The sequence below is a fragment of the Nuphar pumila genome, chromosome 14 (genome assembly GCF_984573655.1).
Source record: "Nuphar pumila chromosome 14, dmNupPumi1.hap1.1, whole genome shotgun sequence".
Taxonomy (NCBI): domain Eukaryota; kingdom Viridiplantae; phylum Streptophyta; class Magnoliopsida; order Nymphaeales; family Nymphaeaceae; genus Nuphar; species Nuphar pumila.
Genome location: NC_143262.1, coordinates 12,672,980 through 12,817,158, shown reverse-complemented (window position 1 = coordinate 12,817,158; position 144,179 = coordinate 12,672,980). Strand labels below are relative to the sequence as shown.

Sequence of the window (144,179 nt, the reverse complement as noted above, 5' to 3'; positions counted from 1 at the left end):
GGTTCTTCAGATTCTCCGGTGCTTTTTATGCTGTTTCAGCTCTATAAATGTGTTGGACATGGTCGATTTACTAAGAATCCACACCTGCATCATGTGTTTTCGATGGAAAAAAATGACGTTTGGAGCCTCAAAAATCTATAAAGAATTTGGACCATTGATTTTTCAAACTTTATAAAAACCCACCCATGTATTGGAATCAAACACTTCAAGAGCTGATCTCTATAAAATCAAGTACATAGATCACATCTCTACGGCCAGAATTTAAAAATAAAATGAAAAATGCCCAAAAAACCTATTTAGCAGACAGGTTAGCACCAAATGGGTTTAGCATAGACCCATTACTCTCTCTCTCTTTATATACATATATATATATATATATATATATATATATATTGTGTGTGTGTGTGTGCGCGTGTGCACGATATCATGGTGTGGAAGGAACCATAGTAAAAAACTAATATTTTTTAGCTTTTAATTTTTTTTGCATATCTGGCCCTCCAAATATGATCTAAGTGTTTGGGTTAGTAGAATTTTTTTCTTAGATAATGTTATTCCAACGTGTATGCAAGGGTTGAAAAATTAATTGCCTACAATGTATCAAATATTCAACACTCATACGATCATATTTTTGCATTAAATGAAGTTACTCGTACATTTTGCATTGATTTTATTCTTTTACAAAATGAAGTCACTCATACATTAAATCATATTTCATTCTTTTACAAAATGAAGTTGTTCATATATTCTACATTCATTTTATTCTTTCTCAAAATGAAGTTGCTTATATATTGTATTCATTTTATTCTTTCACAAGAATGTTGCTTTTCACTATCTCTTTGGTAGGGAGAAAGCAGAGTATGTGCAATGGTATCTTCAATTCTTCGACCTCAAGAATGCTAAATTACACTACATCTTTGATAAGCAGAAAACACAATATAGCATCATTGATTTTATATTTTATTTTGTTCAACTATTTTTTTCTATCTCACCCATACCATGTGATCGAATGAACCTTAACTGTGAGATATGTCGACTCTACATTATCATCGTCCAACACATCTTTTGGGCTATCACAATTCAATAGAGTGGGTGCTTTCTGCATCATCATCCTTTGCATTCTCTATGATGAGAATGTAGCACTCACGAATAACTCACAGACTTTTAGTTTCCAATCTCACCCATATCATAAAACCTCACTGCCGATGTTTTTATCAAAAAAACTCACAGTCCATGAAGTTCCATTGATCTTTTCACCATTAATGCTATTATAAAAACAATGTTGTCGATGAAGTGTCGTTGATCTTCTCACCACTGATGCTTTTACCGGAATAACTCACTATCGATGAAGTGCTCTACAGGTTTTTACTAGAAAAAATGCACTATCGATGAAGTGTCACCCATGCTTTTACCAAAAAAAACTCACTATCGATGAAGTGTTGCCCATGCTTTTGGGGTTTACCACTGCTGGTGAATCACTGCCAATGAACTTACGCACATGCTTTTGGGGTTTACCACCACTGGTGAACCGCTGTCAATCAACCACAGTCAATGAGGGAAAGATTGCCGAAAGGATTGGAGACCAAAAGAACCCTAGGGTTGCAAAAATAAAGCATCTGAATCCAAATAAGAGGTCGAGAAATGAAGCATTATTTATATAGAACAGAATTTTGCATTAAAAAAGGAAATTCGTAATACTCCTATGATACTTGTTTGAAATTTCATAAGGTACGAACCTCCACAACACTTAAACAATTTTTGCAATGTGCCTTGCGATATTCGTCACGATTTTCGCAAGTGGTTTGGAATTTTACAATGTTTTTTGGAAAATCACAACCTTAAATGCGATTTTGTAGATGAGTTTTATGGGTCCATCTACTTTCATCGTTGTGACCCGTGAAAATTAAAAATTTGCAGTTGCGAGGAGTAAAAGCATTAAAAAAAAAGCGAGAACATGTAAAATTATCTATTTGATGGATTTGATAAATTGTAGGGCATTTTTTAAAATACATCATTTTTGTCATTCAGTACCATCATTTTTCAATATATATATATATATATATATATAGCTACTAACTAGTTTTCTAGCTAACCACTAAGCTAATTGAGCTTTCGAAGGCTTTTTTTATGTTTTCATTAAATCTGACTATAAATATGTGTTCTACACGCTTGATTTTATAGGATCTACTCTTGGACCATCCAATTCTATACTCGATTATGTTTTTATAAGGTTTCGAAAATCTACAGTTTGAGATTTTTTTAATTATTCAAGAATTAAAAACTCATGTTTTTTCTCAAAAAAACATTGTCCAAATGTTGTTTTCTAGTAAATCCCTTGTTGAACACATCTCTACGATCATATTTAAGTAAAACATAGAAAAAACCTTTCAAAAGCCCGATTATCTTGCAGTTAGCAAGAAAAGTGGCTAGCAGCTACCACCTTCTCTTATATATATATATATATATATATTTTAATGAGAGAGAAAGTGAGCCTTATGTCAATAATACTTTGTTGGATCTCACCGTATGTCGTCACAAGTTTGCCACTCTACCATCTATAGTGAATATTCTAGTGGACCACTGAACGATCTGGTGTTGCATTCTCTCTCTCTCGCGCTGTGTGTTTGTGTGTATTTAGGCGGGCACCGACCGGAGAAAAAGGAAAAGGTAAGAGAGAGCCAGGGGCGGTGGGGAGGAATCAAAGTCCAACGTCACCCCCCATGCCCATTAGCTAAAAAGGGAATGTGCAGAGAGGAATAACTATCAAGTACCACTTCCTTTAGAAATTAATAAGATATCTAAACAGAGAATAATTAGATCCATATCTATCGCAGAAATCCATCAGGGTGCAAGCAAAGCGCACCAATGCACACAACTAAACGGAAGACTCAACTCCCATCTTACACTTGGATGTCCCCAAAATCCCATGAGTCTGTGGAGAATAAAAAATACTCTCTCTCTCTCTACATGTGCTGTGGGTCGTCATCAGTTCAGAGCCTGTACCAAGGTACCAAGAATCTCGAGTTATTGCCGAAATCCAAGACCAATTTGGCTATCCAAGTGTATTTATCTAATGATTATTTATGACTAAGGAAAAGTCTACCAAAATCTTTGTGTTATGGTAGGAGTAGCTGTGTTGGAACGTTGCAGGTTCAAAACCCAATGGTACAGTTGTATAACTGGTAGGGGTCTACCTAACCCCAGCTTACCTTTCAAAAAGAAAAAAGTCTTTGTGCGTTTTGACCTACCTATACATTGAGTATTGACTTGGAAGTCATTTAGGTAAAAATGAATGGAAGTGCAAGCATAGCCTTGCAATCCTAAGTTCATGTGGCCAATATTAGTCTTTATATATATCCGACCAGTCAGTTTTGCAGCAAAGCATGCTTATACCATTACGTCACGAGCAGAATAAACGCTGCCTACCTTCACACGCCTCTGTTGTTTTTTAGAAGGCACGCACTCCAGAAAAATTACGTGCCTCGAAAACCTCTTCTTTAGTATATTCTCGCAGATTAAACCTTGTTAACACCCATAATATCAGTTGCTGTCAACCCTAGCCAGCTCCCTTCATTTCTTTTTTTAGAGAAAAGATAATTCAATCATATTAAATCAGAACAGAGAACAGAGAGGTGTGATGAGATATCACTTACCCGTTCAGCCAGCTCCCCTCGATAATAGTTTCAAAATTCTCCTTAATCAAAACCAAATGTTGTTTGCTGAATGAGCATGTTGGATCAACTGTCCCCATGCAACAAACAAGACAGCTCCACAAATTTAACCTTCTCATTCCAATGAGGCGACAAGAAATTCTTCAGGTGGTTTTGGAAATTTGTGATGGTATGGAGATGGAGGCTCTCTCTAGCAATTAACCAAAAGAGGTCATTCTCAATGACCAAAGCATGCTTTGCACAAATTGTCTGCTTCCGTACACTAGCCAGCTCTTAAAGATAGATGCCACCAGTGTCCGTACTGTCTTAAAATAATGAAGGATCCGGGACAGGACAACGTACCAATTAACTCTTATCTAGTCTGTAATGAGGCAGTGGGTCCCATCACAGCTGCAAGAATCTCCAGCCATTTTAATGATCCCCCCACATAGTTAACAGGCATGCTTTTATATTGTTAATCTATGTTTTGTAATGAGTAATTGTCTATTATCTTTTGGGGTGCTTTTTCTCGGTGGACGTACCATATCATAGAAAGCTTGCTTATCTGACTCTGACTTCCATCATCATATGGAAAGTTAATAAAGAACTTCCAATGTTTTTACAGATTGTACACAGTAGTGTGTGACTGTATGGTGCGCCTGCGTCTTACTGTATGTGTTCTGACTCCACTCCCATTCTCACAGATAGCATAGTAGGTTTACATTTTTTTATAAAATCTCTCTCTCTCTCGCTCTCTCTCTCTCTCTCTCTCTCTATATATATATATATATAAGAGTATGAATTATGTATGCCAGGTATATCATTTATGGGGCCAACATCTTTAATAGTAGGCCTTTTATTACCAATAGCCCTAGAACAAACTCCTCATAAAGAGAGAGAGAGAGAGAAAAAGAGATTCTATCTCTGGTACAAACGTACACCAACACCAACACCAACAATGCCTCACCCTACCCTATAAATAAGGCCCCCACTCCCCTTCCTCAGCATCAACTGCTTGCTACAGCTAATTAGCACTAGCAAGTATCAATACCGTTAGCCTCTCTTTCCTTTGAATATTGGGGAAACATATGATTGCATTTCAATCCATGGAATTGGACAAGAGATCAAAGCACAGCAAGCCTGTCCCAAAGGGTTGCTTGGCAGTCAAGGTCGGGCTGGAGGAGGAAGGTCAACGCCGGTTCGTCATACCGATCAGTTACCTCTCTGATCCCCGGTTTAGGCGGCTCTTGGAGAAAGCGCAAGAGGTTTACGGATTCCACACGCCCGGCCCACTTCGAATTCCGTGCTCAGTCGACGATTTCCTCCATCTCAAATGGCTCATGGAGCGTGAGCACACCTACTCTTGTTAGGATGACCAAGATGATTGTACCAAAGGAACTGGTCCGAGGAATGGTGGCCTTCGCCTTGACCTTATGTTGTATATGAGTCAAAAGCTAAGACAAGAATTTTTAAGTTTGTGTGTCACCCCTCTGCACCATCTTTGGACTGAAAATTTCAGGTTGGTGTTGATGAATTTCAAGGTTTGAAATGCTTTAGGAAGTTTTTGAGATAGTTGTAATTTTCATGTTTCGCGGCAACCTTAACCAACAAGCAACTGTAATTTTAGCTATTGTAAGGTTTTTTTTCGCGTAAACTGGTTCTTAACATGAGAAAAAAGGGTGAACAGAAGAGTTTGGATGCCATGGACGAATCTCTTCCAATTCTTTTCTTTTGCTCTTTTTTGGTTGAATAGATTTTTTTTCTTACCTATTCCTGTATCAAGGTGCTGCATACATAAATAAAAATAAAAGCAAGTGCCATATCTATGGTATCACATTTCATATAAATCCATTCTATAAGAGATTATGAAAATACCTAACATTACTAATCTATGCAATTCCAAATGAAATCATGCATGTTCTTGGTCATCCTTGATTGGAACCAATTTGTTTCTAAGACATCTATGATTTAATCTAAAGCTTAAATTTAAGAGTTCAAGTTACCACCAATCCATGGGAAAATTCCATTGCCGTATTACTAATTTCTAAGGACTAACATGGAGAAACTTAAAGGAGAAAGTGCAGCATGTTGTAAAGTATGTTCAGAGGGTTAAAGGTAGCATCATTTTTTGCTGGTGCCACAAAGGATTATTGTCATGTCAGCTCTCATGATCTTTAGAATTTTCTGTTGGAAGGTTCAGGTATCAAATTAACATGACCAAGTTTCAGAACTTATTTCAATTTGCGGTTTCTAATCTAGTTACGATGTTGGAGTTCTTGAATTTGGTCGCATTTTATATGATACCCAAACACACCCTTCGTCTACGGAATGATGACTTTTTAAAGCTATGAAGTGATGGCTACCATGAAAAGGAATCCCTCTTTTAGGAGCTCGTCTCTTTCTCTCTTGGCCCTTTGCAAAGTGAAGGTTAAGTGCCTTGACGAACTTGATGCTTAGTATATTATTAGAATATATTAGCCCATATCGAACCCTCACTTTTTTTTTTTTAGAGAAATCATCTCAAAATGCAAAATAATATAATCTTATATTCTTGGTATACAGCATTGATCCGTATATATGATCTAAATAGGTTCATGTTAATCCTGATCTCTTGTCTAATTATTTCATGTATTTTCTAAGGCCAAATATCATTTGTCCCTAAATAATAACGTGCCAAATCCTCTGTGAGTTTCGTCTTCCATGTATAGACAATCTCACAATGCCAGTCATGAATTCCAAAATTTCTACCACGTTTTTTTTTTATGAGGAAAGGAGAAACCACCCCCAGTAAGGGACCCGGCCGCGTTGGACTATACCTGCCAATCTAAGGTCGCTTCTTCAACGGTGTAAAACTGTGGTGCACCCCTTGTCCCCAAAGTCACCTTGTTTTGGCTATAATGCAAGGAGCTGATGCCTATGGGATTTGAACCTAGAACCGCCCATCTAGCGGCCTAGGCCCCTCCCACTACACCAAACCCTATTAGGACAAAGTTTCTGCCACTTAACACCCTAATCGGGAAAAAGAAAAAGCCCGCGTGGTTGATGATCAATGAGCAATTTGCAGAGATTAAAACGTTTAATTAATTAGAAACATATATAGTCCTCGTTATAGAAAAACTATGTTATGGTAGCAAATTGATTAATTATGGCATCTTTCATAAACAAAAAATTATAAAAAAAAATATGCACCAATCAAATTAATAATTTCAAAAACTATGTTATGGTAGCAAATTGATTAATTATTGCATCTTTCAGAAACAAAAAACAAAAAATAAAAATAAAAATATGCACCAATCAAATTAATAATTTAACCTAACAAGGCATAAGTCCATACATCGAAGCTCCTACCAAACAAATGGAGCTCCTTGTTTTACGAATTTCTTGTGATAAAATGATGAGAAATGTAAAAATACCCGTGACATTGATTGCGATTCTGTATCCTCTGAGCTGGTTCATCATTCCCAAAAATAAAATAAAAATATTTATTTTATTTAAGATAAATACTACAATATTTTTTTTCGACAGAGTGGCAGACCCCTATCAGTTATACAACCGTACAATTTGGGGTTCGAACTTGCAACGTCTCAATACAAGTTGACGTGCACCAACTGCTCCTGCCAGATGTCGGTTAAAAACCCCAGAAGTTGATGTTATCATCAAGGTCATCATTATCATATTTGAGCCTTATTCCATCTGCTTTGGGTCGGGTGAAACTTTTCAAGTCTCATTTTCTTGAAAAAAAAAAATAATTGGAATATCTCATTATAAAAAAGAGATAAAGATGGTTAAGAGAAGGATCCTGCATTCAAAGCTTACCCTGGCCTACAAAGGAACAAAAGAAAAGTCCAAAAGAAGAGAGAGAAAAAGTTGATTGTCTAATACTGGATAAAGGGTGTGAAAAGATTAAGTGCCATATAATTGCACAAATATTTGTGCATTAAGCACCAGATCATCCTCCATCAAGGAGACATGACCTGTCAGTAGTGGGGCTCAAGGCCTGTGATGGAGGACGATCAGGTGCTTAATGCACAAATTTTGTGCCATGTGATTGCACCCGATCAACCTCAGTCAAACTTAAATCAGTCCACACGGGACACAATCAACAAGCCCATTGCGCCAGGCTCCACCAGAGCTAGGGGTGCAAACGGGTTGGACTCGGGCAGGATCTTGCAAGATCTCAATCTGAATCTGAAATGTAAATAATAGATCTTGATCCAAAATTGATGCACGGAGGTAAGCTCAAATCCGAATCCAAAATACATGTTGTAATACTGTATTTGAATTTTTTTGAACAAAAATAAGTTATTTACATGTAAAAAATGTAATTGGGACGGATTTTGAATCAGTGCAATTCTAGAACTGATTTTAAATGCTGCTCCAACTCTAACACGAATCCAAAAGCAATCCTATTGAACAGATCCAAATATGATCTGAACGTATATTTAAATCTTACTTAAAGGATCTATATCCAGAAACAACATGTCAGATTAGAATCGATCTATTTGCAGCCCAAATCTGAACCGAGTTTTCCATGATAAATTTTTAAAAAAAATCCATTGTGCATTTTCTACTTGATTCTTAGTACATACACGTAGGGTTGGACAACCGACCGGCCCGGCCTGGGCTGGCCGGCCGGGCTTTAAGTGTGGTCCAGCTCGGAGATGGCCCATCTCGTTTACTAACGAGCCGCTGGTCCGGCGTCTCTTGAGCCACCATCTCCGCTGCCCCGCGCATCATCGCCATCTCCGTCCCTTCCTGCAACCTCTCAGGCTACCTCCCCTCCGAGCTCAGTGCCCTCCTCGTCCTCCGCCGCCTCAACCTCCATAGCAACTGCCTCTCGGCTCCATCCTCTCCACCCTCCTCAACGCCACCTCCCTCCACAACCTCTTCCTTGCCAAAAACTGTCTCTCTGGCCCTTCCCTTGCGGCATCTGCCTCCAGAACCTTGACCTCTTCACCAACTCCCTCTCTGACAGCCTCCCTCGGACTTCCCCTCCTGCACCTCCTCCTCGCTGGAAACCTCCTCTCCGGTCTACCTCCCCTCCTATTACAAATTTTTTTTTTATTCATGGTGGGTGTAGTGCAATCGAACAGGAACCAAGCCCAGTAGGCCCTCCGACAGGGGTTGTGCCGTTTCTCTAGGGTTTTTAACTCTGGTTCAAGCTCAAACTCGCCTTGGGCCTGCATCTCGATGAGAAATCGGGACACCCTCGAGCTCATCGTGCTTCGTCCGAGTTCGGCAATGGTCATCACCGACGTCGAGCAGCGGCTCGCCGGAGTTTCCTTATCGGTCCTTCAGATCTCCACCTTCAATGTTACCGGCAGTTGTCCACACATCGTTATCAAATAATGAACATTTGAAACATAGCGTCTGAGTACCATCCAAACAAACATTGTACTTTGAAGTTTGAACCGTTTTTACGGAACTAACAGAACCCATATTCTGTTTCGTCTTTTTTGTTTATTTAGTCCAACCTTGGACAAGCCATCAAACATACCTTAAGCACCTGATCACCCTCCATCTTAAGGACAGAACCTAAGGCTTGATGGACAGCAATCAGGTGCTTAGGGTATGTTTGATGTCATGTGATTGTACCCAATCCGGACTCGCAGATGAAAGAGGGGGTGTGTATTTTGCCGCAAGGTCGTAGCTTGGTGTACTCAATTGTTGGGCAGAAGGACTCCAGTTGTCTCAGTGAGTGCACGTCACCTTGTGTTGGGACATTGTAAGTTCAAATCTCAATGGTATGGTTGTATAACCAGTAGGGGTCTGTTAAAACCCAGCTTACCTATCAAAAATTGCGGGGCAGAAGGGGCCTCAAGGTTTTTACCCACCAGAGATAAGCTAATGTACTATCAATGATGGAGGCTTTCCCTTGGTCTAGCCGCGGCAAAAAAAATATATATATATATATATATATATATATATATATATATATATATATATTGTTAAAGTGCATAGATCCTTTTCAAAAACCTTCAAGATAATTTTTCAAAATTTTTGCTGGATTGGGTCCGGTACAATGGATGTAGGGCACACATCAGCCCTGCCTGACCTGACCCAATACCCATTAGTAGGGGTGTCAACCGGTCAGTATGACCCGATCCCAACACGTATTGGATCCGGTAGGGTCAAGGTTGGGTAACAAAGGAAAGGGTCTGTTTAATTATCCGATGTTGGACAGTTATTATATGTGCCAGGTATGGTTTATGAAATATTATTCCAAACCTGGGTCCCACATGAGTTCCAATTAAGATCTACAATTTTTCAATATTAAAAACTTTTAAAACTTATTAATTTACTGGGTATGGGGTCTGGTTTATGTAATCTTTATCTGATCTGAGTGTAGTTTTTCTTATAAAATATCCAGTCTGACCCAGATCCTGACTTGATACTGACAACTCTTAGTCAGATTCGGATCTGGACTTTGACATTTTGATGGATGTCCGACCCATTGACACCGCTACCTGTCAGACAGCTCAACCCAATTCTTCCTAGGCCCAGTTCATATTGCATTTGTGCCTTGTACTTGGACCCATACATGTACCTGCGTGACAGGCGCGGGTTGGACGGGTTGGGCCAACACAAATGTCATTTCATCCATATTTGAGCCCATCCCAATTTGCGAGGCTAAATCCGGTGAAATCATATTGCACATTTTTATGTGCTGCTGCACCCGAGCACCCTCCATCTTTCTCATTCAACGGCAGATGATGGGTACTAAAGGGCTGTAGCACATTTAAAATGTGCAATGTGATTGCACCTGATCTTTTTCCCCTAAATGTTGTTTGAGCCAGGTCCAAGTCTTATCAGGTTGTAGCGCAAATCCAGCCCATCCTGGGTCGGGTACCCAAAGCCCATTGGGTACCTGCTTTAGAAGGCTGATATCACAAAAATCTACTTGCTGTACGCAACCAGAATATCTGTCAACTTTTGCAAATCCAACCATGTGGATGTGCTTGGCATGGTGAATTTGCTAGGAATCAACCATTAAATCGTGTATTTTCAATGAACAATGTGATTTTTGAATGCTTGAATATTTATAAAGATTTTGATCCATTCATTTTTAAATCCTAATCTCGTTTATACATCAAAATCTAATGATTCAAGTGTGGGTCCTTATAAAACCAAACATATAAATTCAAGAGAAAAGAATAAAAAATCCATGAAAATCACAGTTTACACATTAGTTCTTATATTCAGTGACTATATATATATATATATATATATATAGAGAGAGAGAGAGAGAGAGTGTGTAGGTGCTTGAACATTAAGTGCTTGATGGGTTTTTAGGTTTTTTTTGTTTATTTATATATATATATATAAAGAGAGAGAGTAGAGTGTAGGTGCTTGAACATTAAGTGCTTGATGGGTTTTTTAGGTTTTTTTTGTTTATTTTTTAAATTATGACCTTACAGATGTGATCTATGTATGTGATTTTATAGGGATCAATTCTCGAAGTGTTCGACGACACGTGGGTGGGTTTTTATAAGGCTCACAAATTTGATGGTCCAAAATCTTTGTAAAATTTTTAGTATCTAAATATCATTTTTTTCATCATAAACACATGATCCAAGCGTGGATTCCTCATAAATCAAGCATGCCCAAAACATTTATAGGGTTGGAACTGCAAAACAAACACCAGAAGAGCAGAAAAACCTATCAAGTCGCAAGCACCTAAGCTCTACTCTATATATATTATGGACAAGCTGAGGTTAGGTAACCTATATATTTTCTTCACAATATTTTATAATACTTCATAAAATATATCAGTAACCTCATCAATCATTAGCAATTCACAATGGTTCACCACTTCACTGCAACTGCTACTTTCTGCCATGGACCAACACCCCCTCAAATAGGCCAAACATCTTTTAGGTGTGGGAGAAACTCAATCACTGCAAATATTCAATGGAGCATGAGAGAATCCACCGTTTCTGACCAAATTTTCTTTTTTTGTGATTGTTTACCAGTCCAATTAGGTTTGCTTGTACCACTCATAGTTCTTTTCATGCTGTTGCTTACTGTATGGACAAGGCACAAGTTTTTGTGTTCTGCATGTTTGTGTCATTAATGAGTATTCTACTTGGCCATCAGAGATTCAGTGTTTGTTTCGTTGGACCATCTTTGGTTTAGGGCTTATCAAAGCTTTGGTTGCTATAAGGAAGTGTGAATACAAAATTTATGGGGAAGATTTCTTTCAGGGCCACATTTTGCACTAATTCTCAAAATGGGTCTTATTTTTTTTAAATTCTTGATATGAGTCCAAATGTCAAAATAGGAACATTTGGGATACGTTTGGTTAGGGATGGCAGTGGACCGGGGAAAGCGGGGCCCCGCCCCGTTTGGACCGGGGATGAAGGGTATGAAACGGGGATGGAGGCGGGGATGAAGGTTAAAATCCATCCCTGTTCGGGGATGGAGGCGGGGATGGACGTACACTTTTTCTGTCCCCGCCCCGACCCGTCCCCATCACTTTTCCCCGCAATATCCCCGCCCCGCCGTGCCTCATCCCTGTTTGAACCGGGGATGGAGGACATGAAACAGGGATGAAGGCGGGGCTGGAGGTTAAAATCCATCCCCGCCGGGGATGGAGGCGGAGATGGAGGTTCTAATCTTGAGGCGGGGTGGGGGTGGAGACCTTGTCCCCCGCCCCGCCCCACCCCACCCCACTGCCATCACCACAACAAAGCAATGGATTAGCGACGACCTCATTCCGTCGCTAACCGGCTTAGCGACGACCTCATTCCGTCGCTAACCGGCTTAGCGACGAAGAGGCGACAGACAGATGACGTCGCAAATTTTTCGACGCTAACTGGCGGTGAAAAAATTCTGTCGCTAATTGCGACGGAATAACGAACGACGGATTCCGTCGCAAATCTGCTGGTACTAAACGACGACCTCGGCTTGGCGACAGATGTAAATCCGTCGCTAAATTATATGTATAGCGACGGATATATCCGTCGCTAATCCCTCGCAAACCTGAAAAAAAAATAAAACAAAATTATTTGAAAATTAAATATCGAGAATGCTATAATTTATATTTCTTGTAAATAAAAAATAAAGTACACATAAAATTTCATATAAAAGGAATCTACAACAATTAATTGTTCCACTTTAAAATCAACAAGTTTAATTATTTACAATTCAACAATTACAATTTCGAAACAAAAAAAATATAACTTCTTCAACACATTAATCTAATCATCGCCAAGATTTTGTGCGTCTTCTTGTTCATTGCCTTGATCTGTCCCTTCAGCTCCGCTACGCTGATTATCGCTAGCAGCCTACACAAGAAAAGAACAGTCAGTATTGATAAACAAAATATATTGAAATAAATTATACACTATATGTGATTCTATCATGTGCTCATATGTGTTCTAAGGCAGTAAAAAAACTTTATATGTGATTCTATTATGCTCATATGTGCTCTAAGGCAAGCAAAAAACTCTATATGTGATTCTATCATGAATGATATGTGTTCTAAGGCAGTAAAAAAACTCTATATGTGATTATATCATGCTCATATGTGTTCTAAGGCAGCTAGAAAAACTCTATATATGATTCTACTATGCTCATATGTGCTCTAAGGCAAGCAAAAAGCTATATATGTGATTCATTCATGCTCATATGTGTTCTAAGGCAGTCAGAAAAACTCTATATGTGATTCTATCATGCTCATATGTGCTCTAAGGCAGGCAAAGCAAAAGACTTTATATGTGATTCTATCATGAATGATATGTGTTCTAAAGCAGTAAAAAAACTATATATGTGATTCTAGCATGCTCATATGTGTTTTAAGATAGTCAAAAAACTGAATGTGTGATTATAGCATGCTCATATGTGATCTAAGGCAGTTAAAAAACTGAATACGTGATTATAGCATGCTCATATGTGTTCTAAGGCAATCAAAAAAACTTTATATGCGATTCTATAATGCTCATATGTGCTCTATGACAGGCAAAAAACTTTATATGTGATTATAGCATGCTCATATGTGCTCTAAGGCAGACAAAAAACTCTATATGTGATTCTACTATGCTCATATGTGCTCTAAGGCAGGCAAAAAGTTATATATGTGATTCAATCATGCTCATATGTGTTTTAAGGCAGTCAAAAAACTGAATATGTGATTATAGCATGGTCATATATGTTCTAAGGTAGTCAGAAAAACTCTTTATGTGATTCTATCATGCTCATATGTGCTATAAGACAGACAAAAAGTTATATATGTGATTCGATCATGCTCATATGTGTTCTACAATAGTCAAAAAACTGAATATGTGATTATAGCATGCTCATATGTGTTCTAAGGCAGTCAACAAAAACTGAATATGTTAAGGCAATCAAAGTTACATGAAATCTAACGACATGCAATATATTGCATAAAACTTTCATACTTGAGAGGGATCTGCAATCGAAGTTCCCCTGTTCAGCAAAAAACTGTTGAACTATGCTCGGAGAACGTCGGAGACGGTTTCATGAAAGCAGTCACGCATTATATCCTTAGCGATCTGGCGTACATCATCACCGGAAAGAATAGTCTGCTGCTTGGAGCTTATGGTGGCGGAAGAAGTCTGTGAGCCGTAACTGGAAGAAGCAATAACAGGTAAAGTATTCATATTACTCTGAAACCCGAACACACGACCTTTTTGGGTTTACCTGCTGCAGTCACCCATGCTGCAGGATCAAATCATGGATGCTGAGTAACATTATCGTCATATCGCTATACCATATGTTGCTCATATGCCTTCTACAAAATAATGTTTAAAGTATGCATTAATAATTAATGATAACATTATGATAACTTGCATATTGCAATAATTATTAATAGAATAAATACATACCGTTGTCGTTTTCGCCTTCTCTGATACGATGTCTCCCGTGGTCTTCCATTTATCTGTTTCAACAAACACATCCTTATATGGTACAATGCCTCCTTTTTCTACTTCCTGCGAAGTTAAATGATAAAAGATTTTGTTAACAAGTTTGCAAAAATACTTATAAAATTAATATTATATATTGATGAGTTACTATTTTCTTTAGGTGGCTCCCAAATGTCTTAGATCCACGTGTGTGTAGATGGGCTTCAGGCATTTTTGCTCGATTTTGTGCAGCCTTCGCAGAGCGATTTCGAAATGCATCCCCCGCCCACTTATCGCACATTTCATCCCAATAATCTCTCCTGATAGTAATAAGGCCATGACCCTTCTACTGTAGTGGATCATCTATTCCGCCAGATGCTTTTTTTGTTGCAGTCTTCATATTGTGCAGCAAGTCTGCAAATCGATTGACAGTCACCTTCTGTCACACCTTCCTTGCATCATTTTCCTCCACCGTAGTTGCGAAGCGATTCGAAGCTTACAGATATTTTCAGAAAGTTATAGACATGACTAAAAAAATTTTAAATAAGAAACACATTAACTATGATAAACAACTGTATACCGTGAATGAGGACCACAATCTATCTATCACCTCTTTTGGATACTCTTTCCATTGAGCGATTGGTCTTGGTAGATGTTAAAGAAGTGAATTCTTAATCTCGCGTACTACTTCTTATGGCTCAAACCTCGTGCTGCACATGAATTGGTACACAGTAAATATCAATATAAAATATTTATAAGATATGCAATAATTGAAAACAAAATACTTACGGTCGATTATCGATATACACTATTTGAATGAGTTTTCTTGTGCCACACTGAAAAGACTCTGCATCCTGTGTTGGCTCCTGACTTGTATGATCAACCGGTGTAGGTGGGTCATGTACAGGCGCAACATCATCTGTAAAAAAATACGTAGAAATTCTCAGAATGCGCATTTCAACTAATTAAGCATCCAATTAGTTAAATGATATACCTATCACAGGAGCCCGTGAAGATGAAGGTTGGGCCTGACTACTACTGGATGAGCGACCACTGTAACATCCACGAACCATAATCTAACAAATAACATATGTCATACAATACATTCAAATAATTCACATCAAGTATTACAATACATTTAAATCATTCGCATCAAGTACTGCAATACATTCAAATGATTCGCAACAAGTATTACAATACATTCAAATAATTCAAATCATTCACATCAAGTATAATACAACACATTCATTCGCATCAAGTATTACAATACATTCAAGTCATTCACATCAAGTATTACAATAATTCAAGTCATTCACATCAAGTATTACAATATATTCAAGTCATTCACATCAAGTATTGCAATGCATTGAAATCATTCATATCAGGTACTGCAATGCATTCAAATCATTCACATCAAGCATTGCAATGCATTCAAATCATTCGCATCAAGTATTACAATACATTACAATACATTCAAATCATTCACATCAAGTATTACAATATATTCAAATAAAGTAATTCATTCACATCAAGTATTGCAATGCATTCAAATCATTCATATCAGATACTGCAATGCATTCAAATCATTCACATCAAGCATTGCAATGCATTCAAATAGAGGTTCAAGTATTACAATGCATTCAAATAATTCAAATCATTCACATCAAGTATTACAATACATTCAAATAATTCAAATAATTCACATCAAGTATTGCAATGCATTCAAATCATTCGTATCAAGTATTACAATACATTCAAATAATTCAAATCATTCACATCAAGTATTGCAATACAACTCATTCATTCGCATCAAGTATTACAATATATTTAAATAATTCAAATCATTCACATCATTCATTGCAATACATTTAAATCATTTATATCAAGTATTACAATACATTCAAATAATTCAAACCATTCACATCAAGTATTGCAATAGAACTCATTCATCCGCATCAAGTATTACAATACATTCAAATAATTCAAATCATTCACATCAAGTATTGAAATGCATTCAAATAGAGGTTTGTATTACAAGATTTTGCTCACTAGCTTGAGAATTATTCCTCGTCACTTTTTTGACTTTCATATTCTTCTTATTCTTCTTCTTCTTTGTTTACCCATCCACTTGGTATAACATTTGGATCACATTCTTCTATGAATGTTTCATCGGCCAATAGAGATATGACATGCATATCATGCGCAACATCGTGACCATAAGCGAAGTCATAGATATCATCTGATTGATAGTAATCACTGTCTTCAGCTAACTTGTCTTCCTGCAACTGATCATACTCAGGGTATAGTTTGGACTTCACCTTGCAAACTGCCCACCATTCATTTCTATCTGACTTTTTTATACTCGGATATGAAGTATAATAAACTTGTTGAGCTTGTGAGGCTAATATGAATGGTTCATAAGTTCCGAACCTGGATTTATGATTCACCTCCACAATGCCTGATGCTTTGTCGAGTCTTGTTACAGTTTGATCAAACCAATGACACTTGAATAAAGTTACTCTGTTATTTATGCCTAAGTAAGTCAACTCCATTATTTCCTCTATAACACCGTAGTAATCATGTTCATTTTTACCGTAGCTGCTACCCTTGACACACACGTCACTATTCATTGTTAATTTGTTTATACCGTAATCTTTTGTATGGAATTGATAACCATTTACGATGTACCCGTTGTAGCATTGCACAACTTTGGTCGGACCATTTTCTAAATCACATATTCCTTGATCTTTAACATCACCATGGCGGACCCACGCACAGACAAAAACAATGACTGTGATCACGACCAATTAAGTAACTTAGTATTGTTACGAATAATAACCTAACGAATTAAAAGAGAATCATCAAAATGCTATGATGAAGAAAATATCAAATTTATCATGCAATATATTATGTCATACACTAACAAGAATTTTGATGCATGCATTGATAACTTAATATTTTCATGTGCAAACTATTAATGACACGATACAATCATTTGAAGCATGCTTTCATTATACAATTTCACATGGAAGTCATAATCAAATTGAAAGTAACTACATGCAAGCATGAATACAATTACATCAAACATTGCAATACATCGTAATCATTCATATCAAACAAATGACAAACATGTACCTGCAGTAAACACACTTCAATATTTCACTAACTACTACCATGCCTAGCATGGACTTCATACTCAAAAAATAAGAACACTTTCATATTCATACATTAAAATCATGCTCAGCATGATCTTCGAACTCCAACAAAGCAACCCTAAATATCAACTACTAAGTGAGTGTGTGAAAAATAAAGTGTTATATCTAATAAATTAAATAACATGTGATACGCTTGCATCACTTACTCACCACGGGTATTTACCCGATTTGCATTATTTTTTTCACTTACTTACCACAGGTGGCTCAACACAAGCTGGTTCCATTGAAAAATCTGCACAAAAAACACTGTTTTAAAATAAAGTCACCATAAAAAAAAAATGAGGCTGTTCCGACAGGGGGTCGACTCCCCTGTTGTTCCACTACAAGAAAATTGTTAATTAGCGACGGAAATTAGCGACGGATTTTTCCCGTCGCTACTTAGCGACAGATTAGCTAGAGATAGAATCTGTCGCTAATTTGCGACGGATTAGCGAGGAAACGACTTTTATCGCTAATCTGTCGCTACTTAGCGACGGATTAGCGACTGCATGTTTTTGTCGCTACTTTTAATTACAAGAACACCATTTTAGCGACGGATTTAGAGAGGGAACTCTGTCGTCGCTAATCCGTCACTAATTAGCGACGGAGTAGCGACAGAATATATTCCGTCGCTTTTTTGGTATTTGGGTTTCGCGACGGCTTAGCGACGGAATTTTTCCGTCGCTAAGCCGTCGCTAAATGTCGCGTAAATCCCTAATCCCATCCCTCTTTCTCTTTTCCCTGTTTCGCTGTATTGCTCCCTCCCGCCGCCCGTCGGCTCTCGCCACCGTCCGGCCACCGCCGCTCGCCAGCCGCCGCTCCCCGTCCACCGCTCGCCAGCCGCCGCTCGCCAGCTGCCGCTCCCCGTCAACCTCCCGCCACCGTCCGGCGAAGCGCAGGTAATATTCTTCTTCTTCTTCTTCTTCTTCTTCTTCTTCTTCTTCTTCTTCTTCTAAACGCAGGGGGTACGCCCCTTCCCTGCCGGAAACGGAGGGGGTTTAACCCCCTGCCATGCTTTCCGGCAGGGGGGGTCGACCCCCTGCGTTTCCGGCAAGGGGGGTCGACCCCCTGTCGGAAAGGCATGGGGGGTCGACCCCCTGCCGGAAACGCATGGGGGGTCGACCCCCTGCCGGAAACGCATGGGGGGTCGACCCCCCTGCCGTAAAGGCACGGCAGGGGGTCAACCCCCCATGTCGGAACTGCCTTTCCGGCAGGGGGTTTAACCCCCTTCCCTGCCAGAAAGGCAGGGAGTTTAACCCCCTGCCGTGCTTTCCGGCAGGGGGGGTCGACCCCCTGCGTTATGCTGCCTAAGTGACTTGTCAAAAAAAAAATCTGTTTTTGAATGCCTATGCTGCCTATATGAATCGTTTGAAAAATAAAATCTGTAGTAGGAATAACATGCTGCCGATGTGTATTGCTTTTGAAAAAAACAATCTGTTATGAGATATATTATGCTGTCTATGTGAATTGGTTTCAAAAAAATCTGTTTTTTAATGCATATGTTGCCTATGTAAATCAGTTTGAAAAAAAAATCTTTAGTAGGAATACTATGTTGCCTATGTGTTTGTTTTTAGAAAAAAAATTTGTTATGAGATACCTACGTTGCCTATGTGATCTGTTTTGAAAAGAATTTTTGTTATGGATACCTATGCTGCCCATGTGATCTCTTTTTAAAAAAAAAAAAGTTATTATGTGATCCCTATGTTGTCCATGTGATTAGCTTGAAAAAAAAATTGTAATATGTGTATATAAGATGTCCATATGGTTTTAAGTGTAGTTTGCATATATGTTGTCCATATGGATTTTAAGTTGAAATTTTTTTTGTAATGTATATATACAAGTTGTCCATGTTGTTCAATTTGTTAGTTTGTTAATGTCTACTGGTAGTTAGTTTTACTTCAATTTGTTTTCTTGAAATCTGGTTAGTTAGAGTATTTCAATCTATTAGTCTTTTATAATTATATTTTTCTTAGATAGATTGGTATTTAATGTTCTCACAATCAGTTAGTTAGATTAGGGCTATTTGAATTCTTTATGATAGTGGTGGTTAAATGGAGTTCACATCTTTTCTAGTAAACTAATTGATTGATTTACTATTCCTTTGCTTAGTAGTTCAGATTAGAAATTGTCTATGACTTTATGTTAGTCGACTGGTTCAACATGTTATAGCTGGTTTGTTAAATTAGCATCTTCTAGTTAGATTTGGCTTAACATATATACTATTTTTCTTTTCTCTTCTTTCAATTAGTTAGAGTTGTTTTAATTTGTTTTAATTTTTTTAGTTAGTGTTTCATCTTGTTTCATGATTAGTTAGTTTGTTACTTAATTTGTTTTGTTTTTGTGCAGATTTTTCAACGGAACCAACTCGTGCTCGGCCACCTGTGGTAAGTAAATAACAAAAACAATGCAAATCGGGTAAATACCCGTGGTGAGTAAGTGATGCAAACGTATCACATGTTATTTAATTTATTGAATGCAGCACTTTATTGTTCACACACTCACTTAGTTATTGATATCTAGGACTGCTTTGTTGGAGTTCGGAGATCATGCTGAGCATGATTTTAATGTAGAAATATGGAAGTGTTCTTATTTTTGGAGTACGGAGTCCATGCTAAGCATGGTAGTAGTTAGTGAGATATTGAAGTGTGTTTGCTGCAGGTACATGTTTGCCATTTATTTGATATGAATGATTATGATGTATTGCAATGTTTGATGTAATTGTATCCATGCTTGCATGTAGTTACTTTCAATTTGATTTTGACTTCCATGTGAAATTTTATAATAAAAGCATGCTTCAAATGATTGTAGGTTCGCCATGGTGATCACAATAATTGTTTATGTCTGTGCGTAGGTTCGCCATGGTGATGTTAAAGATCAAGGAATATGTGATTTAGAAAATGGTCCGACCAAAGTTATGCAATGCTACAACGGGTATATCGTAAATGGTTATCGATTCCATACAAAAGACTACGGTATAAACAAATCAACGATAAATAGTGGCGTGTGTGTCAAGGGTAGCAGCTACGGTGAAAATGAACATGATTACTACGGTGTTATAGAGGAAATAATGGAGTTGACTTACTTAGGCATGAATAACAGGGTTACGGTATTCAAGTGTCATTGGTTTAATCCAACTGCAACAAGACTCGACAAAGCTTCAGGCATTGTGGAGGTGAATCATAAATCCAGGTTTGGAACATATGAACCATTCATATTAGCCTCGCAAGCTCAACAAGTTTATTATACTTCATATCCGAGTATAAAAAAGTCAGATAGAAATGAATGGTGGGCAGTTTGCAAGGTGAAATCCAAACTATACCCCGAGTATGATCAGTTACAAGAAGATGAGTTAGCTGAAGACAGTGATTACTATCAATCAGATGATGTCTGTGACTTCGCTTATGGTCACGATGTTGCGCATGATATGCATGTCATATCTCCATTGGCTGATGAAACATTCATAGAGGAATGTGATCCAAATGATGTACCAAGTGGATGGGCAAACAATGAAGAAGAAGAAGAAGAAGAAGCAGAAGAAGAAGAAGAAGAAGAAAGTCAAACTAGTGACGAGGAAGAATTCTCAAGCTAGTGAAAAAAATCTTATACTACAAACCTCTATTTAAATGCATTGTAATACTTGATGTGAGTTGTATTGCAATACTTGGTGTGAATGATTAAAAATTTTATTTCAATGTATTGTAATACTTGATACGAATGATTCAAATGCATTGTAATACTTGATGTGAATGATTTCAATTATCTGAATGTATTATAATTTATGCAATTAACGAATGATTTGAATTAGTGCAATACTTGATGTCAATGATTTGAATTATTTGAATGCATTGCAATGCTTGATGTGAATGACTTGAATGCATTGTAATACTTGATGTGAATTATTTGAATGTATTGTATGACATATGTTATTTGTTAGAATATGGTTCGTGGAGGTTATAGTGGTCGCTCATCCAGTAGTAGTCAGACTCAACCTTCATCTTCACGGGCTCCTGTGATAGGTATATCATATAACTAATTAGATGCTTGATTAGTTCAAATGCACATTCTGAGAACTTGGTGTGTATTTTTTTACAGATGATGTTGCGCCTGTACACGACCCACCTACACCAGTTGATCGCACAAGTCAACAGCCAACACAGGAAACAGGGTCTTCACAGGCTGGCACAAGAAGACTCATTCGAATAGTGTATATCGATAATCGACCGTAAGTATTTTGTTTTCAATTATTGCATATCTTTTAAATATTTTATATTGATATTTACTGTGTAACAATTCATGTGCAGCACGAGGTTTGAGCCACAAGAAGTAGTACGGGAGATTAGGAATTCACTTCTTCAACATCTACCAGGACCAGTTGCTCAATGGAAAGAGTACCCAAAGGAGGTATTAGACAGATTGTGGTCCTCATTCATGGTATACAGTTGTTCCTCATAGTTAATGTGTTTCATATTTAATTTATTTAAGCAATGTCTACTAACTTTCTGAAAATATTTGTAGGCTTCGAATCGCTTTGCAACTACGGTGGAAGAAAATGATGCAAGGAAGGTGTGGCAGAAGGTGGCTGCCAATCGATTTGCAGACATGCTGCACACTATGAAGACTGCAGCAAAAAAAGCATCTGGCGTAGTAGATGATCCATTACTGTGGAAGGGCCATGGTCCTATAACTATCAGGAGAGATTACTGGGATGAAATGTGCGATATGTGGGCGGGAGATGCATTTAAAAATCGCTCTGCGAAGGCTTCACAAAATCGATCGAAGATGCCCGAAGCCCATCTACACACAGGTGGATCTAAGACATTTGGGAGCCACCTAAAGAAAATGGTAACTCATCAATATATAATATTAATTTTATAAGTATAGTTGCAAATTTGTGTACTAAATCTTTTGTCATTTAACTTCGCAGGAAGCAGAAAAAGGAGGCAGTGTACCATATAAGGATGTGTTTGTAGAAACACATAAATGGAAGACCACGGGAGTCTTCGTATCAGAGAAGGCGAGAACGACAACGGTATGTATTAATTCTATTAATAATCATTGCAATATATATGCAAGTCATCATAATGTTATCATTAATTATTAATGAATACTTTAAACATTATTTTGTAGGAGGCATATGAGCAACAAATGGTAGAGCGATATGGTGAAGACGCTACTCAGCATCCATCATTTGATCCTACAGCATGGGTGACTGCAGCAGGTGAACCCAAAAAAGGTCGCGTGTTCGGGTTTGGGAGTAATATGAACACTTCACCAGTTATTGGTTCTTCCAGTTACGGCTCACCAACTTCTTGCGCCGACATAAGCTCCAAGCAGCCGACTATTCTTTCCGGTGATGATGTACGCGAGATCATTAATGAATCACTGAATAACTACTTCCAATACACCGTCGCCCCCTTTCTCCGAAATGAGATCAAGGCCGCTGTTCAGGATAGGGGATCTTCGATTCCAGGTCCCTCTCAGGTATAATCACATATATAGTTTTTTTGACTATCTTAAAGCACATTTGAGCATGGTAGAATCACATATAGAGTTTTTCTAGATGCCTTAGAACACATATGAACATGCTATAATCACATATTCAATTTTTTTACTGCCTTAGCACACATATGAGCATGATAGAATCACATATATATATATTTAACTTTTTGTCTGTCTTAGAGCACATATGAGCATGATAGAATCACATATAAAGTTTTTTTGATTGCATTAGAACACATAAGCATGCTATAATCACATATTCAGTTTTTTTACTGCCTAAGAACACATATGAGCATATTATAATCACATATTCTGTTTTTTGACTGCCTTAGCACACATATGAACATGCTATAATAACATATAGAGTTTTTTAACTGCCTTAGAACACATATGAACATGTTATATATCATTTATGATAGAATCACATATAAAATTTTTGGCTTTGCCTGCCTTAGAGCACATATGAGCATGCTATATTCACATATTCAATTTTTTTACTGCCTTAGCACACATACGAGCATGATCGAATCACATATATAGTTTTTTGCCTGCCTTGAAGCACATCTGAGCATGGTAGAATCACATATAGAGTTTTTTTATATGCCTTAGAACACATATGAACATGCTATAATCACATATTCAATTTTTTGACTGCCTTAGCACACATATGAGCATGATAGAATCACATATAGAGTTTTTTTATTGCCTTAGATCACACATGAGCACATGATAGAATCACATATAGTGTGTAATTTATTTCATTATATTTTGTTTATCAATACTGACTGTTCTTTTCTTGTGTAGGCTGCTAGCGATAATCAGGGTAGTGGAGCTGAAGGGACAGATAAAGACAATGAACAAGAAGACGCACAAAATCTTGGCGATGATTAGAGGACTGTGTTGAAGAAGTTCTATTTTTTTTATTTTTCCTAATTGTAATTGTTGAATTGTAAATAATTAAACTTCTTATTTTTAAGGTGGAACGATTAATTATTATAGATACTTGTTATATGAATTTTTTTGTGTGGTTTGTTTTTTATTTACAGGAAATATAAATTGTACAGGAAATATAAATTGTACAGTTCTTCGTAATTAATTTTTAAATAAATTTTTTTTGATTTTTTTTCGTTTTTGCGACGGATTAGCGACGGATGATTCCGTCGCTATTCATATTAATCTAGCGACGGCTTAGCGACGGAATTAAATCCGTCGCCAAGCCGTGGTCGCCGTTTAGTACCGGCGGATTGGCGACGGAATATAGCGCTCGTTATTCCGTCGCAATTAGCGACGGACTTGGCGACGGAATTATTCCGTCGCCAGTTAGCGTCGAAATATTCGCGACGTAAGCATACTGTCGCCGCGTTGTCGCTAATCCGTCGCTAACATGGTTAGCGACGGATTAGCGACGGATTAGCGACGGAAGGTGGTCGTCGCTAATCTACTGCTCTGTTGTAGTGTTCCGGCAGGGGGTCAACCCCCTGCCTTTCTGGCAGTGAGTCGACCCCCTGCCGAAACTCCCTGCCGGGGTCGACCCCTTGCCGGAAAGGCAAGGTGTTAACCCCCTGCCTTTCCGGTAGGGGGTTGACCCCTTGCCGAAACAGGCAGGGGTCGACCCCCTGCCGGAGGGGAACAGACAGGGGGTCGACCTCCTGTCGAAAAACGGGGGGGGGGGGGGGGGGCGACCCCCTCGTTTACCTATCTCCTGGCGGCGACGACAGGGCCTGCGGACGGTGGGACCGGCGAACGGTGGGAACGGGCAAACGGTGGGAACGGGAAAACGGCGAACGACAAGAGCGGGAGCACCGAAAGAAGAAAAGGAAAAGCTGTCTGGGATTAGGGTTATGCGAAAATTCGCGACGGCTTAGCGACGGATTAATTTCGTCGCTAAGCCAACGTAAATCAAATTTACCAACATAGCGACAGAATATATTCCGTCGCTAATTAGCGAAGGAAAATCTTTCGTCGCAAACGACGTCGCCAAATGTTGCGGTCGTTACGATAAAACACTATGTTGCAAAATTAGTCGCTAATTAGCGATAGATTTTGCGACGAGATATCTTCCGTCGCTATTTTCGTAAATTTCATTCATTATAGCGACAGATGGTTTTCGCTCGTTAATCTGTCGCTAATTAGCGACGAAATACTTCTGTCGCTAAAGTCTGTCGCTAACAACATATTTTCTTGTAGTGCATCCCTACGTTTGGTTGTAGTATTTTTGAGAAGCGAAAATACTGTTCACTTTCAAAATCTTATGAGATTTCAAATCTCACAAGACTTTTTAAATCTCATTTTTGTGTTCTATGCTAATTTATTTTTCACGAGGCTTGCTTTTAAGGTTTCGGATGTGTTTCCATGAAAAAAGTGTTTTTTTTTATTGCCCTTCAAAATTGAAAATATGAAAGTAAAGGTTAAATATTTTGAACATTTTGATCATGAAAGCTACTATTATAATTGGACTTTTGAGTGAATAAATAATAATATGGGTGGGCCTTTTTTTGGCACTTTATTAGGGATGTCAATACATCGGCTTGTATCGGATACACAACTCGTCCAAACTTGAATGTCTGGTAAGAACATAAAAGTGCCAACCCGAATAACATTGATGTTAACCCTATCCCGATCAGAGCAATATGCAGGCTAGATTTGTGTTATGATCTTTTCCTGGTACCTGACCATACTCTGTTTTTTTTTGGCTGGATATCATACCAACCCAATTACTTATAATGAACACCCTGAGTATCGAACTCCCGACATCCCTCAATTTGAATACTTTAAGTTAACGTACCCACCAAACCAAATGTGCAGAGCTCCTGCATATACGACTCAAATAACAATATCTTATAGAAAATGTTGTAATGTGCTGTTATTTTGTAAGTGTATACACACACTATTTCATATCTCATATATAACATGATCAGAGAACCTTTCTTACCTGCTATAATCATGTGGACTTTTAGTTTCTCATCAAGCTGGATCTTAATCGGAACTCCAGTCGGATTGGTATAAAATTTCATAAACCATACTTGCTCGTTTAGTAATCGGACCTCATGAATGTCACCCGGATAGTTAATTGAACCCCTTTGTTTGTAACCAAACCCTGACCCTAAGGATTCAGTATGGGTCAGGATCGGGTCATACCAGATCCGTTGACACCCCTAGGTGTTACGCCAATGGACCTATTGAGCAACACGATTTTTCTCCAGTTATCTCATGAAAAAAAAAACTTTCATGTAAGTGGGTGCATATGTTCTGCTATTTTGATTTATTTGTAGTGGTTAGAATTTCTAAGAAAACTATATACTTGAGCATATCTCCCTAATAAAAGATTTATGTTCTATTGCCCTGGTATAACAGGTGGGGCGTGGGTCAGGTCAAGGTTAACCAACAATGGATCCGACTTTCAATGAGTGGGTTTGGTTCTAGATCTAGATCCAACTCAGAATACATGGTACTGGGACATGATTTGACCCGATTTGAAACTGGGTCTGCATAAAACAAGCGAACTGTACTGGGTTTCATTTGAAACAGACAAATGGTGGATCAGACCCAGACCTAACCTAGTTACTTGTCCAACTCCAACTTCAATCTGACAAAACCCGATGTTCCAAATTCCACCCTTTAGATTCGGATATGGATTACCTAGAACCAATAATATGGGTCAGATCTAGTTCAGAACCAGATCAGAGATCCGGTCCATTTGACCCCTGTTAACAAGCAGGCTGAATTAACTGGGACAGCTCATATTGTTCCATGTTGGTTGAAAGATAGTGAGTGGTACCAGACCAACATATTGGACACTGAGGATGTAAAATATTGTTATACTGGTGTCTTTACCAATTTTCATTTTTTTTATTTATAATTCGAAAAAACCGCACCCGGCACGAAGACCTGGCCGCGCTGCGCTGGCTTAGCCTGCCATACCTCCGGTCGTCTTTATCAGTGTCCTTATTGTATAGATCTGTAATAGTGAACAAAATCAAGTGGCTAAAAGAATAAAAAAATTTAAACAGGTTACCTACTGAAAAAATTTAAACAGAGGATACATTCCCTTCATTGAGAAGTTGAAATTGAACAGGTTACCTACTGAAAACAGAGTAGCAACAATTTGCAATGGGTTGGAAGATGGACTAGGATTGACAGGTTCACCAAATTTTTCCATGGCAATTTACGAAAATGAATCTCGAATTCCTAGTTTGTAGCTCTGTCAATTCCTTGGAATAATTTGACATTTTTATAGGTATTCTTTTTTGTTATCATTCTACGTATTATCGTTTTCTTACCCCCGAGGTGGTATCTCATGTGGTAAGCGGGGTCCTGTGTCAAGCTGAAGGCCCAGGATCGAATCCCTCTGCCACATGGGGCGGCTGTTCTGATAGGGGTCTGCTTAACCCCAGCTTGCCTTTCAAATAAAACATATCATCATTTTCTTGTTCGAATTGGTTTTGTATTACAGTCAATTGTAATTTAATTTATGCATATTACCTATGTCACAGGAACGTGTCGTTTTGGTGGCATGTCCCTGCAGGTGATACCAGCGGACACGCTTGAACATGTGGACACTGACATGTATAGATAATATTTTAATATTATTTTATGAATTTATATATTTTTAAAGTTTTATTTAAATAAAAATGCAACTTTTAATGTTAAAAGATCAAAAAATAATTTTTATTGATTTAAAACTTTTAAAAAATAGTGTCCTTGTTTCTTTGTGACAGGCTGTGTGAGTGAGGGGGCGACCTCAGGATTTTATGCCATTGGGTGTGGTGACCATAGCACATAGGGATGGCAGTGGACCGGGGGAAAGCGGGCCCCCGCCCCGTATGGACCGGGGATGAAGGGTATGAAACAGGGGTGGAGGCGGGGATGAAGGTTAAAATCCATCCCCGTTCGGGGATGGAGGTACACTTTTCCCCGCCCCGCCTCATCCCTGTTTGAACCGGGGATGGAGGCAGGGCCGTACCTATGTTTTATAGGGCCTAAGGCGGAGGGAAAAAATGGATCCCCTATTAATAGCAGGAGTTCTGGGGCAGGGCTTCGAAATTTTTTGAGCCCCTATTAAAAATGGGCTCCCTAAAAATAGCCCCCCTATTAATAGTAGGAGTTTGAGGGCAACACCTCATAATTTTTTGAGACCCCTATTAATAGTAGGAGTTCGAGGGCAGCGCCTCCAATTTTTTTTGGGCCCCTAAATTTTTTTTTATTGTTTTTGGTCCGCATTAAAAATGGAATCCCTATTAAAAATGGGCCCCTAAATTTTTTTTTAGCCCAGAGACCCTGAGGCCCAAGTCTCATTGGCCTCTTGACAGGTCCAGCTCTGGATGGAGGACATGAAACGCTCATGAAGGCGGGGATGGAGGTTCTAATCTTGAGGCAGGGCGGGGGTGGAGACTTTGTCTCCCGCCCCGCTCCACTGCCATCCATAATAGCAAATCATGTCACCCAACCCAATGTTGGTATCTCTGTGTTGGGATGGCAGTGGATCGGGGAAAAATGAAGTCACGCTCTGTTTGGAAGGGGGATGTAGGACATGAAACAGTGATTAAGGTTAAAATCAAAACCCGTGTGGGGATGGAGGTGGTGATGAACTTACGCGTTCCCCCGCCTCGTCCCCGATGCCCGTTAGTAAATTAATTAAAATACCTTTTGACGGTTCGACCCTCCTTTCTTAAGAATGGCAGTGGACCGAAGGAAAACGGTGCCCCACCCCGCCTCACTTCGATTGGACTGGGGATGGAAGACATGAAACGAGGATGGAGGCGCGATGGAGGTTAAAATCAAAACCCGTGCAGGAATAAAGGCGGGGATGAAGGGCAGAATTTTGAGATGGGCAGGGATGGAGACCTTGTCCCCCTCATCCGGTACCCCGGTCCACTGCCATCCCTATCTTCGTGTGTAAAAGTGCAGAAAATAGACTGAAAACATACTAGCAAGTCAGAAAATTTTTACTGGTTTGGTATAAGGCTTATCTACTTAGGCTTTCAATTAGGGGTATAATTGGATCGGGTACACTCGATCTGACCCGACATCCCAAACTGATCTCTCTCTCTCTCTCTCTCTCTCTCTCTCTATATATATATATATATATATATATATATATATATATATATATATATATATATATATATATATATATATATATATATGGCATTAGCCACTGATGCTCTGGGCGGAAAATCAGGAATTTCCTTATAGACGTTAAAAAAAACACATAGCCACTGATCTGAGTGGGATCAGCAGGGGAAAAGCGCATACTAACAGTGGACACTTGGTATCCACGAGTTTGTCATGTATATATAAAGGACAAATTGAATGTCTTGAATCTCAGATCCAAGCTGTCATAGGGATATGCCATTTTGGTCTCGTGTTCCAAGTGACATGCCTGGACACACAAATTCAAACACTAATTTTTATGGTTTATATTTTAATTAATATTTCTTTAATAATATTTTATTATTTTTAATGATGTGTCAAAAAATATTTTTCAATATTAAAATATCTAAAATAGTTTTTGTAGATTAAAAATATATTTTTTGTTGTTCTAATATATAAATGTGCTTTTTATTGAAATATTATTAGTAAATAATAAGTATTATTAACATATATTAAATTAATGGCCATATGAATTTGTGTCCAAATCAACGTGTCCCTTGCGCCACTAGGGACATGAGGCCAAAATGGACCAGAGTTTGGACCTGGGTATGAACAAGATCCAAAAAAATAACAGGATACATTGGAACATGGGTCAGATCTCAAATAAACATGGTCAGGTCTATTGTATCCATGTCAGAACCAGATAAATAAATATGAATCCTCTATGAAATGGGGTTGGAAACAGGTTTAACTTGGCCTGGTTATCTTTTTTCACTTCAAAATCAACATATTTTACCTGAATTCAACAAAACCGGTGTCGTTGAGGTTCATATGATTGTGAGATCCAATTGGACATGGATTTGAAGATGAACCACCTCTGCAAAATGGATTCAATCTGGAGTGAAACCATATTTGACAGATGATATATCTGTTTGTCACCGTACTTATAAATATCCTTGGAGCTTTGACGGGTCATGACAATACAGGTTTTTTTGCTAGATGTACTTCAGTTGGTAAAACCCTTGAAGTCCCCCCTACAGTACACCCAGCTTCGACCTTGCAGCAAAGGATGACACCCGTGGACTTTGAAATTGTGGCATTCCTGTCAACTTAGTGACATTCACAAGTTGCCCCTAATAGATGAATGGAGCCCTTGTTGGCTATTTTAATACAGGCTTGAGCATCTTAAATCAAAGGCAAGACACACACACACACACACACACACACACACACATATATATATATATATATAGAGAGAGAGAGAGAGAGAGAGAGGATTATGCTGCCCCTTTTTAGTTAGGTCGCCATTAGGACCCTCCAAAATTCAGTCTTTAAGTATTTTATGTTAGATCAGAACCTTTAGATGTGTTTATTATCTTAGCCAAATTCAACTTAGATCTAATCACATTATTTTTTACTACATTCTAACCAGATTCAACTAAACCCAATCATACTTTTTTTCCAATCCCGTGTGAATTTGGATAAAATCTGGATTTATAATATGGATCAGATATGGTTGAGACTGATAGGGAATCTGACCCATTTAGCATTTCTAATACCCAACCTATATCATCGATTTTTTTTCCATAACAGAGCTGAGGTTATTAAGGCCCTCTCCTTAGAAAAAAAAGGTTACGAAAAGAGTGAATCTGGCAGTCTGGCGCAATACAATACGATCACCCAACAGGGTTGACAGACAATACACAGGGATTGCAATCTGAGATGTAGAAGCGAGAGCAGCATAACGTCAGAAGATGATAGCGCGAGTGAGCTGAAAGGACCGAGCCCACAGTAACTGGGTCAAGCCGGGCTCATGCCTTAATACGAATAAGGCCTGTCGGGCCCTAATCGGGCCAGCCCGGCCTGGCCCAATGTCCACACCTATCAGTAGGTGCATATGTTATCATAACTGTAATTTTTAAGAAAATTAGCTGAGGTATCTCCCTAAAAAAAAATTATACTCTAGCAACTGCGCATGATGGCCCCACTCATTTAGTAAGGATGACTCCTGAAAGTTATTGGTTGACAGGACATCATCAATTCAAAACCTATGAGTGCACGTCCTTTGCTGTGAGTAGGGCTCGGAAAAGACATGAACAGCTCACCATTTGGCTTGTCTCAGAAATTGAGCTTGGCGGGGAGAGCTACATGCCAGCTTGTTTAGGTAATGAGCCAAGTACGAATTACATGGCAAGCTAGGCACAGTTTGGCTAGTATAGGCTTGTTTTACAATTACACACACGCACACACACACACACACACACACACACACACATATATATATATATATATATATATATATATATATATATATATATATATATATATATATATAATGTGCATATTATTAGTATTATACATATATTATATCTATTATTAAGCTTTAAAAAAACATTTGGAAAACAATCCTTTTAGAAAACGAGTCAGCTTGTGATCGGTTTGAGCTCGAGCTCCATTTAGCTCATGAGCCAAGCCTGAGCAGGGTATGCATCTTTAACTAGCCAAGCCCGAGCTCAGCTCGTTTGACTCATTTGCCAGCCCCAGCCATGAGGCCAAAACAGGATGTATTTCCTGGTGAGCATGGGGAACCTGGGTCTTACGGCAATAAACTTGCCGAGCAATGCCAATTTTCTTTAGTTATCCCAAGAAAAAAACCTCTCATGTGAGTGGGTGCATATGTTCTGCTATTTTGATTGATCTGGTATTGCTAAAATTTCTAAGAAAATTACTTGGGCATATCTTCTTAATAAAAAAAATTTATGTTAGCAGAGAATAAGTAGGGCTGCAAACAGGTCGGGTATGGGCCAGGTCTAGGTTGCAAAAGTATGGGATCAGCATTTTAAGTCAGATCTAGAATTGATCCCAATCAAAATCCAACCAGATTAGCATTTCTTACATGTAAATAGTTTGTGTTAGTTCCATTTTCCCCATATCATATATCACCACTTGTATTTCAGATTCCAAATCAACCTTACCTCATTGGATCTGATCTGAATCTGGATCCAGATTTGGATCTACTATTTATATTTTGGATTCTGATTCAGATCTAGCAAGATCCTACCTGAATCCTGACCCTTTTGTGCCCCTGGTCTGGTCAGGGTTGGCCAACACTGGATCCAGCTTTCAATGAGTGGGTCTGGTACTGGATCCAGGTCCAGATCCAACTCAGAATACGTGGTAACAGGACATGATCTGACCCCCTCTGATGTTTGGGTGAAAGGTATCGGAGGAGTTGGGAGGGTGTGGGAGACTGTTACATGACATGGCAGAGTCCAAACGAATTTTGGAGTGTGTTTAGTAAAGAAACCTAAGCGTAAATGTCTGTTAGGATTCAGCCAACTCCAAATACTAAAAAATTCAAATTTCAACTCCACAAATAAAGAGGAGGCATTTACAACTCCTTGAATCACAAGGATTCCAATGGGTTCATAAATTTTTGATGGTTCAATTTTTTTACCCCCATTTACCTCAGCAAATCCTATATTCACCTGTTTTACTCCATTATTAATTGCAATAATGATGCAGTTAAGAGGCTAACAACTAGGGGTGGGCAATGGGCCAACCCGATGCACTCCACCCGGCCCGCTAATGTTGGGCCAACCATGCCGTTGACCCAGCCGGCCTGGTCAAAGCCTAACCTTTATACCTTCTAATGTTACCATAAATAAACTTATCTTACCAATACTTGAGTCAACCTTGATGAGAACCGGATCCAGTTTGATAGAAACCAAATCTGATTCAATTCGTCAAGCTGAACAAAATGAGTAGGTGGTGCGTAACTGTATCGCGTTCAGGTCAGGTCTTACCAGATAGACCTGTTTTAGAACCAGGTCTACAAATTAGATCCAAACCTGACCCAATTTTATTCAAGTCTGGATTTGGGTTTGGGTTTGAGTATGGCTAAAATTAAAGACCCGCATGGGTTAACTGGTTATCAGTTCAAGTCCAAATGGTTCAGGTCTTAGGTAGACCTATTTTTTATCTGGTCTAACAAAATAGATCCAAACCCTACTCAATTTGGTTCAGATTCAAACCCGTGTTCGGTTCGAGTATAGCTGAAAATTGTGGATCTATATGGGGTTAACATGTTTAGGTGAAAAATTAGGTCGGTTTCAAAATAGGTCAGGTTTTAATTCGATTCATGTTTGAGTTGGGTGTAGATATTGCAAAGATTGTAGATTTGAATGGGTTAATCAGTTAAGGCATAAATTAAGTTGAGTATAAATGAGTAGGTTTGTTTTAATGAAAGTTCTATTAGGATTTTTAACTTTTTAGAGTTAGATTATCATGAACCCTATTGGATAATATGATAATTGTATTTTACTAATGATAACAATATTTAAATTTATAATAATCAGTATACGTTATGTTTGGTTTAGGACCGATTTAGATGTCAGGTCCAAGACTTGTTTGGGCTTGGGCCAGTTCGAGTATGAATGGGTCAGGAATGAAATGGTTTTGGGTATATACCAGGTTCGGGTTCAGGTATCAGTGTAATTGGGTCAGATATACTTGACCTGACCCGACCCGACATCCCCATCCCGAACTGATTATACCTAACTTTAATTAATATGCATTACCTTTTAGTTATCAAAACTTTAATTCTATTTTGTGCAGATACTTCCCTATTGCTTTTGGGTTGTCGAAATTGTTGGGTTGAAGTGAATCCTAATTCTAAACAATAATAATAACTCATAGAATTTGATACATTTTGAACATGATATACCATTGATGTCTTTTTATTTCATCTTGAAATGATTGGTGAGTATGGAAATATTCTTTTTATATTTAGATTTTGACACTATTTAGAATAGTTAATAAACTTCTCATTTGTTAGCATATAATCTTATTAACGAATAGTTGATTCTATTTTTTTTCTAGGTAATTAGATCTAAAATATCAATCATATGAAGACCCGAGCTGAATCTCGAGCGCTTAAGACACGAACCCAACTTTTTCAGACATACCCAGACCTGAAACCTGAATCATAACGGGTCTATGACGGGTTTAAGTCTTATTACTTGTAGACCCAATTCATAATCGGGTTTGATAATATCGGACCCGTTACACACCTAGGTTCAGGTATTAGGTGTAAAAACCAGATCAGGTTAGAACTATATTTACCACACAATACTCATCCTATTAAAACGAAATAACAACCCAGCAACACTGTCAATGACTGCATTGGGGGACCCTTGCCTTCCAAGCAAATTTTAAGAAGCATAACTTGATCCCCTGCCAGATGCTTCTATCTTAAGATTAGGGAAGATTGAGGAATTTCAACCAAACATTTTATTAAAGGTTTTATATTTTAATAACTATTTTTTTAGGGGGATACATTTTAATAAATGTTAAAACGTCTTTCACTCTCTAACGTTCTTAGTGTCCAATTTTGCATGACCACTATGCTTGGCAACCAAAGGCGAGGGGGGGGGGGGGGGGGTAGCCCAGTCCTGCCTCGAAAGCCGGGTCAGACCCGACCCAGATCTGAAACCCGATAGGGATTTAAATCACGGCTCGATCTCTTCCTCTTCCTTTTCAAGTGCAGCCTCTCCCTCCGTTACGTATTCCCTTTCTCCCTCGTCTCTCACTCCCTGCTTGCAGCAGTCGACGCCGCCAACGGAATCCAGGTACGTCGTCTCTCTGTCCCTCTCTCCCTTTGTTTCCTCCCTCATCTTTCCCCCTCTATGCGTGCGTCGGGGACTCGGAAGGCCGGCAGGGAGCCGACGGCCGCTCCCTGCTGCGATTCCCCTCTAAATCGCGATCACTGAGAGGCCAACAGGGAGCCGACGGGCCTCCCTGCGACGATTCCCCACTTTGTGCCTCTCTGTGTTGTCGAGAGGCTGATGGCCCCCTGTCGTGCCCCTTTTTCCTTTATGCCTCTCTCAGGTCGTCGGGAGGTCGGCAGGGAGCCGATGCCTTCCCCCTGCGGTGACGCTCCGCCTACCCCTCTGTATCATATTCATTGGGAGGCCGATAGGGAGCCAACAGGCCTCCCTGCAGTGATTCCCCCCTTTGTGCCTCTTTGTGCTGCCGAGAGATCGACGGGAGGCCGATGGCCCCCTGTCGTTCCTCTTTTTCCTTTATGCCTCTCTGAGGTCGCCGAGAGGTCGACAGGGAGCCCCCCCCCCCCCCCTACAACAATGCTCCCCCTCTGTATCGTATTTGCTGGGAGGCCGTTAGGGAGCCGACGCCCCCCTGTTGCATCACTCTCCCCTGAGTCTCCTCCCTGCTCTCTCTTTCTATGTCTTTTCGAGTTGCAGAGGAGGGGCATCATCCCCAACAGAGAGCTGACGCCCCCCTACGTCTTTTCGAGTTACATCACTCTCCCCTGAGTCCCCTCTGTTACAATATGTTTTTTGACTGATTGCTCATGTAGTATCTTATTTATTTGTAGAATTTGAAATGGAAAGAGCACAATCTTCGAGCACTAAAAAAAGAAAAAACTTGTTATCATTTTTTTCGAAGTTAGACAACTCTTCAGATGGACAAGTTAAGAAAACTCCAAGTTTTACTCCAACCATTCCTTCATCACCTGAGCATATTCCATCTTTGAATCCAACTTTCAAATCTGATTTTATATTGAAAGAGATCTGGGTAAAAGAAAGTGTATGTGTGATCACCCTGTTAATGTAATAGATCGAATTAGACGGGCTTATCTTAGGGCGGGACCTTTTCAGCCAAAACTTGCACAATACCCATGTAGACAATGTGGTTAACAAGTGCGTCGATGTCAAGAACATTGGTATGATAAGTTTCGTTGGCTGGAATATTCTCCGACAGAAGATAAAGCATATTATTTTTATTGCTTTCTTTTTCTTGATAATAGCCCTTCTTCGAATCTCTCAACATTGGCAACAGTTGGGTTTAATAATTGAAAGAGGGTTAGTCAAAGAGAAAAATGTGTTTTTCTTACCCATGTCGGCTCTTTACCGTCTTCATATCATAATGTATGTGTAAGAAATGTAGAGATTTTGATGAGATCGGGTCATCACATTGACAAAGTGATGAATGTTGTATCCCAAAAGGAACGTGAGAAAGCTCGTTTGAGAGTAAGAACCTCAATGTTAGCCCTTAAGTGGTTAGCGCTCCAAGGTTGCACATTTAGGGGCCATGATGCATCTTTATCTTCATTGAATCATGGAAATTTTATTGAACTGGTTGATTATTCTGGAAAAATGAATGCAGATGTTGATAAAGTTTTTTTGGCTAATGCTCCAAGAAATGCCATATACACTTCTCCAGATATTCAGAGGGAGATTTTGCACATTAAGATGTAACTCATTATATGTACAAATAAGAGAACCTCTCATCTCTGAAAAAACATTGAGAAAGATATAAAGAGAAAATTCTTTACTGCGGGACGTAGATCCATTCTGGATCGAACCATGTTAAAATCGTGTCCACCTTATATATGTGTGTATGCCTATATATCAATTTTATAGCAGAAGCAGCCGGCTCCACGACAATAAGAGGCTGTTATGGGGTTTTATGATGCTGGAGAAAAAAGATCAGGTGCAATCACATTGCATATTTTAAATGTGATGTTGTGCTTGACCACCCCACCATCTGTTGTTGGGCCTCACAAATCGTATCTGATCTAGCCTCGCTGTTGGGTATGGCAGCCATAACTCAGTAGGGTATTCCAATCCGGCAGGTCTTTCGACCAAACACCAGTTTTCGCATGTAACAAACAAAAACCACAAATATTGGTTTAAGTTGTTGAGTGGTTCTCTCTGTCATTCACTTTTACTGGAAGCAGGTTATATGTCGTCCCCCCCCCCCCCCCCCCAAGATGCATTGTTTGCTACATTGCATGTTCGGGGTCCGAATGAGCACCACGTATATAAGCACGTGGGGATCACATCCCCATGTGTGTTGGCATCACTTAGCATCAAAGTCTGGTACGGTTGCAAAGACTTAAGTACTCTTTCCCGCCATTCTCGCCATGAAATGATGGTTCAAGAAAAAGACAAAAATACCCTCCATTCAAAAAAAGAAAAACGACGGTTCAAGATCCTCCATCTAAAAAATTGAAACGTCGGTTCGAGAATGATGTTAACTCTTCAAAGTCCAAACGTTCCATTTTCGCCCCAAGCAGTAAACTTTTGCATCATCTACTGTAATAGGAGCTCCCTTTGATGACGCACCCTTTGTCGTCGTCTGCTTCCACCAAAGCACCCTTTGCCATCGTCTGTTTCAACCGGAGCACCATTTGTCATCGTCTGTTGTCGTCGGAGCACCCTTTGTTGTCGTCTGCTGCTGCCGGAGCAACTTTTGCCTTCGTCTGCTACCGTTGAAGCACCCTTTATCGTCATCTGTTATCACCGAAGCATCCTTTGTCGTTGTCTACGCAGTGGAAGCATCGTTGCCACCATCGGCTGCGCCTACCTTCTAGATGTTTCTCCTCCACTGTCGGATTACCAAAACTTGTATCGTTTCAGTGAGTTTCGTGTAAGGTTTCGTTATGCAAACAAATCGATTTGCAAATCTGAATGCTAAATCTTACAACTAGTTTTACTATTCATGCTAAATAATACATATTTTCATATTGAAACAAATCGATTTGTACCTATCCACCTTCTGGGCATCAAAAAATAGTTAGCACGATTTGTTCTTATAAAGCAGTAATGATTTATACGTTTAAAGCAGTAACGATTTAATAAAATTATCATGATTTATACTTAAGTTTGATAAATCGTACAACAATGTTTATGTATGAAGCTCAAACGTTACAACGATATGTACTTATGAAAGTTGTGATTTCTATAACTATTTGTAAGTTTGAAGCAACAACGATTTATACATTTAAAGCAGTAACAATGTGTATTTATGAAGTTACATCAATTTGTACTTACGTTTGTTAAATCTTACAACGATGTTTACTTATGAAGCCAAATATTGTGACGATTTGTAATGTTGATGATTGTTTAACGAATGGGATAATTTATAATATTATATACTTGGGGAGGCAGTTGTAACATATAATGATGCGATTAAATTTATGTGTTATGCAGGTTAGCAATGTCTAAAGCTCGTTAGACAAAAAATCTTCTGCCATTCGATTTCATGAGAGTTATTGAAATGATCTGCCAGTCTCATTTATATGAGCGTTATGAAAGGTACCAAAATATAATGAAGATTGAGAATGATAAAGAAAGGGACAAAGCGTTGGATGTATTATAAGAAGGATTATTCGTCAAATATTGAAGCTGAAGAGCAAATAAAGAATGAGGAAAAACTAAAGATGAAGAAGGAGGAGGAGGAGAGAGAAAGGGAAAGGGAAATGAAGGAGGAGGAGAATGAAAAGCAAAGGCAAATGAAGGAGGATGAGAGGGAGAGAGAAATACAAAGAAAGAAGGAGGAGGAGAGGAAAAGGCAAAGGAAGGAGAATGAGGATGAGAAAGAGAAGGAAAGGCAAAGGAAGGAGAAGGAGGACGAGAAAGATAAGGAAAGAGAAAGGAAGAAGCAGGAGGAAGAAGAGAAAGAAAGGGAAATGAAAAAGCAAGAGGAAGAAGAGAAGGAAAGGGAAAGAAAGAAGTAGGAGGAGGAAGAGAAGGAAAGGGAAAGGAAAAAGCAGGAGGAGGAAGAGAAGGAAATGGAAAGGAAGGAAGAAATTGAAAAGCAAAGGAGAGAGCCGAAGGAACGAAGGAAGGAAGAAGAAGGGCAGACGATAGAGAGAGGGAATGAAGAGGAAAAAAGTGTGACCAAGGTACGTAAATCGATCATGTCTGTCATGATTTACTGTGATAATTATTACTATATATAGTGATTTACTATGATAGCGATTACTATGTATAGTGATTACTGTGATAGTGATTACGGTGAATAATTTACTGTGATAGTGATTACTATGTATAGCGATTATTGTGATAGTGATTACTATGAATGATTTAGTGTTATAGGAATGATTATGTATAGCGATTACTGTGATAACAATTACTATATATAGCGAGTGTGCAATTATTATTATTTATAGTGATTACTGTGTACAATGACGTGTAGAAGTATAAATAGGATTAATTTTGATTTGATATGAATAATATGTTATTTTGTGTTACAAGGAGGTCACAAGAGAAGTAAAGCATCAGGTGAAAAGCTCAGAGGGCGGTGTCAGTGGTTTGTAGTTCTGTCGTGGTATGGACAACTTATTGAATATCAAAAGGATCGATTGCATAATATGCACTTCGGTGGCCTTTTGGACCAACATTCTTTTGAAACGTGCTGGAACACCATGACCCACCTTGTAAATAAGTGGAATAATAAGACGAACACATCCCAATTTGATTCTTTTGAGATCACCATGACCCTAGAAGATGTGGTGTAAATTACAGGCCTTAAGTGCCATGGAAGTGTTGTCCTATTATAGGATTCAAACTATACCGCAAGGGACAAGTGCATGACCCTTCTAGGAATGTCGATGGAGCACTGAAGGCATTGTATTTCTGGTGGAAGCAATTCCACATCGATGAAAGTTTATTCTTTCTGTAATAAATGGGAAGGTCGGTATGTTACATGTGCATCTGAAAGAGCTGACCAAGAGTTGTGTGGCTTCCTTCTTTATTTTTTTGGACTTACTTTATTTTTTGATTTGTCTCGTTCGAGAATAAGTTACATGTGACTGTAATTCTTGGAAGACTTAGATAAAGTCGACAACTATGCATGGGGTGCTGCTATGCTTGCACACTTATACAATCAACTTTACCGTGCGAGTAATGGTACAAAAACCGTCGTAGGGTTTTGGCCATTTATCCAGGTAATTGTTTATTACTTATTTTGTAGTTATAGACTAAGATAGTTAAAGGTTATAGTCTTATTAATATATATGATTTTATAGGCCTGGCTGTGGGAGCATATTGTTACCTTGCATCCTTAGTGTGGTCCTGCGATTTGTGATTTTCCAAAGATTGGCCGGTGGGCTAGAATAAATATAAAGCAAGATAATGCTAAGTTCATTTTAGATGGTCTGCAATTAAATGAGGTAAATGGTTTAAAAGCATTTACAATCATTTCAGTGTTTATCATTCTTTAGTATAAATCGTTAAAATGTTTAGCATTCTTAAGTAATCATCGCTGCAGGATTTTCACTTCGTTAGTACAAATCGTTCTAATGTTTAACATTCTTAAGTAATGATCGTTGCAGGATTTTGTATTCCTTAGTACAAATCGTTATCGCTTTAGCATTTAACTTTTATTAGTGTAAATCGTTATAATCGTTAGTATTCTTAAGTAATGATCGTTGCAGGATTTTGTATTCCTTAGTACAAATCGTTATTGCGTGTAAATCGTTGTAATCGTTAGCTTTCTTAAGTAATGATTGTTGCAGAATTATTTTTTCGTTAGTACAAAGCATTATCATTTTAGCATTTTGCATTCGTTATTGTAAATCATTGTAATATGTAGCATTCATTAGTGTAAATCATTTTAATACAAAGCTATCATTAGTAACAGTTGTTGTAATATATTTAGCACTCATTATTATAAATCATTTTAATATTTAGCATTCATTAGCATGAATAATTATGTCTATACCTAAACCATAATCTCCAATGTACAGGTTGTGTGGAGATCGTATGGAGATGGGGAGGACAAGGATCTAGAGATTGTTGCTCAGGCTGTGAGACTGTCTGGCTGCGATATTTGGCTATTTAGCAATTATGAAGCTGAGTTGCAGCATGGTAGTCGAGTTCTCCTACAAGCTGTCTTAGGACAGTCTACCGCAAAGCAGCCTGTGGAAGTGAGAAGGAAGATGAAAAATGGTGGGGCCAGGAACGTGAATTGGCACGAATGTTGCAGGGAACAACTGGATAGCTAGAACAAAGAAGGTGTTTGTGACATAGTGTATGATTATAAAGAACGACAATATAACCCCAACTATTTCAAAAAATATTGGAAACCCATGCGTCGAAATCTGGAGATTGAGAATAAGCAACGTAGAAATGTTAGGAACCCATGCGTCCCTCCTGTCCCCCATCATATTGTCTCCCAACAAAGAAAACACGTCCATCGCGTCCCTCCGGCTACAACAACGATTCCCTCATTTGCAGTACACGATCAGGAGTGAACACATCTCACAAAAAAAAAGGTAGTCTCCGCCACAAGGTTTGAGATGCTAGAGAGGAAGAATAAAGAGTTACGAAAGCAAGTGAAGAATTTGGAGAGACAAATGTGGTCACAATATGATACACTGGTATAGATGATGACCAGTGTTTATAATAAGATCAAGGGAACCAAGAGGCTACCGAGGAAAGAGAGTCCACCAAGAAAAAGAAAGAGACGATTTGTATGTCATAGTCCATCTGAGTCGTCAAGTGCCACTAAATAAACATTATATGATTTTTTTATCCTGATATTTATTTCTTGTAATTCTATAATTCTTTGTTATAATTCTATAATTCTTTTTTGTAAAGTGACATTCTATAAATGTATAATTCTTTTTTTAATAAATGTAACACACAAGTCCCACTGAACAAATTATTGTAATGTTCGGTCTTCTTAAAAAAAAATCGAAGAGACGTTTAGCGTTGTGTACTACGCAATTTATGAATTGCTTTTACAAGTTGTTTTCATATCGCGATTTATACAAATATTGATAAATGGCTGAAAGGATTTGTACGTATAAAGACTATGTACTATCGCGATTTGCTTGATGTTGATTGCCTTACAACCAGTTCTATAAGAGATCGTGATTTGTTTTTATAGAAGGTGTTCCATCACGATCTGTACAGCTATCCGAGCAAAATCCATCAAATAATCAAACCAAATTCGTTTAAATATCCTATTGTGATTTGCCTTTACAAGCTTTGTCTAAGTGAATGATACATTTCATCGTGATTTACATAATGATTGATTCATAAATGGCGGAAAAGAAAAATAAACAAATGGACACGATGTTTAGACTTAGTAAAGAACAAATCGAGTTAACTTCAATGATACAGACGTCATTGTGTAAATTGCTCTCGAACAATATCTGGTATAACGAATCAGATACAATATATGTATAAGTATTTGTCTTATCGCGATTTACACAATGACTGATAAAAGGCGAAAAGTAGAAAAAAAATAAATTGACACGATGTTTATTGGTGAAGTACAAATCTAGGTAACTTGATAAATACAAATCGACTTAGAACCATAATTCTTTAAGTTTCATGATGTAATAATATTTTTCCTATCGCGATTTGCTTTTACGAGTTATGTCTATGTGAACGATATATCCTATCGCGATTTACACGATGACTGATTCATACAAGGTAGAAAAGAAAAACAATAAACAAATCGACACGATGTTTAGACTTAGTAAAGTATAAATTGAGGTAACTTCAATAATACATCATGACTAATGGTTTGGCTTAGATACAATATATGACCATCATCATCAAATAAAATAGATATCATCATCAGTATGAAACCCACATCCAAATAGTGATGTGCTTCTAATGCAATCTAGGTGCGGTAATGTGGAAAGCTATTTATGGGAGGACATTTCCGTCAAACGCATATCTATCTTTTAGAGACTCTGATTTTTACAGAAGAGATTATCAAAACATCCATATCGTTCATCGTCAAGTTTATTTTCTGCTGCAAAGCGATTCTATGTGCAGCTGAGGATACATCCTCTCCAAGAAAATGAGCTCATTAATATGGCAGCCCACTGTAGCATATTTGTCATGAAGTATATCAAAGATTAGGCAGATATTTTTTCAACTGCGAAGTATGATTTACGAACAATGGAGGGTTCGGTAGTAGGAATAGATTAAATAGATGGACATCAATATCACCCCTATCTATCATGCAGAATATTTGTGCTTGCTCCGGTATGACAACAATGATTGAAGATTATTATGGTCGTTATATTCTACGTAAGCTTCGATATACTTCACGACAAATACACTAGAGTCGTATGTGTCATGAATATATCGATGCATACACAGAAGATAGCCACCATAATCATCATCGAAGATTATACAGATCTTTCCTCACAGCGTGAAACAACTATGTTATCAACATCAAACCCCATCTATCAAGCACAAGTAGAAGGAACACAGAAGAACAAAGAAGAAAGAAAAATACAAGGAAGAAGAAGAAGACGGAGGCGGAGGAGAAAAAAGAAGAAGAATAAGAAGCTGCGCGACTGCAGAAAAGAGGAAGAGAGGTTAAATAGATTAGAGTTTTAGACCTGGACAATGGGTCGGGTAGGGTTTTACATAGAATAGGGTTTTACACAGATCTATATTAGGGTTTTATATAGAATAGGGTTTTACGCACGTGCACACAAATCGACACGACAAAAACCATAATTCGACTTAGAACCACAATTCTTTAAGTTTCATAATATAATAATATTTTTTCTACAACGATTTGCTTTTACGAGCTATGTCTATGTGAAGGATATATCCTATCAAGATTTACACAATGACTGATTCATAAAAGGCAGAAAAGAAAAATAATAAACAAATCAACACGATGTTTAGACTTAGTAAACTACAAATTGTGACTTAGTAGCAAATCGATTTCACTATAACGATACTTGCTATAGCGATTTGCTTGATACTAGGGCTTTATGTACGTGTACACAAACCAACATGATGTTTAGACTTAGTAAATACAAATTGAGGTAACTTCATAAATACAAATCGAATTACAACTTAAGACCGATTTAAGTAACAATTGCAAATCTATTTCACCGTTTTGTTCATAATATTTTAGTAACAGTTGCAAACTGATATGAGTAAAACACAATATTACATATCAATATCGTTCATAAATACAAAGAAAGACATATCGTTGTCGCAGTAACAATTGAAATCGATATGAGTAAATCGTTATATTATATATCGATATCATTCACAAAGACATATCGATATTGTATGTCTTAGGGTTTAGGGTTTTAAGGTTTCGGATTTTGGGTTAAGGGTTAAGGGTTAAGGGTTTATGGTTTAGGATTTAGGTGTTTAGGATTTAGGGTATAGGATTTAGGTTTTTGGGTTTTATGTTGTAGGGATTGGGGTTTAGGGTTTAGGGTTTAGGATTTTAGGGGTTTAGGGTTTAAGCTTTAGGTTTTAGGTTTTAGGGTTTAGGGTTTAGGGTTAAGGGTTTAAGTGTTTAGGGTTTAGGGTATAGGATTTAGGTGTTTGGGTTTTATGTTGTAGGGATTGGGGTTTAGGGTTTAAGGTTTAGGTTTTTGGGTTTTAGGTTTTAGGGATTGGGGTTTAGGGTTTAGGGTTTTAGGGGTTTAGGTTTTAGGTTTAGGGTTTTAGGGGTTTAGGGTTCAGGGTTTAGGGTTTTATGTTGTAGGGATTGGGGTTTAGGGTTTAGTTTTTAGGGTGTAGGTTTTAGGTTTTAGGTTTTAGGTTTTAAGTTTTAGGGTTTAGGGTTTAGGATTTAGGGGTCTAGGGTTTAGGTTTTTGGGTTTTATGTTATAGGGATTGGGGTTTAGGGTTTAGGGTTTTAGGGTTTAGGATGTAGATTGAGTTTGGATTTCATCAATGCTAAATGGGTCTCACAACCAACCCAATCTAATCACCTTCCATCTAAACCCATCACACAATCGAGATTTACGTTGACGAGCTTTGTCTATGTGAACAATATATCCTATCACGATTTACACAATGACTGAATAATAAAAGGTGAAAAAGTAAAACAATAAACAAATCAAGACGATGTTTAGACTAGATAAAGTAAAAATTGAGGTAACTTCATAAATACAAATCGATTTACAACTTGATACTGATTTAAGTCACAGTTGCAAATCGATTTCACTGTAACGATTTATCGTATCGCGATTTGCACTGATGAGCTTTGTCTATGTTAACAATTTATCCTATTGCGATTTATACAATGACTGCTAAGAGACGAAAAAGAGGAAGAAAAAATAAATCGACATGATGTTTATTGTTAAACTATAAATCTAGTTAACTTGATAAATACAAATCGCCTTATAACCAAAAGACTTTAAGTTTCATAATATAACAATATTTATCCTATCACGATTTGATGTTACGAGCTTTGTCAATATGAACGATATGTCAAGAAAAATAATAAAAAATTTGACATGATGTTTAGGCTTAGTAAACTACAAATCAAGACTTAGTTGCAAATCGATATAACTGTAACGATATGTGCTACCATGATTTGCTTGATATGTCCTATCGCGTTGACTAGTTTTGTACAAGGCAGGTGAAATAATAATTTTTTATTTAATTAATGTGCAATAAAATTTATTTGCGCACAGTTTTTGAAAACCGGTGGTAAGTGAAAACGATACTTCCTTTATATATGAATGACACATCGCACAAGTTCAAGAGGGTATCGCTTCGCTTTGTTTCGTGATTAAGAAATAGACGAATCGATGTTTTCTTTATAAATGACGTGTTCATGAATCAAACATATAATCTGCTTCATCGCAAAGGGGGTATCAATGTCAAGAAAGGAGATGACGACAGCTACATGACCAACGATGGTGAATTAGACATATATTGTCTAAACCTCGTGATGAGTTTCTTCAAAATTTGTCTCTTTTATGGCGTATATTTGATTTGTGTTGTATACTGTAGAAAGAAATTTCAATATCGTTTATTGAATATTCTGCTAATGGCAGTGGAACATCCACAAAAAGCAGTGCCCAAAAACTCAGTAAAGAGCTCCAAGATTACATCAATCGGCTACAATACGAATTTGCAGAAAGAAATACTATCAGTAATTTCGTACGTATGAAATCACTATGAGTTATAAATTTACATATGCCATGGGTATATATGTTAACACGTGCATATTTATTGCAAACAAACTATATCCGATTTCGTCATGTATATTCAAAGCAATGCAACAACCAATACTAGACGTGTCGTCACCCCTTATTTCATGATATATCAGTTCTCTTATATGTTTATTTTCTTTTTTTATTTACTCTTGTTGCTTCGTGTTTTAACCTTACTATTATCAAAGTTTTGTTCAATAGAGTTTTGTTCGTTGATTGCCATACTCTATTGGATTTTAAGATGGACTACCATACTGGGGTGACGATGATCATTGCAGAGACTTTTGGTCAAGTGAAAAGGTAAGTAAAGAAATTTCTTGTCCAAGGTTTAGGCAAAACAATCCTAACACGATTTGCACTATTGATTAGTAAGATATTGTATCGATTTACAGATATTGATTCATACACTCTGGCAAATTGCTCAGCATTGGGTCTTATACGTGATGGATTTACGGAAAAAACAAATATGGTGCTACAACTCATTGGACTTTCACACTGGTGTACAACGTGACATTTTGCATTTGGTAAGTTTTCATCTATAAGGGTATCGTATCATGTACGGTGACCCAAAATTTACTTGCTTCTACATTAACCACAGGTGGGATTCGTCAAAGACATTTTGGGTGTCAACATTGGCGAGTGGAGGTTTCGCTCAGCACATGATGATCCTTTACAAAATAATGGAGTTGATTGTGGTGTATTTGTAATGAAGTATATTGAAGTAATATACAATGGACGAGAACCTGATTTCGATGTTGTATGCTCTACACTTAAAAATGTTTTATTATCGTCTATTATTGAGGACTCAATTTATATATTGGTGCCATATTACCTTTTTGTTGCAGGATGATATATCAGGATTCCGTAGAGAACTATATAAAAAATTGATAGAGTTTCTTATTGTTGAAGATAAAAAAACTCAGCTGGCAAGAATAACTAGAAGGTAACGAACGATGCGACCCCCCCCCCCCCCCAGAAGTAATATGATGTATATTGACTTTAAACAGATTTTATAGACTGTACAACCAAATTTTGTAAGATTGTGTATACAAAGTAATATAAATCTCTCTGGGTTGAAATAATTTTACTAAGCACGCCAATAAGTTGGATTGTTATTTGTAACAAAGGAAAATCGTTGTTATGTTCTTCCTTTGTAAATGAAAATCATAAAAGCGATTAGCATTATGTACAGTGGTAACGAGCACTTTTCTGTAACGTGACATTCTATGAGTGTATAAATCTATTTTAATAAGTGTAGCACACAAATTCCACTGAACAAATTATTGTAATGATCAACCTTCGTAAATAAAAATCGAACAAGCGTTTATATACGATTGAAACGATTTGCACAAACATTGATAAATGACTGAAACAATCAACGTTGTGTACAGTGGAAATCATAATTTGCTTTTATGATCTTGCTATCGTGATTTACATAATGATTGATAAAAGGTTAAAATGATTTGTATGTATGAAGGCTACATGCTATCGCGATTTGCTTGATACCGATTGACTTGCAACCAATTATAATTCATTATGTAATGTAACATTCTATGTTTATATAATTCTTTCTATAACAGATCGATAGTTGTTTTTCATAGATGAAGTGCCCGATTATGACATGTATCGCCATGGACATAAAGCAAAAAAGATTTGTCCTATCGTAATTTGCTTTTATGGGCTTTGACTAAACCTCGTGACGTGTTTCTTCAAAATTTGCTCCAAAATTATGATTTATACGTATGAAGGCTAAGTGCTATCGTGATTTGCTTGACACTGATTGGCTTGCAACCAATTATAATTCAGTATATAACGTAACATTCTATGATTATATAATTTTTTCTATAATAGATTGTGATTTGCTTTTACGGGCTTTGTCTATGTCAACGATATGTTCTATAGAGATTTACAAATCGATTTAAGTAACAGTTGCAAACCGATATGAGTAAATCGCGATTTGCTTTTTTTATTAGATCTTTTTTTTTTGGTTTCTTGTTGAATGCATTCATAGAACTCTGATACATGCATTACGCGGCTGCTTGATGTATTTCTTATTTTGTTTTTACTTGTTTTGTTTCTTGATTCATAGAACCAAGTACACGAGGATCATGAATCTAGATGGATGATTGCTAGACCTTTCTTACTAGTTGAGTATCAGTACAACTCGTTCACATGGGTTTGGTATGTCGAGTATGAAAATGGTGGTTGAAAGCAATAATTCTCTTCCTCCTTTCCTTAGCAAGAGCTATGACATGGTTGATGACGATTTATATACCAAATAAATCACCATAGAGGCGATTTACTAATGGTTTAAAAATTAAGCTACAACAATTCAACAACGATCATGCACAAGTAGTAAATGCAACAACTTTTTGCTTTTAAGACACTTTATTTACAGAACAACTTTTGTGCAACGATTCAACTACAGTATATGTATATCAAATTGTATATGTGAAAGCTAAATGAGACAACGATCTTCACTAATTGTATAAGCACTGAGCAACAGCGATTTACCTACGGTATCAAAATTATAGCTTTGCAGGCTAGATGAGACAATGATTTATACATGTGAGGAATAGATATTACAATGATTTATACATGTGAAGGATAGATATTACAATGATTTATACATGTGAAAGATACATTATTAAACAGAATTTGCACGCGATTCTTATGTTTCATAGCTTTTTGGATGAAGCCATTTCAGTGTATAAGCATATTCACCTCCTGTTTTGTTAAACAACTCTTAACAAATCCGACAATGTAGAAATTGGGTCATGCAAAGAGGCATAACAACTAACTTTATGTTAAGATTTATTTTCTTTTGTATCAAGAAAATGATATATGGTAAGACTTAAACAGAATTCACACGTGATTCTTGTGTTTCACAGCTCGCTTTCGAATTGATCTGAGTCTGTCATGAAACAAAACAATATAAGACACTACATTAAGTTTCACAAAAAATGCAAACATCCTCCCAACATTGATTACATACCAAAAGACTTGTAAAACTGAAGCTATCGTTCTGGAAAAACTGGTCGGAAGGATTGAAGGTTTCAACATTGTAGTGCACGTCTATAGAGTATTGCTGCATATTGGAAATTACACAAGTTAGATAATGATGATAAGTTACACATAATGCAATTTATATGAGAAGCAATATAATGTATTACATATTTGTTTGTGCGAAGGGCTTGGTTGCTTTTGCTTAGAGGTTGATAGTTTCTTTGACCTTTTCTTGCCAACCAATTCTAGTGCATCATTTGTCCTCCGACGACTGCGATTAGAGGCAGGTTTTCTTTTGATACCCTCCACTAGGTAATATTTTCATCATAATCTACAACATTGACTTCTGACTTGTTGAAGATGATAATTACACTTTGGCGCAACTTCTTATATGTGTCAAGGGAAGCATGATTTTCACCTCCGTTGTTTGCTCTCATGTTATTGGACTGACCTTCATGAGCTGCAACAGACTGATGATGAATTAACTGCACGTTTTCAAGTAACTCCCTTGATAATTTTCTCATGCATACATAGACTTCTTCACTTTTTGGTGCCAAATCTACAACATGCATAAGTGACCTACATAGTTGTTGGTAACGGGAGGCTATGTAGCACTTCTCATCAACACCAGATTGACTGCCATTATTTATATTCAGCAGTTCAATCTTTGCATTAAATATGACTCAGGTATTTCTTATATCTTCTCTTGATTAAGGGTCTTTAATGCATGATGATATAAAATACCTTTGAAATTCATACAGTTTGCACGTACATTCAACTATTCTGTTGTCAACATTGTACATGACACGTGCTTCTTGTCTTTTCAGATGCCCTTCGCCCTCCCATACAATATGATATTTGTGCATATTCTTTATTTGCACATGTCCTTCAATGTTGTAATTCTTGACCTGTATAACATCTTTCTTAATCAATTCAAATACAGTTAGTGTATACAGATCTGCAGGTCACATCAATATTTTCATGCCCAAAGTTACAGGGCGTGTATTGAAGCATTTTACATCTTGTTCAAGTTCATTCTGTCTAAGACCGTCTACAAATAATTCATATTGTTCTATGAAGCAAAACATTGTTAAACATGAATACAAGGTTTCTTCAGTGTGGCATGCATAGATTCAGCTCTTTGTGTGTTTATCACTCCTGCACAAAAGTATCATCTTTCATATGCCAATGCCCACTTCTCTTTTTCTGCATATAAATTTTGTAACCACAGACAATCTTCAAGGTCGTATATCTGAATCATTTTCTCCTAATCAGACATAAAGGTGACTTCGTCTATACTCTCAAGTACACACCTTGTAAACTATTTATCAAACCCTGTCTTCTGATTAAATATGTGTTCTATGTTCTTTGCTACATTTTGAAAGATATGCCACAAACATAGGTGATGATGTGCATCTGGCCATACATGAGACACTGTAGCCGCAATTGCGTGATCATCATCTATAAGTATACCTTCAGGTTGCTTCTCATTCATTGCCTATGTAAATACTCTGAACAACCACTCAAAGCTTTCCTTGGTCTGGTCATACAAAAAAGTGCCGCTTAATATACAACTTTGTGAGTGATGGTTTATTCCGACAAACTGCGCAAATGACCATTGTTCAGTATTAATCTTCACTGTCGTATAAAAAACAAGCACATCATTGAAGCAATCACAATCAATTCTTGACTTTGAATCTGCCCAAAACATATTCACAGCATATATATCTTCATCCAGTTGCATTGCATTAAAGAAACCAGGGTCAATCCTTGATTTCTTCTGTAAGTAATCAACCAAAAAACATATTTCTTCATTCTTCATATCATCTGTCATCTTCCTTCTCAAGTGGTTTCTTAGATCCATAGGTGTGAATGACACATTCTCGCGACCACCATCTATGTGTGCGCATAAATTGTATGTCTTTCTTGGTGCAATGTCGGTGCTATCAGCTATTTCAGTAATTGCATCATGTGCTTCAGTTACTTTACGATGTGACCTTAACATAGAAGTCATAAATGAAGTTGCTAAATCATGGTTATGATCACTGATTAAAGTATGAACTATATATTTCTCATTCAAAAAATTTCTTAACATCATTCTTGTTGGACATCAACATCTTGAATCTGGCTTGCTTATTGTTGGATTTCCACTTAACTTCTTTCAACCTTCCTTAAAATGAACATGTCTTTCTCACCACGACACCCTGTGCATTTTTTGACCAAGAATACCTTCTAACACTGAAGTCAAGTTTTAAGGCATAATCATTATAAAATTTATATGCAACTTCTTCATTATTAAACTGCATTCCTTCTACGAGAACAGAGTCAAGTGTACTATCATATACATTCTTAGTGCCTGCACCTTTATCAAGTGTACTGTCATGATCGTCTACCTCATTATCGAATTGCATTTCTTCTGCTAGAACATTCAAGTCAATAGTGAATCCAATGCCTGCACCCTTCTTATCATGTGCATCATTAGTGCACATGTTCACTTCTTCAGGTGCGTCATTAGTACAAATGTTCACTTCTCCATAACTTTTCAATGATTGAGATAGATCATTTTCACTGCAATCAGATGATAAGATCACTACTGTCATAAGCAAGATATCATTTTGTGTTAGCCAGCGCATACGTTTACTATGATTTATTCAAGATGCATATAACAACGGATACTGATAAGGTTAAGCAAGTCAAAGAAACGATTGAATGAATCACAGTATAAAAGCAACAACAATTTCTTATTTTCTTATACTATGCATCGAGTTGTTATTTATCATGCCAATAAAAGAAATGATTTATCATATATGTATGTTGATGATAGCGTTTTACATTACAACAATTTAATTATATCTATGATGATGTGAAGTGATTTCAATAGAAATCACTAAATAAGCATCAATTTGAATACGAAAATCACTACTGCAAGCGCGCAACAATGTATTTCCGCACACACACATTTTAAAATTCTTTCTACAAATATCATACAAATCGATACTAAAAAATACATAATATCTTACAAATCGATATACATATCGCATAATATATTACAAATCGATATGACAATTCAACATAATAGCTTACAAATTGACACTACAAAACACATAATATCTTACAAATCGATATATATATATATATATATATATATATATATATATATATATATATATATATATCGTAAAATATATTATAAATCGATATAAAAATTCAGCATAATAGCTTACAAATTGACACTACAAAACACATAATATCTTACAAATCGACACTACATATCGAAAAATATATTTCAAATCGATACAGAAATTCAGCATAATAGCTTACAAATTGATATTAACAAACAAACCAATATCTCACAAATTGGTAGTATGTTACTACAACCGCGATTTACGATACATTGCATATACTGAGTGAATGGACGATACCAGATGGGGTAGAGGCCCTTCCTCACATTTATAAATAAGCATTCTTGTCAACAGGTCCCAGCGTCTTACAAATATCTTTCATTTTCCAATCTTTGAAAGGACAATATCCACCTGCAATAACAAAACAATGCCTTAATGGCACTCACGACGACATACGTTCTTCAACAATAGCATGATGACATGAAAATGTACTCACGACGCCTTAATGACACTTGTTGGAATGTTTGTGCATCATTTCTTTCTTTCATACTGCCTAACAACAACGAAAAAGAAGAGAAGACTATAAAAAGAGATGGCTGACAAATGCCCGTATGATGCCCATCAATGATCGAACCAGTCGATCGATTTATAGTTATCTGTACGAGGTAGGAATGAACCTGAGAATGTTTTGTAACACAAGGCAGGAACGAGAATGCGGCAATGTGTTGTAACACAAGCTAAAAACTAAGGTGAGAACCTGGACTTGAGACGACGACAAAGGCTGCTCCGGCGACAGCAGACGATGGTAAATGGTGCATCGTCAAAGGGAGCTCCTGTTACAACAGATGGTGCAAAAGTTTACTGCTTAGGGTGAAAACAGAATGTTTGGACTTTGAAGAGTTAACATCATCCTCGACTTTCTGAATGTAAGACATTTTTGTCCTTTTCTTGAATCATCGTTTCTCTTTTTTGAATGAAGTGCATTTTTGTTCTTTTTTGAACCATCATTTTATGGCGAAAATAGCAATAAAGGGTACTTAAGTCTTTGCAACCGCACTAGACTCAGATGCTAAGTGATGCCAACACACATGGGGATACAAGCCCCACGTGCTTATATATGTGGCATTCATTCGGACCCCAAACATGCACCGTCTTCGGGGGAGAACAAGCAACACCCTCTCACTTTTACTTGGCCTAGTTCATTAGATCTGACATGCTGATGATCACTGTGCATGTGATCTTGAATATAATATTTTCTGCAAGAGTGATGTGCTTGAATCTGAAGATACTTTATAGAATGAGTTATGCAACTCAAGGGGAAATGAAGCAGCTCTTCATACCATAATCACCAAGCTAGACGGGCGGTCTAGGTTCAAATCCTGCGAACGTCAGCTCCTTTCATGATAGCCGAAGCAAGGCGTCTCCCTGGGGATAAGGGATGCACCAAGGGCAACTCCATCCTAATTAACACTACAGTTTTTTGCAGCAGCATATTTTCAAAATCATAAAATCAGTGTTTTCATCTAAATGCAAAGCCCCAAAATAGAGCCTTAAACAATGAGCAGTTTGCAATGCAGCCTTCATGCATATGAAAAATTCATGCAATGACTGTTTAGATGAGAGCTCTGGTGCAATGTGATTGCTGCCCCATCTTTCAGTAGAACCACGCCAAACCCCTTTGGGGTAACCTATGTGCACCATGTTCCATTTTCTTTATAAACATGGAACGTCGAGGGTGGATCAAGTGCAATATGGTTGAGTAAAAAAGTGTCATCCACATGCAACTTGTCTGATTCAGCCCAAGAAATGCCATGGGAGAAGCGACCGTAGGTTGGCAGGCATAGTCCAGTTTGGCCAGGTCTCTTACTCAAAGGGTGGTTTTCTCCGTTCTTCATGAAAAAACAAAGTATGGCGTTGCAGCTGCCAACTTCATTTCAAACGCAGTATTTTGTCAACACCACTGCTTCCAAACAAGAGGGAATTGGGAAAACCGCAACACTTTTTTCAAATAGAAAAGAGTGTTGAGGAAACCACAATGCACTTTCAATTCAACGATTCCAAACACAGCCTATTCATAAGAATTATTATAGTTTTGCTTGTTATTGTAGTAATAATTAGTCATCTCTGAGAGAGAGAGAGAGAGAGAGAGAGAGAGAGAGAGAGAGAGAGAGAGAGAGAGAGAGATTGTCTTGGCAATGGAAAGCCCATGTGGTAGACTGCTAATGGCAACTTCTCTTATCTCAATAACTAGCATTTCTTATTTTTCTGCCCAGAACTCGCTTCATATGGTAGCAGGGCCGGCCGGCCGGCCTCTTTGAGATTTGAGGCCACCCCCTACGGCCTCAAATGAAAATAAAATATAACCCTTATATTTCACATGCTGAGGGCCTCTAATGAAAAAAATATATGGAGAAATATGGGCCTCCAATAAAATATGCCTAGGGCCTCAACTTTTTTTTACGCTCTTGTATGGTAGGAGTGACTTGTGAATGACACCAAGTTTACTGGACATCACAAACTCAAAACCCACAGGTGGTGTCTCTTGCCACAAGATCAAAGCTGGGTGTACTCCTCACTGGGCAGGAGAGTCTCATGGTTTTTACCAGGAGGAGAAGGGGTTTTCTGGATTACACAGAAAAACAAAACAAAACAAAAAAACAGAAGTAGCTTTTGTGCTTTGGTTTGGACGATGATGTGTGCATATGGCATCTTTAAGCAATGCACTTTAAGGTCGTTCATTGGGCTCGGATCTCAATAACTAGGACGGCAGTCCCCTCCGAAGGGAAGCAGATCAGGTCATGCTAAACATGAGTGTTTTTGCTCGTGCCGACATCGTGGTCATCCGATTTGCATTTTAAAAAGTTCAAAAGTCAACAAAACCACGTGGCATTCATCCAAAATGCAAACAAACGGCCACGATGTCGGCATGAGCAAAAACGCTCATGTTCAGCATGACCTGATCTGCTTCTCCTCCCAAGTAAGAAAATGGTTTTGACAAAATTAAGTCAAAAGAGAGATGTTTTTTATTTTTCAAAGGCAAGCTGGACCCCTACCAGTTATACAACTATACCATTGGGTTTTGAACCTGCAACGTCCCAATATAAGGTGACGTGCACTAGCTGCTCCTACCAGACAAGCCGAGCCCAACGTTGGTGAGACATGGTTTTATTTGGGTGCCCCTGGAAAGAGAGAAGATGGTGCCCGCACTTCTCTTCAAAAAAGTGAAATTGTTGTTTAAGAAAAATGGTGATACAGTGTTCACTGTTAGCCTCATGTATATTTAGCATATTAACGTCTAAGCTTTTATTATTTGCAGTTCAGTTGTTATAGAAATATGAGACTAATGACCGAAAATTTATTAAAATTGCATACTTGGACCCTGAAAACTGTCATCTAGTTCAAAATTTTGGGCCCATTTTGGTTCCAACTTGGATCCATGTTACGATCCATATCCACATTAAATAATTAGCTCAGTCTCATTCATAAACTATTCTCTCCCAAAAAAAACCTAGACTCATGTTTCACTAATGTTTGGACCATAAAATTGTTTTTTTGATAAGCAAGCTAAGGTTAGGCAGTCCCATGTGGCAGAGGGATTCGAACCTGGGCCTTCAGCTTGGCACAGGACCCCATTTACTACATGGGATACCACCTCTGTGGTATTGTTTATTGGACTCTAGTTGGTCCAAAACATATTCCAAATTGAAAAATACCATCGAGTACAATTTTTCATGTCCGTTTGGGAATTGATAGTTGTGGAGGCAATTACAAAATCCACATGAATCCCAAACAACTTGAGATGGATTTGGTACATTCATGACTGGATGCTCTGAAACAAACAAGCTGGAAATAATAATTATCATATATGTCCGTTTGGGAATTGATAGTTGCACATATGTTTTTCCAACTATATTGTAAATTTGTTTTTCAAATACTATTCTAAAGTTTTTTTTATCTAATGGCTTCAAAATAGTAATTATCATATATGTCGGTTCCATGCTATTAGGGATGTAAACTGTTCGGATCCGGGTCAGATGTAACCAATACCATATCCAACTAATTGGATGTTAGCTAATGGTAAAAAACTCATACCGGAGCCAGTTTTTATTTGTAAACAGATTCGGATATCTGTCAAATTAAGTGAAAAAATCAAAACCATATCCACATCCGATTGTAATCGGACATAGTTTTGGCTTACCAAATGCCACTACACAAAATTAAATTTGATTGGATATCAGATAAACAAACCCAGATCTGACTTTGAAGTGCTGGTGCTGGGTCCGGACCCGGGTTCATAGGGCCCACCATGAGAAAGACCATACCCAGATCCTATAAGGATTACATGAACCAGGCCCGGTCCATACCCTAAAAAATAATAAATTTTTTATCTCTTTTACATTGAAAAAACACCGATCTTAATCGGAAACAAGGTTGGACCCGGGTCTGGTATGAAATTTCACATACCATACTGGGCTCCATATACTAATTGGACCCTTCGGGTCCGACCGGGATTCTAATTGGACCTTCTTATTTGTCACCAAATCCTGATCCTATAGGATTTTATTACAAGTTGGGTCGAGGTCAAACCCGACCAATTGACAACCCTAGTGCCATCTACTTTACCCAGACCCAACCCGAACCAAACCCTATAGGGTCCTGGTATGGTGATAAATAAGAAGACCCGATTAAAACCCTAGTTCGGACTCGAAGGTTCGATTAATATATGGACCCAAGTATAATTTGTGAAAATTTATACCAGACCCGGGCCCAACCCGAGTTCAGATTAAGACCCATAATTTTTCAATGTAAAAATGATAAAAAAATATTATTTTATCAGGTATGATCCGGGTTTGGTTCATGTAGTTTTTATCAGGACCGAGTATTGTTTTTCTTATAGTGAACCTGATTAAACCCGAATCCGGACCCGATACCATACCGGAAAATCTGGTCCAAGTTTGGTTCCACTTAGGTCCGACACCCCTAATGCCCAACAACTGGGCGGGCGTTTGAACTCGTTTATTACTTTATGATAAAAAGTAACACCGGCGGCAAAACGTCGTTTCAAACTCTCTCTCTCCCGATGGTCCCGTTCATGGCGGACGGAGCCCTTCCGCCTCTTCGTGGCTTCGAATTTCGCAGCGGATTCACAAGTTCTTGATCCAACGGCTCTGCATTTCTCCGCCCCCACCATCGTCGCTTCCCTTCTTCTCTCCCCTTCCGGTCGTCGGCAGACGGTAATCGTAATTAGCGATGCCGTTTGGGTCTACGGTGCGGTTCCGCCATGGAGAGGGAGGCTGACCTTCCGCCGCCACCGCGTCCGGTTCAAGGTAGAAATATCCGGCCGGTCTCGGAGGGCAACGGCTCGGCCGCCCTGCCCGAAAAGATCACGGATTTCCTTCGACATGCCCGGGCGGCTTTGCAGCGCCCGCAGCAGCCCGGTAAGGATCGTTTCTCTTCCGAGCGATATTTCTGATGTGTTTTTTCCCTTTGATGCTTGCCTTTTTCAAACTACTGCAATTGCTGGATTAGGTTACAGAATTTATGATTTTGTGTTGAAAATTGGGAAAGTTATGCTCAATCTGATTAGGTCTATGGTAGTACGGGTGAATTGTTGATTCTAGTTTCTGGATCTAAAGAAACCCTAGGTTAATTGGTTTCATCGATTAAACGCAATTAGCTTTTCTTCGTCCTTGATCTTAGGGCGGTATGCCTGAAAATTGTGTTTTCAGGTTAGAGTGTTCATTGTTTGTTATACATTTGTTTTTGGGATCTCTGGTTATTATGGAGCTGAGTGTTTGTTCACAGAAATGGGTATGGTCGAATAGAGTAAAAGCAACTAGAAATTCTTTGGATTCACAACTCTTTTTAATGCATTCTTGAAGTTCCTTGAGCTTGCAAAATCGTTGAATCTTCATTTCAATCCGTGGATCCGTTTGTTTTTTCAGGTATGTCAACTTCTAGTCTTGGTCGAGCAAGACGAGTGTTGGTTGCTCAAACTGATTCGTCAAAGGGTCTTTCATTGAATCCTTGTGTTGAAAGCAGTATAAAGAGTGATCCAGAAATGAGGGCGATAAGAGATTCACGGCCCGATGCTGACACTTTTAAGTCAGAGAAATCACGATGGAATTTGATCTCTAGAACTGATCAAATGAATCTCGCATCCATGACACATGAAGAAAAAGATGATTGTAGTAAGAGAAAGGGGGATTCGGAGGTATCACCTGATGATAGCTCGCTTAGTTCGGTGGGAAATGTGAAAAATCTTAGTAGTAAGGATGAAAATATGGGTGTTGGCTCCAAGCAAGAATTTGCACATCTGTCCAAACCTGCGCCAACCAGTCATAAATCTGTTGATAAACACAATAGTTTGATGAACAGCTATGCCAATCTTAATAAGGATGTTAAGAATTATGCATCTTGTGGAGCAGTGGAAAGGGAGGTTTGTGTAATTTCCAACTCAAGCAAGCAGCCTTGCGAATCTATGTTGGCCGATGGTTCGAAGAAGGTTTTCTTCTCTTTATCTAGTGACATAAGCAGAGAAGGAATCTACCCAGTTAAGGAATCTGTGCAAAATATGCAGTGTACCCATTCTCATGCTTATTCGTGTGAGAGGCAAGATCCTGCGCTATCTAACAACTCTTTGATACCTACGACTGAGGATAGAGTTGAGCCTATGGATACGGTTGCCTCAACATGTCGATCAAGTTCTCAGAGTAAGTTGCATACAACCAGTTAATGCAAATTCTGACCTCTCTCTCTCTCTCTCTCTCTCTCTCTCCCGTCTTGGGCAAATCCTATTTTCATTTGATGATTGCATGCCTTGTGTATTGACTATCTGTCTATGCAGGGGCTGACGAGAGATTGGCCACTGATACTGGAATGGGAAACTTGCCATCTTGTTTTAGTTCTCTTGCATTTACGGAGAATGGATGCAGCATGAATAGTCAGATGAAGCAATACACATTCGAAAATCAGGGTATTAAGGAGTGTGAATGTCCAAACAACAACATGATCGTGTGTGGGGCTGCTTCTGAAGAGATCTATATGGATGGTACCGGGTCTTTGGCAAAAAGAAATATGGGAATATCAGACCAGAAGTTTATGACCTTTGTTGGAAAGGAAACGACCAATCCACTAAGTGTGTCTTCAGCTGTTGCTACTGCAACTTCCCTTCAGTGTACTTCTGCAGCTCCTTTAAATTCCACAACACACAATCCATCTTTCTACAATGACATCAATTTAAAGGTGGAAGGGCATCCTGGAGGGGAGTCTGGCGCAAATATGAGAGCTATAAACAAGCAGACAAAGACTCCTCACAACCAACACAACTCGAATGTTCTGTCAAATCCTCGATTACTGCCTGTATCTGTCTCTTTGGCCACTGAGACAGAAGCATCATTCCAAATGTCATCATCATCTGTTCCACAAACTTCATCAGGGGTTCAGGATCAGGACCCTTTAGAGGGACAGAGGCATTTTAAGAAAGAGATTATCCAGACAACTAATGGCTGTGCTGACTGTCAGTATCCAAAATCTGAGCAGGAGTTGGTTAGAGGAAAAGAGGACTCAGATTCTGGTAATGTAGTAATGAATAGTGATATGAGATCCCAGCCTCCAGAAACAAGAAACTCTTCATCAAATGTAAATCGGGCACCTTCTAATGCAGGCAACCTAGGAAAGGCTGTTAGTGGCAAAGAAACTGCTGTTTCACGTAAAAGAAATTATGATCCTGATGTGTTCTTTAAGGTCAATGGAAAACTTTATCAGAGGCTTGGAAAGATAGGGAGTGGAGGCAGTAGTGAGGTCTACAAAGTCATATCCTCAGATTGTACAATTTATGCTCTCAAAAGGATCAAGCTAAAGGGTCGTGATTATTCTACTGCTTATGGGTTTTGTCAGGAGATCGAGTACCTAAACAGACTGCGAAGCAGAAACAATATCATACAACTCATTGACTATGAGGTACTGAATATTTCCATCAAACATGAAATATTTTTTCTGAAGAAGCTTGTATATCTAACAGTGGAAGTCAGATCACTTCTTATAGTGGATACTGTTTTTCTTCCTTGCTGTATATTTTTTGAAAAATCTGTGATCTCTTCCAAAAGTCTTCAATTTGTTGTGAATCTGTTGCCTTGTTGCCTGCAATATGAAGGGCATGCTTGTTAACCTTTATTGAAGTTTTCCTTTAGAGGTGCCATGACAAATGGAGCATAATAGTTTGAAGTAGCGGTTTCTATGTGAAGGTGTGCCTTTTGGGACATTGAAAGTACTTAGGTTTTAGTCTTCCTGATCATTATCTGCTTAACTACTTAGGTCACTGATAAGCGTCTGCTAGAAGAGGCCAATAATGACTCAGCCAACATGAAGGATGGGAGAATAAATGATGATGCATTCATTTATATGGTACTTGAATATGGAGAAATTGATTTGGCACACATGTTATCTCAAAAGTGGAAAGAAATGGATAGCTCCAACATGCAAATGGACGAAAATTGGCTCCGGTTTTACTGGCAGGTATGTCTTCGTTGAGGAGTACAATTTCACATTTTGAAATTTGTTCTTCTTAACTATTAATGCTTCCTTTGATGTCAGTGCTTTATTTATAGATGCATTGAGGTACAAACCTTTTTTGTAGTAGTTTGTTATTATTATCAAATATTCATAACTTGACATGAGATTGTTTTGTGAGGCAGAGCTAGTTAAAGTAGATATCTTTGATCAACATAGGGACCTAACCCAGTTTGTTATAGGTATATAATAAAATAAATGCGAAAATTAATGACAAATAAGAAGATAAATATGGAAACATGAAATGGCTAATATGACCAATAAAATCTGATGTATATGTAATCTATTATGGAACCTTACTTCATAGCTTGACGGCTATGTCACATGGAAATGGCCATTTTCAGCAAGTTTTCCCATGCAACAATGAGTATATAAGGGGATGCAGTATGTGAGCAACAATAGATGATCTGAGTGACATAGCTTTGTGTAACAATAGTTTGTTAAGTAGGATATAAATGCTAGTAGTGGTATGGGACTTCAAGAAATTGGTTGTTTTAATCATGATAGAGAAATAATAGTATCATCAAGCTACTACTTTTGCATGGTATAGCATTCTATTGGTTAATGGTTTATGCACAGAATTTGTTGTTGCTAGCAAAGAATATGATTCTCATTATTGAGATGAGTAGATTGATCAGATAAGAGACAAAATTCTTCTATTAACCCAAAGTATAATAGCCTAAAAAAATATGGGGCAGAATTCTGTCTTGATGGTGTAAGAATACTTCGTTGTATTTGACTACAATTCTGGGAGATGAGGAAATGTGCGTGGTAAGTAGACTATCTATGCCTACATTTGAATGCCAGTGCATATGGCAGGGTGTTCATTTGTTTCGTTTTTACCTGTTGTATTTGACTACAATTGTGGGAGATGAGGAAATGTGCATGGTAAGTAGACTATCTATGCCTACATTTGAATGCCAGTGCATATGGCAGGGGGTTCATTTGTTTCGTTTTTACCTTTTAACCTGTTTGAAAGCCAGATCCATATTCATGCTAAAGTCTTTGGTTGGCTATTTGTTTTGTCAAACGTCCTCTTCACAAGAATCACAACATATATAAAAGAACCAACTTAAATTTGAGACTTATATATTTCTGAAAAAATATTTTTTCCAAAAACATCCCTAGATGTTTCCATTAACTGAAAAGCAAAAGGGCTTGTATAGATGAAGTAAGTTTTCTTTTGTTGGGTTGATCTAAGGCAAAAAAATGTCAACAGTACCTGTGGATGCATGCATAGAAGTTGTTGGGCCATGTTGTGGTCCCATTGCATATGCTAGGCTCAATCCTTAGGTGCATATATGAGCTTGGTGAGGTCATTGTCAAGCTTTCCTCCCTCAGGCATGCTCAGCTTCAGTAGGCTAGACCTTTGAAGACTTAAAAAGAAAGTTTATTTTTATGTTGGCATGAGCTGAAAGTTAATAATAAGTGATGCTTAAGTAACACGTGATGTGAAAAAGTGTGATATGAGAATAGAAACCATGACCTACCAAAGATAAACAAGAAGCCAAACCAATGTGTCAGCCTGTTACTCTGATTAGAAGTTGTAAGCCCTTTCCTGAACTATTGGCAATAGAAGGATGAACTTCAGAGCAAGGTTGATGCCTGGTTGATGAGCTTATTTTCTGAGCTCAAATAAGCTGGTAAGCAAGCTGAACCCATGCTGCTTACAGGTGACTCTGTTTGTATGCTTAATAACACATCAAAAACTAGTTTCACCAATCCTTTTTTCATGGGTAGCCCAAAGTCTTGTTGGATCTGAATGCTTTATGGGATTGTTTAGTAGCAAGCCAATGAGTATTCTGATGAAGCCCTCATGAACCAAGAGATTCACATTGATTAATGGCTTGGTGTTGCATGATGCCATTCAATCTTTTTTCTGATGGGAAGTTCAGCTCCTTATAATCGTATCACTTCTGAAAAAAAATCATGATATTTCCGAAATATCACAATACTATATATTTTGACAAAGGTTAAAAATCCAATGAAAGTATTACAATTTTATCACTAAAAGCAAAATATATTTTTCAATTTTAGTGGTATATTCCCTTTTATTAGCAATGTCTTGGAAAAGAAGCTTCCTTTTGATTTTGAAGTATTTTCTTACTTCAGTTCCTTTTTTGTATTTTTAAATTTATTTGATTTCTTTATTTTTGCCAGATATTTCCAATATAGATATGAGAAAAATAAAATTTTTGAATATCTTCTGAGAAATTCATGGCTGACAAACTAATTTTGTCGGTAATATGATGCTACTGTTTGCTCATCTATGAATCTCTGTAGTTGTTCGCATAACAAGGGATCCCTTGATGCAATCTGTACATCACAAAGCTGCTTTTTCCTTGCAGCAAATACTCAAAGCTGTGAATACAATACATGAAGAGCGCATTGTGCACTCAGACTTGAAGCCTGCCAACTTCCTTCTTGTGAAAGGCTCACTGAAGTTGATTGATTTTGGGATTGCAAAGGCAATACAAAGCGATACAACAAATATTCAACGAGATTCACAGGTTTCAATTCTGTTTCTCCATCTCTTCCCTGATTAAATAAGAAGAAAATGCTCATTATATGCTTCATTGCAGGTAGGCACATTGAATTACATGTCACCTGAAGCTTTCATGTGCAACGACAGGGACTCAGATGGAAACACTATCAAATGTGGTAGGCCATCAGACATTTGGTCCCTTGGATGCATTCTTTATCAGATGGTTTATGGAAGGACACCCTTTGCTGAATACAAGACATTCTGGGCCAAGTACAAAGTGATCACCGACAGAAATCACCAGATCACTTTTGGTCCAGTATCAAATCCATGGTTGGTTGATCTCATGAAGAAATGCCTTGCATGGGACCGCAATGAACGGTGGCGGATACCTCAGCTACTTGAGCACCCTTTTCTTGCACCTCCAATGCCTTCTGAGTTTTCTTCTCCCTTGGACCAGCAGTGTAGAGTCCTCACACAGATTGCTGAACAATATAGTGTTGCCCCACAAGTTTCTCTACTGTGTAGCCAATTAAAGCAATTCATTCTTAGAATGAGCAGAGGGGTGTCAGGCTCTGTAACAATGTGAGTTGTGCATCCAGTGTGTGTCTGTTCTGGTAGAAAATTGATATTTAATATCATGATGTTTGTTCTTTCATTGTGCAATTACTAGCAAGTGTCACATATGGAAGAAGCAGGAAAATGTGCAAGGAAATTTTTAAAAATGCACTTGAAATATTAGCGATAATAAGAAGCACATAAGTCTTGGGAATTGTTAGAAACATGCCTAAACGCAAGTCAAAATAAAGCAAAAGCTCGTTTCAAAGTATTTTACCTTCCATTACCTACCACACATTGGCAGTCTTCGGTTGGTAAAACCGTTGAGGTCTTCCTTGCCCACTGAGGAGGACATTCAACTTCAAACCTACTCACCATTCTCTTCACAGATCACATCCTTCATCCACTCTCCACCCATCTTCTCACTTTCTCCCTCTAGCAAAACTCACGGTAAGTCATGCCACAATTAATTAAAGAGGAATTCTATGCACCTACAAGGGCTCTTCCTGTGTCACAGGACACGACAAAAATGATGCGAGACACATTATTTTTGTGGAAATTTTCATTAAGAAGAGCATATAAGAGGACACGACACAATAGTGGATTGAAGTATCCTTGTGGCATAGGGCTCTGCACTCCTGGCTAAGTGGGTCGGTTTAAAGCCTTCAAGTTGAAGAAGGTCGAGAGTTGGGTACCTACGGCGTGCGTTCTTTGCTGCGAGTTCTAGGCCAAATAAGAAAAAAACCCATCACCAACCACACATTGGCTGGCCTCTGGTCGGTAAAACCCTTGAGGTCCCCTCACCCGGAGTACACCCAACTTCAACCTTGTGAAACCCCGTGGGTTTCAAACTCATGACCTCACGTCAACTTGGCGACGTTCACAAGGGTTATGTGCCAAAATATAGCAGTAGTTTCTCCACAGTAATTAAAAAACAAGAAAAGGGTTCTGTGGCAACAAGGGAAAGGGTTGTACACAGTAAAAAGAGTAAATAGATTGGACTCGACCTAGATCTGAATTCAAATCCAAAACCAAACAAAAGATGTGCAAATGTGCAAGTTTGAATACGGTGCAAGGTTTCATATGGTCCTTATTTTCAAGATCCATAACAAATTTAGGTCCAATGAGGTCTGATCCATTTGCACTCTTTTTTTTTCGTAAGGGCGAAGAAACCACCCCCAAGGGTATAAACCCGGGCCCACACCTCAACCTCAAGGAGCCACTAGCTTTGGCTTATGCAAGGGGAATAACGCCCATGGGTTTCGAACCCAGACTGCTCATCTTACAGCCCAGGCCTGTTCCAACTAGGCTAACCCTTAGGGAAGAAGATCCATTTGCACCCTTTAGCTACCGTAAGTTTGGGAAACCAATTTTGCTATCCACATAGACAAAGTAGGAAACTAAAGGAAATTTTATTTTTCCACCGAACGCAGAATCTATATGATATGTTCAGTTCTCATATAATGGGTCGGTGCTAAACCCATTTTGTGCTAAATGGGTTTTTCGAGTTTTTTTATTTTATTTTTAAAATCTAACCATTTAGATGTAATCTATGAAATTGATTTGATAGGAATTAGCGTTCCAATAAATAAATTTTTATAAAGTTTCAAAAATCAACAATCCAAAATCTTTGTAAATTTTCAAGCTCCACATCATTTCGAAAACACATGATTCAGGTGTCGATTCTTATTAAATCGACCGTGCCCAACCTATTTATAGGTCTGGAATCGCGTAAAAAACATCCCACAAGCTGAAAAACCCGTTTACTTTAGCACCAAATGGGTTTTGCACGGACCCATTTTTCAAAATTTGCATCGGGATCGAGAAACCCTGAGCATGCGGCTGGGTTTTATCTACTCTAGGCTTTCTCCGGCGTACGGACCCTTTCTTCAACGTCCACAACCGTTTCCCGGTCGCCGGAATCTGCGGTCGTTTCCCTCCAACCAGAGGCCTCACTTCACCGACTCCCCGTCTCGACTTCTGCGTGAAATGTCTTGCCAGGAACCAGCGGGGAGCAGCTCTGACGCGGCTCCTACAGGTTTGACACTCGTTTCCTGCGTTTCCGTGCGGTTGAGCTCCATCTTCATCACCCGATCATTATCGTTGTGTAGTCCGTTCGATCACTGAATCATCGTCGTTTTTTATCTCTGCCCTCCGATGGTGTTTGCCGTCGAATGCTCCCATTCGCGTCGCAAATCGAAAGTCGATTCCATAGAATCGAGAGTTGTGCTCTGCGAAATCGCTTAAAATAGAGGTGTATGCAGTTTACCTCTCTCCTATCCATCATTCGAGCGGATTCGAGGGGTTCCGGACCCCGGTGTTTCCGTTGATTGAGCCTGCCGCTATTGTCTCCGCCTTCCGTTTATGTATTTGTAAAACGTATAGAATCCTTAGTCGATGAGATTTTGCAGTACTAGTGAAATTAGGTATCATTGAGAATGCCCTCTTCCTTCCTCCACTCATTTTATCTGGAAAATTGATGCTGCAAAACGGCACAGGTTTCTTGGCTCCATCGAATTCGCATTCCGTTTTAGAAAACATACATGCTATTCGCTAATTCTTTTAACTATATCTAATCGGAAATTTCTTCTTTTCTTTTCTTTTTGTTTTTTTATTTTTTCTTTCAGAATGTCGTGATTTCCTCCTAAAGGAACTTCTTTAGTGATAGCATTTGCCTTTTCGTTATTTTCCTTCTGTGCTTACTTGTTCTTCGTTTGATTTCAGGATTTGAAATATTTTTATTTTTGAACATGCACAAGTTTAGGGCATCAAATGCATTCACTAACTAGAGTCATCAGGCTCTTCATATTCTAAGAGTATTGGAAATTTGAACTATATATTATTGTATCATACATCCTTTACATACAATATATATATATATATATATATATATATATATATATATATATATATATATATATATATATATATATATATATATATATATATATATATATATATATATATATATATATATATGGTGTGCACACTGGATTTACATAGATATATTCTATAAACACAAAATTTAACCTTTGGATGATGTTTAGCATGCCCTATTTACTATTTTCATGCGTTAAAGTTTACTCAAATAGGATGTTTTATACCATTTCTAAACCACCCATTTTTCATGAATTGTGAGCTATTAATTTTTTACCATTTCAAAAATGAATCTGATGGTGTATTAAACATGATAAAACTTTCTAACATATTAAATAAACATGCTAAACTCAGGTTAGATTTACCATTTGGTTACTAGATTCATACAAACAAGAGTGTGTACCACCATAAGGTATCATGGTACAGAACCACCATATATATATATATATATATATATATATATATATATATATATATATATATATATATATATATATATATGATAAGTATCTGGTACGGATGTGCATACGGTGTCAAGGAGTCGAAACTCATAGGTGTTTTGACTCAGTCTGACCCTTCAGATGTGTTCAGCTTAGTCGATTTGATAGAGATAGACTCTTGGATCATGAGTTTTAGACCCAAAAAAACTCTTTTTAAGTTGTGAAAAATTGACGCATTTACTTCCATTGTTTTTTTTAATCACCAGAAAAACCTGTAGGCACACCAGGTTCCGACTATTCAAAAGTCGACCCCCACCAAACAGACCATGTAGATCATATCTATAAGGTTAGATTCACTTAAAATAACACTATCAATAAGATATTGCTTGTTTCAACTCATTGATACCGTATGCACATCTGCACTAGAGACTATTATATATAGTTTACTTATTATTTATTTACATTATATTTTTATTTCAAAGCCTCATAGGTTCTTCAAAAAGATGTATCTCCGCTTTAGGTGATTGTGCTCTTCAACAGTTTGATCTTTCATTGCCAATCACCTGGCATTTGATTGAGACGTGTTTGAAAACACACATATGTATGTACATATGTTAAGATGGTGATTGGTGAGTTTGATATGATGTCACTAGTAGGATTATTTTGCTTATTGGATGAAATGGAAACAAATTAGAAGAATGTTGCACAATACATGAGTGTTTCTTTGATTGAGAATTTATGCTGCAAATCGCCACAGGTTTCTTGGCTCCATCGAATTCGCATTCGATTTTAGAAAACAAACATGCTATTCGCTAATTCTTTCTTCTGAACTATACCTAATCGGAAATTTCTTCTTTTTTCTTTTTAAATTTTATTTCATAATGTCATGATTTCCTCCTAAATGAGCTTCTTTAATGATAGCATTTACCTTTTTGTTATTTTCCTTCTCTGCTTACTTGTTCTTCATTTGAATGCAGGATTCTAAATATTTTTATTTTTGAATATGCACAAGTTTAGGGCATCAATTACAGTCACTAATTAGTGTCATCAGGCTCTTCATATTCTAAGAGTATTGGAATTTTGAACTACATATTATAGTATCACACATCCTTTATATCCAATAGAAATACTTTGATTAATATATATATATATATATATATATATAGAGAGAGAGAGAGAGAGAGAGAGAGAGAGAGGATAAGTCTCTGGTGTAGATGTGCATCCGGTATCAATGAGTTGAAACTCATAGATGCCTGTTGTTTTGACTCAATCTGACCCTTCAGATGTGTTCAACATAGTCAATTTGTTAGAGATCAATGCATGGATCATGAGCTTTTGACAAAAAAAACCTTTTTTTAAATCGTGAAAAGTTGATGCATTTATGGCTATTGATTTTTGAATCCCCCAGAAAAAACTGTACACATCGGATTCCAGTGATTCAAAAGTCGATCCCCACCAAACAGACCCATGTAGATCATATCTATATGGTTAGATTCACTTAAAAGAACACAATCAATAAGATATTGCTTGTTTCAACTCATTGATACCGTATACACATCCATACCAGAGGCTTATACATACAATTTACTTATTATTTATTTATGTTATATTTATATTTCAAAGCCCCATAGGTTCTTCGTGTTTGAACACACACATGTATGGACATATGTTAAGATGGTGAGTTTGATGTGATATCTCTAGTAGGATTATTTTGTTTATTGGATGAAATGGAAATTGTTGATAAAAAAAATTGAGACTTACCTTTTAAATCACAAAAATTCCTTTTTAAAAGATGTGGGGATGCCATTCGAACTTTGACCATCCTTCGCCTGAGGGAAGGTAAAGTCGTAGCGCGTCTTTTGATTTCGTAGCGCAACTTACACAGCGGATAATGCAAATGAACAAGAAAAATGTGTAAGTATCTGCTCTAAACTAATAAAATTAAGTAAACAAATAAAAGAAAAGAAAGGAAGGAAACACACTTTTTCGGACTCGGGGTCCGTTTTGCTTTAAAGTTCTTTTTGTCCGTTCGGCAGCACTTCCGTAGGAAAGGGTTTTCTGCAGTTGTTTTGGCAAAACCTCCGTGCAAGTGAGGAAGATCGAAGAGGCGGATGGCTGCGATCTTGCTTTCGTTCTTCTTAGTGTCAGTGCTCAGACTTCTTCCCTTCCTCCTCTTGATCATAGGGGTGTGCTCCTATTTGTAGGTGTTCGAAATGGATCCGGATCATGGGACTTTTGGAGTTCGAATCTAGTCCAAATGAATTTGTGCTCTTAGATAAAAGATTGAGAGGAGTTCTTCTTGGGAGAAAGTTTATTCAGGGGGAATATTTTCTCAAAAATATGCAAAAGTGGTTGGAGATGAGGCAAATGTACTTCATTTGCTCGAATTGATTGGACGACTAAAATGGTTTGTCTGTCCCGAGATGGATGGCTAAATAAGTTTGGTTATCCTCTGTAGACAGGATAAGCCAAATGTCAAATAAACTGAGATAGTCGTCAAGGGTCGAACTGTTGAACTGAGATGACCATCCGAATGCGGTGGATGGTTGAACTGCTTTAGCAGTTCAATGGATTTTCTCGATTTTCTTGCGCTGTCCTCTTTTTAAACTCCAACCTGCAACGTGATTCTTCCAAAAATGTTAGTATTTTGGGTATCTTGGGAAAATTGGGTATCTACAGATGCCCCTCTTTGTCATTAATCGATCTAATTCAGTTTATGACAAAGAAGTAGACACTCAAGGTTTGTAATACTAAGTTGTCAGGACTGAATTCAGTCATGCCGAATAAGGTTGGGCTAGTGTTCGAAGGAAAACTGGATTGTCGAGACCGTGATTGGTCTCGTCGAACGAGGTCAGTGCCAACATCCGAAAGAAGAGTTGGACTATTCGAGACCCTTATGGGTCTCACTGAGCGAGGTCTGATCAGTCTGAAGACAACTGGATTACCAAGACCATTTTATGGTCTTGCCGAGCGAGGTCGGTGCTAGTGTCGAGAGGTGAGTCGGGTTTTCGAGACCGTGCTTGGTCTCGCCAAGCGAGGCCGGGCTGATCCTGGATGACTAATTGTCAAGACCAGAGTTATCGGAAGTGCCTAGGTAAGTGGGGAAGCGCGCTTCCCCTTTAATGGGAAACATGCTTCCCTTTAATGGGAAACTCACTTCCCTTTTATGGGAAGCACACTTCCCATCACGCTTCTCCCCTCAATTCCCCCGTGCTTCCCCCATTTTTTTATTTTTTTTTGTATTTTTTTTTAAATTTTTTTTCTCTTTTTTCGCTTTCCCCTCGCTTCCTAGGTCGCTTCCGGTTGCTTCCGAGATGATTCTTGATTCGCTCCTAAGTCTTCCCACGCTTCTCGCTTCCTAAAATTTTGAAAGTGCCTCGCTTTCCGCTTCCGCTTCCTGTATCGCTTCCCGCTCCCGCTTCCTCAACTGGCAACCATGGTCAAGACCATTCGATGGTTTTGCCGAGCGAGGTCGATGTCAGTATCCGAAAACACTTTGTTTATAGTAAAAAGAGAAAATGTTGGGCTTCAGGCAGGGATAGCCCACGAGAAATGTGGCTCCCTTTTATACCTTTTTGGCCCATTTTGATTTTTTGATGCCTTTATTGACAATTTTTTTTAAAGAATTTATGGGGGCGAGCGCTAGGAATCCCATACCTCTTGTGGGTTCGTGGATAGGGTGGAGATGCCCCAGTAAGGTGATTGATTGATGATTTCCAGCCCATTGAGGGGAGTCAGGCATACTTTGGTTAGATAGCACCGAACCAAGCTTTTTAGGTATTCTTCAGACTCAGGATCCCTATGGTTAGACTCGTCTATGCATGCAATGATATGCGATGACACTCGTGCATTTGTGATAGAGTAGGTTGACTATGACAACATTGAATGATTGATCATATAAGGTCACATATTTTTATAAGATTCCTACACTTAACATTTCTCATCTCAGGTTGGTATAAGGTAGCGACACTCGGCTTCACCGGGATTTTTCTCCTTTAATTCCGCCTTGGTTTCAAGAGACTAGTTATAGGAACACAAAATTAAGTTTCAAGCATTTTTGCTAGGTCCAAAGGTTTTCACTGAGGCTTGAACTTTAAAGGACTAGAGTTCGGGTGAGAATACGCTCAAGTACGGATTCTGCCCTTAGGTAAGTCCCTTTCTAGCCTTGACTTTTATTCTGCAAAGAGTTCATTTCTTACTTTTTCCATCTATAGAACTGAGATCCGGCAATCATGGATTTTGAATCCAACCTGAAGTACTTAAGCTAACAACTTAAGAGTACTGGTATAGATGTTCTGGCTCCGAATGGTACCGCCACCAATATACCCAAGCTAACAACTTAAAGGTACGGGTGGAGGATCTAAAGATCCAAATTATAGAACAGGGGAGAGTTGAAAATTCAAAACAAAAAGAGAGTTTTAATCGTAAAAGAGAGAGAATAGGAAAAAACAGAAAGCACACAATTGGAAGACAAGGTTTTCACTCAATATCCTAAAATTGTTGGAGGTTATGTTTTCCTAATTTCTAAATGTCATTCAATTTCTTCAGCAATGGTATCTAAAAATGTGATAAAAGCCTAAACCTAATATTTATGCATGAAATTTATGCAAAAAAAACCTATATTCAAAATAAAAACAAACTAAATGAAATCAAGGTTCGAGTCCTAGACGACCAAAAAGAGCCAGACGGCTAAAACAGAAACGGTCTTAGACGACCAAAGAGTGAAGGGTTGTAGGGCCTGGACGGCCCACTTTGCCGGAAACTTGCAGGGCCTAAACGGTCAAGTCTGCAATAAGGACATAGGGCCAAGATGGCCAAGTTTGCAAAAAGGATCTACAAGACCTGGATGGCCAATCTACAAGAAACTTGCAGGGCCTGAACGACTAAGTCTGCAATGAGGTCATAGGGCCAAGACGATCATGTCTGCGAAAAGGATCTGCAGGACCTGGACGACGAATCTGCAGATACAAAAAAGAGGAGAAAGGCAAATTCTGTCTGGACGACCAAATTTGTCAGCAACAAAGTCTTGATGGATGGTCAAACCTGTCAGGAACAAGTTTGGCTGGATGACCAAACCTATCAGAGACAACAGAGTAAACGACAAACAGGTAATACATAGACAAAGCCTTAGACGACCAAGTCTGCGGAAAAAGCAGGATGGAGCCATCCAATAAAGTAGAAAATATCATAGAAAGCAGGAATGCAGACAGGCTCTCAGACTGCCCAGCCTGTGAAAAAAACAAGATGGACGGCTAAACTAGTTTAGTCGTCCAAACAGAACAACAATATTTTTAAGAGCAGCAAAAATGAAGGAATGTAGACAGGCCTTCAGAATGCCCAATCTGCGAAAAAAACAAGATGTCGTCCAAACAGAACAACAATATTTTTTAGAGCAGTAAAAATGCAAGAATGTAGATAGGTGCTCGGAATGCCCAGTCTGCGAAAAAAACAAGATGCACAGCTAAACCTGGTTTAGCTGTTCAACAGAGCAGAAAACAACAAACAACAACTCCTTTTAAAAGATGTGGGGACGCCATTCAAGTCTCCGTCATCCTTCTCTAGAGGGAAGGTAAAGCCAAGACAATTTTTTTCGAACTCGTAACACGAATCGAGTTATGCAAATAAAACAAAAGATTATGTGTTAGTATCTATTCTAAGCTAATAATGATGAAATAAATAAAAAGATGCAAATAAACCGAACTAGGAAGTACCTTTTTCGGACTTGGAAGTTCGTTTAGCTTTAAGTTCTTTCTCCTTCGTCTGATGGCACCTCTGTTAGGATATGGTGGCTTCTCACGATGGTTCTGGCGACACTCTTGCGCAGGTAGGATATTTAGAGAGAAGAAGGAATGGCAAAGCTCGTGTTCGTTTTCTATCGTGTCAATGCTCAGACATCTGAAGTTCGGATGCTCCAACCTTAGCGGTGAGTCCCTATTTGTAGGTGTTTAGAATAGATCCAGATCATGGGGCTTTTTGGGTTTGGATCAGGTTCAAATGGATCCGTGCTCACCTCGGATAAGAGATAAAGTTTTTTATTCAGGGAGAATATTCTCTCAGAATCGTGCAAAAGTGGTTGGAGATGAGTCAAATGTGCTTCATTTGCTCGAACTGATTTGACAGCTAAACTGGTTTGTTCGTCTCGAGATAGACGGTTAAACAGGTTTGGCCGTCCACTGAAGAGGATAAACCAAATGTTGGATTGGCTAGACTGTTGAACTGAAATAGCCATCCAGGAAGGACAAGGTGGCTGGACTGCTGAACTGAAATAGCTGTCTGGGAAAGACAAGGCGGCTGGACTGCTGAACTGGAGTAGTCGTCCCGGGTCGGTGGGCTGAACTGAGATGGCCGTCCAAATGCGGTGGACGACTGAACTGCTTTAGTCGTCCGATGGATTTTCTTGGTTTTCTAGCATTGTCTTCTTTGTAAACTTCAACCTTGATTCTTCCAAAGATGTTAGTATTTCGGGCATTTTAGGAAAAAATGGGTGTTTACATAAACAAATTAGAAGAATGTTGCATAATATATGAGTGTCTCTTTGATTGAGAATGCATTTTTGCATGACTACCATCATAGTTGGCAAAGCCGACGAGTCGACTCGGGAATCACCCGAGTCCACCTGGATCGGACCCCAACTGGGTCACGATTCAGGACTGCCAATCCAACCCATTAAATAAAATTTTTATCGTGTATTTTATTATTTTAATGCATAAGTATTATATAAAGTCACTTGTTATGAAAAATCTAATATTGTTCAATGAAAAAAGTTAATAATCATGTATAATTATATGTTTTTGTAACTTAGCTATTGACATATTAGATTGAAGTTTAGTTATTTTCATGTCTTATTTCGTGTGCTTACACTATAAAATATAGAGTCCTGACTCGTCCGAGTCACCGAGTCAACCCACTGACTCGGTGACCCAGTAGGGGTCCGATCTGAGCCCGAGTCACGAGTTTTGCCAACTATGACTACAATGACTACCTTTAATATGGGTATTGAGTCTTGTATAGCTAGGTAGCAACAAGAAGAGAAAAAAGGCATGTAGTTGAGATGCATGTGTTAAGGTGGAGAGATAGAAGCATAAAGATTGGTAGGATTAGCAAAATGTACACTAGAGGACATTGAGTACTGCTAATTAAAAAAAATAGTCTTTAAAGATTATTTGATGTGTTGCGCAAACATTTGTGGCACACCAACGAGAAAGGATAATTGGGTACAGATGGGAGTAATTATGGAAAGGAGACAAATAAGAACTTGGAGGGACATTGTAGGTAGCCAAGAAGGATTTCAGGGAGATGAGCAGGTTCTGTATAGGAAGGAGTAGAAAATCTATACACGACAGGCCAACCCCAATGTAATTGGTAAAATACTTGATGATATATGCATGTGTGTGTAATTAAATGTTGGAATTGGTGAGAGTGACACTAGTGTACATGGAGGCCCCGTCCCCACTAACTCCCAGTATTATTGTGGCTAAGAATGGTGATGGGCATGACACCTTCACCAAGTACCATTGTCGATAATAGAGGGCTTAGGTTTTGCATGTACTCTTTCAGCCAATACTTTAACACTATCTGTTTGAGCTAGCCTAATTACCATGGCTTGTATCATCTGATCAAGACAAAGCAACCATGTTGGACTGTACTCTTTCAATGCTAAGAAGGTGGGGAACCATTTTATGACCTTTCGATCTGAATAGATCAAATGTCACAAATAGTTTCCAAAATCTCCCTCTCTCTTTTCTTTTGGTGACCCATGATGATAGGTCTAACCAATAGTCGCCAATGGCCATCTGTCAGTTGTGGATGAGCAGAAAGAGGAAGGAAAAAAAGGAGAATGGAGAATGGAGAAGGGAGGCAAACAAGAAGATAAAAAAGTGGAGGTCGTTAACAGTTGGCAATAGGCAGTCTTCGGCAATAACCAGCCATTGCTAACCAATCATGTGGTGGACAAACAGAGGGTGTTGACCCTGTTCTGGCCATTGGATCTAATACCCAGAATGGTTTTTCCTGTCCAAGTTGAAGGTGTGTGTATGGAGAGAGAGAGAGAGAGAGAGAGATCTAAATCAAATAAGAAAGAAACAACCTTAGTGCAAGTGAGATGAGCTTGTGCAATGGGGCAGGGGGCTCTACACTAGTGAAGAAAAGAGGTTGGCAATGCTATGGTTTGGAATAAGAAACAACGTTATGGTTTGGAATATGCACTTTTATTGATTTATTTAAGGATTTTGAGTCAATGACTGTTATACTGCTAATCAGTTACCAAATATTTATGTCAGGCTCCAAGAATTCATATCTTTTGGTCCTCTGTGGAAAGTCATCTTCTGATTATATGTTTTCCGTCACTCTAAAGCACAAGAAGACCCTAAAGCTTGCTGAGGGTGAGGGAGAAATGATGATACTTGTTCATTCTGAGCTGCAAAACCCATGTAGCATACAGACATTTCAGACTAACTTATACATGGATAATCTTTCTACACGTCGCTTTGGTAGATTTCTGATCTGGTCTCCGCGGTTGCCTTCAACTCATGATCTTGTTTCACAGTGAGTATTGCAGATTAATTGTTCCTTGTCTTTTTCATTGTTTCATATGTTTTATTATGTTCATTCTATCATGGTGCAGAGTGTGGTGCTCTGTCAGACTTATATCCACTTTTTACTTGATTCTTTCAAGAACTCTGTTTTCGTCTTGTCCCTGAAAATTTTACATGTCAAGCAGGAATTTTTGTGAGCTTCCTCTTGGTACTGTGTGTGTTGCAGATATTCAGTTTAAAGGACGAGGTTAGTATCTATTACTTAAATAAAGTATTATTTCTTTGGATCGCATTGAATTTCTAATTCCCTTGTTTTAACCATGCACATTCTTAGGACGTTCTAAAAATGTATGGGATTCACCACAGGGATGCCTTTTATTCTCATTTACTCTAGAGATGGACAATGGACGCATCCTACCTCTTCTGCAGTATGTTGTATCCCTTGCAGTAATTGAGGCAATAAGGGTTACTTGTGAAACAAAGGTAAGTGAGTCTGCTTTTCTTTTAAATTTTATTGCACAATCTTTGAGTTTGAGGCATTTTTTGTTTTGGATTCCACCAAGCCATTGTTTTGGGCTATTTTTTGTGGACTACCTTTTTTCATGAATAAAAAGCTTCAACCCACCAACATCTATAATTGCAAAGAATTGGTTATGTTGATATTGTAAGGAAATGAGTTTCTTCAAAGATGTTCACCAATCATCCCCTATTTATACATGTACAAGAGGTCTCATAGAGACGTTGGAGCAAGTCCAACGGCTCTTGGGGCCAGCCCCAACGTTTCTTTTAGGACTAGTCAACCTTGTGTTGACTAGTTCCAAAGAAACTAAAAAAATAAAAAGGAACTAACCTAACCTAACCTAGTTACATTGTAAATATATACATGTATATATAAAGTACATACATATATGTATATATGTTTATATATGTACATAATGCATATAACATATATATTTACAATTTTTAACACTCTCCTTCAAACTTACAGTTGGATAACCAAAAGTTTGTCTAAGAAAAAGTGAAATCTAGAAGCAACGAGAGGCTTGGTAAAGAAATCTACCAATTGATATTCCAAGTTAACATAGGGAAGATCGATAGTATTCTGTAGATACTCCTCTCGTACATAGTGACAGTCCATCTCAATATATTTGGTATGCTCATGAAAAGTCCGGTTGCTGGTAATGTAGATGAAACTTGTGTTGTCACAGCGCATTCGTGATGCTCCTTTAATTTGAACGCTTATATCTATCAACAATATTCTAAGCCAGATCACCTTCATAGTAGTTGTAGTCATGGTTCGATATTCTGCTTCAGTTGAAGAGAGATAAACTTTTTGTTGCTTCTTGCACCGTCATGAAATCAGTGATTCACCTAAAAATACAAAAAAATCTATAGTTGAGTGTTGGTTATTGGGATCACCTCCCCAATTAGCATTATAAGTAGTTAATGATGAAGAAGCAAACAAAAAAAAGTCCTCAAAAAATAGAAGTTTTAATAAATCTAATAATATGCAAAACTGCTCCCATATGAACAGAAGTAGAAGCATGTTGAAACCATAGTGACAAACGTTTTAAACGATAATTTCTCATTTTTCAAAAACTCTTGGGAAATTGATTTTTTTTTATAAATCTCACATTTTTTTGGCAAAATCTCGGCAATAAAAAAATAAATTAAAAAATATAAAAAATATTTTTTATAAGAAAATATTAATAAAAATTATTTAAAAATACATGTTTTTTTCGCGATAAATAGTCGTTTAAAACGTAAATATCGCATTTAAATCGCGGTATTTATGTTTTTTCATAAATCTTGAGATTTTAAAAATCTCTCGAGAAATTGCCGTTTTAAACTTTCAAGCAATTTCTCGCGATATTATCACGAGATTTTCATAAATCTCTTGATATTTGTCACTATGGCTGAAACTAGCTTGTTGTGTGAACATGTGTTATATCAGGTCTCGTAATTGAAAGATAAGAAAGTGCCCCATGAAGTTATCTGTACGGCAACATATTTTTCAGTGGTTCTCCATCATCAATTATTATCTTTTTATTGACAACTTCAGAAGTATCAACCTTCTTATCATCTGAGATTTCATACCTGACAACAATATCTAGAGCAAATTTAGATTGAGTTAGCAAATGTCCTCTAGAAGAATAAACTTCTATACCAAAAAAATATTTTAAGAAGTTTGTTCAACTCCCTGTTTGTCCCCTCCGGTGATGATCATGTCGTCCATATAGAGGAGAAAAATAATAATACCTGCATCAGAAATCTTAATAAACAAAGTTGTGTTAGTCAGACAAGATTGAAATTCAACATCAAGTATAACTTGACTAAACATGTCATACCAAGCTTTTGGGTCTTGTTTAAGACCATCCAAGGCTTTATCTAAACAAAGAGACTTTCCTTTAGGAATAGTTATACCAGGTGATGCTTCTATATAAACTGTGAAAATATCTCAAAAGAGATAATATGCATAGGAAGCACAACCACCACAAAGGGAAATGTGCACAAAGGCACAAGAACACTTAGAACAAGATGTACTCAAGGTACAAGAGAACACAAACGCAAAAATATAAAGGATTTTATTGAACAATGGAGAACAATGCTCCAAGCATTGAATACCATTTAAGAAGGGGGTTCACCCCTATTTTTAAGAAGAGAGAACCTTGGAGGGGCTCCCACTAGACGTTGGAGCCCCTCCAACGGTTAGAAATCTAACCGTTGGAGGGGTCCACTGTCTAGTTTGGACCCCCTCCAAGTTGACTTAGTCAACAAAAAGAAAGAAAGAAAAAAGAAAAAGGAAAAGAAAAGGAAAAAGAAAAGGGAAGGAAAGAAAAAGGAAAAAAGAAAGTTACAAACATATACACTAATGTGGATATACATAAAAAGAGGAAAAGACAGAAATACCCCTGGGGGGTTTACATGATGGAAACATAATATATATTTATATATACATAACGATAGATACATATACATATATGTATGATATATGTATATGTATCTCTCTTTATATATATAAATATATGTGTACAATAACACGAGATACAATTTAACACCCTCCGTCAAACTTAGGGCGCAATGATTGAGAGTTTGCCGAGAAGAAAGTTGAATCTTTGTGAGCAAAGCGCTTTGGTGAAGAAGTCTGCCAACTGACATTCTGAGGTGACGTAAGGAAGATCTATAACTTTTTGCAAATATGCTTCTCTAACGTAGTGGCAGTCCATCTCAATATGCTTTGTGCGTTCATGAAACATGTGATTTTTAGCAATGTAGATTGCACTTTTATTATCACAACATAACTTTGTGGGTCCTTGGACTTGAATCTCCATGTCTTGTGGCAGTTGATGAATCTACACAATTTCCATGGTTGTTGAGACCATGGCTCGATATTCTGCTTCTGTGGATGATAGAGACACCTTCTGTTGTTTCTTGCATCTCCATGAGATCAGGGATTCACCTAAAAATATGCAGAAACCTGTAGTGGAGTGACGATTATTTGGGTCATCTCCCCAATCAGAGTCAGTATATGCAATTAAATTTAACTAAGAAGATGAGGAAAGAAAAACTCCCTTGTTTAAAGTTCCCCTTATGTATCTGACAATGCGTAGAACGGTGCCCATATGGACAGATGTTGGAGCATGCTGGAATTGGCTTGCAGTGTGCACGACGTGTGAGATGTCTGGCCTTGTGATGCTAAGGTACATTAGGGACCCCACAAGTTGCCGGTAGGGAGTGGGATCCTCCAAAAGTATCTCATCATCGATCTTTATTTTTTATCCCACCATTTCAGGGGTCTCACAAATTTTATCATCAGTAATACCTGATCTGTCAAGAATCTCACATTCAAGTTTAGTTTGAGACAAGAAATAGCCTCTATGAGAGTAGGCTACCTCGATACCAAGAAAGTATGTCAAATATCCTAAGTCTGACATTTCAAACCTTTCTTTTAAAGTGTTTTTAATACTTTTGATGCCCTTCATGTCACTACCTGTTATCAACATATCATCAACATACAACAGTAAAACCACAACACCTGCATCAAACTTTTTGACAAATAGAGCAGTGTCAGTGTAGCATGATGTAAAACCATCTTGAACCATTACTTCATTAAATCGATCATACCAAGCCTTAGGAGCTTGTTTTAAACCATAAAACACTTTTTGCAAGCGAAGAACTTTTCCCTTTGGCACGACCATGCCAGGAGGAGCATTCATGTAAACTTCTTCATTAAAGTCCCCATTTAAAAAAGCATTTTTAACATCCATTTGGTAAATGTTCTATTTTTTAATAGATGCAATGGTGATCAAACATCTTATAGTGACCATCCGTGCAACATGGGCAAAGGTTTCTTCGTAATCAATGTCGTATTCTTGACTATATCCTTTTGCGACAAGACGGGCTTTATATCTTTCAAGAGTTTCATCACTCTTGGTTTTGACTTTAAAAACCCATCTACATCCTATTGTTTTCTTTTCTTTTGAAAGATATTGAAAGACCCAAGTTTTGGCTTTGTTGAGGACTCTAAGTTCGTTGTCCATGGCATCCCTCCACTCTATCATTTCCTTAGTTTCTTCAAAATTTCTAGGTTCTTGATATGATTGAATGACACTAAGGCATGCTTTATGTTTTGGAGAAAAAAACTCATAGGATATAAATCTAGAAGGATTTTTCCTAGATCTTTCAGTTCTTCGAGAGTGGTTGGAAGGTTCACTAGGGTCACTATATTTCTCTATCGCACTTTTAAAAGTACTTTTATCTTTACGTGTATAGGTAATTGGTTCAACAATCATTTTTTCTTCATGTTGGATAAGTTAAGGATTACTTTCACTTATATTCTCATTCTCATTTAATTCATCATTGCTAAAAAAGTCATCATTTCTAGATAATAGTTCAAACAAGAAAGAGTAATCGGCATTATTTTCACGAGTTTTGTGTTCTTCAAAACCACTCATGTTTTCTAAAAAGGTTACGTTTCTAGAGACATATAGTTTATCATTTTTAATATCATAACACCTAAAACCTTTTTGTGTTTCTGAATATCCTAAAAACGCACAAGGAATAGGTTTAGGAGATATTTTATCATTCTTGTCGGTGAGGACAAAACATTTACAACAAAAAATTCTTAATCTATTGTAATCGGGTTCTTTTTTATATAAGGTTTCATATGGAGATATTTGATTCAAATTTTGGATGAAAGTCTTTTTATGAGGTAAACCGATGCAAGAGCCACTTCGGCCCAAAATCTTTTTTGAATTTTTTGAGAAATGAGCAAAGTCTTTGTAGTTTCTATTATGTCTATGCTTTCGTTCGGCTAACCCATTTTGTTGAGGTGTTTTGGGGCAAGACCTTTGATGAACAATCCCATTATTTTCAATATAACTTTTGAAATCATTTGAGAGATATTCTCCCTCGGAATCGGTTCTAAGAATTTGTAATTTACTATTAAATTGATTTTGTATCATCATATGAAAGACCTTTGATGAACAATCCTATTATTTTCAATATAACTTTTGAAATCATTTGAGAGATATTCTCCCTCGGAATTGGTTCTAAGAATTTATAATTTACTATTAAATTGATTTTGTATCATCATATGAAAGACCTTAAAAGTAGAGAAAACCTCATGTTTATGTTTGAGGAAGTATATCCAACTATATCTTGAGAAATCATCAACATAAATAACATAATACGAAAATCCTCCCTTCGACACTACGGGTGCCGGTCCCCAAACATCTGAATGCACAATTTCAAAAAGCTTAGTTGAAAACATAGTTCTTTGTCCAAAAGGTAAGCTTCTCATTTTACGAAGAATACAATCATCACAATTGAAGTTGTCTTTACATAAAGTTTTTTCAAAATGTAAATAAGAAAGCTTGATAATATTTGGATGCCTAAGACATTTGTGCCAAACATTTATATCTTTATGTTGGGCAACATTACAAAAAGAGGGTTTTGGAATTTGAAGAAATTTCATAAAATAAAGATCTCCTTTCTTAGAGCCTTCCTAAATCAACTTTTCGGACTGGCGATCCTGTATCCAACATTTATTTGATAAAAATTTGATATCACACCCATGATCCGAAAGTTGAGAGACGGAAAACAAATTTAAATTTAGTTTTAGGATAAATCTAACTTTAGGAATAAAAGAAACTTGTCTTTTAAAATCACCAATTCCTTTTATTTCAAGAGAAGTCCCATCTGCGGTAGAGACAAAAGAAGGTGACAAATTTTTTGAGTATTTAGAAAGTGCAAAAACATTTGGAGTCATATGAAAGGATGCACCCGAGTCTAAGAGCCAAAGATTCTTACCGGGAGGAGAGAATGTGGTCATGGCGGCTTCGGAAACGGATCCCTTGAGGAGTGGTTGAAAAGCTTCCATGATTTGATTTAGAGACAAAATAGCATTGTTGGAAGTTGATGGTCCTTCCTCCTTGGTTGGTTGGAAAGTTGTAGACATAGCCACCATCTTTTTCCATTTAGGGCATACCGGTTTAATGTGACCCAGTTCTTTGCAAAAGTGGCATATGATTTTACTATAATCTCTTCTTCCATAATGCCCACCATTTTCTCTTCCTCGATTTTTGTTGAAATGAGGGGGTTTATAAGTTTTAACATTATTCCCCGGTCTTGAGACGACATAAGCACCCTCGTCTTCATCTTTAGAGGGAACGACCAACACACTTAGATTGGTTTTATTCATCCCCAATTTAGTTTCTTCTCCACTTAGTTAAGCACATCTTCCAACGGAGGAGAAGAGAAAGAAGACAAGAGGGAGGATCTAGTTTGTTCGAACTCGGGTCTAGTTTGTTCGAACTCGGGTCTAAGCCCATTTAAAAAGTTGAAAAAATGATCCTATTCTAATTGTTTGGCCCTCAATTCAATAACCTCTCCACTCCATTTAGGTTCTTGGAGAGCAAGTTCATCCCAAATAGTGGATAGTTCGGCAAAATATTCTCTAACGGACATTTCTCCTTGTTGAATGGTTAAAGCCTTCTTTTGGAGATAGTGTTTATGGGACAAGTCTCTTGAAGTATACATTCTTTCAAGATACTCCCATACTTGAAAGGCCTTCAAAATATTGGCATTTATTTTCGTTTTAACGGAAGAAAATAACCATGAAAGAATTTTGTAGTTCTTCATCTCTCATTCTTCATGCTTTTTGTTGTATTCTTCAAAGGCTGTTTCTCTCTCTTCACCATCAAGAACTTTGATTTCACCCTTCTCAATAATTGTGATCTTAGGTTCGGGTTCGGGAATGGTTCCTTTGACGTATCCCCAAAGACCTTTTCCCTTAGTGTGAGCCTCCATATTCCCGGCCTAAACATGGTAGTTGAAGCCATTTAATTTAAAACCTAGTGAAAAATGAGACTCTTTTTCACCTATTAGAGAGGGAAGAGTGAAGAAAAAATACGTATCACTAAAGGTCTCTCAAATCTTACTTGACGTAAAAAACTTCCAACATATTGAAGGAAGATAAGCCCCCACGCCTTTCACCAAGACACCAAAGGCACGCTTTTTGAGGTACTTGCAAATGCGAGAAATAACACGATCTTCAAGCTTTAACCTTGCTCTGATACCATGTGAAAATATCTCAAAAGAGATAATGTGCATAGGAAGCACAACCACCACAAAGTGAAATGTGCACAAAGGCACAAGAATACTTAGAACAAGATGTACTCAAGGTACAAGAGAACACAAATGCAAAAATATAAAGGATTTTATTGAACAATGGAGAACAATGCTCCAAGCATTGAATAACATTTAAGAAGGGGGTTCACCCCTATTTATAAGAAGAGAGAACCTTGGAGGGGCTCTCACTAGACGTTGGAGCCCCTCCAATGGTTAGAAATCTAACCGTTGGAGGGATCCAACGTCTAGTTTGGACCAGAGTTACCGGAAGCGCCTAGGTAAGTGGGGAAGCGCGCTTCGAAAACACGAAATGTCGCGCTTCCGAAACGCGTGGGGAAGTGCCATTTTTAAATGGGAAGCACACTTCCCTTTAATGGGAAACACACTTCCCTTTAATGAGAAGCGCGCTTCCCCCATTTTTTTCAATTTTTTGTATTTTTAATTTTTATTTTTTTTCGCTTCCCCCTCGCTTCCTAGGTCGCTTCCGAGATGATTCCCGATTCGCTCCTAAGTGGTCCCACGCTTCCTGCTTCCTAAAATTTTGAAAGTGCCTCGCTTCCCGCTTCTCGTATCGCTTCCCGCTCCTGCTTCCTCTACTGGCAACCATGGTTTGGACCCCCTCCAAGTTGACTTAGTCAACAAAAAGAAAGAAAGGAAAAAGAAAAAGGAAAAGAAAAGGAAAAAGAAAAGGGAAGGAAAGAAAAAGGAAAAAGAAAAAAGATAAAAGGAAAGTTACAAACATATACACTAACGTGGATATGCATAGAAAGAGGAAAAGACAGAAATACCCCTGAGGGGTTTACATGATGGAAAAATAATATATATTTATATATATACATAATGATAGATACATATACATATATGATATATGTATATGTATATGTATCTCTCTTTATATATATATAAATATGTGTACAATAACACGAGATACAATTTAACATAAACTTCAACCAAATTTCCATTAAGAAATGCATTCTTGACATCTATATAATATATTGACTATCTTCTCACAGAAGCAATCGCTACTATGGTCTTAACTGTGGTAATCCTAGCAACTGGGGCAAATATCTCTTTATAATGTATTCCATATTCTTAAGAATATCTCTTGGCAACTAATCTGACTTTGTACCTTTAAAGAGTTCTATTACTCTTGTTTTTACCTTGTACACTCATTGACAACTTATAGGTTTCTTTCCTAGGAGAATATCTTGAATAATCTAAATGTTTGCCTTGTCTAAGGCATTTAATTCTACCTTTATGACTTCTACCTATTCAAAATGTTCTTTTGTTTGAGCATAGGTTGAGGGTTCTATGTAGGAATGTATTAATGCAATTTAGGCTTGGTGCTTAGGTGAAAATGAATCATAGGATACAAATTTCTCAGGAGGTTTTGATATTTTAGATGATCTTCTAGTTTGTATTTCTATATGGTTTTCATTATCAGTATATTTTTCATGGGCATATAGATGTTTAAAATTGTTACGCCTGAAATATTTGGTACAACTTTGATCCTTATGAAGTTGTTCTTCTCTAATCTCATTATCACGAGATGGTTCTTTACTTACTATATCATTTCTAACTTCTTGATCTTCATCAAGATCAACATCACAATCGTCATACTTTAGAATTAGATCCAATAAGAAAGAATACTCAGTTATTTCTTTAGATTTTTCAATTTCAAAAAACCTTTCTTTTTCTAAGGACAACATATAGCTTTTTATTTCTGAAATCAAAGCATCAACCTTTTTGGTTATTTACATATCCCAAAAAGACACATGGAATAGCACAGGGCAAAAGTTTATCATTTTTATCAGTAAAAACAAAACATTTACACCAAAAAACTCTTAATCTAGAATAATCAGGAATTATGAAAAGTTTTTTAATTGGTGATACATTTTTTAAAGAGACGGATAACATTCTGTTAATGAGATAAATTACAGTTAATGTGGCTTCAGCCCAAAAATCTTTAGGTATTTGGTTTGCAATAAGTATAGTTCTTGTGGTTTCTATGGTATGCCTATATTTTCTTTCAGCTAAACCATTTTGTTGTGGAGTGTAAGGACAATATTTTTGATGTGCCTTGGATTAAAATTCTTTCCCTGAATCAGTGTGAAAGATAGAGATATCATTTTTAAATTTATTTTTGACTAATTGTGAAATATTTGAAAATGTGAAAAATCTTCAGTTTTGTTTTTATGGAAATAAATCCAAGTATGTCTAGTGAAATCATCAACAAAGATTATGTAACATGCAAACCCACCCTTAGATACAATAGGTGTTGGGTGCCAAACATCCGAATGTATTAACTCATCTAATCGTGTAGAGATAAAGGTTCTTTCTTGAAACGACAATATCTTCATTTTGCTAAGAATATAATCTTCACATGTAAAATTTTTCATCTTTGAAAAATAATGAATTTCTAAAATTTCCAGAATTACGAAAAAAATCATCTTTGTAAAATATTGAATTTTGGATACATTAGGATGGTCAAGCTTTTATGCCATAAATCCAAATCTAGTTTCTGAACATTGTAACAAAAGGTATTCTTGGGTATTTTCAAAAAATTCGTGTAGAATAAACCTCCTTCTCTATGGCCTTCCCCAATCGGTTTTCTTGACTGGTGATCTTGCACCCGACAACCAATAGAGGAGAATGAAACATTACACCCATAGTCAAATAATTGAGAAATAGACAAAATATTTAAATTTAATTTAGAAATATATCTAATTTTTTGAATAGAAAACCTTTTTTAATTTTGAGAAATATTTTTAAAATTCCTGTTTCTTTTATCTCAAGAGATGTCTCATCAATAGTAAACACATTTAACACACTTAAGTTATAACATTCGGATAAAATATCACCATTTGGTGTCATGTGAAATGAGACACCTGAGTCAAGAAGCCAAGGGGATGTTCCGGGATCAGTGATGTCAAAGGAAGAGACTGCAACTCCAGTTAATGAAGTTCCTTTAAGTAAAGGTTGAAAAGCCTCTACTAGTGGAATCAAGGACATGTTCCCAATAAATGATTCTTGTGTAGTTTTGAACTCACTTGACTCATGTGCAATCGAGGCTATCTTCTTCTCATTAGGTCTTTTTAACTTAGGGAAATAGGTTTTGGCGTGTCCTGATTCATGACAATAATAGCAAATAACTTTTTTCTTCTCAAACTCATTGCCTTTTTTTTCATAATGATCATTGTTTAACCTTCCATAATATGGTGGTTTGTAAGTATGAACATAGTTTTCTTGTCTAGATACGGCTAGAACTCTGTCATCATCCTCAAATTTAGAGGTATTCTTTTTAGCCTATTTTCCTCCATACTTATCTCTTCAATTGTGTCTTCAATAGTGTGAACTTTTCCTCTATAGAGTAGAGTCGATTTTGTGGACTCAAATTCCGGTATGAAGCTATTTACGAATTGATAGAAGTGCTCCACATCTATGTGCTTTTTGCAGAGTTTTATATCTTCGAGACAATGCCATCTAGGTTCAAGAAGCGCCAACTCATTCCAAAGATCGGACAATTTATTAAAGTATTTTCTAATGCTTCTTCTTCCTTGGGTCATAGTACAAATTTTGTCTTGTAAATTGCACACATGTTCAATATCTTTAAGAGAATATATTCTCTTAAGATAATTCCATGCCTTATTTGCATGTTCGAAATTAGTAAAGACTAGAGCATTTTTTAATATCAACACTACTAATAAGCCAAAACATAATCTTGGCATGCCCTATTCTCCATTCCTTCCACTTCTTAACGTAGGTGACCATTGCGTTGGTTTTTTCAACTTCCGTAACAAGTACTTCTTTCTCACCTTCTATTTTAGTGAGGATTAGTTTGGTTTTTGGATCGGTCTCATCCACTAGTCCCTACAACCCTTTTTCCCATATGAGGTGCTTTATAATTGAAAACCATGTTACATAGTTTGAGTAATTGAGTTTGATGGGTTTTATTGTGACATTTTCATTATCATCCATTTTTACAAGGGCTAAAGAAGATATAACAAAAAAGAAGATAGAGAATTAAAAAAAAAAGAGAAAAAAAATAAGGAGAAGATCACAATCACTCCACCACCAATCACAAGCACAAACACTCTTTCACTTTAAGCACAATCATGATCTCACTAGCAGTTGAATTGAATTTGCAAAAGAGCTTCAACACTTTCAAACTTTGAGTAGCACACTTCAAAATGCACCGAATTCCAGCTTGATCATGAAGCTCTGATACCATGTAAAGAAATGAGTTTCTCCAAAGATGTTCATCAAATCTCCAAAGTGGATACTCAAAAGAGTTCCACCAAAACACTAAAAAGAACACACAAAGGCCACAAATAATCTCACATACAAAACCCACCAAAGGTGGCCAACACAAGAAATAAAAAACTTATTTTATTGAAGTCAAATATGCAAAAAGAATTACAAAATGGAGGGGAGCCATCCCCTATTTATTCATGTTCATCAAATCACCAAAGTGGATACCATGTAAAGAAATGAGTTTCTCCAAAGATGTTCATCAAATCACCAAAGTGGATACTCAAAAGATTTCCACCAAAACACTAAAAAGAACACACAAAGGTCACAAATAGACTCACATACAAAACCCACCAAAGGTGGCTAACACAAGAAATAAAAAATTTATTTTATTGAAGTTAAATATGCAAAAAGCATTACAAAATGGAGGGGAGCCATCCCCTATTTATTCATGTACAAGAGGTCTCATAGAGATGTTGGAGCAGGTCCAACGGCTCTATTTAGAGCCGTTGGGCCAGCCCCAACGTCTCTTTTAGGACTAGTCAACCTTGTGTTGACTAGTTCCAAAGAAACTAAAAAAATAAAAAGGAACTAACTAACCTAACCTAGTTACATTGTAAATATATATGTATATAGAAAATACATACATATATGTATATATATTTATATATGTACATAATGCATATAATGTATATATTTACAATTTTTAACAGATATCATGCAAGTCCTTTTTGAAATTGTAGGCAGTCACTATTGGCAGAATTGGTGGTTGCCATACGTCTAATATGGATTGTCAGTATGGAGATAGAGCCCAAAAGAAGCCACCTTTTGGTAGGGTTCCAAATGATATTTTGGAGGCCCTTGAATTCGTGTCCTGCACAAGAGAAAAGAAGGAAAAACGAAAGAGAGGAGAATAGGGCACATCTTACCAGCTGGGACGCCCCTTGTATTTATATTAGAAACATAATGCTAATTACAAACATACCCTTAATGAATAAAATACAAGACTGGACCAAAATACCCTTACAAACATGTATGCACATATATATGTTCCAACACGCCCCCTCAAACTGTACATGGATCTTCAACAATCATGGACAGTTTGGACTTTAGGAACCAATGTCTCATGATAGGTAAAGGCTTAGTGAATAAATCTACAACTTGATTTTCTTCGCAGAAAAAAATTGGTTGTAGTTCTCCAATTTCAACCTTTTCTCACACAAAATGCTGATATATCTCAACATGTTTCATCTTACCATGTTGTACGAGATTAGTAGCAATGGATATTGCACTATGATTGTCACAAAATAGAAGTGATTGGGATACTTTATGATGAACCTCTGTTGTAACGGATGCCACTGCTCTATACTCTGCCTGTGTATCTCGCTACAGTCTTTTGCTTTCGACTTGACTATGATACTAAATGTGGACCCAGGAAAACAGCATAGCCTGTTATTGATCTCGTGGTTGATATATCACTTGCCCAATCCACGTCTGAATATGCAAGAATCACCAATTCCATGTTCACAGATTTACCTGGATCATGTTTCTTATACACAAGACCATCTGCAATGGTACCTTTAATATATCTAAGCACTCTTTTGGCTGCCTCCATGTGACTAATGATCATGCATACAGTGAGAAACCTGATTCACAACAAATATCAAATCCGGTCTAGTGAATGTAAGATATTGTATAGCTCCAACTAAACTTCTAAACTTTTCAGGTTCTGACAATAACTCGTCCTCATCAACATCATGAGATAGCTTTACATTGATTACTGCAGGTGTTTGAACTGATTTGCAATCATGCCAAAACGAGTAAGCAAGTCAAAGGCATACTTACATTGTGTGAGGATTAAACAATCAGGCCGTTGGTCAACCTTGACACCGAGAAAATACCTGAGTACCCAAATCTTTCATGAAGAATTTTTGCGTAAGCATCTTCTTCAATCTCAATATCCTTGATAGGTCACTTCTTGTGATAACAATATCATTTACATAGACAAGGATAATGGTGATGTGCAAACCATTATGATGAGTAAAAAGTGAATAATCACACTAACTTCTAACAAAGTACATAGAGCAAATTGCATTGCTAAAAGTTTCAAACCATGCGCGTGAAGCTTGCTTTACCCATGAATGGCTTTCTTTAATCGAAGAACCATGCTTTGGACATCTGATTCTGGATACCCTGGTGGATGCTCCATATATACTTCCTCTTGCAAACGCTCATGGAGAAATGCATTCTTTACATCCACTGGCTAAGACTTGATCCATATGTTGTTGCCAATGATAACACAACTCGTATAGTACCCATTCTGACAACGGGACTTAAAGTTTCATCAAAATCCATTCCATGCTCTTGAGTGTAGCCTTTTGCCACCAACTTGGCTTTATATTTCTCGATGCTCCCATCTGCTTTGTATTTAATTTTGTATATCCATCGACACCTCACAACATTTTTATCCTTGAGTCTTGGGACAACTTCCCAAATATCACATTCATGTAGTGCAGAGATTTATGCATTCATGGATTCAACCCATTTAACGTATGTACTAGCTTCACTATAGAATTTGGGTTCTCGATTAACATCCATGGAAGAGGCAAAAATTTGAAAATCACCTGGAAAGGTCTCATAACTAACCCATCTCTGAACTGGATGTCGAATTCTGATTGATCTTCTAGCTTCACCTGAATGGGCTGTTTTGGTGACTCCTTCAGCCACATCATTTTTGGACTGTACGGTTGAGATAGCTTGTTGATTATTTTCCTGATATGTTGGCTGCACCTATGGCTGACCGCACTTATGATAAACCTGATCATAGTACTGGAAACTTGAAGATTTTGCAAGAATTTCCATCTGTCCTTCACTGTTCACGGCATCTTCATCAGAAGTGTTTTGGATAACTGCTTGCTCTTCATTTACCTGATGATTTTTTTTCATTAATAACATGCTGGTCACATTTTGTACTATGCCAGAAAGAAGAGAGGGTAGCGACTTTATCAGTTATATGATCATGACCATCAAACTCTGATTCATGAAAGGTGACATGCCTAGATATAATCAATTTCCCTGTAGTCAAGTTGTAACAACGATACCCTTTGTATTCATCATCATAGCCAACAAATTTGCAAACATTTGTACACAAAGAACTATCAATATGAACAAAACACCTACTGCCAAAGGTTCTTAGAATGGAATAATCTAGATGCTATCCATAAAGCATAAAATATGGTGTGTTTCCTCCAAGAGAAGTAAGAGGCATACGATTTATTAAAAATATGGCCGTGTGATATGCTTCTATACACAAATCCAATCAAATCTTGGACTCCGTAATCAGAGTGAGAGTTGTTTCTGATATATGCTTCCGTGTGATATGCTTCTATACACAAATCGAATCAAATCTTGGACTTCGTAATCAGAGTGAGAGTTGTTTCTGATATATGCTTCCGTGTGATATGCTTCTATACACAAATCCAATCAAATCTTGGACTCCGTAATCAGAGTGAGAGTTGTTTCTGATATATGCTTGTGCTTTCTCTCTGTAACACCATTTTGTTGAGAGGTTTTTGGGCAAGAAAGTTCACGCTTTATTCCATTCTCACTAAGGTAATTAGAGAATGTCATAGAGACATACTCACCACCACCATCGCTACAAAAATGAAGAATTTTGCGAGAAAATTGGTTTTCGACAAGAACTTTGAATTTTTGGAAAGTAGACAACACCTGGTTTTTAGATTATAGGAAATAGATCCAGGTGTATCTCATGAATTCATCAACAAAAATAACATAATACTTTGACTTGGACAAGGATAAAATTGGGGCTGGTCCCCATACATCAGAATGAATCAATTCCAACGAAAATGAAGCTCTTTTATTAGAATTTTTAAAAGAGAGTTCATGATTCTTACCGACTCGACAATGAGAACAAGACATAGACATAACTGAGGCCTTATCATTTATGGTAATATGACCTTTATTACATAGAATTTCAATGAACTTTGAATTGCAATGACCAAAACGCTTGTGCCATAATTTGGCATCTTTATTAACACCAACGACTTCAAAAACAATAACTTAAGAACGACTAACAAGAGCTTCATCAACAACATATAATCCTCCGCAATGCTTTTCCTCAACGAGGCTCTGCTTTGTGTGAATATCATTTACAGAAATGGACGATAAAGAGAAGGAAATGTGATAATTAGTTTGATCTACGAGTTGAGAAACTGAAATAAGATTACGCTTAATGTTAGGAACAAAAAAGCTGTTAGGAAGAGAAATGAAACCACTAGATGTAGGAATGATGGCAGTGCCTACGTGAGTAATGGAGTGAGTTTTCCCATCTCTTGTGACTATCCTACCATTACCGTGATAAGGAATAAGGTTTGTTATGATGGGCAGCACTAGAATCAATAAACCATGTATTGCTAGAGGAAGGAGATTGATGAGGCCGAGGAGGAGCAGGTGCCATCCATGATTGATGATTGAAATTCATAAGCCATTGTGGACTAGTAGGAACACCTCCATACGTGTGGGTGTTTTGTTGCACCTCCATTTAACTGAAGGAAGTACTCAGGGCATTCACATCTTGATTTTGATGTTGTATGGTAGAAGTAGACGATCCAACTGAAGTAGGGTATCCTTAATGAAAGCATGCATTGAATGCACCTGGACGAGGACCTCTGGCATTTTCAACATTGTTGCCTGGAGGAGCGAACTGCCTAAAACACACTGGATAGGTCACAGTAGGTGGCCGATATGTAGGAACAAACTTCCAGTAACTGTTGGAACTGACGTGTCCACGCTTCCCACATATTTGACAGTTAACATTTTTCCCCCGACCTCCATTAGGCTGATTTGGGTTAGGTAGAATACCAGCTTCCCTAGGGACAAAGGAACCACATCCACGACCACGACCACATGACGAATTAGTCACAACAAGAACTTCGTGCTGGGGAGATGGATCTTCCTTTTTGGAGGAAATGTTGAAAGTAGACTCAAATTAAGGCAGTTGGGTTCTCAACTGGTCGAAAGTCTCCTTTTTTTCTCTGTCAATGTAGTTTGCAATAAAAAGATTATATTCTTCTCCTAAACCTCGAAGAATCTGAGTGATCACATCATCTTCCAGTAAAGGACTTTCAATAGTAGCTAACTGATCAGCAATGTGCTTTACTTTATCAAGAAAATCCACAACATTCCTGTTACCTCTTTTCAAGGCTCCAAACTCTGATTTAAAATAGTAGATCTTAGGAAGAGTTATCATACCATTTGTGCAAAAGATCCCATAACTCGTATGCTGGCACACTAGTGGGAGTGTGAAGAACCTGCTTAGATAACGTTGCCATAATGAACGCAACAACTGACTGATCATTCTTGAGCCATGGAGTGTACTCTGGATTTCTGACAAGAACCATCGCATCTTCCACATTCTCTTTGTCTTTTCCCTCTATATTCCCTTGTGATTTAGACACAAATTCCGGCGGGGCCAGTTTGGATCCATCGAAATGGCCCATAAGATAAGGCTGCATATGAAAGGAATAATCTGTTTTTTCCATGTGATAAAGTTGGTCTCATCCAACTTTTCAGTCACATCCAACTTTTCAGTCACAAGTTGTGGTAGAAAAGAAGAGGAAATAGGAGCAGAGGAATTCATGATGATGAAGAACAAAAATCAAGGGTAGATAAATTAAAAGGGAACAAAATTAATGAAGTAAAACAATCAGATTAGAATCTATTCAATATCCCTGACATCATCCAATGACTTGAGCACACGCCTTGATTTTTTTTTTTTGAGGAGAATAAGCTAAACGATGGCAGGGAGCAGGCTGATTTGATCTAAAGGAGCTGAATGCACAATCGATTAAAAGATTGAAAAACTTTAAATATTTAGAGAGAGAAAAGAGGATATGTACGACCCAAGAAATCTTGTCTGCGCAAACTTTGGGAACGACTCAAGAAATCTAGTCCGTGCAAACTCACAGAGAGAAAAAAAAGGTTTTCGATTGAAACAGAATAAATTAAAGACCAAAGGGAATAAGAAGAAAAAGAAAAAAAAAACATGGATTTAAAGAAATCCCAGATTTGATTGATTTCTGCATGAAAGTGCAGATCTGACTGGGTCGTTCTGCTGTCTAGAGCTGATCAGATCTGACCCAAAATAGATCAGATCTGACGCAGAGACAGAATAAAGAAAACGATGAAAGAATAATAGTAAAGGAATAAGACGTGAAAGATGATTTGAACGACGAAAGAATAAGGGAAAAGAAGGAGATGAAGGAAGAGAAAACTGATTTGAATATAGAGAGACAAGAGAAGGAATATGCAGTTTGATCTACGGGAACCTGCTCTGATACCATGATATTTCGGAGGCCCTTGAATTCGTGTCCTGCACACAAGAGAAAAGAAGAAGGCAAAATGAAAGAGAGGTGAATAAGGCACGTCTTACCAGCTGGGACACCTCTTGTATTTATATTAGAAACATAACGCTAATTACAAACATACCCTTAATGAATAAAATACAAGACTGGACCAAAATACCCTTAAGTGACAAACATGTATGCACACGTATACGTTCCAACAGCAAATGGGTTGGATCTGACTTGCCAATGTATTTTGGAATCCGAAATCCAAACCGTTTGCATCCCTACCTTTTGGTGCCCACACTGCAAAGGAAGAAGGGGATTCTAAGTTTTTCGGAGTTTCTATCCCTCTCGTCATCACAGCTTGCGATGAAGGGAGGATGTGGGTATGGAATTACAACTCTTAAACTGACTATTTCTTCATTGTTATTGCCCTTAACTATGCAACATTCATCAACATTTTATTTTGTGTTTTTGCATGTTCTTGAAGTCTATGCTTGAACGATGTAATATTACTTTGCTCTGTCTCTAATCAAAATTATATCCTGTAATTTTGCTTATTTTTATTTTGCATCGATCTATAACATGACAATGCAATTGCAGGGTCTGCCTTGTCTTGATGTGAAATTAAAGTGGCCTAATGACCTTTATCTTAATGGACTTAAGGTTGGGGGGGTCCTATGCACATCAACTTATAGATCAAAGAAGTTTGATGTTAGTGCTGGTAAAAGAGAATTCTTTTTCTCTCTCCCCTAAACAAATAAATCGATTTTGCAAACAATAATAGTCAAATTAGTTTGAGTTAATAATTTTTTGGGTTTTAACAGTAGATCCTTTTACTTTGGTTGAGGTTTTTACATTATTTTCTACTTCAGGTTGTTTGGTTGGTTTTTCTTCCTATCTTTGTTTCATCCTTTATGAACATGATGATCTGCAGGCATTGGTTTGAACTTGGATAATGAGATGCCGACAACATGCTTAAATGCAGCATTGCAGCAGTTAACATCTGGGATACAACGTTTAACAAGGGAAGAAATTCTTGCATCTTTCTTTGCGAGATTTGAATATCTTTATGATGTTTTCTTGAGTCAAGGTAACTTTTTTTCTCTTATTGACATTGATTTAAAGCCCTTGTGAATGTTTTGATTCCCTTCTCAGACTTGTTGTTTTTGTAATGATGATTCTAACTATTATTGGTAATCATAGAATGATGTGTATAGAAGCATTGGTAAATGTGAATTTGAATAAGACCGGCACCAAAATCATTATTCATAATAGCATATGACTAGGGGATTTTGGTTAGACGCTGTCCTCATTACCTCATCATGAAAGAAATAAGGATGGCTAAAAATATCTCTATTAATAATGATGGCAGCAACAAAAATATAATGAAATGGGTAGAAGAGACACCAATGGCATATAAACACTTACAGGGAACACTCTTCTGTTCAATTCTAAGTATCAATCTTCAATATCTATAGTCTTTTCTACAGTTCTGAAAAATGCAAATATGTTTATTTGCCACAATATGTAGAACTGTAGAAGTTGGTTAGATGATACAAAAAGGGATTTTAGCAGAAGTTCTAGCTCAGAGATGTGGATGAATTTTGTGGTGATCCTGTTCAAAAACTTTATATTCTCTGAAACTCGTGCTTATTGTTGGTAACACTTCTCATCAGAGGAGAGGGTGTTTCTGCAGTTTGAGGGATGGAAAAGACTTGGAGAAAAAGTGCAATATGAAAAAATTGTGAAGTTTAATATTTTGGCAAGAGATCTTACAATTTTTTTTTTTTGATAATTTAGTACTTGAACCCGTTCTTAATTGTGAAAGTAAGCCAGGAAATTTCTTATAGTGGGATGATCTAAAGCTGTAACTTATCAAGTTGGAACTGAGTTTGAAGTTTTAAAATTAAAGAAGAAAAATCCAAAGCTGTACTGATTGTGAGGTATGTTGGGAATGAAAGTAAGCCATAATGTGAAGTACCTAAAGCAGTCTAAAAAAGATCATGCAATTGTAATCTGTGGCTTGGGTGCCTCACCAGCAAGTGAGCATTTTGACTGCTGTGATTTTATTGTGCTGGTCATTTATGTGAGCGAGTATTTTCTTCTTTTATTTCATGTAATATTTTATTCAAATCATACATTTATTATTTGAATCTCTGCAAGTGCAGTCATGAATTAATTGTAACTGAAGGGCCTAAGATAAGATCTATGAAAGTGTAAAAAATTCTGCCTGCCTACCAATCTAGTTCAGTATTTTGCAGATGTTGGCTTTGACAATTTATCTGTCACATGGGAGCAATGAGTCAGGTTTCTTCCTTACTACGGGAAGTTGTGAGTATGTGTAGGAACAATCTGTCAGGCCAAATCTGTTGAAAGTGGATGATAGGACTGACTGATCAAGCCATCAATTAAAAAAAAAAAATCACTACTGCACTTTTAGCTTTTCAATGTTTGGAATGTCCCAGTTAAGGAAGTGGAGTAGGCCTACTCATAGAGTTGGATTCTCTACATGGACACTTTTGGTGCCCATTCAGCCTAGAGCTGGACAACGGGCCGGGCGGCCCAAGGGCCTAGTTTTCGGAAGAAGGCCCGACCTGAACCGGGATTAAACCTGACAAAATCACAGGCCGGGATGGGTCAGCCTATGGGCTACCCGTGAGCTTTATATATATATATATATATTCAAATCGAGTCAAGTATGTGATTCAAAAAATGAATCCATCTTGGATCCTGTGTATTCTTTTACATTTTAAAATTTTGGTTGAACCTATGAATTCAAGGACATGAATGAGAAATGTTGTGAATATATGATGGCTTGAAACCGGCCCCGAATTAGGCCCATGGGCCTAACGGGCGGGCCATGGGTTTTGTATTAGACCCATTCCCGATCTGTGAAAAGTCTTACACACAATCAAGTTTCCAAATAACTTGATATTCAAAACATATGCCAACACAAAATAGCATAAAAAAGCTTCACACCACAAGAGAGAACAAGTGCTTCAAATGTACCGTGTTATTGCAATGAGGGGATAAAACCCTTTCATTAATTCTCTATTACAATGAGCTCATTGCCCTTATTTATAATACATTACACTTTGAAAGAGTCGTTGGGAATCAGCCCAATGTACACAGTCAGCTACTGACTGTGTACAGAATGGGAACAAAAAGTGAAAAAGAAAAATAAATAAAATGAGAAATTATAGAAATAAGAAAATAAAAATTACAAGAATATACGTATATACTTTAAAAATGTATTTATATACATATACATATTCTTGTATTACAAAGAGTATGTATATGTATGTATATATATATATATATATATATATTCAAGTATATACATATATGTATTATTTTTAACATCCCGATCCGAACCGGGCCTAGTTTCAACCCAGTTGGTCAACGGGTCAGGCTTGACCAGGCCCGACTCATCAACAGCCTGGTCAGGCCTGTCCACTAAATGGGACGGGCTGGCCCAACCCAACCATTGTCCAGCCCAGAGTTACAAGAAGCTTCTTAGATAGGTGGGAAGCTCGCTTCCTAGAAAGTCGCTTCGAAAGCGCGATTCTTCTCGCTTCCGAAACTTGATGAGAACCTGGATTCCCCCATGCTTCTCCTATGCTTTCCACATGCTTCATCTATTCTTCTTACATGTTCTCTTACTCAACTTTTCTTGTTTTTTATGTGTTTTCTCTCTCTTCTCACTCACTTCCATGTGCTTTCTCTAAATTGGTAGTCATCATTTCTTCACTTTTATTTTAGTTTTTATTTGTGTTTCATTTTTATTCCCATTCAATTCTTATATTTCTTTTATTTATTCTTCGCTTCCCGTACGGAATGTTGGGCTGCCAGGAGACATCATATTCGAAAAATGAGTGTAGCTGAGATGCGTATGCTTAGATGGATGTGTGGAAATACAATAAAAGATAAGATTTAAAACGAGAAGATACGTAAGAAGGTAGACATTGCATCCATTGAAAATAAGATGAGAGAGAATCGTTTATGGTGGTTTGGACATATTCGGCGAAGGCCTAATAATGCTCCGGTTAGAAGGATGGAGAAATGGGAAAATATATTAGTTAAAAGAGGTCGGGGTAGGCCTAAGAAGACTTGGATGGAGATGATGGGAAAGGATATGAATGCTTTGAACCTCACCGAGGACATGGCATTGGATAGAAATGATTGGAGGAGAAGGATTCATGTGGAAGACCCAGAATGATTTTCTTTTTTGGTTCATATCGCCGACCCCAATTGTTTTTGGGATGAAGGCGTAGTTGTTGTTGTTGTTATTCTTCGCTTCCCGCTTCCTATACATTTTAAAATGCATCGCTTTTCGCTTTCGCGTCCCGTATCATTTCCCGCTTCTGCTTTCTAGTTTGGCAACCTTGGTCCAGCCCTAGTTCAGCCTGCGTTTAGGGACTGCCATTCAGTCATGTTGGGGTTTGTTGGTGTAGGGTGCACCACCCTTTTAAAATACAAATTTATTGAATGTTTGAAACTCCTGAAATGCTGTTGCTGATGTCTGAGGTTGGCAAAAGTGTTGGACAGATGTTAAAAACGGCTCTTGGAATTGAAATCTGCATAAGTTATGCATGGATCCACTGGCTTTTAGCTTAGTTCTGATAATATGGCTTACATTTCTGTTTTTGCTATTGGGATATTGCTCTATTTGCTTTTTCGAAAAAGTGATGGGGGGCACAACCTGATTGGTTTTAGACGTCAACGGAATGAAGTTGTGGGATTTTAGTGAGTTGCATTCTTATCCTTGTGATGGATTTCTCTGTCTTTCATCATCTTTATTGTATGATAGGTAGCTATGTCACCTGGGTACGGATGCGGGTGTTGGTACAGATACTGGTGTAATGAAATAAGCGGAAGAAACCAAGAATGCTAACACCCCCCCTCAAACTTTACGGGGGAATGACCGAAAGTTTGCCAAGGAGGAACAAGAAGCGAGGAGCAGGCAGGGCTTTGGTGAAGAAATCGGCAAGTTGATATTCTGAAGTGACATATGGCAGTGTTACTGTCCCACGAAGATATTCATCACGTACATAATGACAGTCCATTTCAATATGTTTCGTCCTCTCATGGAAAGTGTGGTTGCTGGCAATGTAGATGGCACTTTTGTTATCGCAACAAAGCTTCGAAGCCCCGGTAATTTCGACTCCCATATCTTGAAGAAGACTTCGAAGCCACACCAGCTCCATTGTAGTAGTTGCCATAGCCCTGTATTCTGCTTCAGTAGAAGACAATGAGACTTTCTGCTGTTTCTTGCACCTCCAAGCAATTAGCGAATCTCCTAGGAATACACAAAAGCCAGTAGTTGAGATTCGATCATTTGGGTTTCCTCCCCAGTCAGCATCAGTATAAGCTAGTAAATCTAAGGAAGAGAGTGAGGATAGGAATAGCCCTTCAGTCAAAGTATTTTTAATATATCGAATGATCCGGAGCACAGCACTCATATGCACAGATGTAGGAGCATGCTGAAATTGGCTTGCAGAGTGCACAGCATGAGCAATATCGGGCCTGGTGATAGTCAGATAGGTGAGGGAGCCTATGAGTTGCCTGTAGGGCGTAGGATCATCCAACAGAACTCCATCCTCCAGTCGTAGTTTAGCATTGATAACCTCGGGAGTTTCCACCTTTTTATCATCTGAAATCCCAGATTTGGAACATATGTCTGCAGCAAGCTTCATCTGTGACAGTATATACCCTCGAGGAGAGTATGCAACTTCTATACCAAGAAAGTACCTGAGGAAACCCAGATCAGACATATCAAAATTATGTTTTAACATATTTTTAACTTTAAGAATACCGCTTTCATCATTGCCAGTGATGATCATATCATCAACATAAAGCAGAAGGATGATGATACTATTACCTGCATTTTTAACAAAAAGAGCAGTGTCAGTATAACAGGAGCGAAATCCCAATTGTAACATGATAGCACTAAATCTATCATACCAAGCCTTAGGGGCTTGTTTAAGATCATATAAGGCTTTTAATAACCGAAGGGTTTGACCTTGGTTAACACTGATTCCCGGCGGAGGGTCCATATATACTTCTTCATTCAACTGACCATTAAGAAAGGCATTTTTAACATCTAATTGGAATATAGGCCATTTCTTAGATGATGCTACCGCAATTAAAGTTCTAACGCTTGTCATGCGAGCCACGGGAGCAAAAGTTTCCTCATAATCGATGCCATATTCTTGTGAGTATCCCTTAGCAATTAATCTAGCTTTATAACGCTCTAGGGAACCATCACTTTTTGTTTTGACTTTGTAGACCCAACGACATCCTATAGCTTTCTTATTTGGAGGAAGGTGAACTATTTCCCAAGTTTTAGCTTTATTTAAAGCATCTAGTTCAACTTTCATTGCTTCAACCCAATGAGGTATACTTTTTGCTTGATTATAATGGGAGGGTTCATAGTAAGAATGCAAGGCTATTAGACAAGCTCTATATTTAGGTGAAAGAGTTTCATATGAGACAAACCTATTAGGTGGAATTGATTCTCTAGAAGAACGCCTAAGGGAGGTTTCTTCTAGGGGTTCATTAAGCCGCAAGAATTTTTCTAAAGCACTAAAAGGTTGGGCTTCCTCACGCCGAGTGTATACTTGGAGATTGTCACCATTAGTTGGTGATACATCATTATCATGAGAATCATGAGTATTTTCGAAAATTTCCGGATGACTCAAAGAGTCATCATTTGAATCTTCTAAAAGATCATTGATAAACATATAATCAATTTCATTTGATTTTTCCAATATGTCAAATCCATTTTCATCTTCTAAAAAGGTGACATCTTTGGAGACAAATAACTTATTGTTTTTATGATCAAAGCATCTATAGCCTTTTTTATTTTCACCATATCCTAAAAATACACATTCTATTGCTTTAGGTGACAATTTATCTCTTTTATGTAAAAGAACAAAGCATTTACACCCAAAAATCCGAAGACGATTGTAGTCGGGTGTCATATTAAAAAGTTTTTCATAAGGAGAGATATTATTCAATTTTGAAGATGGCATCCTATTGATTAAATAGGTGGAGGTTAACACGGCTTCGGCCCAAAAATTTTTAGGAATATTTTTAGAAATGAGTAAGGATCTAGTGGTTTCCAAAATATGCCTATGTTTTCTTTCCGCTAGACCGTTTTGTTGAGGAGTTCTTGGGCAAGATTTTTTATGACAAATGCCACGTTGTTTTAGATATGATTGAAAATCATTTGATAAGTACTCTCCACCCGAATCAGATCTAAGAATGGATATTTGACTTTGAAATTGATTTTGAATTTTTGCATGAAATTCTTTAAAGAATTTAAAAACTTCTGATTTAAAGTTAAGAAAATAAATCCATACATATCTAGTATAATCATCAATAAAAGTAACATAATATGAATAACCACCTTTAGATAGAACTGGAGATGGCCCCCAAACATCGGAATGCACCAATTCAAAAGGTCTTGTTGTCACAAAGGATCTAATAGGAAAAGGAGTAGACTTTATTTTGCCAAAAATGCAATCTTTGCAATTGATATCTTTTTCTTTACAAAACTTGTGTCCAAAAGGAAAAAGATACATTTTAGAGTAACTTGGATGTCCAAGCCTTTTATGCCAAGTTTTAATATTTTTGTCTTGGACATAAGTACAAAATGAGGTATTTGGAAGCATTAAATTATCCATAAAATAAAGGTCTCCCTTCCTATGGCCTTGCCCAATCCGCTTCCCGGACCGGAGATCCTGCACAAAGCACCCTTGGGATGAGAAAGATATTTCACATCCATGGTCGGCTATTTGAGAAACGGAAAAGAGGTTAAGATTTAATTTTGGAACTATTCTAACTTTTGGAACAAGGAAATTTTGAACATTTTTAGAATCAAGAGTTCCAATACCATTTATTTTGAGAAAAGTTCCATCGGCCGTAGAGACACAAGACATTTTTGAATTGGTGTGCACATTGGTTAATGCATTTTCATGAGGGGTCATGTGAAAAGAAGCTCCGGAATATAAAATCCAAGAGTACGTACCGGGAGGTGATGATGAGGCAATGGCGGCACCGGAGGTGGAAGAAGTGACCTTTAAAATTTGTTGAAGAGCCAAGGAGATTTGTCCAAGAGTATCTTTGAGATCCCCGTTCTTGCCGTCATCTTCTTTGGTGGTGGATTCTTCAACGGAAGCCACCTTTGGCTTGAATGCTCCATTTAGCTTTGGGCAAACGGGTTTAATATGTCCCGGCTCATAACAATGGTGACATATAATCATTTTTCTTCCACCACTCCCTTGCTTACCAAAATGAGGTGGTTTGTATGTTTTAACATAATTGCCGGGTTTAGATACGGCAAGAACTTCCTCTATGCTTTTACCCATGCTATGCCTAGTCTCTTCTTGAGTAATCTCGGCAATAGCTTCTTCTAAGGGAGGAAACGTAGATCTATGGAGAAGTGAGGATCTCACTTGTTCAAATTCGGGACGAAGCCCAAATAAAAATTGAAACAATCTATCTTGTTCAATTTGTTTTTGTCTTAGAACCACATCCTCCATAGATACCCATTTAGGCTCTAAAAGAGCCAATTCATCCCACAAAGGATTTAGAGCACTATAGTAATCTTGTATGCTCATGTCTCCTTGTTTTGTGGTTCTTACTTTTTCTTGCAAGAAATAAGCTCTTGCAAGATCCTTTTGGGTAAACATACCCTTCATAAAAAACCAAGCTTCATTTGCCCGGCGGAATTTTGCAATATTTGCACATACCTTAAGTTCGACATTATTCATAAACCATGCTAGGATTTTTGCATGGTTGCTTTCCCAATCTTCCATTTGATGATTATAATCTTCAATGGCCTTGAGACGAGCATCGCCTTCAAGTGCTTTCTCTTGATCTCCTTCCATCTTTGTGAGCTTAAGTTGGGGTTCCGGAACGGTTCCCATTACATAACCCCAAAGCTTCTTGCCTTTGAGATTATTCTCCATTGCGGATGCCCACATCATGTAATTTTTTCCATTGAGTTTGAATGATAGATCAATCTTGACTTCCATTGCTACACAATGAAGATGTGAGAAAGAAAAGAAGTAGAGAGAGACAAGATTTTACCTTTAGTAGATCTTATGGCTTTGATACCATGTAATGAAATAAGCGGAAGAAACCAAGAATGCTAAAGCATTCACTATGTCCCACACGGACAAGTGCAACAAGCACAAGAGAGAAAATCCACTAAGGGATATACAAAGGGCCTTATAAAAAGGCTACACACATGAAAAATAATATCACTATTATTGAAGAGGAGCTGTCAAGAGCAATACATCATACATGGGGGGTTCCCCCTATTTATAAGAAAAGGAGACCAAAGGGGCTCCCAATAGAGTCGTTGGGAGCCCCCAACGGTCACATATGTGACCGTTGGGGGCCCCAACGACTCCATTGTGGGGCCCCTTTTCGGTATCCAAAAAATACAAAAATAAAAAGAAAAAAAAATAAAAAATGGTGAAATAAAAGAAACAAAATAAGTACCCCTATGGGGTACTTTGTGAAATGACCATAATACCCCTATCGGGTATTATGGTATTATTACATATGTTTTAACAACTGGTACGGAGGGTACGACACGACAATTCCAAAAAATGTGGGTATGGGGCTATGGCTATATATATTAAATATCACATAAATACAAACTAGATTCAAAATAAACTGAATATAATCTAAATGTATATTCTATATCTAAAATATATATTATATACTAAAATTATAAAGTTGTAAACTGAAACTATAATTATAAATTATAAATTAAATACAAATTTGTATGTATGGAGGGCAAAATGGCGTGTCCGGGTGTCTAGGTACCACAAATAGGTAGTTAATTTGTTGTTTGATTCATTTGGCAATCTCTGAGTTTAGACTTTAGAATGATTTACTGGGAGTGTTGTGTGGAAGATGCTGCTTTTCATGGGCCCAACTGTCCTGTGCATCTGCCTGGGTAGCATTCCTCAGGGAAAGCTGCTCTGACTACAACATTCTTTTTCCCTTGTTTGCTTCAGAAGCTACCTTTTGGCAGAGCTACCTTTTTCTTTTTCCTGGATTGGGTGGGGGAGGGGCGGGAATGGGGGGAGAAAGAGTAGAGGTTCAGGACACCTGATGGTTTTTATTTTCAGGAGCATTTCACATTTCTACTAGTCAAAACAGTGCCCTAATTTCAAAAAATGAGGGTACGAGGACACTGCTATATATATGTATATATATATATATGTATATATATATATATGTATATATATATATATATATATATATATTGTATTGATCCAATGCAAGATCCACACATATGTAGGTCCAATCCAATACAGTTTTTAGTAAAAGAGGAACAACAAATTTTAATAAGAGAGGGAGTTGTGAGATGTCATTTTGAATAAAGGAGGGGGTGTAAGTAAAAAATTAATAAAGGGGGGGTGTTTGAAAATTTTAAAAGATGAATAAAACTCCTCCCACCGCCTCTCTCTCTCTCTCTTAGGGGTATGAAGAAGAAGAAAAGGAGGTGAAGAAGAAGATGGAGGAGGAGGTCCAAGGTAGGTACATCTCTCTCTCTTCTTCTTCTCCCCTCATGTTGTCGAGGGTGGGAAGGGGGAGTTCTGTAATCCCTGAATGAGGGTTTTGTGAGAGAGGGAGGAGGGGGATTATGCATTGGGTCTCATTCTTCCTCCCCCCCCCTCCCTCTCTCTCTCTCTCTCTCTCTCTCTCTCTCTCTCTCTCTCTCTGCTGCCAAGGGCGGGAAGGGGGAGGTTTGACAGAAAAAAAAATGAGTGTGGGTTTTGGGTTGGGTCTTAGTTGGACCCGACCCACAGTCCCACGTACCCATGCCGCACCCGGTACCCATACGCATGTTGGGCTGTATCGACACGGGTATATGGCCTGATTAGCCATGTCCCGGTAACATAGGTGCCCTAATTGTTGTGTACCCGAAATTACAATTTCTCATCAATATTCATGTCCATTACTTCTCTTGCCTCTGCTTTTGTTTTGTAATGAGAATTTTTTTATCTTCGGCATTCCACAAGCAAGTTGGACAGTAATGTGCATATGTGGGTTGTCATAGCCTTCCCTGTCTTGGTCTTAACAACCTAATCGCTGTAAATTAATGCTGAAAAACAAGAAAAGAGATGAACAGAAGCACACTTTTACTAGATAAATAATGCACATTATGGCAAGCATGGTTCCACTAATGTAAGTACTGGAGAATGTTAAATGTGTTGCCTTGGATCAAGTTAATTGTTTGTGATAATTAATTTTGTGGAACACCACATGGTTGTGCTTGTCAGTCATGAACTACTAATGTTCTTTTTTAAGCATATTATTGGTATGTAAGTTATACAGCTTATGTTGTTTTGACATATTTCTGCAGGATTCCAAGCTCTTGAAATTTTGTACTACAAAAACTGGATGCACAGGTGTTTGTTTCTAACTTTGGTTTATGATTTTAGATATGATCTTTTTATTTTCCCTTTTTTGTTCTTTAATATCCTAGATATCTTTCTTAACCATGTGAAAGGCTGTAGGTCCTTGTGCCCCATCTTAGTTGTCTAGTTCTCAAATAATTGAATGCATGACAAGCACCAGTAGTACACATGCAAAAGGACACTAATAACATTTATGACCTATGAAATATTACTGTATGATCCTTTTACTTACCTACATGTGATGTGATTGAATATGAACATGTACTTGTACATGTAAAAATTAACCATCCATATATAGCATGATGCAGCTATACAAAGCAGTGAACCAGTATAAGGTTAACTTATTACAACTTATGGTTATGAGGCAATCAGGCAAAGGACTCAAAACATCATAAATACCATAGTTTGCATTTTACATACCCACTTAAACTTAGATATGCTTGCATGCCTAAGTTTGAACAGTAAACTTTCAAATGTGACACTGGTAAGACTGCATCCAAGTCTGAAGGGAGAAGAAAGTTAACGTCAACTTTTTAGTAGTGCTAGTATCTCGAATTCAACATGGAAATATGGTAGAGCATGGTACCAATATAGCCTCGAATTCTTATCTCTTCATTTCACTCTTGTTCTCAGCCCTACTTAAGCCTAATCAGTTATTAGCTTGACAGAGTATCTTTTAATAAATATAGTAAATTATCACATGTAATCAATACATAAAATACCTAGGTCATGTGAAATACTTACATTGAGATCCTGGATGAGCCTCAGTTCAAACTGTATATCTAGCTGGCTGTAGGCTCGAGTCTTTTGGGCTTGGGCCCTAAAGATAGACCGAAGCCAGGTTCTCAAACCCATTGTGCTAGCCCAGCTGAATGTCCACCACTTTGCATCTGGTAGCCTCTGACACCCAGTCTTAAAAATTCCTACTTACAGCTGCTATTAAAGTGTATATGGATGTTTTGGTCAATTTACTGTAGCAGGGGTATTTTTGTTTTTCTTCTGTATACAGATTATTGAAGTTCTTTTTGGGTGTATATTTGTCCGTTTTGATATTAAACAAATTCACTATATGTAAAAGTTGTGGGGTAATGTGAATGTGCACCCCTAACCGTGTTTCATCTTCTTCTCTTCTCTTCCTTCCCACTTGTCCTTCTATTCTTTCTTTCTTCCATTTCGGTATATTATCAAGATGTAGAATGGATATTTTAGGAACAGCCTCTTCCTTTATTAAGTTTTGCAATCCTCGTGCAGACCACCTGTTGCTTTTAAAGAAATCTGCAGTTCTTTTATCCTCTCCTGAGAATTCATAATCTTCCCCAGGATCTCAATGATAGTCCTATTTCTGTGGAACTCCATTGTATCCCTTGTTCTTTTAAATGATGTTTGGTTTTTGGCTAAAAAACTTTAATTTACGTGCATGATAAACGAAGTCTGCCGTAGAGCATATCTGAATTTTATTCCTTAAATCAGGAGTTCTTAAGTCATCTCTTTGAACAACCTGATAATTATCTGCTCCCTCTTGTCATTACTGCAACGAAGCCTCATCTACTCTTAGCTATGAACCTTACCAATCTTATTTATGAAGAGAATGAAACACACCTTCAGGTTTTACTTCTGTAAAAGGTATCTGATGCTCACTGTGCCACATCTAGACAAAGCCTTTACACTTTCTCCTTTTTACTTTGTTTTTGTGTAGGGCAGAAATAGTTGTCTATTCCTGACAACAGTTTTTCTGGTGATCATGGCTGCCTGGAAAAACATATTGGATAAAACTGAGAAATGTAATCTTGTTCCTTGTTTTCCACTATGTTTACAGTGGGCAGAAAGTTGTCATAGAAGAAAAGCATAACAACACATATCCAGAAAAGTGCGTAGTTACCATTCAGGTGAGAAGAATGAATACATGTTCCACAAACCAGGCTATACTTCACGCATATACCACCTTTTGCCTTTTCATTTTTTTTTGTAATTATTTGCCTCAATTCAGGGTTTGACTTCCTCTGGATATCTGTTGGCTATTGATGATGATAATAAGAAATATGAGCTTCATCCTGATGGAAACAGGTATAAATGTTTATTTACATTCTATTACTAGTTCTCTCTGTTAAATGTTTGACCATCGATAGAAATTTAGTGAGCATGTATCATTCCTATGATAAAAGAAATTTTTGCTCTAAGTTTTAAGAAATATACTGCCTATTTATGTTTGTAAAAACCTAGTTCTCAACATTATTAAAATATATCATGAAATGTCATGATTGTAGTACCTAATGGTCTCTGTCACATGGATTATGGATACGGGAACAGGACACAATGTGAATACAGTTGGTATCACATGGCAATTTTCAAAACCTAGGACATAGGGAGGCTGCCTCACAGACACAAAAATATGCACAATATGTATATATATATAAATATATATATATATATATATATGTATATATTTATATTTTAATCTATAGCAACAAAATATGAATAGCATCTCATGCACAAAATTCTAAGCCACTATAATTAAAATATTAAATAACAAAACTAAGTTAAAATTGAAATGTAATGTAATTAAAATATTAAATAACAACATTGTCTATGAAGTGTCATGGTGTCTCTGAGTGTCATATTGTGCTGGCAAGGGATATAGATGCTAAGTGAAGTGTCTGTGTGACATAGCGAATGGTTGCTTCTATAGACCAAAAGGACAAAAAGGCTTGGGTCATGTGTAATCTTAAATGCATAGATGAGTTTTTATTTAACAAGGCTTACCTTTTACATATTTAAGGCATTAAGTTACCAAATTAACCAAAAAAAATGAACAAAGTCCTTGTCCAAGCCTAGTTCTTGTAGAAATTGAAATGTCATCCATTGATGTGCTTGGTATTTTCCTACATGTTTTTCATCACTGGAAGGTTGTCGATCATATACCATTGTTAGTTTCTAAACTCAGGTATAAACAAACTCAATTTTGAACTACAGAACAGTTTTTTCTAGACTGTCCTATTGTATAAACCCTGATTACTAATAAAACACGTAGACCTCACTCACACAGGTGCAAAATTCTCTTTTGGGTGCAAGTCGTACTGCTATAATTGTTTGTGATTGTTATAAATTGCAATTTTCAGTTCATCTACAGATAACTGTGTTGGCCTGGACTCTGCAAATATTTGTGCATCCTTCCATATTTGCTGCAGTTTGTCATGTGGATATTTTAAGGAAATATGCATAAGTACGAAAATACTATCCAAGGTTTTACAAGATTCCAAACATGTAAGTGCACATGCACAAGTCCTATATGGGACAATACAAAAGATCAACAAGATATAAAAGGCACTCAAGAAGTAAAAAATATAATCTCTTATTGATGAAATGCTTCCCAAGAAGCTTAAAGAAACAAGGGGGAACACCCCTATATTTATACACAAAAAGCAAGAGGTAGGGGACCCTTGGGAGCTCCCAAAAAGAGTCGTTGGGAGCCCCAACGACTCTATGGTCAATTTGACAATAGAGCCCCTAGGGGCCCCTTGATATTACAAAAAGAAGAAAATATAAATAAAGAAAAGAAAAAAATAAAAATAACTGTTTTTAATAAATAGTTTATTACATGAGTGAAATGACTAAAATGCCCCTGTGGGACATATATATAAAATCTTAACACCCTCCCTCAAACTTAAGGTGAAAACACCTAAAGTTTGTTGAAAAGAAAAAGAAAACGTCGGGCAACAAGGGGCTTACTGAAGAAGTCCGCAAGTTGAAATTTTGAAGTGACAGAAGGCAACTCAATAGTTCCTCTCAGGAATTCATCACGAACATAATGTCAGTCCATCTCAATATGCTTGGTGTGATCATGAAAGGTGTGATTGATGGCAATGTAAATTGCGCTTTTATTATCACAACATATCTTTGAAGGGTTGGAGATGTCAATACTCATATCCTTGAGAAGATTTTGTAACTAAACAAGTTTAATAGTTGTAGTTGTCATAGCTCTATATTCGGCGTCGGTAGAAGATAGTGAGACCTTCTGGTGCTTCTTGCATCTCTAGGCAATCAGAGAATCTCTTAAAAAAACACAGAAACCAGTAGTTGAGATTCTATGATTAGAATTTTTTCCCCAATCTGCATCAGTGTAAGCAAGTAAAGGTGATGTTTCAATATTAGAATTTTCATGATGTATATCATCTATAACTTCATAATGATTCAATGAATCACCGTTAGGATATATATCCTCCCTTTGGGAAAAGATCATACAAAAACATATAGTCAATTTCCTCTTTCTTATTATGATTTTTAAAACCATTTTCATCTTCTAAGTGTCATATCTTTGGAAACAAAAAGTTTGTTATTTTTAAAATCAAAGCATCTCTATCTTTTTTTATTTCCACCGTACCAATGAAAACACACTCAATCACTTTTGAAGACAACAATATCTTTTGTGTAAAAGCACAAAGCATTTACAACAAAAAAATCATAAGTCATTGAAGTCAAGTGTTATTTTGAGAAGTTTCTTCATAAGGAGAGATATTTTTCAAGGTGGATGATGGCATTCGATTTATTAAATAAGTAGAAGTTAAAACGGCTTCGACCCCAAAAAAATTGAGAATATTTTTAGAAATAAGTAATGTTCTAGCAGTTTCTACAATATGCCTATGTTTTTTTTTTCACTAGCCCATTTTTTTGTGGTATCCTAGGTCAAGACCTTTGATGACAAATTTCATTTAGCTTTAGATAATTTTGGAAATCATTAGATAGATATTTTCCTCCCGAATCCGATCTAAGAATAAATATATTGCTTTGAAATTGATTTTTAACTTTTATGCAAAATTCTTTAAAGAAATAGAAAACTTCCAATTTAAGATTAAGAAAGTAGATCCATACATACCTAGTAAAATCATCAATAAAGGTTACATAATATGAGTAACCACCTTTAGACTTAATTAGAGATGGACCCCATACATCTGAGTGCACCAATTCAAAAGGTCTTGTTGAAACAAATGTTCTATTTGGAAATAGAATAGATTTCATTTTATCAATAATACAATCTTTGTAAGTCATATATTTTTCATTACAAAATTTGTTCCCAAAAGAAAAAGATACATTTTAGAGTAGCTTGGATGTCCAAGTCTTTTATGCCAAGTTTCAATACTTTTATCTTGGACATAAGTACAAAACGAATTTAAAGGAAGAGATAAATAATTCATAAAGTAAAGATCCTCCTTCCCAATCTGCTTCCCGGACCGAAGATCCTACACAAAGCAACCATTATATGAGAATGATATTTCACATCCATGGTTGATAATTTGAGAAACAGAAAAAAGGTTTAAATTTATTTTGGGAACGACTAACTTTTGGAAGAAAAAAAAAATGAAATTTTTTGGAATCTAATGTTCTTCTACTCTTAATTTTTAAAAAAGTTCTATCGGCTGTAGAAACACAAGATACATTTGAATTGGTGTATACATTGGTTAAGGGCTTTTCATGGGGAGTTATATGAAAAGATGCTCCCGAATTTAGAATCCAAGAATACATACCGGGTGAGGATGTAGAGGCAATGGCGACACCCAATGTAGAATAAGTTGCCTTGAGAATTTGTTGGAGAGCTATGGAAATTTGTCGAAGTGTGTCTTTAAGATCTCCACTCTTGTCTTCTTCTTCCTTCTTGGTAGTTGATTCTTCAACAGAAGCAACCTTATGCTTGAAAGTTTCATTTAACTTTGGGCAAGCGGGTTTAATCTGACCTGACTCATTACAATGATGACAAATAATCATTTTCCTTCCTCCATTATAGTTATTATTGTTACTATAGTTACTTTGCTTCTCAAAGTGTGGAGGCTTATATGTTTTGACACGGTTGCCAGATTTAGATACGGCTTAGACTTCATCAAAACTTTTACTCATGCCAAGAGGAGTTTCTTCTTGGATAATTTCATCAATAGCATCTTCCAAAAAAAGGGGAGTAGATCGATGTAAAAGAGAAGACCTAACTTACTCAAATTCGGGACAAAGCCCAAATAAAAATTGAAAAAATCTTTCTTGTTTCATTTGTTTTTACCTAAGTTCTAGGTCTTCAATGGCAACCCATTTAGGCTCTAGGAGTACTAATTCATCCCATAAGAAATTTAAAGTAATATAGTAATCTTGGATACTTATATCACATTGTTTAGTGGTTCTCACGTTTTCTTGCAAGAAATATGTTCTTGCAAGATCCTTTTGGATATACATACCCTTCATAAAAAATGACACAAAATTTTTCAATATTAGCAGATACCATGAGTTTTATGTTTTTCATGAGCCATGCAAGAATTTTTGCATGATTATTCTCCCAATCTTATTTTGATGATCTTCAATAGCCTTGATACGAGCATCTCCCTCTAGAGCTTTCTCTTGACCTCCTATCTTTGTGAGTTGGGGTTTATTGAGATTGTACGTTGTTTGTTCACGGGTCTGGATATGGATGGAGGGTGCCTCAATTGCGCTTCTCTCAAAGATCATCCTCTGTTCCCTCAGTTTTCAAAGACCAAGAAGGGGTTTGATCTATTGATGAAGCATGGCTACCAGCCCTTTAGGGGTCTTGGGAAGGATGAGGACGACATGTTGGAGCCTATCATTCCCGCTCAACATATTACTGGTGCAGGATTGGGTTTTTCTGGTCAGGCATATGGCAAGCAAACTACCTTCATCAAGGGAGCAGAATGAGGAGAATAATGCCAGTGTGGAGGATTGTTTTCAGCAGCTGCCGCCCCTTGCTCAACGCATCTTCTCTTTCTTCATTGACAATAACCTGAAACACATATTCTCACATGGTATCAGAGCAGGATTGCATCTGACTTCAATTCAAGGGTGTGAAACAGATTCCAGAAAGTGTCTTGAGAGATTCATTTTCTGTTCCAGGTTAGTAAAAAAAAAATTGTCTTCTATTTTCTTTATCTTTCTGTCTTCTCTTTCCTCTATGTTTTCCCCTTCTTCTCCATATTTTTCTCCCAACGTTATCCTTAACATAATCATCGATCTTTAATTTCAAAATCAAACTTCTGATTTTTTTTTTTCGATTCAATCTTTGGATTTCAGATCTGATTTTTTACCCATCTTTCTCGTTGACTCCAGATCTGATTAGTGCATCGGATTTGTTCCTCCAGATCTGTTTCTCTTCTTATTGCCGGCGTCAAAATTTCTCTTATTTTTTTTACCAATCTTTCTCGTTGATTCCAGATCTGATTAGTGCATCATATTTGTTCCTGTCTTGCACCCTGAAAGAAGAAGTGTATATGGAGCAGCCTCTTGGTTATGCAGAACACAGTCCCAGTACACATGTTTGTAAACTCCGAAGATCCATCTATGGGTTAAAGCAAGCTTCTCATTCGTGGTTTGATAGTTTCTCACTCAAAATTCAACGGCACGGGTTCCTTAGGTCTCATCTCGATCATTCACTGTTCATTTTTCAAAATCATCAAGTGCACACTTTACTTCTCATATATGTGGATGATATTATTATTACTGGAAACTCTACTGAACATATAGAAGCTACAAAAGACTTGTTGAGTCGGCAGTTTAAGATGAAAGATTTGGGTGTTTTGCGTTACTTCTTGGGGGTTGTGGTCGATCGGCATGACGGATATCTTTTGTTAATCCAGCACAAATATACATTAGACCTATTGGATAAGGTAGGTATGAAAGATTGCAAACCGTTGTCCACTCCTAGCGTACTTAATCACAAGCTTAGCTCACAGAATGGGGAGACATATGGAGATCCTAGGCAATATCTAAGTCTTGTGGGTATGCTTCAATATCTCACCTTCACTAGACCAGACATTGTGTATGCAGTAAATCAAGTCTTGCAATTCATGCATGACCCACGCACAGGACATATGAATACAGTTAAGAGAATTCTTCGATATTTAAAAGGAACTCTTGGAGATGGACTAGCCTATCATCAGTCTAAATCTAAGGGTGAGAGACATTGACTTGTTGTATATGCAGACACCGATTGGGCTGGAGATCCAGATGATAGACGGTCGATTTCTGGGTACTGTGTTTTCATTAATGGAAACTTAATAGCATGGAGTAGCAAGAAACAACGTGCAGTTGCACAATCCAGCACTGACGCTGAGTACCGATCCATGGCAGCAGCTACAGCAAAGGTTACATGGTTGAGGCATCTCTTGACTGAAATAGGAGAAAATATTCTGCCCACTACCCTTTTATGTGATAATCAGAGTGCCATAAAGATTGCCTTCAATCCTATTCACCATAGTCGCACAAAGCATATAGAAATTGATCAGCACTTCATCCGGCAAAAGGTAGAAGATAGAGAAGTGGAACCAACTTACATTTCGACGACTGATCAAGTGGCTGATTTGTTCACTAAGGGGCTTACGAGCATACGGTTTTGGTTCTTGAAGAACAAGTTATCCATGGTGCAAGACCATGCACAACTTGAGGGAGGATATTGAGATTGTACGTTGTTTGTTCACGGGTCTGTATCTGGATATGGATCTGGACCCCTGAACCGGATGACCTTATGTAACATTTATGTAACGTCTTTTGTATTGCTGTCATTATTGGGTCTGTCAAACCCGATCCGGGTCCGTCAAACCCGATCTAAATTGTAACTTATATAATATGGAAATATAGGGCACAACAATGTGTGGAGGATTGTTTTCAGCAGCTGTCGCCCCTTGCTCAACGCATCTTCTCCTTCTTCATTGACAATAACCTGAAACACATATTCTCACAGGGTTCGGGAATAGTACCCATCACATAACCCCAAAGTTTTTTCCCTTTGAGGTCATTCTCTATTGCGGATGCCCACATCATATAATTCTTACCATTGAGCTTGAAGGAGGGATCAATCTTAGTTTCCATTATGTGTACAAGAGATGGAAGAAATGAGAAAGAAAGAGTGTTGTCACACACACAACCTTTTGTCGGCAACCTCTTTTATCCAAGAACACTATGGCTCTGATACCATGTAAGAAAATATGCGGAAGCACGAAAATACTAGCCACTTGAAGGCTTTACAAGATTCCAAACATGTAAGTGCACATGCACAAGTCCTATATGGGACAATACAAAAGATCAACAAGATATAAAAGGCACTCAAGAAGTAAAAAATATAATCTCTTATTGATGAAATGCTTCCCAAGAAGCTTAAAGAAACAAGGGGGAACACCCCTATATTTATACACAAAAAGCAAGAGGTAGGGGACCCTTGGGAGCTCCCAAAAAGAGTCGTTGGGAGCCCCAACGACTCTATGGTCAATTTGACAATAGAGCCCCTAGGGGCCCCTTGATATTACAAAAAGAAGAAAATAAAAATAACTGTTTTTAATAAATAGTTTATTACATGAGTGAAATGACTAAAATGCCCCTGTGGGACATATACCTATAAAACTGAAAATAAATATTATATATATATATATATATAAAATCTTAACAGATATGTTATCAAATTTTGGTGAAGTTTATTCCTTGGGAAAAAAGAGGGAAAACATAAAAAGGAAAAGAAGTCTGTTCTTTCCTTCCAACTTGATTCAAAGTCACCAAGCAGCTCATAACACCACAGATGTCATCCACTGTTTTAGCAAAGACTTAGATAACATTAGGGCAGCATGCTTTCAGATGTTCTGGATTTGATTTCCTTATCATCTGGGAGATAACCTCATCTGATCTATGATCCTAGCACTAGGTTTGGTGGCTTAATGTTCATAGGCATCTTAATTCATTTTGTGTTTTCCTTCTAATTTTTTCCACATGGTATTGAGGTATTTCCCTTTTTAAGTAAAACTCTGAGAACAAAATTTAGCAGTATTCCTATTATGTTTATAGTGTATGAAGATTTAAGATTTGATGCATGACTGTAAACAGTTCATGGCTATTGATTGTGATTAAACTCCGAGGACATGGCATTGGATAGAAATGATTGGAGGAGAAGGATTCATGTGGAAGACCCAGAATGATTTTCTTTTTTGGTTCATATCGCCGACCCCAATTGTTTTGGGATGAAGGCGTAGTTGTTGTTGTTGTTTGTTGTTTGTTGCTTGTTGTTTGTTGTTTGTTGTTTGTTGTTTGTTGTTGAACTGCTAATTGAGGGCCAAAAAGTAAAAAGAAAAAAAAGGTTAAAATATTGTTGCACTTTAAATGGTAAATGGGTGGATTGTGTTATGCTGGATTACTCTGAAAAAAAAGGATAGTTCAGTGTATAATAAGTGAAATCTTTTATTTGGGTTGCATTATGGTTTCATGCCGGATCAATCAACAAGACACTTCATGTTTCCACTTGCTTCCAACCACTGTCACCGATATCAACGATATTTTGAAAATATCACGATATTATCTGCTATTTCAAGGTAGCCGATAATATCGGGAATATATCGCGATATTTTGAAAATATCGCAAGAAACAAAATATCACGATATTTTTTGGGAAAATAATTTTTTTATTTTAAGTTTGCATTTCTTATTTTTTTGTTTCTTTTATATTTTAAAACCTTTAAAACATGTTTTTTTATATTTTTGAAAGAAAATTAATGCAAAACTTATTATTTTCTTAGTTTTTCTGTTATTTATATTTGTTTCAATTTTTTAAACTCCTAAGATTTTCCCGAGATATTCCTAAGATTTATCAACTTTTGAAAATCTCTCCAAGAAATACCCTCTTCGAGAAATTACCTTTAACGATACAGGTGACTATGCTTCCAACTAAAGAGGGGCTTCTTTTCAGCCAAAGTAGGCTTCGACAAATTAATATGCTTACAACCCACAAATAAGTGTATTGTTTTTATGCCTAATCCAGAAAGATAACGATCTCCAAAGATTTGACTTTTCCTTGCAGGAGTTACAAAACGCAACTTAGTTGTCTGCTCTGCTCTTTCAACTTAGCTGGCTTCATGCGGTATGGAACCATTGCGGGAGGCTTCGCTCTCGGGGTCAACTCAATCTTATGGTCGACCTCACGTCTTAGTGGAAGACGCTTTGGCAATTTCGGAGGCATCATCCTCGAAACTCCTCCAACAGTGGGGTTAGGGTCGGCGGCACTGTTGCTTCCATCTTTCCTTCTTCTGCACATATAGCAACTAAGAATATTTGCTCCTCATGCTTGACACCCTTCTTCAGTTGTATCGCTGATAACACTGAAGAGTTGTCTTTCTACGTAAGACACTGCAATGTGTGGGACAGGTTTGGCCCCATGATCGTCAACATGTTAAACTTTGGCAACATCATAACATTCTGGCTCCATAGAAACTTCATACCCAAAATCATTTTAAAATTGTCCAGGGGCACCACAGAGAAGTTGGTTTTGCTGTTCCAACTCCCCACTTGGATAGCCACTGTAATGAAATATGCGGAAAAGTAAAGAGTGCTCTAAGCACTTACAACATCCACTAATGAACAAACAACAAGGGCTAATACCCAAACCCAAAGGAGACAACACAACATAAAAATATAAATGCCTCTTATTGAAAGAGAGAGAACTCTCAAGAGTGAAAAATACAAGAGGGGTTCACCCCTATTTATACACAAAAGGAGGAGGGGAGGAGTGGCCATATGGCCTTAAAAGAAGAGCCACCTAGGGGCTCCCATGGAGTCGTTGGGAGCCCCCAACGGTCACAAATGTGACCGTTGGGGGCCCCATCGACTCCATGGTGGGGCCCCTATTAGGTGGACAAAAAACCAAAAAAATAAAAGATAAAAAATAAAAAAAGAAATATACAAAAAGAAAGAAAAGAAACAAGTACCCCTATCGGGTACTTGTGAAATGACTAAAATACCCCTATCGAGTATTTTAGATTATACAAATATATATGTATATAAATATATACATATATATGAATTACATATATTTTAACACCCTCCCTCAAGCTTTACGGGGATATAACCGAAAGCTTGTTAAGGAGAAACAAAAACCGAGGAGTTGCAAGAGCCTTAGTGAAGAAGTCCGCCAACTGGTACTCTGATGTGACGTAAGGTAGTGCTATGGTTCCTCTTAGGTATTCATCACGAACGTAATGGCAGTCCATCTCAATATGCTTAGTACGCTCATGGAAGGTGTGATTGCTTGCAATATAGATTGCGCTTTTGTTGTCGCAACACAGCTTCGAAGGAGTAGAGATGACAATGCCCATATCATTGAGGAGGCTTCTTAGCCACACAAGTTCCATGGTTGTAGTGGCCATAGCACGATATTCTGCTTCCGTCGAGGACAAGGATACTTTGTGTTGCTTCTTGCATCTCCAAGAAATCATAGAGTCACCTAAGAAAACACAAAATCCGGTAGTTGAGACTCGGTCATTGGGATTTCCTCCCCAATCTGCATCAGTATAAGCAATTAAATCAAGGGACGAGGCAGAGGAAAGAAAAACTCCCTTAGTTATGGTATTTTTGATATATCTGACGATCCTTAAGACTGCACTCATGTGCACAGTTGTAGGTGCATGTTGAAATTGACTGACAGAGTGAACGGCATGAGCAATGTCTGGCCGTGTGATGGATAAGTAGGTTAGAGACCCAACAAGTTGCTGGTAGGGAGTAGGATCCTCGAGAGGTGTTCCATCTTCCAACCTTAATTTTGCATTGATGACTTCTGGGGTTTCTGTCTTCTTATCGTCGGAAATACCAGATTTGGAACAGATGTCAGCAGCAAGTTTCATCTGAGAGAGAATGTACCCTCGAGGAGAGTACGCCACTTCAATTCCTAAAAAATATCTTAAGAATCCAAGGTCAGACATATCAAAATTTTCTTTCAAAACCTTTTTAATATCATTAATGCCTTTCTCATTACTTCCTGTGATGATCATATCATCAACATAAAGTAGTAAAATAACTACTGAAGACCCTGCACTTTTCACAAACAAAGCAGTGTCAGTATAACATGAACGAAAATTCAAACTTGTCATTACATTACTAAATCTATCATGCCAAGCCTTTGGGGCTTGTTTTAAACCATATAATGCCTTTTTAAGTTTAAGAATTTTATTTTTACCAATACATACTCCTGGTGGGGGATCCATGTAAACTTCTTCATTCAATTTGCCATTTAGAAATGCATTCTTAACATCGAGTTGATAGATAGGCCATTTTTTCACTGACGCAATAGCAATAAGAGTCCTAACACTAGTCATTCTAGCAACAGGTGCGAAGGTTTCTTCATAATCTATACCATATTCCTGAGCATATCCTTTAGCTACTAACCGTGCTTTATAACGTTCTAATGAACCATCACTCTTGATTTTAATTTTGAAGACCCATCTACATCCTATTGATTTCTTTCCAGTGGGTAACGAAGTTATTTCCCAAGTTTTTGCTTTTTCAAGGGCACTAAGCTCTAAGTTCATGGCTTCAACCCATTGGGGAATATTTTTGGCCTCATTATAGTGTGAAGGTTCATGAAATGAATGCAACGCAATTAGACATGCTCTATATCTAGGAGTTAGGGACTCATAGGAAACAAACCTATTAGGAGGGTTGGAGATCCGACTGGATCTCCTTAAAGATGTTTCTTCAATGTTGGATCCTTGAGAGTATTTTTCTAAGGCACTTATTTGAGTTTGTTGACCACGCCTAACATATGTTTGGATTGGTCTATTATTCTCATCTATAGCATTATCAAGAGGAATTTCCTCTAGGTCATTCAAAGACTCATTAGAGATTTCCTCTTCTTGAGGAGTCTCATCTTCTTGAGATAGAAGATCAAATAAAAAAGTATATTCACTTTCGTCAATATCTTTAGTTTTCACAAAACCATTTTCATTTTCCAAAAATGTTACATCTTTGGATACATAGAGTTTGTTATTTTTCAAGTCAAAACATCTAAAACCCTTTTGATTTTCTCCATAACCCAAGAAAACGCATTCAATAGCTTTAGGAGATAATTTGTCCCGTTTATGAGTAAGGACAAAACATTTGCATCCAAAAACTCTTAATCTATTGAAGTCTGGTGTTCTTTCAAATAGTTTTTCGTATGGAGATGTATTCTGTAAGGATGAAGATATCATTCTATTTATTAAGTAAGTTGAGGTTAGGGCCGCTTCGGCCCAAAAATTCTTTTGAATTTCTTTGGAAATAAGGAGTGTCCTAGTGGTTTCCATGATATGTCTATGCTTTCTTTCGGCCAAGCCGTTTTGTTGGGGAGTCCTAGGACACGATCTTTGATGACAAATTCCATTTACTTCTAAATAGTTTTGAAATTCATTTGATAAATATTCTCCACCCGAATCGGATCTAAGAGTAGAGATATTACTTGAAAATTGATTTTTAACTATCATATGAAATTTTTTGAAAAACTCAAAGACTTCGGATTTTAAATTGAGAAAGTAAATCCATACATACCTAGTGTAGTCATCGATGAAAGTGACATAATAGGAGTATCCTCCTTTAGACATGACGGGGGAAGGACCCCAAACATCCGAATGGACTAACTCAAAAGGTCTTTTGGACACAAAAGTTCGGTTTGGAAAAGGAGTAGATTTCATTTTGCCAAAAATACAATTCTTGCAAACAAAATGTTTCTCATTACAAAATTTCTTTCCAAATGGAAAGGAGTACATTTTTTAGAAACTTGGATGTCCAAGTCTTTGATGCCAAATATCAATATTTTTATCTTGGACATGGTTACAAAAAGAGTTAATGGGGAGTTTCAAGTTGCTCATGTAATAGAGATCTCCCCTTCTATGGCCTTGCCCAATCAGCTTCCCGGACCGGAGATCCTGTATAGAGCAATCCTTAGTTGAGAAGGAGATTTTACATCCATGATCGCATATTTGAGCAACAGAGAGGAGATTTAAATTAAGTTGAGGTACAACTCTCACGTTTGGCACAAAGAAGTCTTTTGAAAAGTTTAAAGTTCCAAAACTTTTTACTTGTAAAGATGTACCATCGGCAGTTGAAACATAGGAGTTTTTATAATTATTACATAAATCGGAAAGCTCATTTTCAAGGGGGGTCATATGAAAGGAAGCTCCAGAGTCAAGGATCCAAGACGACATACCTGGAGGAGAGGAGGAAGCTACGGCGGCACCCGAAGTTGATGGAATCTTGAGTAGAGTTTGTAGTGCCTCCGATAGTTGAGCAAGAGAAAAAGAGTCTGTTCCTTTGATTGCTTCCTCTTTCTTTTGAGTAGCTTCTTCAACGGAAGCAACTTTATTTTTTGGTGCTTCATTCAACTTAGGGCAATTAGGTCTTATATGACCTGGTTCTTGACAATGATGGCAAATGGCTTTTCTATAGTTGCCATTATAGTTATTTTGCCTTCCAAAATGTGGAGGTTTGTAGGTTTTCATATGGTTGCCGGGTTTAGATACGGCCAAGACATCATTTCCTCCTTTAATCATGCCAAGACGGGTTTCTTCTTGGCATATTTCGGCAATGGCATCTTCCAAAGGAAGAGGCTTTGATCTATGTAGGAGGGAGGATCTAACTTGTTCATACTCGGGCCTAAGCCCATGTAAAAATTGGAAAAAGTGTTCTTTTTCCATTTGTTCTCTCCTTAATTCCACATCTATACTAGAAACCCATTTTGGTTCTAGCAAGGATAACTCATCCCATAGAGGGCCAAGAGTGCTAAAGTAGTCCCTAACACTCATTTCTCCTTGTTTGATAGTCCGGATTTTTTCTTGAAGAAAGAATTGACGAGCAAGGTCTTTTTGGGTAAACATACCTTTCATGAAGAACCATGCTTCATTTGCCATCCGAAATTTGGCAATGTTGGCGCAAATCTTAAGCTCCACATTGTTCATGAACCAAGAAAGAATCTTGGCATGCTTACTTTCCCAATCTTCTATTTTAGATTGGTGATCTTCAATGGCCTTCATGCGGGCATCTCCTTCAAGAACTTTTTCTTGATCGCCTTCCATCTTAGTTAGTTGGAGTTGTGGTTCCGGAATGGTGCCCATAACGTATCCCCAAAGCTTTTTCCCTTTGAGGTTGTTTTCCATGGCGGCGGCCCACATCATGTAGTTGGATCCATTGAGCTTGAAGGAGAGATCAATCTTTTGTTCTCCTTCCATAATAATCACACTTAAAAGGATAAAAGAAGAGAGAAACAACAAGAAACAAATATAGCTACACAACTAGCTATATTAAGAAGAAGAGCATACACAAGGCTCTGATACCATGTAATGAAATATGCGGAAAAGTAAAGAGTGCTCTAAGCACTTACAACATCCACTAATGAACAAACAACAAGGGCTAATACCCAAACCCAAAGGAGACAACACAACATAAAAATATAAATGCCTCCTATTGAAAGAGAGAGAACTCTCAAGAGTGAAAAATACAAGAGGGGTTCACCCCTATTTATACACAAAAGGAGGAGGGGAGGAGTGGCCATATGGCCTTAAAAGAAGAGCCACCTAGGGGCTCCCATGGAGTCGTTGGGAGCCCTCAACGGTCACAAATGTGACCGTTGGGGGCCCCATCGACTCCATGGTGGGGCCCCTATTAGGTGGACAAAAAACCAAAAAAATAAAAGATAAAAAATAAAAAAAGAAATATACAAAAAGAAACAAGTACCCCTATCGGGTACTTGTGAAATGACTAAAATACCCCTATCGGGTATTTTAGATTATACAAATATATATGTATATAAATATATACATATATATGAATTACATATATTTTAACAAGCCACATCTCTTGCTTCACCAAGGATGGGCTTGGCCTCAGAGTTCACCGTTTTGATGGTCCTTTGCTTTGGCCCGGGCTTCAAGCCCAACCACTCTGCCTCTTCTCGCAAGACAAAGTTGTGTGTGACCCTGAAGTCTACTATTGCTGAAGTAGACTTTTCATTTGTAATGACTTTGAAATATATCAGCTCTTTGTTAACCTGCATGTTTTCAACTACGCAACTTCTAGCTGGGTTGATCGACCGCATGACTCCCATCCGCGGTTGTATGGTCTCAGTATCACTACATTCTGCCTGCGCAGCATTGGCATGTCCATCGTCCTTCACGAGGCGCTTTGGGCACTGTCTGACGATATGCCTATCGCCACAAAACCAACATGTCACAACCATATTCTTATTGTTGTTGTTATACTTTGTGTAGTTATATTTCTTGTCGAATTGGTGGCGTGTCGACGCTTCACCTTTGTTGTCGCGTCGCTCATCCTTTTTGCCTCCGTGGTCAGGCTTCTTACCGACTTTGGTTGATAGGGTGAAGGGTTTACACACTAAGTGTCAACTATGCACTCGGCCGTCACATATGCATTTTCCCAAATACGGGGGTTACTCTTTTCCACTTCAGACTGTGCTCATAACTGAAGTCCCACAATGAACCAGTTGAGCTTGTCCTCTTCTGGCATGTTAGGCACCTTTAGCATAAGCTTCTTGAACGTTCTGACATAATCTTGTAACGAACCAATATGTTTAATCGCCTACCATCCTATACGCCTGTCTCTGCGCATTCTTCGGCATGAAGTAGTTGCGCAGCTCCATTTTGAATTCGTCAAAGGTGTCTATCACGCATTGACCCCTCTTCATATCACTGCGCTTCCGCCTCCATCGAGTAGAGCTGATGCAACCTTGATCCTAAGATCCTCAAGCATCACATTTTGAATGTCCAAATAGTCTTCTACTTGAAACAAGAAGTTCTCAATGGCCTTGCTGTCGCGAGAACTACTGAACTTTGCTAGTTTTGGCGCATCAATCCTTGATGGCCTCTCACTGTTTCTCCCATTTAGGGTCATTGTCAGCTGCAATGTGTGGTTCTTCAACTGAAGCTCCCCTACTTCAGTCTGTAAGTCGGCCACTGTAGTTGTCAACGAAGTGACCTGTTCCATCAACAAGATCACCTGCTCTTACAGGCTCGCCATTACATCATTCAGTCCATCGAATGATTCAACTGCGCATGAAATCATTTCTCCGTGCGAAGTCACATCTTCCACCAGCCTGTTGACAGTTGCAGTCATCTACTCTTGGCCCCGAGGTGAACCCATTTCCTCAGCTTCGGCAGCTGTCTTGCCTTTGGTGTTGCGCAAGTTTTGATAAGGCGCCACGATATCTTGCTCACAAATTGTAGTCTGTCGGTGCGTCTGTCGACACCGACTCTGGAGTCCCTTCCCCAGCACGAGAATGGGCTCTAGTACCACTTGTCACGGGCTTATTTCCTTCAATAGGCCAGCGCGGTGCAACGGTCCTTCCTTACCGCTGCAAACGTACTTGTCAGCTCGCTTGCCAGTCGCGGAAGCTTGTAATCAGAGTGCAAGAGAGAATAGAGGGAGAAAAATTGCAATCACAAGAAACAATCACAACGAGGGTGAACAAAAGAAAGCTCAACGCATTTGATTCATTCACAATTTTGCCCGCAGGCTATTTCAGTTCAAGTATACGGGTTGCCCCTTCGGGGTATTGATTCACCTTAACCGAGCAGCTTACAACAGACTCAACAAAAGCAAAACAGACTCTAGACGCAACTTTACAATGTAAGTCACAAGGGAACAATTGGGATCTTCAATATTATCAATACTTGAGAACCTGAAAATAAAGCTAACAAAATATCCCAACTATACACAAGGATATATATATATATATATACATAAAACATAAAAAATGATTTTAAAATTAACTATATTAGTTATATATTATAGAGAGAGGATGACCAAACATACCAAAAATACAATATATATATAGAAAATATCCAAAAAGACGAGTGTTAAGACAAAATGTTTTTAATAATCTTAAGCACAGAATTTTAAACATAATAAAAAAGGTTTAAAAACAATTTTGAAAAAATCAAAAACATATATAATACTAATTGGAGAATTTTAGTACAAAAGCACATGTTATTAAGTAATCATGCATGCATAATATCCCAATACCTTAAATTGAGAAAGTAAAACATACTATACCAACTCCATAATCATGCATAAGATGTGAAAAGTCAAAAACAGCCAACAACAAAGGGGAGTTAACTTCATGCATTTAAGATAATCAACACATATATATAACATGTAGTCATATTTAACACATAAATATAAACCTTTAAATATTACGAACAAGAACAAAAGAGAACAATTAAACAAGACAATTCATCAAGGAGTTAAATCCACACAAGGAGAAAATAAAATATTCATGAAAAGGGTTTTTCAAAAAAGTAGCATTCCATACAAATGCCCAACAGAAACAATGAGAAAATTTAGAATCCCACATATAACAAGGTTTAATATCACAGATAAACATAATTACAATGAAGAAATTCAAAATCCCAATAATAAAATATTCAAATACCATATAGTGAAATGGTGATATTCAAATATCACCACCAAAGTCCACCAAATGGATACACAAGTGGACAAATAAAAAAAACTCATAATGGAGTTCCATTCACAAAAGAAGAGAATTAAATTCATGCATACTACAATGTGTACAAGATAACTAATATGAGATATATACATATCCAACATGCAATTAAAGCATATTTAATGCACATAATGTATAAAATTGTTTTTAAAAAATAACGATTTTTCATACAAAAACACATGCAAGAAAATATTTCAATGAATAAATATTTTTCATATAAGGGCAAACGAGTGGTAAACATTAAAAAAATTTATGGGGAGAAATTTTTAAAAAATCCCACAATAACAAAAAGAATGATATTTTTAAATGTCAACACCAATTTGCTTACCACGAGCAACCATCTCTTCAACCTCCAACACAAAAAAACGTCACAATTCAAGTGTATCAGCGCATAGGACAAGAGATCAAACACAAATGTCAATAACCATACCAGTGACCATACACTAGCAATACTGCTTATTGGACAATTTAAGCAAACAATAACATAAGCTACAACGGGTGCACATAACTCACCGCAACCATAGTTGTAAAACTGAAAAACAAAAATCTCTTATCCATTAAAAAATAACACCCAAATAAAAGATGAGTAGAGAAACCAGCGAGGTAAAGAGAGCTTGTAATGAAATCAAACTAATATCATAAAAAATGATTTACAAATCAAGGCAAGTTTATTAAATTTTACAAACTTTCAAAACACCATAGTTTCAAAAATAGATAGTCATCACAGATAAACATAATTATAAGCATCAATCATAATAACAATGACCAAATATACAAATGAGTAATACAACACACTCACAGAACCAAATATCAAACAATTGTCACTTAGAGCCAAACTATAAGCCGACAATCTAAACTGACGAAAACTGAAGTGCACACAACTCACTCCAACAAACATCTCTGGTTTAATAAAAGCAACATGGATTCAAAGACCAATCAACTATCAATCAGACCCAAGACAAGTATCGACACGACACTTAAACTTGGTAATTCATACTGATAAGATGACTTGAGGTACACACATAACTTACTTCAACGTCTAACTTCGACCCAACAACACGATCAAAAAAGAAATAATGCATTATATAAAATTATGTGATGGACAAAACAAATGTCATAAAATGGTGATATAAGCACATAAAAACCAATTTCCAAATAAGAGAGTTTATGCATAAGAATCGATTTGAAAAAACAAAGTTCTCAATCAAACCCGATATAGATATATAACTCATGTGCAAAACAAGATATCAATTATCTTCTACAAGCAAAGGCAATCAAGATTATATCAATAACAATGGTGAATGATCATGACCAATATAAGCAAGCTATATAGAAAGATAGCTCAATTTAGAGCATAAGTCTACTATGGGACAACAAATATTAAGGAAAAAACACATATAGAGATTCTCAAAGAACCATATATAAATCCAAGAGCATACATAATCACCACCAATCAATCATGAATACTCAAAGCAATAAGATAATCTAATAACTTATACCCACATATCCTATAAAAAAACTATGAAAATTAAAGTCAACCATTGAAGCCACATAATCATAAAAATATGGGACATGACAATATCAATATGAGAGCATACAAAATATCCATGGTATTACCAAAGAATTTAAAATCATTATGACTCAAGGTATACATCATACAACAATCTGAAGTTCTTAAGGAACACATTTTTTATATAAAATTCACATAATATACCTAAAAATCTTGTTTTGACACATGCTTAAAGTCACCAATGATCATTACGATAATACATAAAACAAAAAAATTAGTATTTTGCAAACAACATGAATAAGCATAGTATTTAAGATTTTTAAGAAACCACATACTCTTGCAAAATATAATTTTCATGACGATATTTTTCAAAAAATCTACATATTCATAATCAAAACATATATTTTAAGTAAACATGCTTACACAAAACCATATATCAAAAGACAATAATTTTCACAAATTCTAATTTTAATTAATTTGAAAACATATTCATTTTTTACATATTTAATAAATAGCCACAATATTTCAAGCACATTTTTAAATATATACCCTAAATATTTAAAGTAGAGAATCCAAAGAAAATACATACCGGAATACGAGAGTTTCGAGTCCAAGTACATCACTTCAAATATTTCTCTTGAAGCACAAACACGAACAAAATACCAAGACCAAGATGCCTTGCTCTAATACCATGTAATAAAGTGTGTGGGAGCCTCCAATGAGAATGATTCAATCACGAACACATGATCACCAAGAAAGAATATAATGCACAATGGCCCAACACAAGCACAAAAGTGCTAAATAGTCTCAAAAGAGACAACACATACAAAAAATTTGTTTATTGATGAATAGCTTTTAGAAAAGCTTTTGAATACAAAAGCCTTTGAGCCTTATTTATATACAAATGAGAGGAGACCAGGGGGCTCCCATTGTATCAGATATGCCCAATGCCTATAATTGGTGCAATGACAACAATACCCATGTATGAAATGACCAAAATGCCCCTGTGGGCAGACTAAATTACATCAAGATATATATATATATATATATATATATATATATATATATATATATATATAGATAGATAGATAGATAGATAGATATCAGTGTTTTATGTCGAAACAGTTCAATCCAAAGTGCATTTCCTTGTATATGGGGTCAGATTTAGCAATTGAAGCTCACAACTTTGTTCCTGCTAGATAATATGGTATTAACAACATGACCAATATATGTAATTAATGAAGTGCGCTTCCTGGAGGAATCCTCTTAAACGTGAAGCTCCTGCACATGCTCCACCGGTAAATGTAATGTAACATATTGCATGTTCAACCCATTTTTAAATGATTAGGTGTAAGGAATGATATTGCACATTCAAGTCACTCCTGAATGAGTGATACCAGCATGCTTGTTGCTTTTTCGTTTATGATTATACTTTAGATACACTCCTTTTGTCTGGTCAGCAGTGTTGTCCGTCCAAACTCATGAAACAATGAAACATGGAAGTTTTCACAGAATATCAAAATGTAATTGGATGGTCTAGTGTTTCATCTGACTTCAATAGAGTTTGGCTATACTGGTGTTATGGCATTTTAAGATACAGGTATGTTTTTATGTCAAATCAAAGGGTGAGAACAAACTTGAAATTCTAGCTTTAGATGCTATGATGTTTCTTTAACTGTGTTCAGTTTTTCTGGCCTCCCTGAGTTAGTGAAGCATTTTCCTAAAGAGAACGGTAAATCGGGTTTATAACTTTTTCTTTTATAATTTCTTCACCATGAAGTTTTCTAGACATCAAGTGCTGTAAAGAATGGTTGTCCCACCTCATTGTACACCTAGCTTGTCTTTTTTCTTTCCTTTTTTTTACCACTGCTAAAGTTTTCCATTTAAATAACTGCTGTAAAAAATAGTTTAGTAGCAAATCAGTGTACAATTAATTGAGGATTCACTTAATATTCATGTTTTTTCTATAGCTTTGACTTCTTCAAAGGGCTAATCAAGAAGAAGATGGAGTCTTGATGCTGGTATTCTGTGAATCAATGTACCTCATTATTTATGGGTTATCGAAACTCTTCTTCTTGGGCAATATTTTAATCCTACAATGTCTAATTTCAGTTGGACTGCATTTATCTTACTACAAAACAATAATCTGCAAGAATTGTTAACATAACAGAAACAAACAGGAGTTAAGATTATGGTTATCTGATTGCTCATTATGGCTTCAATATAACTCTGCAATTATTCTGTTTTTGTGCTTTCTAAAATTTAGCAAATGCTTCATGTTTTCTTTTCAAAATTTCTTTTGATGAATGGAATATATGATCGTTATTTTCAACTTCTACCGAGTGAATGGCGAAGTTTTATTTAGAACCCCGTTCTAGGCAATGTAGCTAATAACTGTTTGATGCCATAAGCAGCAACCACTGATTTGGCACTAATATTTCACCTGCTACTGTCTATACACACTCAAATTTAGCAGGCCATGGATGTTGTCATGATTGATTCTCTTGCTTTCTGAATCATCTTTTTGTGGTAGTGGCTCAAGCATGGCATGGGTGGCCAAATAATGTTGGCTGCGCGGCTCGTGATTGTGGATGCATGTCCGCCATGAGCACTGTGATCCATCTGCTCATGAAACACATCAATAACAGTCTGTGGGAGGGAAATTCATGGCCAGGCACACCACTTAGCACTACTTGGCTGCCTGTGTCATGCTGTGGCACCTATACCCTTTGCATTGTCATATTTTCATGGAAATGCTCTTTATGAAGATAAAGTTGAATACTTTTGGCATATGGAAATGGAATATCTTTTACTCCCCTTACTGCTGAGAACTGGATTAAATGTACTGTCGCCACAATGAATTCTTTTGTCAGCCTCACTATTTATTGAATGGACCTGCAGATGCAGTTCTGCTCGCAACCTACTGATCGTCCTCTTCCTTTACATGTGTGAGCCTTTGTATGAGCGTGGCGATGGCAATGACACTTCAGAAATGCACGATGTTAAGTTGTCAGCCACCTTGACTTACAGAATAATGTGGGCTGCATTGCACATTCACATTTCTATGTTGAACCCACTCAGCTTCGACCCCGTTTATTCTTGGATCCCCACCACTTTACTTGGCAAAAACAGCCTTTATGAGAAGCATGTCTCCTAATAATATAATGGTAGCGCTGTTGAGCATTAGTGTTTTGTACCATATTGCTGAAAAGAACCACAAATCATCAAAGGAAAAGAGACGTTATCTCACATCACACTCTAGCAATCTTACTAAACTCCCAGGAAAACGGAGAAGTGAAGGAAAAGGATGATTGAGAATTTGAGATGGAACACGGGTTTTCACTGCTTGAAAGAAGTTGGTTCAAAATTTCAAAGCCTGATCAATATTTTGAATTAGAGGTGTTACCTTGGGGGTCAGAAAAGTAATGGAACCCTAGAATGCAGTAATTTGGGTAGGTATGCCAACGGGGGCTCCGCTTGTGTGGCAGGAGCAGTTACTGCACGTCACCTTGTGTTGGGACGTTGCAAGTTCGAATTCCTATGGTATAGTTGTACAACTGGTAGTGGTAGGGGTCTGCCTAACCCCAGCTTTCTCTGTCGAAAAAAAAAATGGGTAGGGATACCCCTCATCTACGGTGCCGCCAGCTCTGCATTCCAAGTGAAACACTTCGAGTGGTAATTTGTACCTGTGGGGACTCCACACCACTGGCTAGGGGGCGGCTCGATTTGTCTCGAGTGAGAAACCCAAGGGTATGTCTTGTGCGTAAGCTGTAAGTCAAAGCATAAGGAAAAGCTTTTCCTTTGAGGAATCTAACACTGATCACTTGTCTGACAGTCAGGCCTCCACCCCCATTACGCCAAACCCCCTTGGGGCTGGTTCTAGCTTTTGGTGAATGTCTCTCTCTCTCTCTACAGGAGAGAATAAAGTATGTATTCGGAAACAGTACGTGGTATGTGACCATGATTGTCTAGAAACTTCATGATTTTCTGTTGGATCTTTCATTGAGTTTTTCTTGTTCAAGAATCTCGTGGACTAAGCATGTCGCTTGGCAACCATCCACTATTTGACAACGTGGAGCCATTACTTGGTGAGCCAAGTTATGGGCAGAGAGGACGGATAGCCAGCCAAGTGGCACTTTTAGCCCAAGCTAGCCCCATGTGAAAGACACCTTCAGAGGAAAATAAACTAGAAAGTTCTAGGAAAGCAACTGTATGTACCAAGATCTATTCATTGATATTTTAGTTGATTCTCGTTTCTTCAGAAAAAACAAAAAAGAAAGAAGAAAGTTGGTGATGACCAAACAGTGTTGTACATGGGTAAGGAAGGCCACCAAACAGTGTTGTACACAATGACGCTAAAGGCGTTGCTAGGGGGGGGGGCAGGACTGGGCTGTAGCCCAGTCCTGCCTCCCGAAACAGTTAAAAAAAATGTTTTTTAAAAGCCCAGCCCTGATTCCATATGAAATAGATTTTTATCCATTTTTGTAGCCCAGCCCAGTCCTAGCCCAGCCCTGACTGCAGCAAATAGTTTGATTTGTCCATATGAAATAGATTTTTATTAATAATTGTAGCCATTTTTTTTTATCTCAAAAAAAAAAATTCGGGGCTCTGCCCCTGAACCCCCGACTATCGCACAAATACAAATTTTTTTGCTACACCCCTGTTTGCCCCCCCCCCCCCCCCCCCCCCTCACATGAATCCTAGCTACGCCCCTGCACCATCCTCTTTATGAGAACGGTTCCTTTTAAATGGTCTTAGAGATAAACTCAAGAGTTCTTTTTGAAATCACATGATTGTTGTGCATCGTTGCCCAGATGTATATTTGTACTGGCTATTGCATGTGAAATCTAGTTGAAAAATCATAGGTTCCAGTTGTATCCACTCAATCTGACCTTGTAGATGTGTTCAGTATTGTTTGTTTGCTGACACTCTGGGTCATCTTTTTTTCATTTAAAGATATGATTTTTTTCAGTCATTAAATTTTTAGTACATAATAGCCGTTGATTTTTGAAGTCCATGGAAAATAAACTTTGCATGTATGGCGAGGAAAAGCTGCTCGTGGTCTGCTCATGTTCGGCTCATAAAAAGCTTGTTCAAACTCATAAAATAATGCTTGGCAAGCTGAATATGAACAATAGATACTCGGCTTGGCTTGAAGTAAGAAATATATTTTATATAAATTTTACATGTATTTTTTTTGTAATCCTATCTAGCTCTAAAACAATGTATTTTTCTTATAAACAAGTCAGCTCGTTTATCTCGGTCTTACGATGAGCTCAAACTCGGCTTGGCTAGTCACATGAATGAGAAAAAGCTTGAACACTTCAAGCTCGTCTCATTCAGTTCGTTCACCAGCCCTACTTAGCATGATCCAAAAATCGTTTCCTACTAAAGGAACTATGTATATTACATCAAAAAATAGTGTTTTCTATTACATTGCATGCACAAACGACTGTAGCAAATTTGTATCTTCACTGCCAACTCTAATACAGAGAAGATCTCTCTCTCTCTCTCAGCACTCCGACAAAAATGATGACTTCTAGTGGAAATTGCTTGGCGCACTGCCTGGCTGCTTTTCCTTTTTTAAGTGCGACATGACTTTTCACATTTAGGCATAATTGCTGGAATTGGTGGTGAAATCAACAATGTCATTAGCTTCATATTGACTTGAGTGGGCTATCATGCTCTGGTGAAGGTGAAAAATTAAGACCACTTGGTTGGATCAATGGCTTGACCACCAATCTGGCTATTAAGAAGGTACCAACATCCATTAACATAAGAATGAAGTTTCTTTTCTTTTGAATTGATAAATGACTAAATGACCACTTTGCATAGTAAATTTTTGCACTAAAAAGTTAATAGAAGTTGTGAGGAAACAAAGTTGACAGTATTAATTGGTCATCATCTCATAAAAGCCTACACCACACATTGTATGTTTGTTTTTTGTTTTTGAAACTTAGTGCTTGTTATGGAAAACACCCAACTAAGGGCGGTAACGAGCCGAACAAACCAAACACTTTAAATTCTTAATATCCTTCATATTTACTAATTAGGTTCATATATATATATATATATATACTACACCAAAAAATATAAAATAGTTTAAAAAATATTATCTAAAATCCACATTTCTTGCATTTAATGATGCAAATATATTGATTAAATCTTTATAGTCAAGCTTTGTCATTATATCTCTTTCAGATAGCATAGCTAATCCACTTAATCTTTCTTGTGATATAGTTGCACTTAGATATGACTTAATCAATTTTAATTTTGAAAAACTTCTTTCAGGAAAAGCAGTGATAACCGCTATGGTCAAGAGTATTTTATAAACAATATATGCATTTAGAAAAGAATTTGATCTTTTTTATGAAAGTTAGTGTGTCAATTGAATTCTTTATCTCTTTTCTTAAAATTTCTCTTAAGACTTTTAACTCTAAAAATAAATTTGAGTCATCTATATCTAAATATATATCAAATTTTAAAAAACATGCAAGTTTAACATTGCCGGTCCCAAGCCCGGATAAAGGAGGAGGGTTGCGGTAGGCCTGTGACAGCCAGCATAAAAACTTAGTCATACCCTATGAATATGAATCAATATGAGAATTTCGTTGGGGCGTTCCCTACTGAGCGACGCGCTGTACTCTATAGGCCCGGAGGCAGTGATAAATGGGCAAGGGTTGCTAGGTCGTCGCCCAGAAGCGACGCGTCACACCGGTGCCCGGGTGTGGTGTCAAATAGGCAAGGGTTCCCTCACTTTGTTGGACGGGTGGGGGTAAAGAAGTTAGTCCAAGACCATAAAATTAGGTTAGCCACTTGGAACATAGGGTCTTTAACTGGTAAGTTGGTAGAGTTAGTAGATGTTATGTGTAGGAGAAAGATTGATATTTTATGTCTACAAGAGACCAAATGGGTAGGTGAGAAAGCAAAAGTGATAGAACCTTGGGGATATAAGATTTGGTATACAGGAATAAATAGGAATAGGAATGGAGTAGGGATTGTTATGAGTCGTGAGTTTATAGATAATGTAGTTGAGGTCCGTAGGAAGGGTGATAGGATTTTACTTATTAAATTAGTATTAGGTACGGATATTATTAATATTATTAGTGTTTATGCACCTCAAGTAGGTTTAGATGATTCCACTAAGCGTCAATTTTGGGAAGATTTAGATGGAGTAGTACAAGGGATATCTTATGGAGAAAGGCTTTTCATCGGCGGTGACCTTAATGGGCATGTAGGCATTAGTAGGGATGGATTTGAGAGTATCCATGGAGGCTATGGTATAGGAAAAAGAAACGATAGTGGAGAAAGGATTTTAGATTTTGGTTTGTTTTATGATATGATCTTAGCAAACACTTGGTTTAGGAAGAGGGAGTCTCACCTAGTAACATTTAAAAGTGGGGTTAATATGAGTCAGATAGATTTTTTCCTACTTAGAAAGAGAGATAGGGGTTGTTGCATCGATTGTATGGTTATACCGGGATAAAGTGTAGCTACACAACATAGAGTCTTAATTTTAGATCTTAGAATTAGACAATGTCGCAAAAGGGATAGACATAGGATAGATCCTAGAATTAAGTGGTGGGCACTGAAAGGAGCTAAACAAGGAATGTTTGTAGAGCGGGTAGTTAAGGAAGTTGATTGGTGTCTCGAGGAGGATTCAGAATCTATGTGGAATAAGATAGCGGGTGGCATGAGAAAGGTGGCTAAGGAGGTATTGGGTGAGTCAAAAGGCGGTGCACCGCTAGGTAAGGATACATCGTGGTAGAACGAGGATGTCAAATTAGCTATTAAGGTTAAAAGAGAGTGTTATAGAAATCTAAGTAAAAGTCGTGATAATGAGAATTTAGAGAAGTATATGATAACAAAGAAGGAAGCTAAAAAAGTAGTTCGGAACGCGAGGGATAAGGTATATAAGGAGGTTTATGACAAGTTGGATACCAAAGAGGGTGAAAAGGATATTTATAGGATTGAAAAAATGAGAGATAGGAAATCGAGGGATCTGGGTATGGTTAGATGTATCAAAGATGAAACGCAAAGGGTTTTAGTCAAAGATGAGGAGATTAAGGAGAGATGGAAAGATTATTTTGATAAGTTATTTAATGAAAGTCATGCTCAGGATCTTGGAGACTTTTCCATTCCTTTTCATGAGATGAATCGTGACTTCATGCGCAAGATTCAAAAGAAAGAAATTGCAGAGGCTTTAAAGAAAATGAAATCAAGAAAGGCAGTTGGCCCAGATGATATACCTATCGAGGCTTGGAAATGCTTGGGAGAGAAAGGTTTAGAATGGTTGACAAATCTTTTTAACAAGATTTGGCGGACAAATAAGATGCCTAATGAGTGGAGGAAGAGTACTTTGGTGCCTCTATATAAAAATAAGGGTGATATACAAGATTGCACAAACTATCGTGGTATAAAACTCATGAGTCATACTATGAAACTTTGGGAGAGGGTGATTGAGTCTAGGTTGAGGAAGGTTGTCATGATATCGGAGAATCAATTTGGTTTTATGCCTGGAAGATCTACTATGGAAGCTATACATCTTCTTAGACAACTTATTGAGAGAAATAGAGAGAGGAACAAAGATTTGCATATGGTTTTTATTGATTTGGAGAAGGCTTACGATAGAGTACCTAGGGACGTTCTCTGGTGGACAATGATGAAGAAAGGTGTTTCTCTCAAGTACATTAGTATAATTAAAGATATGTATGAAGGAGTAGTAACCAATGTCCGCACTTGTGGAGGGGTGACAACAAATTTTCCTATAACGGTTGGGTTACATCAAGGATCTGCTTTAAGCCCTTTCCTATTTGCTATAGTGATGGATGAGCTTACGAGATCAATTCAAGAAAATGTGTCGTGGTGTATGTTGTTTGCTGATGATATTGTTTTGATTGATGAGTCTAGAGTTGGGGTTAATGCTAAGTTAGAATTATGGAGACAGACATTGGAAGCAAGAGGTTTTAAGTTGAGTAAGAGTAAGACAGAATACATGGAATGTCGATTTAGTAAGCAACGAAATAGAGATGGGAGTGTAGTGAAGCTTGGTGAGCAAAAAATACCGGTGGATGATTCTTTCAAATATTTGGGATCTATCATTCAAAAGTATGGAGAAATTGATGGAGATGTAAATCATAGGATAAAGGTTGGGTGGATGAAATGGAAGAGTGCAACTGGAGTGTTGTGCGATCGTAGAATGCCATTGCGGTTGAAGGAAAAGTTTTATAGGACGACTATTAGGCCCGCTTTACTATATGGTACAGAATGTTGGGCTGCCAAGAGACATCATATTCAAAAAATGAGTGTAGCTGAGATGCGTATGCTGAGATGGATGTGTGAAAATACAATAAAAGATAAGATTCGGAACGAGGAGATACGTAAGAAGGTAGGCATTGCACCCATTGAAAATAAGATGAGAGAGAATCGTTTACGGTGGTTTGGACATATTCGACGTAGGCCTAATGATGCTCCAGTTAGAAGGATAGAGAAATGGGAAAATATATTAGTTAAAAGAGGTCGGGGTAGGCCTAGGAAGACATGGATGGAGGTGATAGGAAAGGATATGAATGCTTTGAACCTCACCGAGGACATGGCATTGGATAGAAATGAATGGAGGAGAAGGATTCATGTGGAAGACCCAGAATGATTTTCTTTGTTGGTTCATATCGCCGACCCCAATTGTTTTGGGATGAAGGCGTAGTTGTTGTTGTTGTTGTTGTTGTATGCAAGTTTAACACAACAAGCTTTTAAACTTTCAACATCTGATGTTCTTAGTTTTTCTAAGACAATTAAAAAATCAAAATAATCTTCATATTTGTGAAATTGTTTGAATCTAATGTTAATGGAGGAGATGACTTGATCAACAATAAATATAAAATAATTAATTTTAAAAGATTATTTCGCTGATTGCATAGATTCATCACTAACATTCTCATCAAAATGGTTTTTTCTAAAAAATTATGTTTTACACAAAAAATAGGCTCGAACTTTATGTTACTTGCAATCTCTTTGGCAAGAGTTAAAGATGATTCAAATTCATTTTCTTTAAAATTTTAAAAAAAATTAAGAAGGCCTTCTAATTGACTTATAGCAACATCAATATGCATATCTTTAGATTGTAAATTTTCACTAATTATATTAATGGCAAACAACATATCATACTAAATAACTATCCTTAATAAAAATTCAAGATCCTCTATGGTATGTGTTGCTAAACTTTCTGCTTAACTATTTTCTTATAATTTAAATAATGTATCTCTCTTATGTATGGTGTTTGGTATACTACTGCTTTAACACTTTCACCCCGACTTTCTCATCGTGCTGTGGACAATAGTTTAAGACTTAGCAATGAAAGAGTATCTTTTAAAATATTTCATCATTTTGTAGAAGAAAAAATATGCAAAAAATATGTTGTATAATTCTAAAAAAAGACATAGCTTTAGGACGAGTTAGTCCTATCACTAAGTATGAAGTTAAGATTGTAACAACCACAAGGTGTGTAAAATGCCCTAGGATTTAAATCTATTATTCTTTTTTGCATACCTTAATTTTTTTTTCTTTATATTAGATTTATTGTCATAACCTTGTCCTCTTACATTATTAATATCAAGTCCAAGACCGTTTATTGTATTTATTAGTTCATTAAAAAGACCTTGCCCAGATATGTGATCAACATCTAAAAAATTTAAAACGAACTCTTTTATTTGTATTAGAATGGTGGACACATCAATGCATCTTAAAATAAGTGTAATTTGTTCTTGATGACTCGCATCGGGTGTACAATCAAATATTATTGAAAAATATTTTGCTTCTTTAATTTTTAAAATAATAATATTTTTAACAATATTAGCTAACAATAATATCAATTCATTTTGTATGTTATGTCCAAAATAATGATTTTGTATTTCATTATTTTTAATATGCCTCATATGTTCTTTCATTGTTGGATCAAATTTTGCTAGCATTTCAATTAAACTTAAAAATTTTCCACTGTTTTCTTGATATATCTTCTCATTGCGCTCACAAAAAGCAAGGTGATTTTTTGCAAGAGTCTTAACAATGCCAATAATTCTTATAAAAACTTTTTTTCAATGTACTTTTTCTCTATCAATTTCTTCTTGAATACTTTTGTCAATTATTTTTTTTTCTAATAATCTTTTATCTAACTCAACCCAAGCGTTCATGTTAATAATATGTTCACTTGATGTTTCATTATTCACATATAGGCTAATTGAAACAAAAAAAACTAAACCCCCAAAATTAAGCATGTGAAATTATGTTTAATATTGATTAAAAATACAGAAATCCATAATTAAATATTCATCACATTAAAAAATCAAAATAAAAAAACATAAATGCTAATTAAAACAAAAAATCCTAAAACCTAATTAGATATTCATGCTTGATGCTATTAAAAAATGTAAATGAAAAACCTAAATCCTAAGTCCTAACAATAGGTTGACGGGTTCCTCCATCTAGGGAGAGCCCACGACCCACAGCCACCCACCACCCATGAGGGCAGGGTGCAGCGCAAGTGGGGCCCCTGACCCAGATGAGAGAGAGAGAGAGAGAGAGAGAGAGAGAGAGAGAGAGAGAGAGAGAGAGAGAGAGAGAGACTTGCCCCAGGCTGCCCTTCAGAGAATCGGAGGTGGTGGGTGGGCCTAATGTCCAGAGAGAGGGGAAAGTGGGGCCAGGGTTGGGGGAGCTCAGTTGCACAGAGAGTCGAGAGAGGGAGACTGGGGTGGGACCGTGGTGGCACCCCTAGGGCACACTTTGTGCCTGTGCCCCTTTGGGTTGGGGGGCAGTTTCTGGGTCAAGGTGCCACTGCCCACCCACGCTGACCCGATACCTCCAATGGAGTCCCCTTTGGGTTGGGGCAGTTTCTGGGTCAGGATGGGCACTGTCAGTGCCCACCCTGACCCGATACCTCCAATGGAGGCTCCTCCAATATTTGAGGCCCTAGGCGGTGGCCTCAAATCTCAAAGAGGTCAGCCGACTCTGTTTGTGTAACCATTGAGACTTGAACCTTGAACCATATCCTCTATCTGACTGTACTATGTTACATTTTCTAACATGCATCATACTTAAAGCCTATATTTTTTTTTTATAGAGCTCATATAACCCGAGCCAAGCCGAGCCTAATACCCTCTTTTTATGCTCGACTCCTTTACGCTAAATGAGCTGCTCGTGACTCTGCTTGCCAGCTGCACAAACTCAAGATGAGCGACTTAATAACAGCTGAACTGGGCCGACCCACAAGCTGCTCAATTTGTTTGACAGCCCATCCCCAAACCGACAACCATCTGGTTGAGTTGTATAGCTCTAAGTTATTTCACCTAACGACCTTGCTGTTTGGGAAAAGTAATTTGATGGCGATACTCTCTCCCCCATTGATAAGCAAATATGCATTGAATGCCCATTTGACATGTGGTTCTGAATCTTTAGTTCCAAGGAAGGAATCCCTTATTTTCGAGCAAGCACAGTTACACACTTTCCTTTTCCCCCACCTTTACTAGTAGGGATGCACAACTAGCCGATCTAGCTCGGGCTCAACCAGTTTAAGCTCGGTTCAAGCTCGTTCAAAAAAATAAATGAGCCGAGTTTGAACAAAGGTTTAGGCTCGGTACACATAAATGAACTGAGCTTAAACAGGTAGTCAAGCTCAGTAAACCCGATTAAGCTCAGTTCACATAGTTAAATAAAGAAATTATATTTTATATATGTATATATATTTTTTTTTTACATGAAGACAAAATGAGGGGATACCTTAGTGGGTGAATCTTTGTCCTCTTTTGAAAGTGAATTGGGTTCAAATCCCACTACTTATGTTTCTTTCAAAAAATTGTTTTGACATGAATTTTAAAAAAACTTTGAAAATTTTTATAAATATGTTCAGTTTGAGCCAAACCGAGCTTTTCTCGAGCCGATCCCAGGCATAGGCTGTTCAAGCTCGGTTTGAGCTGAGCTTGAACAGCCAGTTTTGCTTCTTGACCTAGCTGAGCTGAGCCAGCTTAAGCTTGGCTCGTGTGTATCCCTATTTACGAGAACATGCACCATTCTTCAATAATGTAAATATAAATAAAAAAAGTCAAAATGATTTTTGTCTATTTGTTTGAAAGTAGGGAGGGACACCAAATAATTGATTTTATGGTATATATGTGACAAGAGTATTAGAGGACATGTGGGTCTTGCTCATGCTCACTTTGGCTTTGGACTCTCTCAGGACTCCCACACCATGAAGAACTCTCGTATGAAGGTAGACACTCTCAAGGACTCTCACATGATGAAAGAAGATCACATGGTGAAGGACTCTCATATGTTGGACTCTTTCAAGAAGATCCAATCTAACAATACTTGTATGAATCAGGACTCTCATGAGTCCAAACATCAAAATCGCGTGGACCTTGTAGAAACTTTGATCTCTAAAAAATGTGTAACTCAAAGGTCCTCCCAAGTCTATAAATATAATAATAAACACAGCTCTCAGATGAGAGCCTTTTTCGTGGACGTAGGCATGCATATTGACAAACTACGCAAATCGTTGTCTCATCGGCTTGTGTGTGTCATTTTATAGTGTTAGAGCCACCATAGCCGTCTACCAACGTTGTTGATTGTGATGGATTTCAGCTTGTCTTTGTCATCCTCTTTATCCATATCTGATATGGTTCTCAGCTCTGTATCTTCATTCATGCCAAGTAATGTTCACTATTATTTGGCTATTAAACTGACATCAGAAAATTATCTTTTGTAGGAATCACAATTTATACTTACTTTGCATATCTATAGACTCATGAAGTATATTGATGGCAGCCCCTAAAATTTGTTGAAGATTCTGTAGAACTGAATCCAGCATATGTTGAATGGTTGAAATGTGATCAACTTATTCTAAGTTGGATCATATCATCCTTATTTAAGTCAATTCATACTCGAATAATTGGGCTACATAATAGAACAATAGATGAATATTTCCAATAAACTCGAGTCACTACCCATCAACTAGTTGTGGTATCTAAACCAATAGATGAAGAAGATATGATTCTTCAAATTCTAAAGGGCATGTCAAATGAGTACATAGCATTCAAGACCTCCATAGAAACCAGAAAAAAACTCATCATGTTGGATGAGTTACACAGTCTATTACTGTTTCATGAAGCTTGAATCAAAGATACCGATGAGACTATCATAGACATGATTTTCCCTGCCGCCAATTTTTTCTCTAGACAACCAAGTAGGGCGGACAGGGATTATCGTGAGAATAACCGAGGTCGATCCAAGTCAAGTGGCAGATTTAATAATCAAGGTGAGAGACCCATGGTCGTGTGCCAGTATTTTGACATGCCTGGACACATAGCCCGTTAGTATTATCATATCTCAAATATGGCATAAGGAAAGTCGTCATTTGTTGCTCTTACAACATTGCATGTTGCGCCCTATAATAATGCATCTATATATAGTGAGAAAGGATGATACCCTGACACATCATGTCACCAATGATATAAACAACTTTTTCATTCACAATGAATACCAAGGACCAGATTCAGTAAAGATTTGTAACAGTTCAGATTTGAAAATCAATCATACTGGTTCCTTTAAATTTTGTGATTTGATTTTAAAGGTTATTCTACATGTGAATGATCACCACACATGAACTTGCCTCCTGCAATTAGCAAGGGAGGTCTCTATCAGTTTCACATGGAAGCCACTCATAAGGAGACTTTGATTAGAGAAAAGGCATCAATTAGACAATGGCACATGAGGTTTGATCATCTTGCACTAAGCATAGTGCAACAAATAATAAATAATTTTGAGTTATTATATGAGAAACAGTCTAATAAAATCGTGTGTAAAGCATGCTTGAAAAGAAAAAGTCATAATTTACCTTTTGAACACTCCACTAACACGTGTCATGGTCATTTGGACATAATTTATTCTAACGTGTAGTCTTGCTCCTGTGACTGAAAATATTGGTTTTGATGCAGCTGGTGTGTTTAAAAATTTCAAGGCGCTTGTTGAAAATCTTGTAGGTAGAAAGATAAAATATTTTCATAACTGATTGGGAATGAGAGTATCAAGTTCTCTCTAAGTTTTTGATTGAGAGTGGTATAGGGCACAAAATTTCATGGGCTTACACTCATGAACAAAATAGAGTGAAAGCATCGGCACATAGTTGTTACGGGTATGTCTATGATGGATCAAATTAGAGTCCCATAAAAATATTGGACCTTTGCATTTAGTATGGTGGATTATCTCATTAATTGTATTAGTTCTAAGACTGATATTTCTCCCATAAAAAAATGTTCAATAATTATCATAATTATAATTTTTTGTGAGTGTTTGGATATGCATGTTATCCCTATTTACAACCTTACAAAAAATATAAACTAGATTTCAAATATGAAAAGTGTGAGTTATATGCTCATCAACATCATGAATATTAGTGTCTTATCTTAACTAGGATATTGTACACCTCATGACATGTAGTGTTTGATGAATCTTGTTTCTCATTTCAAAGTCAATACCAAAATGCACCAAAACCATATGAGATGGTATGACCCATTGTTATTTTGTCTCCTTGTCCAAATGTAATTGTCCCATTAGAACCCAATGAAAATCAAAATACTTCATCACCTGATGAATCTACCCAATCAACCTCTAGGATCATGTCATATCAATCTTGTTTCTAAGCCTATAACCATTATGAGTGCTCCTCCTACCAAGACTCACTATATGATCATTAGGTTCCAAGAAGGTTCCTTAAAACACAAAGTTTTTCAGATAACCAAATATCCGATTCATATAGCCTTACTACCCTGCTCCAAGACCAAGAACTTATCTCCTTTAAAAGGGCCTACCAAGACACCAAATGGTATGATGTTATGCAAAAAGAGCATGATGCTCTTTTCAAAATAAGACATGGACCCTTGTTCCTGCAAGTGAAGCTCCACATGTTGTAGGTTGCAAGTAGATTTATAAAATTAAGAGGTGCGCAAACGGGTCTCTTGAATGCTACAAGACCCTCTTTATGGCCAAACGCTTTGAAACGTTCAGTCCAGTGATAAAATTGGTCATCATCATATGGATCATTTCTCATGCTGTCAATAATGGATGGGTTGTTCGTTAATTAAATGTTCAAAAAAATTTTTGCAGGGGTATTTGACAGAAAATGTGTATATGAATTAGCCTCCTGCTTTTGAAATTTCTTAACACCCTAGCCATGTGGGTAAGCTCCAAAGAGCCTTGTATGGTCTCAAATAAGCTCCCAAAACCTGATTTGCTAGGTTAAGTTCTTACCTACAAACACTTGATTTTTTTAGACCTTAAACAAACGTGTCTCTATTTCTACATAGAAATCAACACGAAATTGTTTATGTTTTGATATATGTGAATGATATTATAGTTAATGGCAGCTCTTTGAAGCTTGTATAACAGTTGATTAATAAAACTCAGTGAAAAATTTGTTGTCAAAGTTTTTGGCCCTCTACACTTCTTTCTGGGTATAGAGGCAAATTTTAGCCAGCATGGTCTTGCTCTATCTCAGAAAAAATATATTCAAGACCTACTAGTGAAAATGTCAATGCAAGGAGTTAAGGTTGTCTCCATGTCTATGGCTCTTTCGCCTGCTCTTTTAGTCTTTTAGTGACATCAGGGAATAAATTTAGTGATCTCACCTTGTACAGGAGCAGTGGGTGCCTTGTAGTATACTACCCTCACACGGTCTGATATCTCTTTTGCAGTCAATAAAGTATGTCAATTTGTATACACCAATTGACACTCATTCGGCAGTAGTGAAACATATCCTACGATACCTAAAGGGGACACTGCATTTCAATTTTCTGTTAAAACCGTCTTCCCAACCAGTTCTTTCAGCATATTAAGATGCAGATTGGGCAGGCCCTGATGATCGAAGGTCGACCAGTGGATGTGCCAACTATTTTTGGTCCAGTTTAATTTTTTGGAGTTTCAAGAAGCAATCTATTGTATCTCTTTCCAGTGCAGAATCTGAATATACAGTCATAGCCAATGCCACATCGGAATTAACCTAGCTTCAGTATCTCTTAAAAGAATTGGGCGCGAGCGACCTGCATGCAGATTCCAACTCTCTGGTGTGATAACGTTGATGCATTCTACTTAGTTGCTCATTCAGTTTTTTATAACCATAGCAACACATTGAGATTGATTTGCATTTTGTGCATGATAAAATTGCGAAAAGAGAATTACTTTTCAAATACATTTCAACTCAGGGTCAACTGGTTGATGTGTTAACTAAGCCTCTGCCTTCACCAACTCCTCTATCGCAAGCTCAATGTGCTCCCTACCCCCATTGAACTTGAGGGACGACGACATGTTGACATTGAAGGACATGTGGGTCTTGCTCATGCTTATGTTGGCCTTGAACTCTCTCAAGACTCCCACACCATTAATGACTCTCATATGTTGGACTCTTCCAAGAGGATTGAATTTAGCAATACTTGTATGAATCATGACTCTCAAGAGTCCAAACCTCAAAATCGTGTAGACTTTGATCTCTCAAAAATGTGTAACATAAAGGTCCTTCCAAGTCTTTAAATATAATAATAAGCATAACTCTCAGGTGACCTAAAGTAAAAGACTTTCCCGTGGACGTAGGCACACATATTGCAGTTGTCCCATCTGCTTGTGTTTGTGTCGTTTTCAAGAAAGGCTTGAGACAAGATACTAAACAAGGACCATCCAACGCTGGGTGCAATGGGAAACAATCCTTTGTGTTTTCTTGTTGGGAGCTCTACGTTGCATACATTTGTCTTGAATCAATCCATGTGAGAATCTGGCAGGACCCAACTCAAAGTGTCAACATATAGCTACCCTGATGTTTAAATAGAAGAAAACAATGTTTGTGCAATTCATTTATTGCTTGCAGTAGTGGACCATTGGTTGGCTTTTTTAGATATATCCGTAAGAAATCATAATAAAATAATCCAATATTTGAGGTCCATTTTAGCTCAAGAAAGATGACCCACCTGAATCTCTCTGTCACATGTTCCCTTGATAATTCAAATATGGTTTG

General features: G+C 37.4%; 3 protein-coding genes across 4 annotated transcripts; all 3 read left to right on the top strand.

Annotated features, from left to right (window-relative positions):
* Positions 1-22,839: 22,839 nt before the first annotated feature.
* On the top strand, positions 22,840-24,205 carry LOC149816410 (uncharacterized). Its single transcript, XM_089987805.1, has 2 exons — positions 22,840-23,187; positions 24,010-24,205. Exons 1-2 carry the CDS (start codon positions 22,852-22,854, stop codon positions 24,094-24,096), a joined length of 423 nt encoding a protein of 140 aa, XP_089843931.1. The 5' UTR covers positions 22,840-22,851; the 3' UTR covers positions 24,097-24,205.
* A 33,110-nt stretch (positions 24,206-57,315) lies between these two features.
* Positions 57,316-63,904, top strand: LOC149816409 (serine/threonine-protein kinase MPS1-like). Its single transcript, XM_089987262.1, has 6 exons — positions 57,316-57,623; positions 58,131-58,898; positions 59,033-60,147; positions 60,502-60,702; positions 63,105-63,266; positions 63,339-63,904. The coding sequence occupies exons 1-6, from the start codon at positions 57,467-57,469 to the stop codon at positions 63,825-63,827; spliced, it is 2,892 nt and encodes a 963-aa protein (XP_089843388.1). The 5' UTR covers positions 57,316-57,466; the 3' UTR covers positions 63,828-63,904.
* Positions 63,905-65,619: 1,715 nt separating this feature from the next.
* LOC149816408 (biotin--protein ligase 2-like) lies at positions 65,620-128,392 on the top strand. 2 transcript variants are annotated; one of them, XM_089986592.1, is made up of 10 exons: positions 65,620-65,834; positions 75,393-75,657; positions 75,833-75,894; positions 75,982-76,130; positions 94,499-94,619; positions 94,833-94,988; positions 105,291-105,336; positions 107,162-107,231; positions 107,333-107,409; positions 128,104-128,392. In XM_089986592.1, exons 1-10 carry the CDS (start codon positions 65,633-65,635, stop codon positions 128,147-128,149), a joined length of 1,194 nt encoding a protein of 397 aa, XP_089842718.1. In that variant the 5' UTR covers positions 65,620-65,632; the 3' UTR covers positions 128,150-128,392. The 2 variants fall into 2 exon arrangements, with proteins under 2 accessions (XP_089842718.1, XP_089842719.1); XM_089986593.1 differs by having other exon boundaries at positions 65,629-65,834; positions 76,014-76,130.
* Positions 128,393-144,179: the final 15,787 nt, after the last annotated feature.

What these genes read in the sequence shown, in the direction of transcription:
- LOC149816409 (XM_089987262.1), top strand. Translation starts at nt 57,467, where the DNA reads ATGGAGAGGGAGGCTGACCTTCCGCCGCCACCGCGTCCGGTTCAAGGT. An exon ending in ATGTCGATCAAGTTCTCAGA is followed by an intron (nt 58,899 to 59,032) that starts GTAAGTTGCATA and finishes CTGTCTATGCAG; the next exon opens with GGGCTGACGAGAGATTGGCC. An exon ending in ATATTCAACGAGATTCACAG is followed by an intron (nt 63,267 to 63,338) that starts GTTTCAATTCTG and finishes GCTTCATTGCAG; the next exon opens with GTAGGCACATTGAATTACAT.
- LOC149816408 (XM_089986592.1), top strand. Translation starts at nt 65,633, where the DNA reads ATGCGGCTGGGTTTTATCTACTCTAGGCTTTCTCCGGCGTACGGACCC. An exon ending in ACTCATGATCTTGTTTCACA is followed by an intron (nt 75,658 to 75,832) that starts GTGAGTATTGCA and finishes CATGTCAAGCAG; the next exon opens with GAATTTTTGTGAGCTTCCTC. An exon ending in AGTGCGTAGTTACCATTCAG is followed by an intron (nt 107,232 to 107,332) that starts GTGAGAAGAATG and finishes GCCTCAATTCAG; the next exon opens with GGTTTGACTTCCTCTGGATA.
- LOC149816410 (XM_089987805.1), top strand. Translation starts at nt 22,852, where the DNA reads ATGGTAGAGCGATATGGTGAAGACGCTACTCAGCATCCATCATTTGAT. An exon ending in CGATTCCAGGTCCCTCTCAG is followed by an intron (nt 23,188 to 24,009) that starts GTATAATCACAT and finishes TTTCTTGTGTAG; the next exon opens with GCTGCTAGCGATAATCAGGG.